Consider the following 144,179-nt stretch of genomic DNA (forward strand, 5'->3'; position numbering starts at 1 on the left):
TCTGAGTGCTGCAAGAGAGAGATAGGTTTCTATAGCAGCTTCTGGCACAGCTGTGGAAGCTGAGAACTCATGGACTACCCTCACTTTTCCCCCAAGGGAGAGATGCCCAGTCCTTCTTCTCTAAGCTGTGCCGCCTAGGTGGAGGGATGATGTGGCAAAGATCTTCTTACCCACTCCATTGTGTCCCAACTCTTTTTTTTTTTTTTTTTTGGCTACAGTGGAATGCTGAAACTTTTCCAGAAACCTGGAGTTATGCAAAGGCTTTCTTGTCCGTGGGTATCTGCTCAAGTCAGTATTTTCCAGGTACTTCCAGATGGTGGCTGAGACCATCTGGAGACAGTTCACAGGATCCTGACAGTTCCAGAGCCCATATGGGGATTTGTCTGCCTTAACTAACACACAGGTGGGTTAGACACTTACCAGGTCTCTTAGTGCATGGTGCTGGCTTCCACAGTTCCCTCAAAGACACTTTTGTTTGTGGATAGATGCCGAATTTCAGAGGTTAAAGGAAGGAAAATATGAGGTACATCTTATGCCAGCATGATGTGGATATCACTCTGGACAATGCATTTATTAAACATTTTTATATTTTGTTTATCAAGGATTTTATATTAATTCTTAGTTTTTAAAATATTGCATTAAACTATTATCTTTGTTACTGAGGTTTTGGATCCCCATTTAAATGGTGTGCTCTAGATGAGTGCCTTACTCTCCTCACCCTAATACTGGCCCTGCTTCCCTGATCACTCACCATGCAAGATAAAAGTAATCACCCTCTCCCTTTTCTTTTGTACAGAAATATATTATTACACAATGATGTTTACACATTGTTAAGCATTGCTTATACCCATTTAATCCTCAAAAATATGAAAAGGATATTACAAATTTAAGGTAGATAATAGTGTTTTCCCCATTTCACAAATGTGAACACTGATGTTTGGAGTAATTATCCAATGCTATACACTAGTGAGTGTTGGACCAGGGATGTGAAACCTAGTCTCTCTAACAGCAAATCCTCCACTTTTAAACAGAATACTATATTGAACACATTTTTAGCTTCTGGTAGCCCCTGAAGGAAGGAGATGATAGAAAATTGCTGTTTCTATTGCAGTTGGGAAAGCTGTGAAATCTGTGGACCCTTCTCCAGCCTAAGGAAAATGAGCTGATTTGAAGAATTGTGAAATCAGTTCTTACAGAGAATCTTAGGGGTCAGCTTCCCAAAAGGAATTTCCTTCTCCAAAGTTATGCCCACATTTTTAGGCTCTTATATTCCATATTCTCTATAATTGCTACCACCTCTTAGGTACTCAAGAGACATTGAACAGAAATCAATATGTACTTGTAACTGTCACTAACAGGGAAAGTTAGAGTCTTGTTTCCCAATATGTCAGAGTAACTTGCTCCTGCAAAATTATTAGGTCTGTGTGACTTTCTAGCCATCCTGACTTCAAATAAAGTTATTTCAATAGATAATGAAAGTCCTCCAAGCTCACAAGACAAGGAAGACCTTAATTAAAATCGATGAAGAAAAAAATCTGTAAAAACAATTAAGCACTGAAGTTGACTCCTTTTAATTTGGGGTCTGAAGGTCTTCTTGGTAAATTACTGAATCATTGGGGTGATTTAATTTGGCTTCCTTGAATTAAGTTTTGGTGTACTAGAACTGTCTCTCAGATATCGTATAATGTGCAATCCTGAGAAGCATTACAGGAATGGTAAAACTCCTAAGAGAAAGCAAAACATTTAAAGAATCAATTAGATAGAGGAGTCAGCTGTCTTCTGGAATAGATTCTTTCAGTTGACATATTTTAAGAGCTGTTTGTTCCAGAAAAAAAAAAGCTGAAAGTTTTAATATAAATTTTATCATAAGAAGGGTCTATACTTCAGACTTTTTCTAGAATTCAGTGTTTATTGAACGAAATAAGTCAGTGAACAATATAGATCAGGGGTGGCTATGTGATTCAATTCTGTCCAAAACTTAACAAATAAACAAAAATCAGGCCTAAGGCCTTAGAGAAACATAAGTTTTCTCTCTCTCTCTCTCTTTTTTATTTAATGGATTGAATCAAAAGAATGTGAGCCTGAGTCTGCTAGGGTCACCATGGGAAGAGAGAAAAAAATGGAGAGAAGCCAAAACTTGATATAATTTGGATTCCTGGATCAAATTGATTCTGGAGCCTACACCTAAGCTTTTTAATATTGTTACTCTTCTGCATAAAACAGTTTGGATCTGATTTTCTCTTGCCTGTGAACAGTGAAGTAAATATTTGTTAAGAACCTTATTTTCTCCCACCTGACTTTCAATCAGGTGATACCATTTCATGAATTAAATGTACACCTTCACTCAGGATATATTAGTAGGAAATAGTTAATCCTCATTTTTAAGAAAGGTTTCTTTGTGAGCAATATTTTTCTCTTAAAGACACTCAATCTGTTTGGAGAGTTTTTTAATTTATCTCAAATTTGCATATGTACAAACACTGAATAGGTTTTTGAAAAATTCAGCCTTTAAATTGTATGAAGCTCTCTCTCTTTTGAAAGTATGACTTAAGCAAATAGGGCATCATAAAACGGGTTATAATCTGAGATTTCATAATTTGTTATATAGGACTGATCTTACTATGGTCAATTGACAGTAGTTATAGACAGATGAGCCATAAATAGTGAAAGCTACAGTTCTAAAATGAATTCAAGATAGCAATGGTTGACTAATGGATGGAGAGCCTTACACTGAAAGAAAAATAGTATAAATAATTTGAAATATCAATATGACCTAGTTTCTTTAATTTCTTAAACCTATGAACTTGTCAAGTAAGTCACTGTCGTACCACCATCAAAATGGATTGTTTCTGTTAATTAAATCTCTCCCCCAAATGTTTATTTAGGGGTAAAAAAAGAGAAACAGCCAAACTAATGATATCCAGTTGTGTGAATTTTCACTTCCTTGGTTTAATCAGTCTCATGCAGACATATGTATCTAGGAAACCCATGTCCAGATACTTTGGTTAATGATGAACTTGTTCTGCAATTGTTTAACTCTCTTTGGCTTTTCTTTCCCCATCTGTAATGGGTGACACATCCCTCACTGAGTCACTCTGGATTTTAAATTATGAAACCATGCCAAAGTTCTTTGCAAAAATAAAGTGTTCTATATGTGATTCATAATCAAAATAATGATGTTAACCTCTACAGGGTCTCTTAAAAATAATTATGCTTATAGACTCCAATTCAGTACAGCTGGCTTGAGTTTCATTTTGAAACCCATATTAAGTTGGAAGCATTTGATCAAGTAAACTCAGATTTAAAAGCAGTAGACAAGCTACAGAAGAGGCGGGGAATCTAGTTATGAAGAGACAAAGTTGAAAGAATCAGAATGTGCTTTTTTGGTAATTTGTGTACATAAACACAGATCATTTCCCAAACCAAGGAAGTAATCCCTTGTTAGAGAGAGATAGAGAAAGTTGATAAAGCCAGATGGGTTAATATCCTTTGGAAGAACAACGATAATAGTTTCCATTTATTGATGGTATTGTCTGCACCAGAAACTAGCTGAGCTATACACACATACTTTCTCAATTATTACATAAACAACTTTAAGATTTGTGTATTATTAAATTCCATATTTTACCAAAAAGGAAACTGAACTTTTAAGAGATTAACTTGCTTTATTGGAATTACAGATTAGTTAGTGATAAAATAGGTATTCATACCAAGCTTGGCGAGTTGCTAGAAAGTACAATATATAACAAGAAGCACCATATTCCCCATTTACTAAGTCATGTGTACTGAAAAGCAACAATTTCGATCATACTTGAGATGAGCAACATAATCTACAACCTTATTTTTAAATTTAGAGTAGTTGATTGACTAATTTTTTTTTCTTTTTTCTCTCTTTTTTCCCATTAATCAATCCTTACTATGATGAAGAGTGAAAAATGACAATCATAATCAGGCAAAAGAGGATTTTTTTTTTCCCCACAAATCCTAATTACACCAAAATGTGGCTGAGTATTGCAATAGGATTCCAAGGAAGCCCAAAAGTCGTTAGTGGATACTGATTATATCAGTCAGAACTTCCAATTGTCGGTGACAGAACCACAGGGCAATAAGCTAAAGCAATGAAAAAGTTTGGGCAGACTAATTGGATGATATAAATGGTAATTCCAAGAGTAGATATAGCTTCAGTCACAGCTAGAAGCCAGAGCTGAAATGATCACAAAGCCTTTTACTTTCTTCCCAAGCACACCCACCCATCTTTCAGTTTGGCTTCCCTTTGTGTAGGTCTCACTCTTTTGATGGGAGAATGACTCCCAACACCTTCAAGATCATAGACCCAACTTAGCGGGTGTAGCAGAATGAATTTCATCCTTCTGCCCTGTAGCTGTGGGTCAATTTCAGGTAAGGAGTATGAGCGACTTGCTTGGAATACATGTCCAAACTTCGGTCCAGTCAATGCCACCAACAGGTGGAGTCTGGGGAGGTACAGACCCACACATACCTATTCCTTATTCTAATCTTAAATGGGAGGAAAGGACACAGAAAAGAGAAAGTGAGAAATATTCATTATAGAAGCTGCTGTTTTCCTATGTGCCATATATAATATCTTATTTTGCCCTCACAAACATCTAACAAAGTAGTGTTATTATCCTTATTTTAGAAAAAATGAAGTTCAGGGATTTTAAGCATTTGGTACATTTTAATACACGTGACATCTCCAACATATGTACATGCTCTCAGCCACAATATACTACTCCTCTGGGAAAGACTGATGTCACTTACCCATCGAAGATGCAGATTATTTTTCTTACTCTGTGCCAAAGCTATGCAGACATAATAAACCATATTGGATACCTAGAAATTGGGAAAATCCTCCATTTCCTTTAAATATGACCTAGGCTTTCCAAAATTTTATGAATAACAAGACTTATCTGTAGGGAGGTGGAAACTGGGTCTGCCTAGGGCTTCACAAACTGATGGAAATCTCCTTGTTACTTTATTATCACATAGGGAAAGTTTATACTGCTCAGCATTCCTGTTTCTACTTTCCTTACCAACCTGATTGAGGCTCATTGAATTAGACATACTGGCTTGCAAGCTTTTTAAAAAAGAAGCTCATTTACAGGAAGGCAGGGGCTAAAATAAAGGATATAGTATAGGCTTTTCTTCAAACCTTTCTACCTCTCTTCTACCCAGGGATAAAGACTTCACTCTGATATGGATTTGTAAGCATATGGAACCCTCTGAAGTAGAAATAGTGAATGTGATGGAATGAGTCCCTTCTGCCTTCGGCTACGAATGATTCACCAGTTATTTACCTTAGGAAAGCAGAGAATAAAAGGGACAAGATTCTGTCCCTTTAGAAGACTCAATTTTTCTAGCTCTAGGCTATTTGACACAGAAGAGGATTGGATGGTGTTTCTCTTAGTGTATACTCCCCGAAATGGAAGACAGTGATATTGTTCTGTTCTAAATTTACTTATGTTTCTGTTGTGTTTTAAATTATCTCCTTTTAAATGTTTTTGTTCTATTCCAAGTTTTCTTTACAAATTCTCCTTTATACTCTAATACATTCTTTGGCTGATATGTAAATGGTGGACATAATAATTAGTACAAGATATTGCAGAGCATGTATTAGGCTAGTTTCAATAACAATTCCTAAAAGAAGTTTATACATAAGTTGTCTTATAAGTTCACATAACCTAAGACTACAGTGTAGAAAATAATACCATCATGAGGTTGTACCATGGGTGTAAGCAACAGATGATGACCCTGACTTCTAAAATTATTTTATCTCAAGAGATTTAGTCAATTCATCCCAACCAATGTATATTAAACACTGACTAAAAGCTGAGAAGTGTTTCTGGAAGTCTGGGAGCCATTGGTGAAAAACATGTCTGTCCAACTGCCGGGAACGCCATAGTGCATGCTATGCCAGCTACAGCCTGTGGAGGATAAATAGGCACATTCTTAACCAATTATGTGTCTAGAACCTGAAATCTCCAAGAGCATTCTTAAAGTTCTAGAATTCCAAGCTGAGATATTTAGAAGCACTACAACATCTTAATTTTGCAAATGTATCATTTTTCAGATAAACTTAGTATGACCTTTCACTACTCATCTTTAAAGGATTCCTTGCACTCAAATAAATTGTCGATTTTGACAAGCACAATAGCCTAGTCAAAAAGTTATTAACACTCAGTAACCTTATGCCTACAGAAAAAGTAAACATCCAAATTTAATGGCACATAAAAAATATGAAAACAGTGTTTGCTTAACAGGTCACAACATCACTTTCTTCTTGGAACCAATTTAGAATATGACTTAAAGAACATAAAGTCTACTTGAAAATAGTTTTTTCTTACTTTTCTTGTAAGATGTTATTTTTGAGTGTATTTTTATTTTATTTTTATTATTTCCCAGTTTTTTTTTAAGTCTGCTAGATTGAAGTATGATTAAGATATTGAAGCAAATAGAGTATGAGTTGGTCCTTGGTTGAGAAAAGACTGAAGATAGTATTTAGGAAATTTTTAATATTTATTGTAATTTTCTGCTGAATTAACTTGCAAACTATCTTTAAAATCTCAGGATGATATGATGACTCTATCTCTCTATTTATCTTCTATCTATCTATCATCTATCTATCTATATTTATCTATCTATCATCTATCTATCTATCTATCTATCTATCTATAGATCTATCTATCTATCATCTTTCTATCATCTATCTATCTATCTATCTATCTATCTATCTATCTCTTGCAAACATTTAAGTTTAATCTGGTTCTCATTACCAGTTTGAAATATTATTGACTCTTTTTCTGAAAAATGGTGCAGATACTGAGATGGGAAAGCAACAAGAGAAATGTAATTTTTTTTTTTTTTTTTTTTTTTTAGACTTTGTTAGCAGTATAAAATCTCCTGCTAAAATCTTGCCTGGAGGCAGTCTCAGTCACAGTACTTCAGGAACTACATAATTGCTGTCAAAGAAGTTTAGCCTATTTCAACCAAAACTAAGTCAGGTTTCAAAGTCAAACTATGGAAAAAAAACAGTGGGAGAAGTTAGCTTATTCTCACTGGATAAGTGATGAATCCATAATGATCTAACCTCAGATTAAAACGTTGCACCTGAGTTGATGAACATTTATTCAAGCAACATCTCGCACATAAAGTTATAGATCCACACAAAAGAGAACACAACCTTGAAATGAGGACTTTAGTCAGTTTAAACAAAAATAAATAGTAAATTCTCCACTCCAAAACCCTGTGAATGGGAAGGGGAGATGTTGAGGTGAGAGCTCTTAAGATAGGATTTATAGAGCAAATAGGGAGATTAAGGGAAGAATAACTTTTGGAAGCTGTAGCAGCAGTATTAGGAATAACTTTTTGGTTAATCCTTGGAGATTATAACTTACATGCATCTGTCCACAACACCTGCCTAACTGGACAGTTACCTTTACTGAGGAGAACCTACCTTATATGACAGTGAACCTCCAAGCTTCCATGTAATCTTTTGTATCAAGAACATGCTTGCTAGTGTGTATTTATTGATGAATGGGCTTAGCTTTAAATGTATCAAAAGACAATATTTAGCATTCATATGTGTGTGAAATTTCTAATAATACGTGCATTAAGATGCTTCATGAGGATCATTCTAATAAAATATTTGATTAGCTGTGTAAAAGTGGTATATTCTCCTGTATTGCTTCATTTGAACCCACTACTGCCTTGTAAAGTAGGCAAGGTAGATATTTTTCATTCTGTTACACAGAAGGGAAAAATATTGAGATTTGAGGTCTTAAATAACTACCCCAATTTACATAGCTAGTAAAGGGATAATGAGTAGCTTTGTAATGGAAGAGAAAGTAGACAACTGCACACTGGTTATCAGTCTCTAAGTAGTGGGTTTACTGCTGGAAATCTACAGGACACCTGGTCCTCATAAAACTGAGGAAGGAAGTCCTTAGAGAGCTGATTTTAGTATACAGATAAAACAAGCAATTTCAGGGTTTTATCTTCATTCATTCAGTCGGTCATTTATTTACTTTCAATAGTACAGTAAATTATAGTGGAATTACCATCCAAGCCTAAAACTGGAATATTCCCAATCACATATTGTGCTCTTTCTGTATCTCACACCCTCATGTTATCATCTTTCCTAAAAGTTACAACTACATTGAATTTTGTGTGATATATAAACATATATATCATACATTTATATATATGCGTATTTCAATATGTATTTACCATACACATGCGCATATACACACATAAATCAAAACTGGGTACAATTTTATAAAAATAAAATTAATTTGCTTTTCTTTAGTTTGTTTTTAAATTCTATATTATTCCAAATTTTGCTACTACAATTTTTCACTTTTTGTTTAGTCACAGTTCATTTATTTTCACTGCTGTATAATATTCCATTGTGGGGATATGTCACATTTTTAGTTTTCCCATTGAAAGTATTTTAGTTATTCATTGTCTATTATGAATAGAAATGCTTTGAACATTTCTGGGAATAAATCTATGCAAATAAGCTAAAATTCATCTTGAGTGTATACTTAGCTCTGGACTTGGCAAGTCACAGGTCATGTGAATATTCAACTTTATAAGACAATGCTAATTTATTTTCTGAAGCTGCTGTACTTATTTACACTTTGACCAACAATGTGTAGCACAGCACTTTGACACTGGATATTATCAGGCTTCTTAGCTCTTTCCAATCAAATGCTTGTAGAAAGGTTTCTCATTATGTCCTTAATGTACATTGTCCTGGTTAGTAGTGAGATTGTTATCTAGTTATATAGTTATTAAATACATGTTCAAGTCTACTACTGTTGACATTTCCTTTATCGATATGTTGTAATCCTTTGTTGATTAAATGTGCTGCAATTATTTTTCTAGGTTTTTAGGTTATCCTTTCACATTTTTAAAGGTGCCTTTTGATGAACTGAACTATTTAATTTTAATTTAGTCGTTGTAGGTATGGCCCAGACTTTGTGTTTGCTTAAGAGATCTTTCCATATCTTGAGGTGAGAAAGATATTCATCTATTATTTTTATAATTTCAAATTTTTCTTTAGGTATTTAAAAGTTTAATACATCTGGATCTTGGTTTTGTGCATAACGTTAGCTAGAGATTTGATTTTTAACATAGGCATAATACATTTTTCATCTACATTTGTTGAACAACACATTCTTTCCTCAATAATTTGCTATGTTATCTCTTTATATATATAATTCTTACTATGAGTCTGCTTCTGAGTTCTCCATTCTATTCAATTGGTCAATGTTTCCTTCCCTGTGTAAACACCATATCATCGTAATTACTGATACTTTGTCATATGTCTTTGCATCTTCCCCTCCTAAATGGGCTTTTTCAAAAATATCTTTGATCTTCTTCCCAATTTGCAAGTCTGTACACATTTTCTAAAACATTATTTTACTGTGAAATACGACACACAGAAGAGTGCATAAAATATAAATGAGCAGCTGCATAAAATACTATAATGCTAACACTAAGAAATGGAACATGGCCTTCTCCCCAGAAGTCCCTCATATACCTCGTATCAATTACAATCTCCTTCTTTTCCTTGAATGTAAACAGTCTGCTATTTTCATTGATAATCACTTACCTGCTGTGCTTTATATTTGTATTATCTGAGGATGCACACCTTACCAATACAGATTAATTTTGATTGTTTTTAAGTATTGTATCAGTGGAAAAATACAGTAAGTATTATTTTCCATCTTGCTTCTTTTGAACAAATTTATGTTTTGAAAATTCATCCATGTTGTGACATACCTGTATTGTTCATTCATTTTTATTTTTAAATAGTATTCCATGGCATGAATATATACCACACAATTAATTTATTTTATGGAAATGTGAGTTGTTTCCAGTTCGAAACTATTAAGAATAAAAACAAAAATAAACAAGTGGGACCCAATGAAACTTAAAATCATTTGCACAGCAAAGGAAACCATAAACAAGATGAAAAGACAACCCTCAAGATGGGAGAAAATATTTGCAAATGAATCAACGGGCAAAGATTAATCTCCAAAATATATAAACAGCTCATGTAGCTCAAAATCAAAAAAACAAACAACCCAATCAAAAAATGGGTGGAAGACCTAAATAGACATTTCTCCAAAGAAGACATATGGATGACCAAGAGGCACATAAAAAGATGCTAGATATCACTAATTATTAGAGAAATGCAAATCAAAACCACAATGAGGTGTCACCTCACACCAGTCAGGATGGCCATCATCAAAAAATCTACAAACAATCAATGCTGGAGAGGGTGTGGAGAAAAGGGAACCCTCTTGCACTGTTGGTGGGGATGTAAATTGATACAGCCACCATGGAGAACAGTATGGAGGTTCCTTAAAAAACTAAAAATAGAATTACCATATGACCCAGCATTCCCACTACTGGGCATATACCATGAGAAAACCATAATTCAAAAAAAGTCATGTACCACAATGTTCATTGCAACACTGTTTACAATATCCAGGTCATGCAAGCAACCTAAATGCCCATCAACAGATGAATGGATAAAGAAGATGTGGTACATATATACAATGGAATATTACTCAACCATAAAAAGGAAAGAAGTTGGGTCATTTGTAGAGACGTGGATGGACCTAGAGACTGTCATACAGAATGAAGTAAGTCAGAAAAAGAAAAACAAATGCCGTATATTAACCCAAATATGTGGAATCTAGAAAAATCGCACAGATGAACCTGTTTGCAAGGCAGAAATATAGACACAGACATAGAGAACAAACTTATGGATACCAAGGGGAGAAAGGGGAGGTGGGACGAATTGGGAGATTGCGATTAACATATATACACTAACGTGTATAAAATAGATAACTAATGAGAACCTGCTGTATAATACAGGGAACTCCACTTCACTGTACAGTAGAAACTAACACAACATTGTAAAACAACTATACCCCAATTAAAAAAAAAAAAAGAATTGCATCTCTATGGATTATTGTAAATATCTTCTTGGATACACACACATATTTCTCTAAAGTAATGCTGAAACTGAAATTTTTGGGTCTTAAGGGATACGTAACTCAAAGTTTAATAGATAAATGCTGAACTGAAGACCAATTTGAACATCCGTACGAAGTATATGAAAGTTCTTGCTACAGTATATTTTCACCAACATCTGATAGTCAACTTTTTGTTTTGTTTTTGTTAATGTTTTGCTATTCTAGTGGATGGGTAGTGGTAGATCATGATTTAAATTTGCATTTTTGTGATTACTAATAATATTGAGTTATTTCTATATGATTATACGATTATTGGTCATATATTATTCCCATTGTAAATGTCCACTTTTTATCCTATTTGATCTCTCTTTAGCTTATTGAGTTCAAATTTTTTTAAATGTTTTAGATATCATTTTTCTGGTTAAATTTATAGTAAATGTCTTCTTTAACTGTACTGTTTGCCTTTCTTTTTTTTTTTTTTTTTTTTTGATTCTCTTAATGGTGGTCTCTTTCTCCCACCTCTGCTTGCTGTCCTTTTTATTACACAAACAAGAGCTCTAAATATATAGTCAAATTCATTAATTTTTTTTCCTTTGTGATTGGTGCATTTTTGTACTGTTTATATAATCTTTCCCTATCCCAAAACATGAAGAGATTTTTCTGTATTACACTCTAAAGTTGTACATAGTTTTTATATTATATATTTGGTGCTTTTTTATAATTGGATGTGTAATCTACATGGAATTGATTTTGGGGGTTAGGTGTAAGGTTGTGGTCAATATTCTTTACCATCCCTGACTCTGGATACCAATTTGTTCCCAAATGTTGACTGAAAAAACTGCTTTCTCTCTGTTATTCTGAAATGTCATCTTTCCCTCAATAAGTGTCAAAGTTGGCTTGGTTCTATTTGTATCTTATGTCTTTTGTTTGTGTGTATATGTTTACCCTTGTGCAATAATCTACTAGTTGAATTATTTCAACTAGTAGATTGAAATAATCTACCAGAGGACAGATTTTAAAAGTCGTCTTACCATGTTTTTTTATCTTCTAGAGCATCTCAGCTACTAGCTCTTTGCATTTCCATATCATATTTTAAGTGACTTGTCAGTTTTACACATACACACACATACACCTATACATGACTAATGGATTTTCATTACAACTGCATTAAAACTATGAACATCTGGGGGAAATATGAATCTCTACATTGTTTATTCTTTTACTCCATGAATATAGTATAGTTGTTTTATTAATTATTCCTAGTATTTTTGATAGTCTCCTATGTAGTGATCTTTGAATCACTTTATAGCAATTTAATTTTACATATAAATATTCTAAAGATTTATTCCTAGACACTTTTAATTTGAAAAACTATTCATTGTAAATGATATTTTTTAAATTTTATATTTGGTTTGTGTCACAAATTTATAAATAAAGGAGATTTTTTTGAATAATGAATTCATATTAATAGTTTAATTAATATATCCTCTGTTGATTTTGATTAGGATTATATTAAATCTTTATAGCAAAGAGGTGTGAATTTTTTTAAATTTTTACACGTATCTTACATAGTTTGTATAGATTTTGGTCCAAAAATGTTATACTTTTGTAAATGTTGAAATTGATCTCTTTTTACAAATTTCATTCTTCATTTTTTTGTGGATGGAGTATGGATATGTGATTGACTTTTGTATGTTAAGCTTAAATCCATGCAGATTTATAGACTTATGGCTAAGATATATATAAAATATCCTTGTATTTCTAAGATAGGACAAATGTGTTTTTTATTCTCTGTTGAGTTTGAGCTGCCTGTATTTTTAGTTTTTATTTTTATTGCCTCGATCTTAAATGTGAAGAAATAGGACCTTAAATTTGTCCTTCTTATACTATTCCTCATTGAATGGGTATTAAAGTATATTACTCACATAAAATGAACTGGAAAATGCTCCATCTTTTTCTCTTCTCAAAGAATTTTTATGTTTATTTATTCAACCTCATTTATTAATTTATCTGTGCTATGTGGGATGATTTTTACAACTTCTCCAATTTCTGAGGTTACTTGTGATTTCCATTTCTTCTTGAGTTGGTCTTAGCAAGATATAAGCATTCCATTTTATTGGCAGAAAATTTGAGAGAATTCTCTCCTGCTTCTAAAAATATCTGTATTATCTGCTGTGACAGCCCCTTATAATTCATAATACTTGGCTTTTTTGTGTGTGTGTGTCTTTTTTTTGCTCAACTGTGTTAGGGCATTGCCTATTTTACTAGGCGTTTCCAAAACCCATTTTTTTGACTATGGATTCTTTGTTTCTTGCTTGATTTTGCTTTTATTTTTATTTTCTTCTTTGTACTAATTATTCTGTTGTTACTTTTCTAACTTTTTAAACTGAAAAACTGATTTGTATTTTTCCCCTCTCTTTTTTTTAACTTTTTATTTTATATCGGAGTATAATTGATTAACAATGTTGTGACAGTTTCTGGTGTACAGCAAAGTGATTCAGTTACACATATACATGTATCTATTCTTATTCAAATTCTTTTCCCACATAATATTGAGCAGAGTTCCCTGTGCTATACAGTAGGCCCTTATTCCCCCTCTTATTTTCTCATGTAAACATTTAAGACTGAAAATTGCTCTCAGGTACACCTTTAGCTATACCCTTTCAGTTTTGATATGTACTTAATTTCCACATATTAAAATAAAAGTTCCATTGGTTTCTTTCTTGGACCCATGCATTATTTATTAACGTCATTTCCAAGTTACAAAGATGGATAGATAGATAGATAGATAGATAGATATTTTTTTAATTTTTTATTTAAATTAATTGCATTGAGGTCAGAGAAAATTCATTAAAATTTCTTGAGAATTACTTTATATCCTAGTTCGTAGTCAATGTAAGTAAATGTTCAATGTTCCTGTATCTGTCAGCTTTTGTTATAATAACAAATATTCCTCTTTTCCGTGGTTTTCCACAACAGCAAAACCTTTTTCTCTTAACTCACATTACACGAGAGCTGAGCATCAGCTCCAATTGTGTTCAATTCTACTGGGCTCCTCTGAGCTCCACATGTCTTCTCTTTCCAGTACCTGTGGTGAAGGAGGAGCACCTGCTTGGGACATACTGTCCTCATGGCAAATAATAGAAACATTTGAGACTAAACATACCATACAAGCAAATTATTGCTCCTTCTCAGTTGTATTGTACCTGATTTGCTCACACTCTCTTGGACAGAGCAAGTCATTGACTAGTTCTGACATTGAGGCACGCGTACACATTCAGTCTATCTAGAGACATGACACAGTTGGGAATAATGATACTCTAACAGGTAAGGGATCATATAATTGGAAATAATGGTAAAATCTGCCATAATGTTTGAAAAGAGTGTTTGTTCTAGTTTTTCTTTGCAGAATTGGTATATGCCCATTAGACCATGCTTTCTCATTGTGTTGTTAAATCTCTGTGCATTATTGATCTGTCTGATTGATGTAGAAATAACTGAGAGAAGTTTACCAGGAAGATAAAATGCATATACTTGTTAAAATATCCTCATATGTATGAAACAAAAATTACTAGATCTATTGAAGAATTACATAAATCCAGCATCACAATGGGACATTGTGAAACACTTTATCTCTGGCTAAAAAGGGAAAATCTTGCCTGTTCAATTACTTGCTTGAGAAGTTTATTTTTGGGTAAATTTCTGCAAGTAGTTTTTTGCTTTTCTTAAGACAAAATAATGGAAGAATAAAGAGAATATGTAATTTCTGAACTTACTTCTATATAGTTTAGTTCTCCAGACTATTTTTGGTGAAGTGGTTTGAAAGAGAAAAGACAAGTTACTTAAGTTCCAAAAAAGATCTAAGTTTTTACATTTAGAAGGGATTAATGAGTCTTAGATTGTTAAAATAGATTTTAATTTACATTATTATTTTGTCACTTGTGGCTCAGTTGCATACAAATATGTAGAGTCTCTTCCAAAGGCCAAAATTCAATTATACATGTGAGCCAAAAGTAAATATAAGGGAGTTAAGAGAGACTTAGCTTTTGCCTGTGATAAGACTCAAAGTTCAGGTTATATGAGTGATAAGCTTGAATGTCAAGTAAAAGATGACCTGTAAATTGACAAAAAAAAAAATAGTTTATTGGAAAGATTGGTGTTTCCTACACAAATTGCATCAATAGATGATTTCTAGTTAAAGGAAAAAATGCTACTGTTAGTAACAGCTGAAATGTATATAGCAAGGCAATGCTATCCAAAAATAATTTTTTTAAAAAAATTAGGAATTCTGTGTGTGAATGTGTATGTATGTGTGTTTATAGTTTTGTCAATTTAGATAAACTATTCTGTGGTCCAATTGTAATTTTTTATAAATACCCATCAGAATTTTTCAGCCAGATTCTCCAAAATGTTTTAATTTTGATAGATTTTGTTAAAATGTGCAGCTTCAGCATTTGGAAGATGACAAGTCATAGACAAAGATGAGACTTTGTCTTTCTCCAATGAACTTTACAGTTTCTCTGTTGATAAGGTTCAAATTAGACTAGGAAAGAAGTAATTCCTTGAGTCCTTTATAAACCATGGCATACCACCTTGAACAATGTGGAAAAATAATGGGTTTCAATTTACAGAAAATTTCAGTCCACATACTGTCTCCCCAGGCATGAACACAGGAGCTTCCCTGTATCAATCAGAATATTTTGCACTCAGTCACATTCTGAACTATACAACAAGACAAATGACTCCAAACAAGTTCACTACACTGTTCTTTAATTCATTCTGGGTATTGCCTAGATATTGTCTTCCCACAAATTACCTATTGACAATAAAACTATGCTCAGCCTCCCAGTTATTCTACTTAACCAAGAATATTTTTATTCATTCATTCATTCAGTAAATTGTACTGTGAACACCTAATGCCTGCCAGGGACTATGTTGGGCCCCTGAGATACATCCTGTGACACAAGGTGTAAAACAGTCACCATACCTGTTCTTGTGGAGATCTTTGAGTATGTTTTATCTCCTTTGAGAGTTTAGGGGGAAGAGTTAATTCCATCCTAAATTCCACTGCATGGTATACTATAATGCAAGACTTTATAAAGAAATACCTAATGGCTGAGGGCTAGTGTTTCTATTTGATTTCCTCTATCAAAAAGGGGTGATCTCTGGAAAAATTGGAGAGATTTTGGACACTGGCCAAAGGTTGCTTCACACGATTGTACTAACACTGTTTTCTTTTTATTCTTACCTCAGAATTCAACAGCTCTTGCAGGAGTCAGTTAGTCATTAGCCTTATCCCAATCCATCTTTCACTGGTTCCTGGTACAGAATTTCATGACATGCCACTTCATGACATCATTCCTCACATAAAGAACTTACAGTTGCCACCTCTGCCACTGTTTCTCAACTTAAATTCAAGACCCTTTCACCTGTCCTTCCCCCAATCTCTTCTAATCAGGCAGTTTGTCACTCAGCAATGTCATCACTTTGCTACAGCCAGCTAAAGCTCTTCTCACGCTCTTGCATCATCCCATGAACTTTTGACTTTCTATGAGCTCACTTCAATTCCAACAGAGCAAGTTTCTTTTTTCTTTTTTTTTTTTTTTTTTTGACCAAATGAATCTCAGAAAACGTACAGTGCAATATCTCACTCTGTGGTCTTGGGAAAGCATAGGGCTTTTTTCTAGACTGGTCTTTCCTTCAAATCCAAACTGTTTTCCATGAAGAGAGATTCTGTTTTCAAAATCTGTTTGAACCAGTTTAGCTCTCCTCAGTTTGAAACTGAGATTTATATGGGAGTTGGGTATGAATGGTAGACCTGAGCTTAAAAAGTAGAGTTTTTTCCATAATTCAAAAAGGGACATGTATGACAACTTTCATTGCAGCACTATTTACAATAGCCAGGACATGGAACCAACCAAAATGTTCATCAACAGATGAAAGGATAAAGAAGATGTGGTACATATATACAATGGACTATTACTCAGCCATAAAAAGAAACGAAATTGAGCTATTTGTAGCGAGGTGGATGGACGTAGCATCTGTCATACAGAGTGAAGTAAGTCAGAAACAGAAAAACAAATACCGTATGCTAACACATATATATGGAATCTAAAAAAAAAAAAAAAAAAGTGGTACTGATGAATCTAGGTGCAGGGCAGGAATAAAGAGATAGATATAGAAGGGCTTCCCTGGTGGCGCAGTGGTTGAGAGTCCACCTGCTGATGCAGGGGATACGGGTTCGTGCCCCGGTCCGGGAAGATCCCACATGCCGCGGAGCAGCTGGGCCCGTGAGCCATGGCCGCTGAGCCTGCGCGTCTGGAGCCTGTTGCTCCGCAAAGGGAGAGGCCACAACAGTGAGAGGCCCACATACCGCAAACAAACAAACAAACAAACAACAACAACAAAAAAGAGATAGACATAGAAAATGGACTTGAGGACATGGGGTGAGAGGGCGAAGCTGGGGCGAAGTGAGTGGCATCGACATATATACACTACCAAATGTAAAATAGTTGGCTGGTGGGAAGCAGCAGCGTAGCACAGGGAGATGTGCTCTGTGCTTTGCGATAACCTAGAGGGGTGGGATAGGGAGGATGGGAGGGAGGCTCAAGAGGGAGGGGATAGTGGGACATGTGTATGCCTATGGTTGATTAGCTTTGTTGTGCAACAGAAGTAATTACACTCCAATAAAGATCTATTAAAAATAAAAATAAAGAAATAAATAAAAAGTAGAGGTTTTCATAAGCACTGGATCAATAGAAAATGCATTTACGAAGGTTTGGATTTTTTTTCAAAAGCTGAGAAAGGTGAAAGCCCTGATTTATGAGCTAAGGATGAAGGGTGAATTATGGGCAGTAGGAAAGACAATGTGAGGCACTTTTTTTTTTTTTTTTTTCCAGATGACTCATCTCTAAAACCGGAGCAAAGAGAAACTTGTTCAGATCAAAATGAAGAGTTGCACTTGAGTTCAAAGAATGAAGTTCTCTCATACCCTTTCTAAATGTGTTACACAATATTTTGATTTTTAATGTGAGATTACAACCATGGATAGTGTGAATTACGGTGCTCAAGAGTGATATATAAATTACAGTTAGTTTCATTAAAATTGAAATAAACCCTTGTGTTTTATTGAAATTATTGAATTCAGCTGTTACATTATTGAAATGAGAGAGGATTTTACAAATAGAGATATCACTGCCAACACCTTATAAAAATCAATTAAGGAAAAGTTTTCCTTGCAGAAGTGATAATAATATTTAATAATAGAAATCCTTGCTTTTGAGAGTCTTAACAAGCATAGATAAACAACTATTGTGCCAACAAAAGACCCTGCATTAAATCAATTAATGGTAAGCTTACTCTGATTTTTTTGATATACACTTGCTATGAAAATATTAAGGGTATGTATCCAGCAAGACCAACAATAATTCATTAGTTTTCATATTTCTGAATCAAAATGGAAAAGAAGAGTGTCCTTGATATTCAGGATTTTAGGATCTGATTATGCCAGAAAGAAGGTAGAATTAAGGAAAGCCCTTCCAAATTCTGTTTCCAGCAAAACTTTATTGGATTTGTTGAAGGAAAAAGAGAAGATTTCTCACTAGGTGAGGAAGAAGCAAAAAAACTCTTATTTCAAAGTACATTTTTCTAGGCTACAGGAAACACCTATGATGTAGTCCATCTAATCAGTAGAAGCACATGTATACTGTATAATCAATATTTATCCAGAGTGAAACAATATGGTTCTGGGAACCAACCATCCATCAGTCTCTGGTCTAGTTCTTAACAAAACTATCATGTGAACCCCCCTCCAACTAGTACCTCCCCCATGTGTGATAGGCCATCCCAGTTTAACATGAAGTTGACCATAAAGATGATGGACTGTTGATGTGCTGCTTCAAAAAGCATGTGGCATTTGTAGGAGGGAGGCAGTGTTTTTTCAGATTACAGGTGGAGTGTATACTCTGTCCCTGCCAGGGTTATTAACAATTTTTTTTTCTGATTACAATTTCTAGAGAAGAGTACCAAAATATTTTTCTATACTATTGACACTGTGGTTAAATGTGATTCATCTAAGAGGAGAAAGGACACAGTCTTGGGCATCAGAACACCAGCAAGCAAGGTACTATAAGAGGCAGGAAGAATGCAGGATTTGAAGAGCTTGGTTCTGGCTTATATTGGTTATATAACCTCCAGAAACAGTTACTTCTTAGACCTCAGTTTTCTCATCTTTACAGTCAGGAAAATGAGAATCACTGTGCTTTAAATTCTTGAGAGTTCCTGTGAATCTGTGGATACACCTTGCATGTATGTTTAATTCTTTCTTTCAAGTTGTCAGAGTATCCCAAAATGGAAATGTTTTTCTGTGGCCCTAGTTGTTTCCTGAATTACTGCCAAGCAATTGGATTACATTCATGATAGCTTCACATCTTTTCCCCAAACCCTGGTTATTCTTGCCGTGGTCTCTGATTCACAAAGCTGCCTTTCCTTTCTCTCTGCTTCTTCTACTTCATTCTCCTCACTCTCCTGCTTGGTCTCTATTTCTGTTTTATTGAGTCCTATTGTTTTCTATTTAACAATATTTCCGTATAAAACAGAGCAACACAATTTAAACACTTAAAAAGAATGAAGACAATATCTTGGCCTCACATAGAATTATTTAGTTCAAAATTTGGAATCTTCATTCCCTCTCCTTGGTTTCTGGATCCACTTTCTTTGCAAATCGACATCTCGGTATTCTGGGGACTGAATTTTTGACTGGTGTTCAGCTGTTGACTTACAACAACTATGAAATGTTTCTCCCACTCTGTGTTCTTCTACAGGAGTTAAATGACATCTGTTTGGCATCTCTTTCAATCTGGTTTAGTTGAGGTAACCATCTTCCCTGATTATATTTAAGGAAAGGAGAGATGAGACTGAAACAAGCTAAAAACTGTAAGAGTACTAAATTCTGTGTCTACACTAATTGCATAAATGTAATATAAGTCTCTTTGGATCAGAGAAGTTTGCAGTAGCAATGAGACCTGCCTCATACAGAAATGAAGACCTGTTCAAAAGCCAGGGTCTTTCACAGAATAGCTCTTATGTTTGTCTGAAATGACCAACTCCCAATTCAAAACATTGTCTATTTGATGTCCCTCTCTTATCAAAATTGTACACTCTTTTCAATAAATAACTTATTACCTTTTCCGTGGCATTTGAACACCCAGAGTCCTGGCAAAAATACTTCAGGGAATCCAAAGTCCATATCAATATATCCCTATGGTGACTGTTACTTTTCCAAAGCAAATAAGATCTCAGAATTTGGAATTATCGTAAGATTGCATTAAAACTGAAAAGTATGCAGATACAACATATGAACAACATCCGATTTTGTAAACTCTACATAAAGCCCAACTTGACAGTTGAATACATGTGCTAAGTGTTATACTGAATATTGAGAATTATTCTTGTAATGCACTATTGGTTTCAAGGTTTATTTTTCTCTGAGTATTTCAGATCATAGTTATGTAAGCAAGGGCAATACTCTTACTGGCTGATCAGCCAGCACCTGGATGGTGTTAATCAGTCTCTAAAAATCAGTGCTGAGACATGCACATGCATAAATCACATTTGATCAAACATAACAATTAGTACTAAGCCACATGGCTGAAGACTTAAAAGAAAAAGTATGAACTATAAAATTTGGGTAGCCAGATCAGAAGAAACTGAATACTCTTACACTTGTAATTTTTTTTTCTTAAATTTATTGTTTATTGCTGGGAGTGGAACCTACTTTAGAGCACAAATTTAAAAAAATAGACTCACAACATTTTTTAATCTTTACAAAATACTTAGTATATTTAGTGATATTCAAAAAGGGTTTTAAGAGCAGAATCTTGCTCTAAAGAGAATGTAATGCAGAAGACCATTCTAATTTACAAGTACAAGCTGGCGATACTATGGTGGAGATAAGCCAGTTCAGACAAAGATATAGATATTAACACGTACTCTCCAAGACTCGAAGAGACCTCAGGGACCCCTTCTTTTGGAGAATAATTAGGACTCTGTCCAGAGTAATTTTCTGACCATTGCATTTGAATTTTTTGATCTTAAAAACTATCCCAAGATCAAATGTTATGTTAGAGAGAGCAAAGCCAGTGACATGGGTATTTGCCCACGTTCTTTGGCCAGCAATACTGAGTTTTCCAAATCCTAAATATTTGCCCTTTTTTATGACACTACCTTTGCCTACAGGAGAAAATAGTAGCTACATGCTAATTAAATAGATATCACTATAGAAAAGAGGTTAGTATAGATGATTGTTGAACAGTCAAATATAATTAATTTGGTATAATGTTTAGAGAAGCACCTACGAATGGTTTTGGACCTGGAAAATGCTGAAAATCAAGGTCATACAAGCAGCCCTATAAAAGAGTAGCCTTCTCTGGATTATTTCAAGTGGGGAAAGGTGATTTTCTGAGTTGAAAGATGTCAGAGTATGAATAAATATAAAATTTCTCTAACTTAAGAGTCTGATCGCTAAGAGCATTGGTCGATTTCATTGGTTTTATGCTTATTGTGAACTTTTCTGCTTGTCACTGGTGAAGCTACCCTTTATTGAGTAGCTATATGCCCATATAACTTCCAGTTAATGAGCATTTTAAGGCCATCAATTTGTGGGAAGAAAAAATCAGTATCTTTAATAGCTCACACTTATATAGAAAATTCAATATAAGGGGAGGGTTAAAAGACTTTATTTCAGTGTCTTTTTTTTTTTTTTTTTTGCTGTACACGGGCCTCTCACTGTTGTGGCCTCTCCCGTTGTGGAGCACAGGCTCCGGACGCGCAGGCTCAGCGGCCGTGGCTCACGGGCCCAGCCGCTCCGCGGCATGTGGGATCTTCCCGGACGGTGGCACGAACCCGCGTCCCCTGCATCGGCAGGCGGACTCTCAACCACTGCGCCACCAGGGAAGCCCCAATGTCTTTTTTGTTTTTTAATTGGTGTAGAATTTTGATTAAGAAGATAAAGAGAAAAAAAATCAACCTTCCTGAGAGCTAGATAACCTAAAGACTTCATTATATGTTTTAGGGACCTTAACATCTTATTTAGAAGAAAAGGAAAAGTGAATATAGAGCTCTGGACCCTTCAGTTTTTGTCTCACAATGCTTATAACAACACTCACATGTGTTGTTATAAGTGAAACTAGCCAGAATATTTAAGATTATGTCAACTCCTTAGTTGTAAAGTACTTGCTAAGGATCAAATAATTATATTTAAGTTTCTTCATTTGGCAAAATTATGTTAGTAAAAAATTTATTCAGTGGGTTAGAAAAAATTAAATTATTTAACACATATTAATAAAAACCCAGTTGTGCACCAGACACTTTGCCCATAGCTTGGAGACCAAGAAATTCCTCCAAGGTCCACTAGGATAGGGACAAACACCCCAAAATAATACACATGAATACTTCTGACTAAATTAAAATAAATAATTGTGTGTCTTCCCCTTTGTTTTTCTTTCTATCTTATTTCAAGCAGAAGAGGCAGGTGACCCCTAGATCCTTGGAAGGGAAGCAAGTCTTCCCCTGATAGCCATATTCTCAGCAAGTGCCCCAAGTAGTGGTAGTACCTGAACAGGGAATACCTGTATGGCAGATGTAAAAAGACTGGACCTTATTTTCCCCAAATTTCTCCATGTCCTTAGCATGGTGCAGAAGAGGCTGGGAAGAGGGCTGTCACATAATGTGAGGAATCTTCCTAATGCTCTGTGCTATGTTGCATCCCAGGAATTTTCCAGAACTCTTGGGGCAAAAAGCTTCTAAAATGACAGTGCTTGAATTTCTCATCATCCTAAGAGAATGAATATTTAAGGTCAGAATTAAATGGCTATAAAGAAAAGCAAATGTGGTATATTTTTTATTCCTGAAACTTGGATGCAGAGCTATAAAACAGAAAAATTGCTTTTATTGGAAACTCTATGGAAAATAAAAATAAGCAAATGTGTCAGCGAAGGAAGTTTCTCTGTGGAGGTGATAATTAACCTGAGAATTAGATGCAAGAAGAGTTATATGGAGAAAATTGTTCAGGCAACTATTAGATTTAAGGGGCTAAACTCATCATTTCTCCACCAATAAGGTGCCCTGTGGTCCCACATGAGTGATGTGATGGCATTACTTGCCAGTGTGTTGCCATTTTTAAAAGATAAAGACATACTTCTGTGCTGGACATACAAGACCCTTGAGGACTTGCCCCATCCTATCCTTCCATGCTCATGTATGGATGCTCTTCACTCACACTCTACATCTACACCGAAATGATGGCAGAAAATGTCCCCAGACAAGAAACACTCTTTCCCTTTTCCACACCTTTGCAAGCTAAGATTCTCTTTGCCTCAGATGCCTCATCAAATTCCTATCCATTCCCAACACTGAATAAAATATTCACTCTCCCTCAAATGGTGCCTTGAACTTCCCAAGGTAAACTGAGCTCTCAGCTACCCCACTGTGACATGGACTGCATTGCTTACCCGTTTGTTCTGTCACATTGACTGTAGATATCTGTGTTCTCTGACAGAAGGGATATCTTTGTATTGGCAGAATTTAAGCCAGAACCTGGCACTTTTCTGAAAATGATTGCATTTAATGGAAACCATTCTTACGAAAGCCAGAGACAGTGTTTACCACCTACAAATTACCTAGACACTGCCCAGTTTCTTATGAATTGTCCAACCTTTGCATCAGTAAGAACCTGGTCCTGACCCCAGGATAGATACACCACTTTCTCACTGTCCTGAGAACAAGAGATGCTCTCTCCTCTCACAGTCTAGGGCTGTGCATCTTCTGTTTGTCATGATTTTTGCATGGGCACTTGCATCTTCTTCTTCTGCATGATCACACCAAACTTTCATTGGTCTGGCATTGTATGGAGTAGTTTACACCTAGCGGCGTGATGGAGCCTGCTCACACCAGCTCCCCAGAGCCATTTCTGCACATCTTGTCCCAAATCCACATTCACTGACTCCACGTGAGTAGTTTGAAGTCTGCCATTGTGGAATTATTACACCATGGAAACTGGTAAATGCTATTAAGGACACAGAAGCTGAGATGAGAGAGAGAGAGAGAGAGCCCGCAAGAGAGAGAAAAAGAATGAGAGGGAGAGTTTTAAACTAAGGCTCACAAAGGTTAGAAAACTTGCTCAAGACCATGAAATGACAGAGCCAGAATTTAACCACAGGCGTGTTTATTACCTTAACGTCATGCAGACCTTCTCTCATCTCTCAACTAGATACCCTATACATTTCCTATTTCCCAGCCCCCTTAACTTTGAGTTGACAAACCGCCCAAACTTGAATAACGCTAATTTGCCAAAGGTATATGCAGAGTCAGGGCTGAAGCCCAAATGTTTTACTAAACAGATCAGAAGGTAGAAGGAATTATTAAGAAATATTGCTTTGGTGATCCTTTGCCCGTAACCTCTGACCAGATGGTGAGTCATCACTCGGTAATAATCGGATATGCTACCTGAAGCAACACTGCAGCAATGTGTCTTTAGCTCAGTATTTTGTCCTCCTTCCCCATGAAGCTGGATGGCCTCCAAGGGCTGGTAGGTGCCAAAAAATGGGTGGGAGTTTCTTACCTCTGAACCCAGGATTTGCTTGATTATGAACCACACTTGGGGCATACAGGTATGTAGAAACACAAAGTGTTGTAGAGTATAAACGAAGTCTCATTCTTATATACCTTTTGACAAAAGAGAGTGCATGTATTTAATTGACTCTATTGCACAATTCATTTATCTTGAAAATTGACCTGAAACAGTACCACTCTGGATGTGCCCTAAAGCCCCCATGGCATTCATCAGAGCAGAGTGGCAGGAGAACCTGAGTGCATGAAACCTTAAAGCCTCTAGCAGCTTCTTTTTTAAAGCCCACTAAACTCTCTGTTTGCTTCTAAATCAAGCCTTAAAACAATGACTTAAGGCAGGTGTCAGTGAAATGCTTTGCACTTTTTTTTTGTTTGTTTTGTTTTGTTTTTTTTGTGGTACGTGGGCCTCTCACTGTTGTGGCCTCTCCCGTTGCGGAGCACAGGCTCCGGACGCACAGGCTCAGCGGCCATGGCTCACGGGCCCAGCCGCTCCGCGGCATGTGGGATCTTCCTGGACGGTGGCACGAACCCGCGTCCCCTGCATCGGCAGGCGGACTCTCAACCACTGCGCCACCAGGGAAGCCCTGCTTTGCACTTTTAAATGTAAGAAGGTAGAGGCTCTGAGGTAAGTGGGCTTCTGATGCACTTATGAGTCAGTAAAATTAGCCAGGAAAACAGATGGATTTCCTCTGCTAACCCCAGCAGAAACCTCTTTCTACCACGAGGAATGAGGATTTTATTGCAGCCGCTCAGAGGGACAGATTTGCAAAAGCAAGACACAGATGCCATCTTCTAAGTTTCTGGTACTTTCCTCAAACATCAAATTTGAAAATTTCCCAAAGTTGTTCAAAGAAAAAAAAAAGAAAAAAGATAAACTTTTTCATCTGGGGAGGTTAAGTGGGTATCGTAATGCTAAAACATTAGCACCGTAATCTTTCTCTGGGATGACCATGATTTAGTAAAGGTCCTTCCTTAACCAAGAGATAGTGAGAGAATTTCCTCTCATGCTGCTCCAGAAATTGAGATCCTGTCTCTCTACTTCTCCATGGGGACTTAGAAAGTATCTCCATGTATTTTAAATGAGAAAAAAATACAAATACTCTGCAAATCCTTTCTCATTTCACGTCAATATCCACCCCTCCCATCATCCCGTGTTGACAGGACCAATTTGCTGAAGGAGGGTTTAACATGACAAACACCCTTTCATCAGCTTAAAAATTGAGGCAAGTCAATATTTACATCATGTCGCTGATCTGTAAAGTGCATATCCTGTTTTCTGTCCTAATAAATAGCTGTCACTCTTGCCTGCATCAGAGCTTAGCTGAGAGGAGGTTTGCATGCTCAGTGGCCCTTGCGTTATGGGAACAATCTAATATTTCAGGTCTCTCCTGTAGCAGCAGGTCGATTTCTTTCTCTCGCTCCTTCATATTGGTTTCCAATGACAGACCTTATAAAATCTTTTAGGTCTGCTTAAAGAAAAAAATCCATAAGCATGATGGGTTTATCTTTCACCAGAAATGCATGAAATCTAATACTTGATGAGCGAGGATAAGCAGGATCTGTGTTATCTATTTTGCAATGCAATGTTCAGGACATATTTTTAGCCTAAAACACTGGATGAACTTACTATATTTCTAGTGCTTACCAGTGAAAAGGACTCATACTAAATTGGGAAAATGAAATGCTTTCATCCTTTCCCAGAGAGTTCATGACACTTGCACACTTGTCCACAATCCTTCCATCCATAAATGCTATCACTAGCTCTTGGATAAGTTTAAGTGGGGTTTACTCAGGGCACAGTTATCCCAGTGGACCCACACTGATCACAGAGGAATCTCAAGATGTTTTTTATTTTTTAATTTTTCTTTGGTTGCTATTGTTGTTGGTTCAGGAACACAGAGGAGTCAAGAACAGAAATGAGTACTCTTTTTGGACCATTTGCTTCTCAGACTGCAGAAGGCCGACCTCAGAAGAGCTTGGTAAGTACATTAAAAAAAAATAAGCAAATGGGACATAAAGAGAGATAATTTGAGAAAATAGAGATGTTCTGAAATACTTGAAGGGATGTTTATTTTTAAAATGTTTATTAAGAAATCTGGGATTAAGAATAAATGAGGGTAAGAATTCCATCCCCGAATTCACACAGCATCTCTGAAGGCAAAATAAGAAAGTGCGACACCAGAGCAAATGTTCCTTTCCTGTATTTTGTTGCCTCCCTCAGGCTATGCCGTAAAGATGTGAACTATGAACACTCAACGGACATGATCCTTCAGAGGCTGGAGGGGAATTTGGCCACAATGCTGTAGATGGAGATGTGACCCCTGCCCCAAGCTTTGTGTGGGGTGGGGTGGGGGTGGGGGAACAGCCAGACCAGGTTCCAGCTTGATTTCTTCTACTTCAAAAATTTGATGATATCTTGCTTCTAAGATGTCACCTTAATTCACTGACAAAACACAATGATATAATTTACCTGGGCTATTTGGCTCAAAGATGTTTAAATCTCATTTTATGATTATTAAGGCCAGATAAGTGCAAGCTTTTTAGAATTGACAGGTACAAATAAAACAGGACTAAATAGAGTATAAGAAATAGTCAGCCCTTGATATCCTCTGAAATCCATCTCTGAGCTCAGTACCCCAAGCTGAAGTACAACCAGGGAACATTTCCATGTGCATTGTGACTCAGCTCTTGCTATGGATTTAATGTCAGCAGGAATTTTTGAGTTACAAATGACACTGAAAGTCACTTCTTATGCCTTATCAGTAACAGTGACCAAACAACCAAGGTGAAAAGAAAAATTCTACAAATAGATTTGCAGAAGTTAAATCCTCAAATGTAAGTGGGAAAATGTCCAAACTGTCAATTTTAAAGGCCACATTAGTAATTATGTAGATACACAGTCAATAATTAATTAGGCTATTGATTGATTATCAACCAGGTCAATTTCAGTCCTTGACCCCATATTTTTCTAGGTATTTTCTCTTGTAAAATAGGACAATGTTTGTTTTGTTTTTTCTCTCCATGATCCCAGGATGCTAGTGAGATTTTTTTTAAAAAGATCTTTCCACTGTTAATGGCTGCTTTGTTTTGTTTTATCTTGGCACAGTGTATTAGCCATTATGTGATGAGTTTTTATTATTATAGTTTCTAAAATATGAGAGGAAATGAGGTAAATGATTAATGGCAGAGTAACTTAAATCAAGATGGAATTATAGGGAGCCATTGAAAAATAGATGGGAAATACAGCTTCCCAAATGGAATTTGGTCCAGCTCCAAGGGTAACAGTCTTATCAAAGGTGCCACACGGTTTTATTCATGATCCCAAGCAGAGGGGGATCTCGGTATTCAATCTTAGCAACTGCACAACACCTTGCAGCGACAGGAAGCTTCTCAGCCCTGGCACGTGATCCATCCTGTCTCAGAGGGAAGCTCTCTTTGCTCCAGGGCTAGCATCATTTTTTATACATCAACTACTCTTTATTTATAAAGCTGGAGTTCAGCTTACTTCTACTTTGGAGATCTTCTTAGAGGTCAACTATATACGCTTCAAATGAGGATAGTTTTGTTTGGCTTTTTAAGGTTGCAAAATAAAGAGTTTGGTGGATTGATGCTGGTCACAGGACCAGAAGATCTAAATTCTCGTTCTGTTCTGGGATCACATTTACAGCATGAGCGTAGGCTATCTCTTCATTTAACATGCAACCCACTCTGCACTCAGGGTTTATTGCATTGTTATGAAGAGAAGTTTGAAAATGTGCATCATTGATTCCAGATGAAAGAGAGCTAACCCAATCAACTAGATAGATAGAGCTCATAGCTCATTGTCTCACATTCTTAAATATCAGAAATTTAAAAATACTAAACAGTTGCGTTATTTCACTTCCAAGAGTACAAGTGAATATTGTCTTCTATGCCACTTGGTAGCCTAACCTATTCCAGCTAACAGAGAGCCAATATATAAATACCTTATTTTTTCCTCCAGTGCTCACTGACCCTATTGCCACCATATAACAATAATGAATACCAACATTTTTAACTAAAGGCACTAGTAATTAAGGGAACAATTGTTTGATGTTCTATACACACACATTTCCTTGAATCCTCTGAAGAACAATATGAGGTAGATTTTATTATTGTCACCATTTTTACAAATGTTGAAACTGAAGTCCCGGGTTAGTGCCTTGTCCAAGTGGCTCACCTGGGACTGGAATCCCACATTTTATTTGAAGTTATATTGCTTTCAGGAAAAGGTTTTGGGGGTTCTCACTAAAAATACATTTCGGAAAGCCTCACAAGTCCCTTTAGCTAAGAAGTCCCAAAGCAGCTCAAAGAATTTTACAAGAACTAAGCTGCTGATTCTGTTACCTCAGCTTGCCACCAAAATGAAATCTTGCAGAGGAAAAGCTAAAGATAGAATAGTATTTTTCTACCCTACCCTTCTTGCCTACCTACTCCCCACTCGTTCATACTGATCTTTAAGCAACAAAACAAATGGAATCAAGCTGGATGTTCTTTCCTAAGAGAAATTCTTCAGGCCAGAGAGAAAGATAACATAGATGAACCATGTGCCCTGGAGGCAAATTCAATAGAGAGGAGAGATTAAGTTAAAGCCTAACAAGGACATAAACACGTTTGCCAAGCAGCATACACAGATAAACAAGGAGGCATAGAAAGAACCAAATGATAGACTAGCTTCTCTAGAATTAAACTAGAATGTTCTAATCATCTCTGTGAGAAGAGATTACATTTCCAATTAGTTTTTTTCATTCGTATACACTTTTAAAGAAATAACTTTGCAGCACTGAGTAACCTTCTTATTGTACAAAAAGTTGTGTATTCTTTTCATAGTCTGAACTTTCATCAGTTCAGGGACAGTTTACACGATATCACCTTTTAGCCTCACTTCACTGTATATTGTCTAAATTTCTCATAAGGGAAAACTCCAGCTCAGAATTAGATTGCCCTCTAGAGAAAGGCTGACTAGACTTAGCTGTGTGCATGCAGCAGATGACTTATTTTTTCAATAAAACCCTTGGTGTGGCTTGGTCATGATGTGTTACCGTCTCTCCAAAGAGCCCAAGGAGCCACAGAGATCATTTTCAAAGTGAGCCATCGAGTTTGCCGTGCTGTGCAACAGGGGAGCTCGACTTGTATGGTCGAAGAAGAAGGGAGAGGAGAAGAAGACGAGCTGACAGCTGTCACTCCACACCCCGTAAGGACACACTGTCTGGCCCTGAATATGAATCTCTGACAAAGAGGAAATTCAGCACTGGAGGGAGGACCCATAATTGCCATAACTCACTGCTTCCTGCATGTTTATAGAACGGTGTTATTGTACAGGTTGTTAAATTGATACCTTAATTACATGCATTGTGGCCAAGTTATGGCTATCATGAGAGGCATAAATTTGGTCTTTCTGACGTGCTCCCAATGACAGCATTTTGTTAGGAGAGTCTTGAATACAATTTTGATGTTAAAAAGAGGATCTGCAATACAAAGATTTACTTCGCCAGTAAATAAATACTACAACTGTTCTCTACCCTGCTGCTGATGGATGTGATTTTTAAAAAGGGTGAAGTATAATCAGATGGCAGATTCTGAAGGAAATATATGTTGCAGAATTTTTAAATGAGTATCTCTCTCGGCTAATTTAATAGCTCATTCAGATTTATAGTCAGTATAGCAAAGGTAGATTCAATTAGGACTTCTGAAAATCCAATTATATATATAAATTCTATCAAATAAGCAAGATGTTGGTCTTTGGAGTAAATGGTTCTCTTATTGTTTTTCTACCAAATACTTCTAACAACTGATTGGCTTGTGTTAAACCACAACTGATTTGTCTGAAAATTTTATTATTCTCAGCATCTACCATCAGTCTTACCTATCATAAATCTCCTCTGTCTGTATTGCAATTTTCAAGCTACTGTTCTTAAACACGCATACACACAGGACTGTAGGCAACTACGTATGATATAAATAAAGTACATTAGATCTTCTCCTAGTTTACATTAAGCTATTAAAAAATAAGTACAAGCACTTAAGGTGCATATCACTATTAGTTTACCATTCCAAAATTATCTTAATCTCAGTGCTGCATTATATGAGAGCAAGAGCTTAAATGTGGAAGCCCAGAGAGAACTAGTAAAATTTCTTTAGGTAAGAAATATTTAGGACACTCTCATTAAGACCTACATGGAAATGTCCTAAATATTTCCCTTCATAAACTAGTCCATATTATATCCTAACAGAACTGAAAACATAACAAGGTGTTCCTTACCTGAACTTTGAAGCTATTAAAATAGGTAACTAAAAATATTTTTGGAAGAATAAACCAGAAAATTATATTGGTCGGGCAAACTAAATGACAGGGACTGGGGTGGGGAAGAAACTTTTCTTTGCATACCCTGTTATACCTATAAATTTTAATTCATGTGAATGCATCATCTGGCTATAAACTAAGCATTTTAAACTGTTATTGGCAACATTTACAATATTTTTAGACTTATAAACTCTATCTTGGTAGGGATGAGATGTATTGAAGTTGTAATTATTCATTATATTTTAAAAGCTCATCTTTGGTTGCTATCTTAGCAGAAATATAGAAAGACTATTCTTTATTTGAAAAGAAACAGAACCCTCAATTAGTGGAGAGGATAGATATAATGTCCAACGTGATGGTCACCAACTATACATATGTATTTTTTGAACATTTGAAATGTGGCTAGTCTGAATTAAGATATACTGAAAGTAATAAAATATATACTGGATTTAGGGAATTCCCTGGCAGTCCAGTGGTTAGGACTCAGTGCTTTCACTGCCAAGGTCCTGGGTTCAATCCCTGGTCTGGGATGTAAGATCCAGCAAGCTGTGTGGCATGACCAAAAAAAACAAAAGAAAACAATATATATATATATACATATTTCAAGGATTTCAAGGACTTAGTACAAAAATAAAGAATGCAAAATATCATATTAATAATGTATTTATTAATTACATAGTGAAATGGTACTATTTTAATATATTAGATTAAATAATACATTACTAAAATTAATGTCATATGTTTCCTTTTACTTTTTAAAGTGTCTACTAGAATACTAAAAATTACACATATGGTTTCCATTCATGATTCTCTTTATTTTTCTAAAGTGCTGTTCTAGACAAATGGGTGGCAAATACAACCTACAGCCTGTTTTTGTAAATAAAGCTGTACTGGGACATAGCCACATCCATTTATTTACATACTGTAGATGACTGTGTTTGCACTGCAATGGCAGAGTCCAGTAGTTGAGACATATGGCCTGCAAAGCCTAGAATATTTATTATCTGGCTCTTTCCAGAAAATGTTTGTGGATCATGTAAACTATAAGCTTCTAAAGGTAACATTATATGCAAATAGTTTAGTGTGCACACTTATTGTTTCTTAAATGGCTTGAAAAATGCAAAACATACAGAAAAGATATAATAGGGGTAAGACTGTGTTACATAATGAAAGTCCTCTTCAAAAATTACTTTCATTTTCTAATATTGCAGTGGGAATCTGATATAGATGAGCCACAAAATGTTGGATGGGTGAGTAAATATTCTATAACTTCCATTTCAAAGTTCTTTGAAGAATTAAGGTTAATGAAACATTAAAATATCATCTAAAAATATCACTCCTGCTATATTCCAAAGGACTATTTAACAAAGCATTTCATAGAATACTAGTCCCAACCATTGTTAATAAGTTTTATTCAAACATATTACATGATTTTAAAAGTTTGTTTTTCAAGTTTGTTTAACAATGTTTAGTGAGTTTACTATAGTGTTTTTCAGAACATTTACTGTATTGATGTGTATTATAGCTATCAAGGAAGATAAACTTGTACAGCTTCTGTTCCAAAATCATTTGACAACAGAATCTTTTTTTTTTTTTTTTTTTGCAGTGACTGTCATGAGACATGTATATATACTACACAATGGTACCTATGATGGTCACTTTTATATGTCAACTTGGCTGGGCCACAGTGCCCAGATATTTGATCAAACATTATTCTGGATGTTTCTGTGAGGCAGGTTTTTTTGCCTCTGTCTCTCTCCCTCTCTCTCTCTCTCTCTATATATATATATATATTTGTTGACCCAACCTACAAGTAACTGTTCACATCACAGCAGAGAAAGAAAATGCTCTCTTACACTAGGAAGATATACCTAGTTTCTCCAACCTCATATAAGAATGTCAATCTTATCTTGATTACTATCCAGTACCTTTGAGGAAGGGAAGAATATTAAGATTTTTGAAAAAGAAAATGTCTAAAAGACATTCTATCTACTCAGAACTCCATATCTAAATAAATAAATATCAATAACAGTGAAGAGTCTGAAGTTTTACCCTATTTTCAAACTAACAAGTTAATCTGTCTCAGTTTCATGGATTCAGGCAGAAGATATGAGACTCCAGGGTCAGAGACAAAGGACTTTTTACTCAAAGCAATGGCAGTAGCCAGAGTCCCCACATTTTCTTCCACTGGTTCCCTGAGCTTCAATTCTCACAAAGGGACAAGAAAAGGAACAGGTGGTACTTGAAGTGGGTTGATAGAAGAGAAGAACTCAGAGCTTAAGGACCATAATCTTGTATAGTGGGCATAAGACTGCCCTCCCTTTGTTCTGAAGGGAAACACTATATCTTCCAATACTCTTTGCTATATATTATATATACTTCCTTGAGCAAATTGCTAGAATGAATTCATTCAGTACCTTTGCTCACAAGATATGCTGAAATGGTGGATACTCATGGATTATTCATCTCAACAAAAAGCAAGTAAATAAATAAATAATTATATACATACCTATATAAAGCACATTTGATTTTATCCTCTTGTCAACTCAAAATAACAGAAAGCTACACAGAGAGCTCCACCTCAATGGCTTGGTTATTCTTCTGAAATATATTCACTAAGTTATATTGCAGTGTTATTTATTTTTACAGTAGTTCGATCCAAGGACCGATCATCTAAAGATCACCTCTGCTTGCTCTATAAAGCTACTTCAAACATAATGTTAATTCTGTGTTACAATGACTCTTGTATAAGAACCCACTGTTTAAATCCTTTTTTTAATATGGTATCAAGGAAAAGCTTCTCTCATGGATGACTATAATGCTTTCCTTAGCAAAGGATACCTCTGAGGATGCTCTTACACCTTCTCTACTATAAAGTGTATCCTTTTGTCTGACATGATGTCATGTGGCATCCCATGACAATGGATTCTAAGTTCTTGAATAGTGAGTGATGATGGCAGAGGCCCCAAGGGCAGGAAAGACAAACCAACAATTATAATATGTATTTATTTCAATGAGAATGAACCGCTGTCTCTTCAGAATGGAAGAAGCACAATGCAGTCAACTTACCAGCAAGTAATCAGTTGGTCTCCCCAAAATGGTGTCATACCAGTGGCTTGACACTGTTAGCAAGTTGGCCATTCAGAGGCTGAAACAGCTAGATAAGCCATTGTAAGTCAGAATTCCATGCTGTTGGTCCTCTGTCCCTTCTATCAAGGCCATTTTTTTAATGTGCTCATTGTGCCAGATCTGGGAAAGCTGATGAGAAGTTTGTTGACATTAATTGACCAGTCGTATTTGCACTTGGTTGTTTTAGTGTCTCTATGCTCTCTGGTAGCATCAATATGTGATGCAAGGACCTTCACTCTTGTCCACTCCCGTATGTCTACCCACATGCCTGAATCTCACCCCTTTCCCCCAATCTTCCAATCTTTGTCTATACATAAAGCCTTTATCTACCAACACTCCTTCTAATACCATAGGGCCTGCCAGATTGTATGGCCTAAGCAGTGGGGTTGCTTGCACCATAGGGTAGACTTGCAGTAGGTCTATCCTCTTCAAGATCCTATGCAAAGACTCACACAGTATATGAGCTAGACCACTCTGTCCTTAGGTGTGGAGTATGCTGCCTCCAAAACCCCAAGAAGTCCCCCCAGGAGTTTTGTTTACTTCTTCATGGTAGGATGTGAAAAATGAAAAGGTAGTATTGTTGTTTGTGTTTTTTTGTTTTTGTTTTGTTTTGTTTTTACTTTGCAAAGGCCGTCCTAGCATGCCTCTGACCACTGAGCCCCTAAAATTTTTATGAACATGGAAGACCCTTGCGTATTTTCTTCCCAAGGAGCCTGGAGAGTTAAAATCTTTGGGTGTATGTCCATGCAGATGTCCTCAAGTGTCAGGGTACCAGGTTTTCAGGTTTTATTTTCAAATAGGGCCCTAAGCTTCTTGTAACATATTTGTCTTATTTGGGCATTTAATTCTTCTGAAGTTCAACCACTTTGACTAATAAATATTAGGCTTGATCCTTGATTTTTCTTCTGCTAGAAGAAATGAGGCCTTTTCTGTATGCATTCTAAATCTGTTCTGCACATGACTTTCAAGTTCTATGTTATTCCCTCAGCTCTCCATTTATCTTTATGTAGAACAGCAATGGTACACAGTAATAACCATCTAATGTCTTATCCTTATAGCTACTCTTTTCTTCATCCACCTCAACTGCCTGATATTTTATGTCCAGTAGCACATTCCCTTCTACTTATATATCCTCTCAACTCCCACAGGTCAGTATTTACCAAATGGAAGGCCACCTTATGCCAGTGACAACCTGTGCTCCACCTACCAGCCATGATGGGTTTTTCATTGCTAGCTGAGCTGTAAATGGCTTAGCTCAAAACCCCATTTTGTCTCCTGCTGACTTGGACCACCCTCGATATCCTATGTTGTATGTTAAGTTCTCTAGCAGCAGTTGAAATGGAGTCTAATGTGTAAGATGTTAATTATGGATCAACACCTGTGGAAAGAACAGGGAAGAAGAAAGATGGGGCAGAGGAAAAATTTAAACTCCAATGCAGGGTGACATAGTTCAGGGTAACCTCAGTGAATCTAGTAGGCAGCTCTAGAATAAGACGTTATAACTCTGCTTGGCTCAACTGTGGACTGTCACTATAGTGGAAGGATGTGAGCTGGAGCAAGGCAACTCTCAGAACCTGAGGCAGACCCTGAAATTGCTGAGAACTGGAAGATGGCTGTTGACCACATACTCTACAGTGGGGCATCAAGTCCTTCCCTGTAGGGGCACTAGGAGGACGTCTTTGTGCCTGCCACAGCAAACATCCATCTAGAGCACACACACACACACACACACAGAAAGGAAACTTCAAGAACTAACAACTTAATTCATAAGGAACCTAGAATGTTTAACTTGCCTCACAGTCTCTCTTTGGGCTCTAGCACATTGACTTTTACTTTCAAAATTTGAGATTTTAAATGACTGTCTTTCACTACCTGTGAGACTGAGGAAGAATCATCAAAGTGATTAGGTTTTTGGCTGGAGACATGAATAAAGTTGTCCAAGTGGATGGATGTCACCCTGCCACTATTAGCCAACATGACAGTGATAGCTAACTGCCTCCAGGGCGTCTACTCAATTGTTTCTTTTACCATGGAACTAGCCTGGCCAGAGTCCTGCTCACGCCCTTCTCCAGCAGGCATGAAATGTCCCCTGATTCTTATTATAAAAAGCAGATTGCTTCTAACAGAATAGTCTAACCAGCTTACTAATTGTCATACATTTGCAAAAATTCCAAATGTGATTCTCTCAAAATTCAGAATCACATGTATTGATGCTTCTGAGTCCCAGAAAACAATTTTAGGCATTGAAGAGAAATTAGGAATGAGAAAAAAGGTAATTTTACCCTTCACTGCATGCAGCTCAGAGGGTTAAGTCTCCGATATAACTAAAGATTTTGTGACTCTTTCTTCTCAGGTCTACTAAAAATAATTATAATACACACAATTTATTAAGTGGACTATGTGCCAGGCATTTTATACACTTTATTTCAAAAATAACCCTATGAAGTGTATACAGACACTGAGTTTTCGCCCCAATAAGGGAATTGTCCAGGGTCCCATGAGAGGCACGTGCTGTTAGAGCTCTGCCAGACAGCTAGCCAGATAACATCCTTGCATTTGGAGTAGAAAGTGAAGCTCATTAAGATTAAACAGTATCAATAAAGATGTTAAAAAAAAAAAAAGATTAAACAGGATGTCCATATTCATTTTAAAATGTTAATCCTTACAGCGATACTTTACTTTGGGTGGGAAAACATTTTATCCCCACCTTGTAGATGAGGAATTTAAGGTTCATAAGAGCAAAATGGCTTGCAGAAGATAATGTGTTTAGTCATCTGAAGATATAAAAATTAAATCCAAATGTGTATGTTGCCTTCTTTTTCTTTCTCTTTTTTTCCAAAAAGGCAGTACAAATCATGCATAAGAAAATATTATATATAAGCTTCTAAGAAAACCAGTAAGTCCAAATTGCATATTACCAAACTATCCAAACAATCTTCCACAAATAATGAATTTTGTTTGAGGAAATTAAAACACGGTTTATTGGAAAGGGCATTCAGTTGAGCATTAATGCCTGAATTCCAAGCATGGTTTCTCTCCCAGATTCGAGTACAACTGAACTGTTGCTGCTACTACTGCTACTGCTGTTGCAAATGTCAGTAATGACTCACAGAGCTGCCCCCTTGTAGCAGGCGCTCAGCTCCACACTTCTCATACATGGCCATATACTCCTCTCTAAAGCACCGTGAGTTGGGTGTCATCATCTCCATTTTCTAGATAACGAAATGGAATTCTAAAGAAGTTAATTGCTCAAAGCCAAAGAATATTGCTAGTCATTAAAAAGCTTACGCTTTGAAATCATAACCATGGATTTTTTTATACCAGCTCATCCACTTACAAGCTTTGTAAATTCGGAAAAAGTTACTTAACCTTCCTGGTCTCAGTTTTAATGATAGAATTTGGATCAGACAGTCCCTAAGGATCCATCCAACTCTGAGAGTCTCTGTTTTTGGTTTTGTTTTTAATTTAGGTGGGCCCTCTGTGTTACTGGGCTCCTATGGGACCTCCAGCAATTTGATTGCAACTCACTTCATCGGGGGGTGCTTGGAAATTAATTTCAATGCCAGCAAGTTTCATGCTCCATGAATGGCATCCCTTCTCTCTGAGTTACCCATAAAGAGCCTAGGGGTAATTTGAATTAACCTAACTGTCCAGGAGTATACGGTGATGTGAAGGTGGTAATGTTTTTCTGGGTGGGGGACACAGAGATGGAATGGTGTTAATTCTCACACATATTTGGTCATTATCTCCCAAGTTCCATCTGTCGCGTGCATCCGTTCTTATGTCTCCGTGAGCTCAATATTATTTTCCCTTTTTTATTAGCTTTAAGCTTCATTTTCTGTTAAATGACCAGCAGGAAGCTCTGAAAGGGAACCAAGAAGCCAAAGAAAAGACACAAAAAATTCATTTGATATCAATAATCATTTTGTGAATTATTTCCTGTTTCTGATAAGACCCATAAAATCATTTAGAAATTACAAGGCTTAGACCGTCATTCAACATTTGATTATTAACATGCAGCACCTTGAGCTTGGTGAACTGTGTGGAAGTGGATTTTGGGCCCTTGTAATCTCTCATAATGGAATGGAATTGCATGCATGTTTTAGAAATAAACTAAAAGATAGGAAGATCTTTCAAAAATATATTGCATTCCAAAATTCTAAAGCGATTTCCAAAGCAAATTCTTGGTATACAGAAGAAGGTTTGGGATTTCATGTCAGAGTTAGGTTTGAATGCCAGCTCTAACACTCATTGATGTGTAGACCTTTGGTAAATTATTCAATCTCTCTGGGCCTCTTCAGTGACATCAGAATAACAATATTTACATTAAAAGGTTTTCATGAGGATTAAAGGGGATAACATTTATAAAGTATCTCATATAGAATATGACAAAATGAGGGCCCTAAAAATTGTTGATTTCCTTCATTATTTCCTTCATTCCTTCATAAAGAGACAAGTAAAATCTAATTTCTGATGCCTTATTTCCTAGTGAATGAGAACTGAAGGGTAATATTTATGTTGGAGAGAAGAATACGCTTGAATGACCTTGAGAAAAAGGGAGCTTAGCTTCCTTTCCATTTAGAATTGCCGTGCAGGAATCACAGGACAGATTCATTCGAAATAAGAACTTTCATACCTGAACCACTGCCCAGAAATTATGGCAGCACTCCTGGGAAGTTTTGAAAACACTTTGAACTTACTTTCTAAAGTTGCTTTGCATTCTGTACTGCTGGGCCCCGCTGCACATCCATGACTTGGCTGGAGCTGATGCTGGCTGTGCCAGCATATTTTCAAACTGATCAAGTCATAGAGCCTTGAAAATTTCATGAGATTCTGTTTTTGTGAGATTTCCAAGTTTATACCAAGCTTTACAGATTCCAAAGGGATGCAGAATCCAGAAAAAAAATAAAGTCTACCAACTCTAAGATACAACAGTTGACATGCTTAATTTAGGTTGAATTAGGGGCTGATTGGAAGTATGACTTCTTATTTCCCCTTTAGTGGAGAAAATCTCTTATTGTTTTACAGGATTACCTTTTAAATTTAACAATAGTGGAAAGTTCCTAGAAACTGGAACAGAATAATGCCTGGCAACACTAATAATGATTTAGAATCAAGTCCTCTACTGAATCAAACTAGGTATGTGTTCTACTGGATTAACCATAAATTTACTTGCTTTCATGCTTTTTTAACGAAGTACTAATCAGGACATACAGACGCGGTAATTTTTTTTTTTTTTTAAGCAATTATCAGATATCTGTTAAATGAGGCAGTATTTCTTATTTTCTTTGATTTTCTATTGTTTTAATGTTGAATACAACATATTCAACCACCAATAATAATACAGTTTCATCAGTCACTTCTGGAAAAATCTTGTCTATTCAACAACACTGATTATGTAACAGATAATCCATTTCTTACTTTTTAATCAGGCATATAATATCAATCAAAGTTTCTTCACAACATGAGACATCCAACATGGCACATTGATCTGATCGAATTCTAGGTAAAAGGAAAGAAACATGGTGATTTACTTAACCTAGAGTAAAAATATTATAGAAAAATGTTCAGTTTCTGTCATATTTCTAAAAACATTGAAAGCAAAAAATTCACTTGACTCTCTCTGCTGGTTTATAATGAGGGTTTCCAGGCTGGGAACCATTATTTCATTCATTTATTCATCCATTCATTCACTCAGAAAACAATTTTCATCATGCATTATATACTAGGTGCCAGACAGAGATGCAGTGTATCCTTTATTTGAAGTCTTTACTAACATAGATTCAGATGGAATTGTTGAAGAATGAATCTTATAAATATGCAAAGAAATGGGTTCACTTGTCATGAAAATAAGGTATTCTTCATATAGCCAATGTTTGACACTGATTTTTCAGTTTTATATCCTTATCCTATGTGGGAAAAATGTTTGCTTTTTCAAAACAACATTTGAGACTATCTGAAAATAGATTAAAAATATTAGTATGGGTCAGTGTGGTCTTACATAAAATGAAAACATGTATATAACAATATGACAAAAGACACCTCTTTTGCTGAGCTTGTATTTGCCACTATCACTTTGTCAATTGTTATGATGGATATGCTGTCCTATAAAATTCTTCTCATTAAACAACAAAGGGGGTACCAAATGGGCAATATGTCTAGAAGGTTAAATACAGAGTTGTTCTTCCATTAGATGGTAGGAAGACGTTGACCCTCTTCCACTGGCATTGATTAGTTGATCACATCCAGCCTTAAGGATATGGGATATAAGACTTTAGCTTCCACAATTAATAGAATGATCTTATGAGAAGAAGGCAAGATTGGCTTGATCAATTATTAGCTTTATGACTTTGGCCGAAGTCATTTCATCTTTATGTCTCAGAGACCTTATCTGGAAAATGGGGAAAATACACATATCCCTTCTTTCCAGACTCAGACTCTGAGCATCAGAAATGTTATCATGTGACTATTAACCAGTCAAGGGTTGATTTGAAAAATAACAAAAGGATCCCCTTTCCAGCCTGTGAGAAAGGGCAGAATAAGTGGAAAGATGACAGAAACTTTATTAATCAGGATGAATAACACCAGGTGTTGATACAGGATATCCTGAAAGCTCAGGAACTTAACACAATATAATTGTATGGCACACACCTGACACAACCCAAAGCAGCCTATAGATTTGGAGGAAGAGAGGTCTTTTTTCCTAAATGACATTGGTGGCCCTTGGAACCACAGAAGGCTGTAATGGATTCTCTGCATTTGGCTAGCCAGAAAGTGAAAAGAGAGATTAAGCCTAAAAATCTCATGGGGAGTTTGGGGCCAGGCCGGGAAGGGGTATGTAACCATTTTGCCCACTTTCTACTGTCTAGAGCTGATCCTGAACACCCCTCTGCCAAGATATAAGTGTTCTTGGATATGTACGCTTTCAGTGTCCCCATTAAATAGTGGGAAAACATAATCATGGATACATAGCATCAAATCACTTACAAAAGTCTCCTGAAAGGATGAAACTTTCTAATGGTGTCCAGAAATATTTCTGAAGATAAAAGAATTATATACAGAGTTTAAAGTCTAAACCATGGATCAAAGAAGTTATTCTCATTCTACGAACTCTGGATGCCTAGATGTTAATTATGATAGCAACAGGAATCTTCCAGCTATTATGTAAGGAAAGAATGTGCTTGCTAATTAAAATGAAAAAACAAAAAAGCACAGGATAGCTAAATATCAAGCATCTAATTAAACAGGCAATTTAATATCATTTGAAAATTACTGCTTTTATTGCATGCTCAGTTATATTTGTCTTTGATTAATGCAAAATTAGAGGGTTACTTATATTTTTCTTATACACATTTGTTTGGTTGACACGATCTTTCAAATGGAGAATCCCTTGAAGACAGTACTAAAGAAACTTGTAAAGTGGTAGTGAATGATCATCCTAGATATAATCATTAGACTAAATATATATTGTAGGAAATCAAATTTGAATTAAGCAAGATATCTTTTGTGGGTGACCCTTCACCATTTATTCTAGCCATGATCCTCAAAGGTTGATTGAAATTGTTTAGTGGATCTTCGGTATTGACTGAATCAGTCAGGGAATCAACAGAAACAAGCATGTCTTTAATCACCATGACCTAAACACTGACCCTTTCTTCAAAGGTAGAAAAGTAAATGAACTCAACTGGTGATGAAAATGAAGCACTGCAGTTCTTCACCAATTTCATTGGTCATTTTATCCAGTTATGATGAAATCCAAGTTTTCATTTTATATAAGAGAAAACAGAGCTCATACAAGAAAAGTGACTTCCTGGTTAAAAGAAAAAATGATTTCTAATCTTCTAGCCCAAGTTCTTTCCATACTGCATGAAACATGTATAAGCCTCAAGAATCTGTTCATCATTCATTGACCAATGCAATGTCTAAATCCAGACCTAGATAGGTCATGATTCTTATCACTCTTTCAGAGCTATAAATAGATAAGAAAAATAACTCAAGGAATGAAGTAAGGAGTCAAAGGAAGTGGGCTCAAGGAGAGTTATTTTTTATCACAATACAAACTTATTTTACTTCTTCTTCCTTAAAAATTTATTCTTTAGTCAAGTGGGCCAAATATATCCCTGTTCTTTTTTCATGCTAGCATACGTTTTATTTTGGAAATGGAAGTAGGTCAAGAGCTCCCTCTAAGGCAGAAGTTGAAAAGCAGTGGCTCTGTGACCATTAGATATGCTTTCCATTATTTTTATTTTTTGCCCACATTCAAATTAGTTGCCAAAGTTTAAAAACTAGGAGGTTTCACAGAAAAACAAACAAACCAACCTGAATTTCTGGCTTCTTTTGAGAAATGGGATGATCTAACAACTCCACTAAAACATTTCTGAAGCAGAGTGGTAGGTACAATGTTTATATGGAACTTGCCCTCTCCAATTCACCTGAGGTTCCACCACTCCCTAATTATTTACCTAACTTTGGAGTACAGACACTTTCTTCCATCTTGTCTAATGTCTAATGTGTCACTTTCTCAGTCTCTGGAGGCTTATGATTTGGTAACTTCTGTCTAAGACAGTGCAGTGGGCCATCAAGACAGATCTGAGGATTGAAAACTTGATGTTTTACTTTCCATCTGTGTGGCTTCATGAAAGTAAATTTAACTCCCAGTGACTTCATCTGTAAAATACATTATTAATCCTATTTTATAATGTTGTATCTCCGATTTTGTAACAATATGTGAAGAAATTTGCATGTATCCTGATTCACAGGAGATGCTCTGTAAGTAAACTCCATTCCCTTTCCAAAATTTCCTTATTTCGATCAGTAAATATTCCAAGAGAATTTATTAAGTTGCTGCAATTTTCAAAGTGCTTAGCAGTGCTTTAGCAATGATTCTTTTCTGATTGATAGCATTCATCAGATTTATGTAAGTTCAAAAATTATTATAATAATAATAGTCAACATGTATCCAGTAAATGTAGTGTACCAGAGGCTTTTTTAAACACAGAAACATTTTTAAATGTTAAATGATGTACTTTTTATGTTACTAAAAAAAATATGGCACATCTGTGATATCCCTGATATTCTCGCATTGAATAAAACATGGGGGAGTGGGTTTAGTCAATTTAAAGTTTACTTGAAAAAATCTCATAAATAAAAGTATGACAGACCTGCATTTGGATATAATCAAAGTATGATGATTATCATCTAATAGATAATCATTCAAAAATACCAGTTTAGCAGGTTGATATCTGACCAGTCTACTATCACATTTAGAGCTCAAATTTTTAACCTCAACAGGCACTGAAAGAAAAAGGTGTTGCATACCCAATACTTAGTCACTAATGGCCAAGCTGTCAGTATTTTAGCTTCTCTGCTGTAAATGTATTTCTCTCATAGCCTTTCTTTGTCAGTGCTTATTTATACTGAGAACATCACCTGCACAACACACCTGTTTCTTCCAGGAGACAGGTGGCTTAAAAAGGTAAATGGGCCTAGCTCCTATGACATTTTGTTTAACAAGGAATAACGCAAAACAAAATCTCTTAAGGCTCATGAAGTCTTGCTAATAGGGCAGATGTCCTCTGTGCAGATCCTTGGGAACTAAAATGCAAATATTGATGTGCTAATATCACTAGACCTTAGTTTCATTGATTGCTTCTATCTTCATTATCCTCTATTATTCCCCATAAAAAATCCATTTTTAGTTAAGAAATCTGATGCACGTAATACAACTGATATCAAAGGTTTAATGGGCTTGCCATCAATAAATTGAATTAAATCTCTGCTTAACAGTAATGATTCTTCAGACGGGGCAATAGATAATAAGACCATGGCAATAGAACATTCAGTGGATGATTCTTACACAATGAAACTTAACATTATGGCTAATTGGTCATTGCTACCTATTCTTTTAGATGTATTGGTTATGTCTTCTCATAAATATCTCAATTCTAGCTCACTTGCTTCAAGAGAAAGTCTTTATTGGCAGTATGACACATCATTAAACTATACAGTAGGGGCTTCCCTGGTGGCACAGTGGTTGAGAATCTGCCTGCCAATTCAGGGACACAGGTTCAAGCCCTGGTCTGGGAAGATCCCACATGCCATGGAGCAACTAGGCCTGTGAGCCACAACTACTGAGCCTGCACGTCTGGAGCCTGTGCCCTGCAACAAGAGGTTGCGACAGTGAAAGGCCTGAGCACCATGATGAAGAGTTGCCCCTGCTAGCCACAACTAGAGAAAGCCCTTGCACAGAAACGAAGACCCAACACTGCCAAAAATAAATAAATTAATTAATTAAAAAATGCTTTGCTGAAACCCAAAAAAAACCCCAAACTATACAATAGGGCAACATCTTTCAACTTAGGCAATGCTAAAGAACATATCGTGCCAAATTGTCTAATAAAAAAGCTGTACCCAAGTTCCCACTCAGTAACACTCATACAAGAAACAAGTTGTGACTATGAAAATATCAACTTTCTTGTCTTTTGCCAATCTTAATCCCAAGCATTTTTCTTTTACGTTTTGCTTTTGTTTTCCCTTAATTTTCCAGTGGTCTCTGAAATTATGTCCCAGTAAAGCTATGACTTTCTCTTCATTGTATGGTTTAATAATAACATATAACTTGTTTTCATGTTGGAAAAACTAGCAGGAAAGAATAACTGGAAGGAGAAATTGAGCAATGATATGTAAGTTTGCTGCCATCTATAGGCTGGCAGTAAATTCCCTGGCAAAATGAACCTTGAGGACTAGACTCACCCACACTGTTTATACAGGACTCAGGTGTTTCCTGACAATTAAGAATCCTGGGAATTTTAGGAGAAGGTCTGGTCAATATCACTTTGCTTAATTTCTCCTTATGTAATACTTGGTTTGAAGACATGTGAGTCAAAAGTGAAAGAAGTCAAAATTACAAGTTTAAAGTAATATTAGGATAGGCAATTCTTTAAAATGTATATGTTTTCTGTTTAGTTGACTATCAGCAAATTTTTTTAAGCAAGAATAAAATTTAAATATTAAGGTAAATTTATGTTGGTCACTTGAAATAAATTTGGAAGTCATATATCATTTACCATTTGATATCCTATGTTTTCTAGCCAGTAATTAAATTATCTTCTTTAACTTTATATACCATCTTTTTTCCTAAAAATCTGAATCATGCTTAGTATTTACAACTACTAAGTAAGGGAAGAATATTCAAAACACTCCTCTGAAATATGTACATGTATTTATTCCCAGATTTTTATTTGGCCTTAAATACCCAATCCAGATTTTGACAAGATTTCTGATCTATACAGGTACTTGCAAAATATTCTTCCTTCCTCAGTCTTCTACCTCTGGATTTCAAAGCCATTGTGGGACCCTGTGCAGAGTGCCCCAGGGGTGATGCCCGGAGGAAAAGCAGCCAACTTGGTCACAGCCCAGATAGAATTTCTTGAAATGTGCAAAATGCAAGACTTGGACAGGGCAGTGCTACAGGCTCTGCTAGAGGCTTGCCAAGGGGACCAGCAGCAGTTGTCACCACAGGTGGCTTCCAAATACATCCCAGAGGAAAGACAGAAATCAATTGCTAATCATTCTATTTCATCCCTGCTGTTAACACATGTCTGAAAGTCTCTCCTAGTACTGTCTTAACTGCCTTGGGTTAGAAATGCATTGTTCAAGGCTTATCTCCTTAGCTAGATTGTCGACTATGACTTAACAATAGTGGCTTTGTGCCCTTACTGTCAGACTTACAATGTTTTGAGCCTATTAGAAACAATAAATGGTTATTAGAAACAATAAATGGTTGAAAAGACTGAGAAGCTGAAAACTGCCCCTGTGAATTAAAATCTAGAACACCTACATTACTCATGTTAAGGATTAGAAATGGGTTCTCTCCAACCATCTCCAGCAAAGTAGAAAGTGTATCAATCCTTGCCAATTAAGAGGCTGTATCTGCCTAATCCTCCTTATTTTTGTCTATACACATCTTTTTTAAGTTTTTTCCCCAGGCATTTAGAGCTTACCTTACACCTATGGGATTATAGTAAAAATGGTTATTTTTTAATTAATTAATTTTATTTATTTATTTTTTTGCAGTACACGGGCCTCTCACTGTTGTGGCCTCTCCCGTTGCGGAGCACAGGCTCCGGACGCGCAGGCTCAGCGGCCATGGCTCACGGGCCCAGCCGCTCCGCGGTATGTGGTATCTTCCCGGTCCGGGGCATGAACCCGTGTTCCCTGTATCGGCAGGCGGACTCTCAACCACTGCGCCACCAGGTAAGCCTGGAGCTAATGTTTTTTAAAATGTTCTTTAAAATGTGTTCACGTATGTGAAAGAAATGTGTAAACTATAAATGCCTATAAACACGTAGAGATCAATCAGTATTATTGCTACCAAATTAATACTGGAAATCAGTGCAGTGATGAGAGCCACTCACCTTCCAGAGCAAAGCTACATACCCCCTTTCCAAGAGTCTTCCTTGACTCCTTTAGCCTAAGTCAGGATTTCTGGCACTGGAATTGTCTTTAGTATTCCCTGATTTGCTTCAAATATATCAGTTTTCCCTAACTTGCTCATTGAGATCAAGAATTTTTTTTCTAAGAAAGGACTTCTATCATGTCATGTCCATATACACTATAGTTAATGGGGAGCTTGGTACAAAAGAGGGGTAAACATATAAGTATAATCATACAAGGAATCTTTGCTGTGTATCAATTCCCTCTCCTGCACCAATTCAAAATAATCTTGCTCTACCTTTACTCGAATCATGGCTGCAGGAACCAATTTCTCCTAAGCTTCCAATGGCTTCTCTTCTGGCAGGTATAACCTCTGCCTGAGATCAATGAAGTAGTTTTTACTTGCTGCCCTGGGGCTTCCTCTCTTATACCTTGGCAGCTAAAGGGTGTGTGGGGTGGCGAGGGGGGATGGAGGTCAATGTCCATGGGGCAGATAAGTGTTTCCCCCTTACATTCCTAAGGGAATGTTTGAGTGATAATAATGTATCATTGTAGGTTCATCAATTGTAATAAATGTACCACTCTGGTAGGGACTACTGATAGGGACAAGGGTATGCATGTGTGGGAGCATTGAGCATATGGCAAATCTTTGTACTTCTCTTTCAATTTTGATATGAATTTAAGACTTCTTTTAAAAATTAAGTCTTAATAAAGAAAAAGAAAAGAAACATTTAAGTCAGCCATCAGCCACTGCAAACCCCTCTACCACCACTATCACCAAAGAGAGAATTCACACTGCTCCTCAGAAACCATGAGCAGCAACCTCAAAGTCATCACGATGGGAAGTGGAGAGTCTGGACTTGAACCCAGGTATTTCTTTTAAACCAATGGCACCAAATTCGACTGTATAGCAGACATCCTGTAGGTGAGGATAAAAAGATTCCTTCCTTCTTTAATACTCCTTTTATTCTGATCCCTAGACCCTTGAGAAAAGAACAAAATGAAGACAAGCCTAAAGGCATCTTGAACTCAACCAATCAGTCTTCCAAACAATCAGGTATCATTTTCCTTAAGTCCTGGAAATCAAGAATTGGATAACATTGCTTGTTATTGAATGATTGGTGGGGATTGGGGAAGAAGAGATATTTTGATTTCCCTCTAATCACTCTTCTTTCCCTTGCATGCTGATAACATTACTTGCCAGAAAGCTTTCTCATAACCTCTGGGGTGGAGTTCTGCAAAGACGTGATCTGATTTGTTAACAGGTCAGGCAGGTAGTCTCTGGATCCCACCCAGCACAGGCTCCACTGGGAACTTAGCTTTCCTCTGAGCCCAGCTTGTGGGCCTCTCTGGGTTACCACAGCAACAACACATAGGCAGTGGCCTCCCCAAGAAGTTACCAGTTAAAATGGAGAGAGGATTGAGCTTGAGTGACAGTATGTGCTCATCCTACCCATATTTAGACATGAGTGTAAATAACTCAGTAGACAAAGGACAAATAAGTCTCTACCCTGTCCCCACCCTTCACTCAGACTATAAAGAAAAATCACATGTTTTATACAAGTTGTTTTCCAACTCTAAATAATGTACATAAGAATCACCATTGACGTTTATTTAAAATAAAGTTTCCCAAGACATATCCTGAGTGATTTTTGCTCATAGCTTCTAGAATGAAGAGATAGGAATTTACATATTAAGACATGATTCTAATACAGATGATTTGAACACTACCTATGGGGAACACTGATTTAAGTGTTCATTGAAGACCCTAATCCTTAAGATATTTGTATTTGTGTCCCCCAAAATCATATGCTGAATCCCTAACCCCCAGGACCTCAGAATGTGATTGAATTCAGAGGAAGGGCCTCTAAAGTGTGATTAAATTAAAATGAGGCCCTTAGGATGGACCCTAATCTAATCTGACTAGTGTCCCTATAAGAGAATGAGATCAGGACACACAAAGAGATACAGAGATGAACTCACCCAGAGGAAAGATCATGTGAGGACACTGCCAGAAGGTGGCCATCTTCAAGCCAAGGAAAGAGGCCTCAGAAGAAACCACCTCTGATGGCAGGTTTAGACTTCTAGCCTCCAGAACTGTGAGAAAATAAATTTCTGTTGGTGAAGCCACCCAGTCTGTGATATTCTGTTGTGGCAGCCCCAACAAACTAAATCATACAATATTAGATATGCAAAGCAAGCTCCAAAAACAGCAAATATCGCAAAAATATTTCTTACCAGAGGCTAGAATAACCGTTAGAAATTACATTTTGTCCTTGTTACAGTGCCAGTACTGTGCTATTGACCCAGGAGTTTAAGAATGATCTCAAAAAAGCATGGGATATGTTACACAACTTTGCAACACACACAAAAAATGGCTGAATACTGGAGAAATTATGTTTAATGATGAATTAGATGGTGAATGTCATTTGTGGGAGCTGAAAAGAGATAAAGATCCATGAATCATCTGGAATATTCATGTAAGGACCCTGAGGATGGTGGGGCACAGGTAAAATTCCAGATGGAGGTAGATGGGGCTGCCCAATAGTATAGCAATGTGTGGAAGTGATGGTTTGAACAACAAATCAGGGTCAAGTTTGTGGAAATTCTCCAATGTCACACCATAAAATTCATTCCTCATCCCTTTACTGGCCTATTCAATATTTTATTCAATGACTCAGGAAGAACCTAAATAAGGTGAGCTGACCAATAGGATAGATATCAGTTACAAAGCGATCAGGATACATAAAGACTAGAAAATGGACTGAATTTCATAAAACGAATATAAATTCTTGCTTTGGGGACCAAGAAATTTCATTAGAAAATCACTCATTTTCTAAGTTATTTCTCTTTATAAGAAATTTTAGCCACTAGTGTTTTTGTCCCCTTAACAATGATTAGTGTATTATAAGTAAAATTTGTGAGGCTTGCTTAGGGACCAAAACTTTAATGAATTTGGTACCAAGCCTAAAATCACTGGATCTAAAACCGCATGAGAATTAGAGGCCCACAGCATAAAAATGGCAGAGAAGAACAATAGTCATCCATTGGTTTGGGTTATCTATCATGTAAAATAAAACTTGTTTATTTTAATAGATATATGTATTCAACCATGACTAATATTTCCTAGTGCATTTAATGAAGTCTTGACCCAATTAACTAGTAAGACATCATATAATAGTTAGGGTTACAATCTGGTATTAAAAAATTTACATCAAAATGTCCATGGCTTACCTCAATAGAAGTTTATTTCTCTAATACACCTGTGCAGGTATCCTTGGTCATGGGGGGATGTCCTCCAAGTGATACTTTGAGGATGCAAGTTCTTTCCATTCTGTGCCTTCTTCTCAGTTGACTGGGGCCTCAATATTCTTTGCATCCCCCAGAGGAAGGACAAGCAAAAGGGAGAAAACATATCTAGCTCATTAGATACATTAGCACGAAAAATGAAATATATCACCCTCTCTCATATTCCACACATAAGAATTAAACACTTGGCCCCACCTCAATGCAAGGCAGTCTGGGAAACGTTCTGATAACATGGCCACTTTCCAGCCAAAATAGGAGCACAAATTTTGATGTATAACTGTCTTTGTCACAAATCTCAAGCTAATCCTTCAGCCGGGATGGTGATTTTTTATTTCAGTGATACATATCCCATAAGAGTAAAAAACAACCAAGAAGAAAATATGAAAAATGCACATTGTAATCATTTTAGGACTGGGAAGCTATCTTCATCTTGGACAAATAATTTGAATTTACATAGAGGATCTTGTCCTTTTTGATGACAGGAATTTTCTTTCCTTCCGAAAATGATTTCTCTTGAATAATAGAGACTAGGTGTTAATGGTTGCATAAGAGTAGAGTACCTGGAAAAATTTGTTGCCATGACAATGTAATTCACATTATTAATAACTTTTATTTACTTCCTCTTTTTCCAAACAGGTGAAATTTAAGAAAAGCTTAAAATAACTTCAAAATGCCTGAAAACTAGGAGATTTTCATTAGGATCATAAATAGTCATCTTTCTACCACTTGAAAATGATTATAAATAAAGGAAATAAATGTTCCCCATAGTCAGCTTAGATGCACACTGATTTTATTTGAGACAAAATACCCTGCTCTTTACCTTGAGCAATGTGCTCATGCAGGTACATGAAATAGCAGTTCATGTTCAGTTTGCTCTCTGTATACCATATATATTAAGTGTGCATATTTTATGTGTGATTTTGAACAAGGAGGGATAAAGTAAAATAAAATAGCAATAATGGCAGTGTTTAGAACACTGAAAGTGGGTACAATTTAACCCAGAATATTGGGAGAATGGCTATTAATTTCAAGTTCGTTAGCATAATAAAATATTCCTATATATACATAGTTCCCGTTTACTAAATTGCATTATTCCTGTCCTAACTTGTGACTCCAGAATGCTAAGGGGATTACAGTCCTTACTACTTACTGCAAAAAGAAGAGAAAAAAGGTAAAAAATTAGATTTTTCAATAATATACTAATGCTCCCAGACCATGAAGTTTCATTTTGCCACTTACCTTCTCCCTCCATATTTAATCTCCAGCTTCCTTTTCCACAGGATATTAAAATCTGTATTTTTTTTTTTTCATTTCTTTCATTCAGAGGAATAGGAAGAGAGAAAGGGCCATACTCCTCACCATTGTCTCTCTCATTTCCAGTTTTGCTTTCTTTACTGTGTGGACCTGTTGGAGGGAATTATGTGATAGAAGGGCATTCTCAAAGCTGTGAGATACTAGTCCTTCCTAATGTTAACAGGTAGTATAGGGAAAATTTCTTCTTCCACATGTCTAGGATTTAGTACTATAAGCAAATTAAATAGTTTTGTTTCTCTCTATTTTCTTAACTGTAAGATTTCCAGTAGCTTGCAATTACAAATATGCCTTCTGACCATCAAAGAAGTGGAATACTTTGGGGTTTCCCAAAGTTATTTGTAACGGAACCCTTCTTTCCAGACATCTTACAAGATTAATACTGAGTTGAATGTTCTCTGGGAAACACCAAATCACACTCTCACACAGACTCTCAGGGACCCATTAAATCTTTTCTCTATTATTGCCTAATTTGAGCCATATTTCAAATATTATGCTGTTCTCTACCCCACTTCCTTTTATGCATGGCTCCAATATTTGTTTCAATGACTTCTTTCATACAAAACCAGCTAAAACACACTTTGCCCTGTATAGAAAGCTATCTTTGCTAGGGTAGGAGAGCAGAGAACATGATTCACTAAGTTTTTGGTTTCAGTATGGCTCCTTTGCTTCATTGACTATGAATTTGAAAGGCAAGACATTATCCTTCCAATAGAAGCTGCACCGTAGTAAGACTAATAGCTCTCTGATATTCAGCCCAACACCAGGGAAGAAAGCACATTACATAGCAAATGGAAAATGGTCCCTTTCTGAAACCTATTATTTTAACAGTTAATTTTTGAGATCAACTTAGACCTACAGGAGAGTTTTCAAAGTAGTATAGAGAACTTCATATAGTCTACACTCAGCTCCTCTTATGTTAGCATCTTACATAACCATAGAACTTTAATCAAAGCTAAGAAATTAACTTGGGACAATATTATTAATTAAATTACAGAACTCATTAGAATTCTACCAATTTTTCCTTATGTCTTCTTTTTGTTCCAGGATCCAATCCAGCATTGTATTGAGTTGTCACATCCCCTGTAATCTGTGCCCAATCTTTGGTCTTTCCTTGTCTTTCATGACCTTGACGCTTTTGTGAAATGTTCCTGGATTTGGGTTTGTCTGATGTTTTCTCATAATTTGATTGAGATTATGCGTTATTGAAAAGGATACTGCAGAAGTGCTATGCCCTTTTTCAGTGCATGACAGCAAGGAGTTAACAATGTTGATATATACTAGCAATGATCTTAACTTTGATTACTTTGTTAAAATGATGTGTGCTGGGATTCTCCACTGTAAACTTTTCTTTTTTCTTTATAATTACTAAATTTTGGATAAGATACTTTGAGAACCTGCAAATATTCTTTTTTCTGCTTAAATTTTCGTACTCATTTCAGCATCCATTTGTGGTTCTTGTCTTTGGAAATTACTACTGTGGCATTCTAACGGTGATTTTCTAACATCTTTAACCTTTCCATAGTTATTCATTGAAATTCTCCAGTAAGGAAGATTTGTTGCTTTTCCTTCATTTATTTATTCAGTTATAAATTTATATCAATATGAATTTGTAGTTACTTAATTCTTTAGGTTATAATCCAATACTATAGTTATTTATGGTATTGCTCAAGTTATTCCAAGCAGAAGCTTTTAACAAGCACTAATTAAAAGCAATTACATCATCTTTACAGAGTGTTTTAGAGCTCTGCATGTTTAATGGGACAAGTTCTGTGACATGGGTGGTAGGGATGGAAATGATTTGTTCTGGAAGCCCTCCCTCCGCTTTGGCTGAATTGTGTGCAGACTACAGACACTTACGTACATATTGTCGTTGTGTTCCATGTTCTCTCCTGCCCCTGTTGATCTGTGGCACCAGATGAACCGACCTCTGGCAAAAGTCATTCTCAACCATTGCTACTGTATGTGCATTATAAGCACTTGACGTAGACCTTGGTCATTGTTGAATGTCGGTCATCTAGTAGACCCATGAAAGAGTTTCTTTTCTGGATGCCACCATTGTCCTTTCTGCACTTATATGCTCTACCTGGCAAATTAAATGGACATGCTTATAAGGACAAATAGCCTTTACTTGCTCATTCCAGATGCCTTCTCTTATTCATCAAAGAGAAGCACTGTCTCATTTAAACCATAAAGACTTTACCTAGAGCATCAAGTAATTGTGTAGGCCAAAACATGCACTTCCATTTAATGTTATATCTGGCTGTCATCAATGCAATCACACATTTAGCTAATCCCAGCCTTTAGAGAGGGGATGGTTTTGAGAATTGCTTTAAGTCTAGGGAGCAAGAATCAGTTTATTTTCTTCTTTCTTTTCTTTGTATTATTTATGTTTCATAAAATTGTTCATCCCTTTAAATAGAAGAAATACAAAAAGGCATCTCTCAGGAAATCTGAGTAACTTTATCAAAAGAGCAGGTTGACAAAAGAGGCCTTGCTCTACTGGAGCAGGAACAACTATATATACAGGGCTCTGCTCTTAGCACTTTACATGTATAATTGATATAATCTCCCAACAACTTATGATACATAGGCTATTATTGCACCCAGTTTACAGATGAGAAAACAGAGACCCAAAAGTTAAGCAAATCACCCTTGCTCAGACAGTCATGGGTGGTGGGCATAGCTTTGAGTTCAAGGGTTCGGCTCCAGAGACTACATCTTAATCATTGACCACATAATAAATCTCAGTTCTAAAATTTTACCAGTTGTGCAACCTTGGGCAAATTTCTTTTCTGAACCTATTTTATTTGTGAAATTAAAGAAATGTCTGTTTTCAGGATTCTACCAAGGATTCAGTGATGTATATGAAGGGGATAGTCCAGGAACTACCACAATGTTGACACCCAATGAATAGTATATCTTTCAGATTCTGCACTCTTAACCAGTAACATACCTCCTAATCATTAATATATGACATTTGGTTTTATTTTCTTGCATTTCTTTGGCTTCTCCCTCATCCCAGTAAAGCCCTCACTTACTAAGCTTAGTGATAACTGTTATTATATTAAGTAGGAAAAGGGAGAGAGAAAAAGGAGGAGAAAAACTCATTTTTATGTAGTATTTGCCAAATGTCTGTTGAGTGAATATTTATAGACATATTCAATGTATATATATATGTATTTAATCTTTATAAAATCCCTAAGATTTAGATACTATTATTATTGCATATTTATAGAAAAGGCAACTGAGACCCACAAAAGGCAAGTAATCTATGAATTTGTTGCACACTATCTATTAAGTAGCAGAACTGGGCTTTGAACCAAAAAAGTCTAGTTCCAAAGTCTGTGCTACTAACCACAAAAAGATAACAAATATATTATTTGGTCATCTTAGCCTGAACTTTGTATAATCAGTCACCTGAGACATAAGAGCATCCTCTATGACCATTATGGATTATAGGTTATAAGAATGTCTTAGTCAATGACACTCCCTTTTGGCAATTTAGTGTCAGTTGGTTTACTCATTTTTTCCCTTCATTTAACATTTACTGAGACTCTGCCCTGTGTCAGGGTCTGTGCCAAATGCTAGGGGAGGGAAAGATGGAGAGAATGCAGAAATAAGTAAGAAAAGATCTTGGTCTTCAAGAAGAAAGACTAAGACTTTTTTTCAATGGTTCCAACGGCTGCTACTGAATAGATGCTTTGAGAAGTTTATCGAGAATCCTGGAAGGAAGCACCTTACCATGAAGTAGGAAGTAAGTAAGGCTTCGTGGAGAAGGCAAGATGTCATCTGAGTATTAAAAGCTGCACAGAGAATAATTCCACCTGTGTTGCAAGTGAGGACAACTCACTCATGGTGTATTAAGGGGACTGTGGGAAGTTGGAAGCGCCTCCAATTAAAAGTACTTGGTGAGGGCTTCCCTGGTGGCGCAGTGGTTGAGGGTCCGCCTGCAGGGGACATGGGTTTGTGCCCCGGTCCGGGAAGATCCCACATGCCGCGGAGCAGCTGGGCCCGTGAGCCATGGCCACTGGGCCTGCGCGTCCGGAGCCTGTGCTCCGCAATGGGAGAGGCCACAACAGTGAGAGGCCCGCGTACCACAAAAAATAAATAAATAAGTACTTGGTGAAGGACGGTGATGGAAGTGAGAAGGTAGAACACAGGGACATAAAGTTAGAGAAACAAGCAGGTTTCAGCAGATCTTGAAGAGCCATATACCAGAATGGAGTTTTGTTTTCTCTGGTGAACAGGAGCCATTGATGGTTGAAGAAAAGATACTCAACAGAAACAGGCCTGGACCAGGTATCAGTACACATATGTTTTGTCCCAGGCTTGGCCAAAACCAGGCTCTGTGATGCTGGATGGAGCAGTATTCCTTTCTGGGCTTCAGTTACTCATTTGCAAAGTGAAGACCTAGCCTCCCATTATTTCTAGGATCCCTTCCAGCTCTAAAATCGTATCTATTTCCATAATTATCCACTTGCGGTCTTTGTATAGGAAGTGGTCTGAAACACATGGGAGAATAAAAAGCACCACTGATCCCAACCAAAGATGCCAGGAACTTTCAGAGGTAATTGGTAGCATCCGTCATAGAGCATCAACATTTACTGCTCGGGGGCTGGGGTTCTGCTGCTCTTGCTGCACAGACTGGAACACCTCAGTTCTACCCAAGATTTATCCTTTGCATTTCTACAAATTGTTATTCTAATGCCTGTGGGGATCAAGTTTCATAACTACAACCCACTCTATCAGAGGGCTATTTGGCCCATGGTACCTTCATTCTTGAAGCAAAATGTTTTATTTTGCACTCAAGTTTCTTATGGGAGGAGGGAAAGATAGTGGTTCTGTGTTTGGATGCCTAACACAGTTTTTATAGCTGGAGAGGAAAAGAAAAACCTGTCACACTTTGTGTATATATTTGTTTAGCAGTTATATCCATTTCTTCTCTGAAATACCCTTTTGCAATATATATGATCACCAAATATTTGTTTTTCAGTCAGCAAATATTTAATGAAGCATTTTGGAGAACATTTACAATTAAACACACACGCACACACACATACACACACATATACAGAGTTTAGGGGCCAGATATAAAGCTTCCTCTTTCCCAGGGAAAATAACTTAGCTGAAATATATCCCCTACCTCTAGTTCCCGTGCTGGATGCTTTTTTCTCCAAAGTTGTGTATTAGTAGGCATCTGTGAAATGAAAATGCATGTCAGACTTCCTCTGTTCCCTTCAATTTCTGTTCTTCTGGTGGAAAAATATGCCAAAAAGTGAAAAAATATTAGAGAATGCCAAGAAATGCCTGTTCAATTCCTGTGAGTTTAAGAGCAATCATTAAGGAGCAATCATCTGGCTTCCCTCCTTGGGACACCAGATTCGCAGAGCAGAAGTCAAAGGTGAACTTATATGAGCAGGCAGTTCTGGGTATCAAGGCCTCAGCCCCCAGCATTCTGGCTTAGCTACCCTGATCATCTCTTCAGGGAAAGCACAAGGACTCTTATATCGCCTCTCCTATTTCACTCACAAAGCACATTAGAATGTTTTCTGGTTATTCTACTGTTTCCATAACTTTGGTCATTTTTTTTAATGTCCTAGTTTTCTCCTTAGTCCTATGTGTGACTTCCTACCCTGTAAGTGATGGAGACCTATATCCACAAAGTTTTTCAGCCAATCACTGTACACTTTCTTTATTCCTTTTATCCTGTTGTGGAGTCCTTTCCATTTGTACTTAATGTTTTCTTCTTGATCTCACTTCCAGAGCCCTCTTTTAAGGTGATAGGAGCTTCATAAATTCATTACCAAAGTTCCAGATTAATTTAGCTGTGTGGCTACAAGGCTAATATTTGCACCGCAGCTGGTTATTGGGTAAAGGAAGGCCAACTTTTTATTTGTTTTGCTTCATCTCAGTATTGCTTTTCTCCAGTAAGTTCTGGTAAAGGGAAGGTAGAATAATAGTAAAATGACAAACTCTCAAAAATCATCCTTGCACAAATGACGCAAAGATATTGCCTAAACTACATTCCTGTGAGAATATTCCTTTTATTCCCTGGACAGCATGGAAGACCTAGTAAACATTTACTCGTATTTCGAGTCAAAGCCAAAGCATTCCCCTTGCATGACTTGGCCAGGGTGCTGTGCTGGCCTTTCACATGGGAGGCCTCAGCACTCTGTATGCACCAGAATGACTGCTGGTTCACACTGCATGGACTTTAGGTGTTTCCCTGTCTCTTTCCCAGACTGAGGATGACTACCTCCAGAGCCAGTATTGTTCTTTATGCCAATTTCCATACAAAGCATAGGGCATGTTATTTGACATCTAGAAAACACTCAAAAGATACTGACTTGCTGCATAAATAAGTGATAAAAAGTGATAGCTGGATTGATGATCAAAATTGAGCAATATGAATTTTCTCAGTTCCAAAGAAGAAACTTAGCTACATTCAATTTGATTACTTGTGCCTTGTGTTTCACTCTTCTTTTGTAAAGGGCCAGTAATGAGCTCCAAAGCATATCATTTTTTTTTCTCCCCAAGCAGAGAAAGGCCACTGAAATGAGTCCCTGAATGACTATCAAACCCTGGCTGCCCTCAGGATGCTGATTCACAGGGAATTCCATCATCACCCGTCCCATTTCTGTGTGTGTGTATGTGTATGTGTGTGTGTGTGTGTTTGTGTGTGTGTGTGTGTGTGTGTGTAGGGGGCGTCCATCATCACCCATCCCATTTCCGTGTGTGTGTGTGTGTGTGTGTGTGTGTGTGTGTGTGTGTATGTGTAGGGGGCGTATCTCTTTTAGCACATCTAAATCAGGTCTTTCTTTCCTGTACAATTTCAGGAAACAAAGAGAAAATATCTTGCTTAAATCTAACTTTGAAATTCCCTCTTCTCTTTTTGGTAGGAACCCATTCCCAGCAGACGTGAGCCTTTGTGTGTGGTCAAAACATATGCAACTATTCCTGACAACTAGATAGCTGGGTAAACAGGAGGAGAAGAGCAGCCAAATTTCTGCGTGGGAAGAAAGGGCCTGGGACCATCTATCTTATCCCCTTTCCCTTCGCTTGTCCAGACTCTGACTATGGCTCTCTAACAGGCACGTTCCCATGTCAGTTTCTAAAAATCTCCTAGGAGCTTCTTAACAAGGCGAATCAGCAGGCACTTCTCTCAGACTGACATCTACATTTTTAATAAGCATTCAAGTCATTCAGAAACAGGTAGTCCTGTTCATACTTGGAGCAACTCTGTTCTTTAATGCACCAAGGGTAAAATCATCAGTTCTCTTTGGCTTCAAAATCTCCACTCAAACTTTCGGGCACTTCACTCAGGGCCACACCTCTTCAGAGCTCTTTACCCTTTCATTCATCCTTCACCTTCACCTTTTAAAGCTTTTTTGCTTCCTATTCTCCATTCCCAGACTCCTAACCTATATCCCTTGTGGTCCCAGATTCTGGAAAAACATCACCTAACTCTTCATTGCAAAAGTAAGATGTCTAACTTCTCTGGCATCTCAATGCTTTTTTGACTTTTTCTTTCTTATTCTTCCCCAGTAAGGCTCTTCCAGTTAATCCTAACTTTCCTCTCTTCTCCACTGGTCTCTTTAACAGAACTTGAGCATAACCCTCAGGGTTCCAAGAACACAGAGTTCATCAAGTTGGAATCTCCTCACTTTCCCTTTCCTCTCCCTCCAACACTTCAAATGCATTTGGGAAACAATGACTACTCTCTCATTATCTTAGGTATTCATTTGTATATGGGCTTTGAAAGATCTCTGAAAAAAGTTGTCTTTCACCTTTAAAAGCTGATTCCTTGACCTAGAGCTTAAAGAGCATCACTTTACATAAGGCACTCTTTACCCAAAGCCTCACTTTACATGAGGCTCTTTACATAAGACCTTCTCCTACATTTCAACTTTTCCTTTTCCACGCTATACTTTCTCTCACTCTTAAAAATATCCCACCCTTAATTTTTTTTTTTCTGCTGATCGTCAAAAATACACTTCCACTGATTTCCTTCCATTCAACACAAATTTTTTAAACTCTATACCTGCTCTCTTTACTTCTCCCATTCATTCCTTAATCCCCTGACCCAATCTCTCAGCCGCTACAGTGAAACTCCTTTTACTGAGGTCACCAAAAATAACTGAAATGTTAAATGAAAAAGTCTCATTGAAGACCTTATGCTATTTGAACATAATAGAATGAAACTTAGGTATCTTGAAATTCTCACCTCTCTTTGGCCTGTGACAAGACTGGATCTCCTTCTTCCTCTCTCACTATTCCTTCTTGTGGCAGAGATTGCTGGAACTCCATGATATCTACGGGAATCTCTTCTTCCTGCGCATACACTTAAATCACAATTGTCAGCCTTCCTGCAATTACATGTGGCCATGAGACTGAGTTCTGGCACTTGCATGTGAGGGAAAGGGGGGTGACCCACAAGAAGAAAGAAATATCTGATTGACTATGTCAAGCAGAGTCTCTCTATTGATTTACACTGGATTGTGTCGTGAGCAAGAAGTTAACACATTGTGTTAAGCCACTGATATTTTAAAAAACATTCAGCCTAACCTATTAATGCAATTCTTTATTCTTTCCTATGCACTCACTTTGTAAACTTGGATTTTCCTTGTGTTCTTGTTTCCAACTGCCTTCTCAGTATTTTTATATATTATCTTTGTAAAAATTTCTCTTTTCCTATGGTTCCAACCTCCCAGTCTAGCTCTGTCTAGCCCTACCTCTTTCATACCTGTGTTTACCTCTGGCCACTGAATTTCAACATCTGGATATTCTATAAATACCTCAAATTTGACATGACCAAACATAAAGACATTATCACCTCTGCCCACTGTACCTCCCCAAAAAATAAAAAAACAAAACAAAAGCAAATAAAAACTCAGGTGGATAGACTGAGGAATAGATACATGGATAGCTATAAAATGAAGCAAGCATAGAAAAGCATTAAATGGTGGTTGGTAATACAAATAACGTGGGTTTCAATATTTTTGTATTTAAAAACAAAATAATTTCAAATATTTGAAAATTTTTATAACAAAATACTAGAAATTTTTGAAAAACAGAAATCATTTATTCTTAGTATTTGTGCATAATTGATCATAATAAGGTGATCAAACAATACCTCACTTTCCCTGACCAAGAGGATCAGTAAATGGCAGATCAGACTGTATTGTCTCCCTGTACTCTGCAGCAGCTCTTCTTCAAAATGTGCCCCAGGAAGTACACTACACTAGTTCTTGGGAGTCAAACAAATTTTTGTAATACCGTAGACTTCATATTTTAGAGACTCAAAATGCATTAAGATTCTCACAGCAGTCCTGAATTTTTTTAATAGATTTTTTTTACCTCCCTCTCCCCATTTTCCAAATTTATTTGAACATGTAATCCAGTTATCATGTAATATCCATTAACATCTAGTGTATACTGTGGAAAGTGCCAATCTAAATTTAAAACTAACTTCTCACTATTCCCTGAACATGAAGTGTTTACTCCTACTGCTAATCCTGGACAGTGTTGATTCCTTTCCTTGGAACGTGCTTGCATTCATCTCTGCCCGGTTAATGCATTCATGTCTGTAATCAAGCCTTTAGATCTTGGTTCTGTCACTTCCTAACTTTGTAATTCTAGAATAATTATTTAAACATTCTGAGCTTCCTTTCTCATTTCTGAGAAAAATACATAATAATATATACCTGACTGGGTGATACTGAAGTTTAATAAGATAATATTCTTCAAAATGGCAAGCCTATAGTCAACAATAAATATGCTTCCATTTGCTTTTATTTCAGGGATGTGGTGTAGTGAAGTATAAATGAGATTAAAAGGCACACAGTGACTGTCCTAGTATGGGAAACACTTTTTAAAAGTGTATTTCCTTGGTGGTGGTTTATCTTTCCGTAACTAAATGTACCCATAGTCATACTCTCTTGCTAAACAAATCATAAAAGTTCAAAACACAAAGTCCTTCAGTGAGTGTGCATTTTTCTCCTAATATAATGCAAATCATTCATAAGGCTTATAAGGCCCTTTGTGATGTGACAGGAGGTTTACAGATGTGCTGAAATGCTTTCCTAACCTGAGGGACCTAATACTCAGGTTAATGGTTTGAGCTAGAAATAGCCCTTTTATTTGCTCCAAGGTGTCTGTGATGGATACTTTTATGTGTCAACCTGGCTGGGCTACAGGGTGCTGAGATATTTGGTAAAATATTATTCTAGGTGTTTCTGTGAGGGTGATTTTGTATGAAATTAACATTTAAATCAGTGGACTTTGAGTAAAGCAGATTACTCTTCACAATGTGAGTGAACCTCATCCAATCAGTTGAAGCCTTGAATAGATCAGAAAGACTGGCTTCTTCCTAGCAAGGGAGAATTCTCCAGCAGACTGCCTTTGGACTTCATTGTGATATCAATTCTTCCTGGTTATACAGAAGATTGCCTTCAGATTCAAGCTGGAACATTGGGTCCCCTGGGTCTCCCTCCTACCAACCTTCAGACTGGAACTGCAGCATATCACCTCTCCTAGGTTTCTAGCCCTCTGGGCTACTCTGCAAATTTGGACTTGACAGCCTCTATAATTGTATGAGCCAATTCCTCATAATAATCTTTCTGTACCTGTGTCTATATCTATATCTATACCTAAATCCTGTTGTTTCTGTTTCTCTGAAGACCTCTGAGTAATACAGTGGCATAAAAATTTTACCATTTTCTGTGATTTTCACTAAATGAAGAAATTCGGGAAACAAGGCTGGCTCTAGTTCTCAAATTCACTGTGGCATGCCTTCTTCCAGGTCTTTGGTTTCTGTTCTCTCTACCTGAAAATAGTTTTTGTTTTCCTAATTCCCTCGTGGCTATCTAACCTCTGCTCAGCCATCAGTTCTCATCTTTAGCACTGTTTCTTCTGGTAGGACTTCCCACTTGGCCCCTGTGCAGCCCCACAAAACTGCATTAGGTGCCTCTTCTATCAGCTCCCTAATGTCCTGTTCTTGGCTCTGTCCTGGTTATTACTCCAGGATTCTATAACTGCCCATTTACTGACCTACCTCCCCACTAGATCCCAAGACACTTGAGTGAATAAGTCACTTGATCTGCTTCATGTTATATCCCTAACACGTAGCTCAGTACCTACTTTATGACAGGTCCTCAAATGATATTTGTTAAATGAACAAATAAATAGAAAATATATCGACAGTTTCAAGAAGAAAAAAAGAGTTACAACTCAAAACAATCTAGAAACACTGCAACTCAAGAAAAATCAAGTGAAACAGAGTCCAGGACCAAAGCAGCAGCAAGACTTCTTGTTTCTCAGCAATGCAATTAAAATGGAGTAGGGTGTTTTCCTTATTTTAGCATGTGGAAGAAGGACCATTCACACGGATGAGCTTTCTTTGTATTTAACATAGTAATCAGCTTGGGAGTCCTTTTACATCAGAGGTCATAAATATTTTCTCTACAGGCTTATACATTGTATATTTTAAGCCACATGGTCTTTGTTGCAACTACTCAACCCTGCATTATAGCACAAAATAATCCATAGACAATACATAAGCAAATGAGCTTGTGTGTGTTTCAATAAAACTTTATTTAAGAATACTGCTGATGGGTCTTGTTTGACTCACAGACCATAGTTTGCCTACCCTTGTTCTGGATGAAAGTTTCTCAGCCCATGAATGGGATTAACTGTATTGTTTCTCCATAAGCCATTATCATCAATCCCAAAACAGTTTCTGTAATCACTATTTTCAGGGGGCCTGAAAAACTACTTGGTATTACTCTTCATTGTCACACTAGAGCATGTTGCAAGCAGTAAATTTCATTTGGATGATTCTTCCTTGAAGACACACAAAACCAAACTCTTTCCTGCACACACAGTAACTCTTAGAGAAAGCAAACCAGTGAACTGACAAACTTTACATTGGTACCACAGCTGGAATCTTAGACCTGGACCTTCTCTGACTGACTTCACCATGAGACACAAGAAGAAGTTCTCTTCATAAGAAAATAAGTGTGAGGTAAAACTGTCCCACAACACTGGGATCCCTCAGTGTGACAAAGGATATAAAAAGGATCTGGCAGTTAGGAGAGAGATTTATTTGGAGAGAACTATCTTTGTGTTGTGAGCATTCCCCCTTCACAACAAAGGGGAGACTTGCTACTTTCTAACCCCAAGTCAAGTGAGTGAGTGTGTGTGTGTGTGTGTGTGTGTGTGTGTGCGTGTGTGTGTGTGTGTGTGTGTGTTGGGAGGAAGAGGAGAATTCAAAAGGAACACTCAGAAAGCTCCAAAAATTATTTCCTACATTGAGTAGACACAGAGGTCATAGTGCAGGTACAATAAGAAAGCTACATCACACTGTGGACCTGGTTTTGCTTGGAAACTCAGTGATGTCCAGATTCACGAGTTGGAGACCATCCCAGGGGAGTGCTGTTGTCCTGGGACTCCTGCCCCCTTGACAGAATATACCACCTCAAATATGCCACTTTGGATATTATTTTGAGCCGAAAGCAACTGAAAAACTGCAGATGCAGGAAGTTTCTCTGTTCTCTCCCCCTCTACCTGAAAGCAAGGCATACATTTCCCATGAGACATGTGCCTTCCCTGTATCTGGAAGAGAAAAACATTCTTAACACCAGAGATGGGGTGTGGTTGCTGAGATGAGTCTTTACAAAAAAATCTTGCCAAAATAACTTTCATTTTCCATTACTTTCCCTCACATATTTTCTATAAACTTTTCTATAATTTACCACCCCTAGCCCAAAGCCCCCTTTTCCTTTGTCTTATCGTGTCACCACAATTTATCGCTCTTTGTCAAAATGATATATAAGCCCTTGGATCTAACCGCTTCTTTGAGGTTTTTACTTCTTCCCAAGAAGTCCCTTGTGCCACATAAAAATATTAACATGAATAAAATTTGTCGGTTTTTTCTCCTGTTAATGTGTCTTTTGTCCATTTAATTCAAAAACCCCAGTCATAGAATCTAAGAGGGTAGAGGAAAAGTCCTTCTCTCATACACTGTCAAGGCATAAGAGCCAAAGTTCACTTGAAGTCAGATGAAGGTCCCACCCCTGAGAACGCTGGTATGGAACCCTCTTTAGATCTTGTCCACAGACTCCTTGAGCAGCTGATGGAGAAGCAGTGGAAAGCAGCTGCATGTATACCACAGAAGTTCAAGACTGACAAAGGGAGCAACCAAAGATTCCATGCAGTTGCTATGAGAGAAGGTGACCAACACCATTACTAATCTACACGACCCAGAGAGGATGAAACATGGCTAGGTAAGCTGGGCACCCTTACATTCCTCCACTGACCCCTCAACATATACACACACGTAGAGAGACCTTGACAGGGGTAAAGGGCAACTAGCAAGAAAGGCAGGAGTGAGCCTAATAAAGAAGACAGAGGTTCCATCTGTGCTCTCTTACTCAGACTGAATCAGTTCTGAAAGATGGAAATATTTAACCCTATGTCAAGTTTAAGCTTAAATTCTTATACTTTACTATACAGGCTAAGTACTGCTTTGAGACTCTATCTATGACTTAAAGTGTTGACAGGACCTAAGAATAATGAGATAAAGTCATGGGATCTGCTGGAGTTGGTATTCTGGAAAGGGGGAAGACTGCCTCCATCAAATGCCTGAATAAAGTTTCAGAGGAAGTAGAAGAGAAGAAAAACCGGCTTTTGATCATGATCTCTGTATTATTTCTTACAATTACACACTTTTTTGGAGAAAAAGATAATTGTCAAATAGACTAATTTCTTTAACACCATGCTAATCAACGCGAGTTGAACGTCCACCTTTTGCCACCACTGTATTAGTCATCAGTGAGTATACAAAGAATTGTACATTAACCCCACCTTCAATCAGTTAATGATAAAGCAGAGTCAGCTAAATAGTTAAGTAAAAAGTATCATAAGAAATGGTTCTTTCCTTCCAGTCCTGAAACTCTTCGAGGGTCAGGAACATGTGTTTTTCCAGCTCCAGCTAGATCATTGACTAGAAGCACTTAATAGGCAGTCAAGGAATATTTGAAAGATGAATAAATAAGTGTTATGTAATATAAGAGATTTTAAGATAATTTAAAATAGAAAGCAACAGCAATTCTGGAGTTCTACAGTGCAGTTCCCTAAAAACAGATGTCTGATTTCGATGACATGTGAGTTTTACTTCTAACTTGTAGATAATGAGCCAAAGAAACCTTGGGATTTTTCATGATAAAAGCTCATATTAACAGACATTTACACAAAATTGGCCTTTTAACAAAGAGATTTTTTTTTTTAAAAAGTCCTAAAATATTATCTTTCTCATTTTGCTTTTTAAATAAAAGCGGTGATTATGAATTGCTTTTCATTAAGGAATTACCATTTATCTTATCACAATATTTACTCTATTTTCATATGTTTTATATTTCCTTATTGCTGAAGAAAGAGCTCAGAAACTCAATTGCATGAAAATAACTGTTGATTTTTACATTCAAACGACTGTATATTTCCTCTATACTTCTGATGGTTTTCCTAGCTTGATGTTAGAAGAACGTGCTAATGTCAAGGGTCATGGAGAAGTTCATTAGCTTGATGCTGCAATTCCTAGGTAAGATCTGACTGCATTTCAGTCCCAGACATCTTGCTGCTCCTTTACAAATGCATCACTACAGCTCCTAAAATTTAACTCAATTTGCCATCTTAGAAGAGGCCCTAGGAAAAGCACTCATCATAAAAAATAAAAAAGTGGACCCAGTAAAAAGAAAAAGAAAAACAGTCTTCCCCCAAACACCTCTTTGTAAGACAGAGTGAAAAATGTGAGTTCTGACCAGACTGCTTCTCCGAGGAAAGGGGGAAAATGTCTGAAGATAAACACACACACACACACACACACACACACACACACACACACACACACACACACACACATTTAGATGCAGCTGAAAAAACGAAGTCAGGTTTAGAAGGCCTGACTCCAAAGAAAATAGGTTTTTAAAACTTCTCTTGGGAATCTCTCATCCGTGCTCGGTGCTGAGCTATGTATCTCATGCACCCGCCTCTCTCTCAATTAACAGATGCCAGGCACAGGGCAACAGGGAAGAACTCCTGCTTCTGTCTCTTGAGAGTCCAAGATGGTGTGAACTTCAGATCCTGGCTGACCCAGGCCATCGCCACCAGTTGCTTTCCTAGTAAAAGAACACATTCATCCAGTAGTGTAGGGCTCTCTCATTAAGCAGGAATGCATTCTCAACTGGCCAATGCTTCTCTATTGATGACAGATTTAGAGGCACGTTTACGTACAATGGCAATTCTAAGGCATAATTAAACCTTAAAAACTTATTTTTGTGTAAGAAAGATGCACATACCTAATACTACAAAGAGGTATTAAAGACTTAATCTCTTACTTGGGATAGTTCTAAGTACTTTTCATCAGCTTGTTTAGTTCTCAATACAACTCTGAAATAGAGACTATTATTTCTTCATATTTTGGGGATGAGGGAGCAGAGAGACAAGAGAGTTCACATATGGCCAAGGTCATAAAGCTAGGAAGTGGTAGAGCCAACACTTAAACCCAAGTATTCTGGCTCCAGAATCCATCCTTTTATTGCCTATATTTAATATAATGAGTCACTAAATTAATGTTAGGCTCTTACACTTCATGGTAACAAGATTTAAAGACCTAATAGTCAATAACATAACTAGCATGCCCCACTTTATTTGTCTGGGGTGTAAATTAAATCACATATATTTTAATTGTCAAATAACATAATTCAATACTCCTACCAGGACACAGAATATTCCTTTTTCTCCACCAGGTCAGTTCCATTCCTTAAGATGTATATTCATACAATTCTGTCTTGATCAGGATTCCCCTTTGAGCAGAAATCAAGGGTTCTACTGGGGACTCAGTGCCACTAAAACCCCAATTAAGAGCTGATTTCTTCAGAACAAGACTCTCAGCTTGCCCGGTCATCACTGTGGAAGAAGCTGTGTGTCATAACTAAAGAACTTCGGCCAATGACAAGGACTTCACTGTGGAGGTACCTAGAGAGAACCAACTAGAACCAACTGGGGGTAGAATTGGAAAGTCCTCTATCATTGCCATGAGCATCACTGATGCATCAGGCTGGCCTTAGGCACAGTCCTGCTGTGCTCACACCTCTGCTGGAGCCTCTGTCTGTCAGGCAGTAGAATAATAAGAAGGAGAAGGCTCTGTCCCATGCTTCTGCTCCCTTTACTATGGTACTTTATTTAAAATTTATATTCACTAACAGTAATGACAAAGTGTATCCATAATACCAAATGGCTGGGTTAAGAGAATCAACAATTCCTCATGATTATCAGGCCTGGATGTACAGCTTGGGTCAACAATTCAAGTGACTCAGTCATTTGCTATTAAGTTCTCTTATGAGAAAGTGCCATGGAAATCAGTGTCTTTTATTGCCCATCGAATTCACTTAAGTCTATGTCAATCTTGAGATAGGCTCTGTTAATCATAAAGCTCAAAGAGGAAAGAATTGGTACTCTGGAACCTTTTTGTCTCGGGAGGTTCCCTGAGTCCCAGGCAGTTAGTCCTGCCTTTCCCAATATCCTTGGATTTCTGCATAACAAGGCATTAGAGGGGAAATGTTGTCAAAGCACACATACTATCTTTTGACACCAATCTTCTCTACAGCCCTAAATAATTACCTTAGGGGACACTGATTATTTTTTAGAATATAGGGAGGGTTTTGAATTTTGCTTTAAAAAGCGAATAATAAATAACAGCGATGGCGAATGGGGTAAAATGATTTAGGATCCACTGTTAGGTGAAGAAAGAAACAGGTGGCTATACTGATAAGCCAGGTTTAGACATATTGAACAGTAAACTTTAGTAATTAATGCTTTGACTTTATTTAGTTTTCCCAATGAGTGTAAAAAGATTTCAAAATGTACATTGTCTTATATAGATCACTCCATGCCACCCTCTGCCCTTCTTACCCTTCTCAAGGAAGAAGGATGTTGCTTGTTTTAGATTAATACTTAGACTCTTAGACTGAAAAAGAACTTGAGACCTTACCTGATATTTCCCTTCTGAAATCTAAGACTCAGTTGTTGTGACCTGTGTTCTGTGCCCAGATGGTACAGGAAAAAGTAGGGTGAGAATCCAGTTCTTTGGAATAAGTACACAGGGTTCTCTTATACACAGACACCTGCTGATTCAGTTGCATCAATTTAATTTGTACTGATGATGTGATTCTAAGTGGACTACAAGGAAAGCTCCAGTTGTTAGTGATGACAACTTTCTCTAGCTGGATTGTGGCTTGCGAAGTGTGATGCTGTCAGGAGGTCAGGATGTTCATGGAACATGAAGTCACATTTTATTATGACTCACAAAAGACAACTTGTATGGAAACAGTAACTAAAGTGCCTGATAGCAAATATGATTTATTCATGTTACACTATTCATACACTTTATTTCATATTAAGCTCCTATCCTTATGAAGTCAGGAGACTTACTCTGATTCTCTTAAGTAGAGACAAGAGACTAGCCTTCTTATGACCATGGTGTAACATGGTAGTTATAATTTGAACAAAGTGATTTGGTTTCCAATCCCAGTTCTACCTCTTGAACAAGTTACACAACCAGCTAGAGCTCCAAGTTCTACAATTGGGATAAGGAATAATAAAATGTTACTGGTTTATTATGAAGATTAGAGAGTCTGGCACACAGTAGAAGTAGACTGCTATTATCAAAATCTCCATTTCAGACCTCTGGGGTTTCCAGTCTCACATATAGAGCTTAGAAGTCATTCTCCTGCCTTCACAGCAAGAAAAACGCTGAACACACTGAAAATCAACAGCTCTTCTTAAGTCCATCAGAGAATTGAGGTCACAGGGCAAACTGCTACCTTGAAAATTAGAGACAGAAAACCACAGCTTATAAGGAGAAGCCCACAGCCCTAGCCAATATTCTTAGGAAAAATTTAAACTATAATTGAAGAATTGCTATGTGTTCAGTGTATATTATTGTGAGAATTAAGAACTCCAATGGGATGCAGTGCTGGGGCAGGGCACACTTGTGAGTTTCACCTCTAAGCATGCTAACAAATTCTCATTGTGGAGAAAACCCTCATTCTTCTAGTAAGAAAGAGAGGAAAAATAACCGTTTTGAAATATACCCAGAGCTTTCTATTCTTCTCAACTAGAACTGCCCTCAAGGGAACCAATTTTACCAGAGCGTAACCAAACTGGGATTTTTACCAAAGCTTAACAAACATGGGGGAAAAAAATATTTAACTCCAGGCCCGTTTAACCTTCCATAGTGGAGGAAGGAAAGATCTAACTCCAGCCCCCTCTAGTCTTCAGCATGGAGAAAGACAATTACCCAACTCAGGCTCACTGAAAGACTGAAAACTAATCGTTAAGAATGTAGAATGCTTCCTCTTCCCTAAAATCTTATACCACATCAATAGGGATCCTGTATAACAACAGGGGATTAGAGCTAAAAGAGATGCAAGCCTCAGATCCTATTTAAGAAATCTCTAGGAAAACCCCAAAACAAAAAGAGAAACAAAAACAAGGACAGTAGAGGAAATTTTAGCTTCTGACACCACAGCTACAGCAAAGAGTAAACACAGAAAACTCCTAGCCCGATAAACATAAAACCTCACACTAAAGGTATATCTAACTACTCTCCATTTCAGGATTAAACTTAGTATACCATTTAGTATACCCTTTCTTCTACCCATATACAGTTGGTTGAATAGTGTCCCCTCAAAATCCATGTCCATTCAGAACCTCAAAATGTGACCTTATTTGGAATAGTCTGTGTTGATATAATTAGTTAAAATAAAGTCACACTTTAGGGTGGGCCTTAAATCCAATGACTGGTGTCCTCTCAAAGTGAGGAAAGAGAGGCTGAGACATACTCAGAGACAGAGAAATACACAGGGAAGAAGGCCATGTGACTATGAAGGCTGAGATCAGTCTATAAGCCAAGAAACACCAAGGGTTGTCGAGAGTCCCCAGAAGTTAGGAAGAAGCAAGGCAGGATTTTTCCCTAGACCCTTCAGAGAGAGCAAGATCCTGCTGAGAACTTGATTTTGAACTTCTAGACTTCAGAACTGTGAGAGAATTCATTTCTGTTGTTTTAAGCCACCCAAACTGAGGAGTTTGTTACCACATCCCCAGGAAACTAATAAAGTAATAAACCATCCAATTAAAAATGTCAGTATGATAATACTAATACAATTGCTCAAACTCAGAATGAGCTTTCCATGGGTGGAAATGTGGATTCAGGAGATGCCTGGAAGAACTTGGAAATCCTCGTTCATATACATTACTTATTCAATACATTTTTAGTCCCCATTCATGTACATTAATTATTCAATACATTTTTAGTAAGTATTGTAGAGAAGATTTCTTAAAGTTTTATTTATAATGTCCATAATTTGGAGAATAACATAGAATTAGAAAAAAATGTAAGATTTGGAGAATTTCCCAGTGGAGGTCAGCAGAGATGGGGAGATAAAGGAGAAGAAAAAGTCATAGGGACGGGACTAGGTTTTGGCTCACTTCTTGAACATGATTTGATTAAAAGCATGCAAAAAAAAGAAAAAATTAATGCCAATTAGGGTGACCCAGTTTGAAGAATGGTTCAATTATAATATTGTTAAAAATTCTGACTCCTTAAACAATGTAAAGGAATTGAACCCAAAATAGACATTCCTCCAACTGAGTTTTAGGAGGAATTATACCAGTTAAAAATTACCTCTACCCTTTTGATAGCCTTGGAAAAGAAACCTTACTGAATAGATGTGGGAGGTGGAAGACAGAAACATTAGTTCCTATCAAGTGGTTGGGATACCATATTGCTTACCTTGTTTGTAAAAATGATACATTGACTTTCGGTTAACTTCCACAATAACAGCAAGGCAAGCTACCAGAAATGGGGGCTCATGGCAGCTAAACTGTGGTCTGAGAGATGTCATTAATAATGCATCTTGACCAGACACATCTATCCTAAGCAAGGATAAGTTGGGAGCATATTGTTTCTTCCTAGATGTACAAGAATCTATAGTCAGCTAACACCAATTTCATCTTTACCTTGATCATGACACCCACTTTTTCTTCTGTGTCCATTTTTAACAGCATTCAATTTGGTCAAATCAAGAAATTTGGGGAGGTTTTAGAAAAGTTAGTCAATTTTCAAACCAGTGCAGAAAACATTCTGTAAGCAGAATTCGACAGGGTACCTGGCACAGGTATAGGCACTAGGAATTCAGAGATGAAAAAACCCAAAAATGTTCTAATTGAGTGAGTTTCCATGAACAGATGCTTTGCTTTATTTACACTGGAATACTCCTAAGGTGGACTGCATGGTGGGGTCATGGGCAGAATGTCCCCATGTAGATTCATAGTCCCTAAGGAGAAGGACACTAAGATTGTTTCCACTATCTCCAGGAGCCTCTTTTCTCCACTAGTGTTTATGGGGATCCAAATTTGGTTCACTATGTCACTCTGTGCCCTCCAAGTCTGTAATAGTGTCTTTAGAGTTAGACAGACCTAGGCTATATTAAACATGATACTATAGTCCAGTGGTGAAAACTGGGCTCTAAACTTGACTGTCTAAATTTAAATTCTGGTCCAGTCACTATCAGCTTTGAAACCCTGGGCATGTTACTGATGTTACCAGTCATTCATTCCCTCATTGGAAAATAAGAAGACTAACAGTGCCTTTCTCAGAGTTATTGGGAAGATTAATGCATCTACATATAAAAGATGCTTAAGACAGTGTTTGGCTCAAAATAAGCACTCAATAATGTAAATTATCATGGTGATGAAGAAGGAGATGATGACGATAGTTTCTTATAAGCTGAGTCATTAAGATAAGTCATTAAACTCTTTCAGACTCAGCTCCTTTAGCTGTAAAATTGAAGATAACACCTTTTACTCTAAAAGATTGTCTTTAGGATACCATGAAACACAATATGTGAAAGCTTTATGAAATACAAATGGCTATGCAAAAGAAAAATTGCTATTATATCAAGTTTTTCCTCCCCCTTGGTCTGTGAACCCATCTGACAATCTGGAGCCAGGAACCTTCTTTGAAGGTGAGCATCTGCTATTCATTTGCAGCTGAATGCTATGAAGAGGCCCAAGACTGCCAGGTCTCCTGATTTTTCAAGAGAAAATGCAAATACACACTTTTGTACATCTCTCTCCCACTTCCATCCCTGCAGTTTTAAATGTTGGTAACTAAGCCAGATTGGGTAACAGCAAAACAAATTTTGGTACTGTCAACAGCCCACAAAATTCTGGTATCCACTTCTGTTTAAAATAAGTTGGTACTGGGTCCATAATCAGATACACAGCCGGTACTTCTCTTATGTATCATATGTGAAAAAGGTACAAATAGAAGGCAGGTATAAGATTCTAGTTCCTGAGTCAAGAGATCACATGGGATGCAACTCTGTATACCTGAGGGCCAAAACATATAATCCCGGGTACACAGTAGTCACTAATAAATATTGATTGAAAGTATCATAAAATTCTATCTGTACACAATAATATCAGAAATATCTGAATTAAAGAATAGCAACTGAAAACATATCGGGGACTAGGAACAACTAAAATATTCTAAAATATTTCCTGACTTCTCTTTGTTTTTTCCTTTATTCATTCACTGAAAATAACACTTACTAGCCATTTACCAGGTGCCAGTTGATGTGCTAAAAACTATTTTACTAAGTTGTATTCAGCAAGTACAAGAGAAAGCAAAATGGCTGGTGGGGTTAAAAAGGAGAGAGCTGGAAAAACTTAGATGGTGTAGGGCCTTGCAGAAGTTCAAAGAACTTTCTTGTTTTCTCTAGACAATGTGGGAAGCCACTGGAAAGTTTTGAGCAAAGGAGTGACCTGATTAGACGTGTTTTAAGAGAGGCAGACTGGCTTTTTTGTTGAGAATAGACCAAGGGTGAAAGCAGAGCTCACAGGTAAGATGGTTTGCAGTAATACATGCAAAAGATGATGGAGACTTGGGCCAAGGTGGTCACAGTGGAAGTGGTGAGACATTGATGTGGTTTTGAATTTTTCCTTAAAGTGTAGCTAGTAGCATTTGTTCCTAAATTAAAAGTGGAGAGTGAGAGAAGGGAAAGATTCAAGGAAGCCAAGATTTCTTAACCTGAGTAGCTGAAGAGCTAGAGTTCCCATTTACTGAGATAGAAAGGACTTCAGGAAAAGCAAGTTTAAGGGGTGAAATCAGTTTCAACATGTAAATTCGATATGCCTATTTGTTATCCCAGTGGTGATGTCAAGTAGGTAATTGGATATATGAGTCTGAAGTTCAAGTAAAAGGTCTAAGCTATAGATATTAATTTGAGAGTTATCATCATATAGATGCCATTTAAAGCCATGAAGCTGGATGACATCACCAGGCAGTGAGTATAGATGCAAAGAGAAGAGATTCAAGCATGAGTCCTGTCTCTCCTCCCCCACCATGTTGTTTCATGTTAATTCTTATGCTACAGTACAATGGCAATAAATAAACAGTTTATACTTCACAGTCTTTTGTGATTCTGAAGATAATATTTTAATGTTTTAAGATGTAAGCAATTTGGTGACACAGTGTTCCTTCATCTAAAGCAAATGTTACAAGACTAAGGCATATGGAGAAAAGATGAAGTAAGTTTGCTTATTTTAGAATAAATTTATTTTCTTGTCTCCCTGGACACACAAATAGAGAACTGGGAGTAATATTTTTCCTAACCATTCTTAAGCTCTGAAGCTATAAGCCATTAACATTGTACTTGAATATAAAGTGAATGCTTTCTGAGTTATAGTGGTCTTTTAAGAACTAAGGAGAAAATTATGGCAGTTTTCCAAGTGTCTTTAATCTTCCTGTCACAAAAGTATGTTAGACCTGGATCTTGAATATAACCCTCACACAGAAAAATTAAATCTCACTACCAGTAAGTTAAAAGCTAGGCCCTTGTTTTGTGTTAATTTTAATCAAATTATTAGCACAATAGCAAAGTTGCCTGAATGAACTTTATTCCATCTTGTTTCATCTCTCTGGATGACTACAGAGAAAATAATTAAATTTCTTATGGAAATTAGCAATTTTCCATAGCATACAAAGGGATGGAGTATTGCCTTCTAGTCCTTAAGCCAGCACATTTGACATTCTGTTTGGCCTTTTTCTAATTTTTATTTGTAATGAGAATGAACGATTTTAATGAATACTCACAAAGCAGTAAAAATACGAAATGTGAAATCAAAGATACAAAGCTAACCAAACTACAAAAACCGTGCTTAGCATGTTAAAAATGAAAGGCATTCCTAAACTTGAAAATTTAACATGGAAGATTTTATGTGATTTGATCAAAACTAACTGAGCAGTATCTCATTACTATATAATACCCAGAACATCGAGTAAGGAGGAGAAAAATCTATGGCTCTATCCACTCCCCTTCAATCACCTTCGTGGAATAAATGTGATTCTCAATCCACTTGACAAAACCACCTAGATGGAAAATGGTGTTGATCAGAAATGTTCCCTAAATCATGGATGGAGTTAAAATTTCCTACAGGAAGGTAATGAGAGAGAGGTGGAGAGCTAACAAGGTGAGGTCTTTATAGGTACTGCAATGGGGATCATTTGAAATATGGTGACTAAGTCTATTTTAAAGTTAGAAATACTTTAACTTCTAGCCCTAGGAACTCACGGGAACCAGAGTGTTTACACTGGGTGTACACACCATCCCTCATTTCCTTTTCGAACCCGCCACTGCCAAGGTCGGGTGGGGGGAGGTGCTCCTGTCAACAAAGCCATCTTTTCATTTCTTGAGCTTTCAGTAGGGAAAGAGCAGGGTTGGGTGTGAGATGTGGCTTGTCAGTCCCACCTCACCTCCCCCAAAACAGAATAAAAATAGTTACTTTGTTTATATTTCATTAGCGTCACACTCCCTTTTACTCACACTTAATCAAGGTCCTTTTTGGACTCAGGAATGAAGAAGAGTTTAAAAGTTGCCCTTCTGTGTGTGATGTGCTCTGAACCCTGAGTTAACAGGGCCTGTTGATTTATGGGAACTGTATTAAGTCAACACTGGTGTGTTGGGGACCTCCTGGCTCTCCTACTGACCAATACTGTGATTTGCAGGTTTATTACCATTTCTGTGTACATCAGGAGCTTATTTCTTTTAGCACTTTCTTTTCAAAGACCGGCATTTTTTAAATCCATTTTTCACTGTGAATGTGATTCAGATCCTCTTCTGTGACTTTTCTCATAAGAGAACGTTTAGTTATTTTTCAACCATGTGCTTCCAGAGTAAAACACAATAATAATCCTTTTCTTAGGGAAGCTCATCTGTGTATTGCCAGAAGGTCCCTTGCGATGGTCAGGCTGAAATTTCTTCATTTTCTTACCATAGTAAAAAGAGCATATGGTTTGAGCTTGTACAAATCTGCGTTCAAATCCCACCTATGTCACCTTCTTACATGGTCTGTTATTTCAATTCCTGAAGCCTCAGTGTCTTCATCATAAAAAAGGAAAAAGTAAATCTATCGGGGAGAGTTGAGATGAGGGTTAGATTTGATGACGTGTAAAGCAAGCTTGCACAAGTGTTGGCATATAAGTGCTCTCTTCCAGAATCCTGGTTTCATTCCTTTCAATGGTGCTTCATTGATCATACCATATACATCATGCCTATGAACAAATACTTAATGGAAAATGAGCTAGGCCAATAATAGAGCTAGTTATGCTAAGGACTATACTAAAGATTTTATATAACTCCTCTCTTTTATTACTAGAAAATCCCACCAAAACAATATGAGCCGCCTCACTTTCAGAACAGAAAATGGAGGCAGAGGATGTTTAAATAACTTGCCAAATTCATAAAGCTGGCCAGTAGGTATGTCTTTGAAGATCTTATAGTTAAACACAGAGCAACTCCGCACACTTGCCAGCTACACCCATGTGTAGCACTAGGTGCCGTGCATTCGTGAAGGGTTTAATTCTAGTCTTCACTGTCCTGAAACATGACCCCAACTGCATTGTGCTTAACTTCTATTCACTTTGGCAGTATCTATAATGAAGGTGCAACTGGATCATGAATTTATAAAAATTGAGACTATCCAGTGATTCCCAACTCCAGTTTCAAGACAGACTTGTGTTAGGTTAAGTCGTGAGGTATGACTAAATTGATAATTCCCAGCAATACTAAGAATTCTATTTGTTGGCATTCATTTTCTCTAAAAACATAATAGTGAATTTTAGCAGAATCTCATTCAGTGTGTTCCCATATGAATTCTTCGGTGGGATAAGAAGTGGGGGAGATGACAGCCTGTGTCCTTCTTCTGGACCCTCAGTCCTCATGGGCAAAGTTGATAACCCTGGCCCCCCATGGAAAACATCAGCCCTCTTCTTGCTACTGAAGAAAATAAGTTTGAAAACTACAGTCTGTGGTATAAACTGAAGGGAAGGGTTTTCTCTGTTCTCCTGTTGGTCCCCTGCCTCAGATGTCTATTGAGTCACAAATGTTTCTTGGAAGAAACCTAAGAGTACCTTGAAAATAAGGTGTGATAGAATTCCCTCTAAGCCTCTATGATAGTTAATTTTATGTGTCAACTTGACTAGAATTTATACCACTGGCTTTCCTGGGTCTCCAGCTTACAGATTGCAGGTCATGGGACTTCTCCACCTCTATAATTGCATGAGCCAATTTCTTATAATAAATCTCATTCTGTATATATATCTTATTAGTTCTTTTTCTCTGGGGAACTGTGACTAATACATCCTCAATACATTATAATAAGACTGAGTGAGAAGGACACTGAAAGAAAAAAAAAAGAAAATATATATATACTGATACTCTTCTATTTCAATTATTTTATCAATTTCCATCCCCCACCTCCCAAACAGATCTCTGGTTTTCTGTGTAAGAATAAATGGAACATCTATCCAATGATGACCAGCTGGTGTGAAATTCCCACTGTGAATGTCCCCAGAAGGCTTTAAGGAGTGGGTAGTATGCTCTAAACTGGGTTTCTTTTCTTCTCCAAACACATACTCTGAGATGTTCCTAGAGAAAAACCTTCTGGTATATCACCAAATAAATTGCTTTCCCTTTGCATGGCACTGGCTAGTTTGCTGCCTACCCCTGGCCATGAGTGTTTGTCAGGCTTGCCACAAGGAGGCAAACACAGAGTGACAGGGCAAGCAGAATTGGCACAGGGCAGATTCCATAAATTTCTGGTTGGCTTTATGTTTTTTAAAAAAAAATCATCACCTAACTTTCAATAATATTTTTAAAATGAGTTTTAATGATGTTAGTAAACATTTATATTCATTCAGAACTAAAATAAGGTGAAAGTTGCAAGACACAAAATGAATAAACATCATATTTGCTATTTTTTTTTTTAGCAGCTGAAGTTTCTAAATATCCTCCTGTACAGAGGTCAAGTGACCAAAATTTAGAATCTCGGAGAGGAACAGACACATAATCACACTGATGACTTTAATGAGGAAAATCATCGGCTAGGCAATGACATAGGGAACACTTAACAAGATCAGACTTTCCTCGACATTCTGCAACCTTCCCTAAATAAAATTATTATGTCATGTTCAATTCATCTGTCATTCCTCACACTTTTAAGTACTTGGGACAGGATCACATTGTTTTCCTCCTGCCAAATCAGCTTTTGGATTGACCTCTTCCAATTTGCATGCAGATTCATCTGATTGTAAGTGAAACGGTGGCCTCAGATCCCTGGTGCTGCCCTGATACTTAATCCACCCTTACATTTTACTCATGCTTTTTGATCTTTCTAGATATCTTGCTCTTCAGATGTGAAGGCACCAGCATCTTGAAATTCTTCCAGATAATATCATGTGAGCTGATCAGTGGTTTTGTCTCAGTAGGTTCAGAGAAAAATTATTTTAAAATGCACTGAGGGTAGATCCCAGTTCTGGCCACAGACTGAGTGGGAATTAAAACTTGAGTCTTGTGGTTGGAAATGTGTATCTCGAAAGCAGCTTGCCTCTGGATTCCCTAGATGGCCTATTTGCAAAGAGGAGACCAGACTCACTGTGCACCACTGCTCGGTCCAGTTGGCATACTAAGTGCCCCTTGAGTCTGCTGGGTAATATTTTCTGTAGTTAAAAAGCTTATCATATACACATATTGAAACAAAACAGCTAGGCACAGTGTATCATTGGAAGCAACTACTATCTTCAGGTCAACTAAACACCCTATTTTTGTGTGTGTGTCAGAAATTCCAACTTTACTTGAGCCATTTTTTCTTCTTTTTTTCTTTTTTTTTCTATGAAGGGGGCGTCCACAGGAAATCTTCACTTTGTGTGCATAATGTAGCATCTGTTAGAGTCCTAAGAGACACCTCAAAAGATTAATCAGGAAGAAAATAGACTGTAATTTTGAGTTATTAATTACTCCATATTATATTTAATTTTTAATTCTATCTTCATTCTTCTCCTTCTCCCCCTTCCTCCACTTTTTTCACCTTTCTCCTCCTCTTACTACATTCATTTTTAATATTTCCTGTGTGGGAACACCACCGGGAGACAGCCATCAGGGAAAAGAGGGATCGATTAAACTTCAATAACATCTGAAAATATGGGGTCTTTCTTCTTCCTTTTCTCCACGCCTTCCTATTCCTCCTCTTCCTTTGTTTTATTTAAGAGTGAGGATATGGGGAGGGGGAAGGGTAAGCTGTGACAAAGCAAGAGAGAGGCATGGACATATATACACTACCAAACATAAGTGGGAAGCAGCTGCATAGCACAGGGAGATCAGCTCGGTGCTTTGTGACCGCCTGGAGGGGTGGGATAGGGAGGGTGGGAGGGAGGGAGATGCAAGAGGGAAGAGATATGGGAACATATGTATATGTATAACTGATTCACTTTGTTATAAAGCAGAAACTAACACACCATTGTAAAGAAATTATACTCCTATAAAGATGTAAAAAAAAAAAAAGTCGGGAGAGGTGAAGCTCAGGAGTGGGGGAGGTAACATGTAAAGTGGTATCTATGGATTTCAATGTCTTTATTATCCACCAACTCTACAGTACAAAAGAGGAACAAAGAAAGAAGGAAACAAATAAACAAACAAACAAAAAAGAGCTTAAGAATCAGACTAGTTTAAGAATGCAAACCAACTGGTTTAAGAACTCAGATTGGTATTTGAATCTCAACTCTGTTGCTGGCTGAGTTAAATCATGTAATCTCTCTGAACCTCAGTTACCTCATTTACAAAATTCAAAAATGCATACCTTCCTTGAGTGTTTTTTATGGAGATTTAGTAAGAGAATGTGTGCGAAACTTCCGACATAGTACAAAATAAAGTATACCCATTATAATTATTTCAGATATTGAAAGTTGCTGATATCGTATAACTAATTATTATCACCTATTAATATAAGAACTATTTTCCATATATATTTAATATATCTTATTACATATACATATATTAGTTTTTATCATGGTATTAAAGAACATAAATGTAACTAGTACCAGATTTCTAATTCCTAACTTTAATATAAACTCTCTAAGTTAAATCGATACCTCGGGCTTATGGGGGAAAACTAGATTACAGCACATTTAAATTCTAGCAATGTCCTGTCTATAATATTGTCTTCTTGATAATAGGGACAAGTGCAATTGGGTATATTTTGATCAGTAAAAAGTCTAATCTGTAGCATCTTCTTGGCTTTATTACAGTGCTCTAATGCGCAGCATAAATTGCACCTGCTTCTATAAAAAGTAAATCAATATTCAAGAATTAGAATACAGACATATGTTCAAATTATTCATTCACGAGCTATTCTAAAAATAAGCTCTATTCTGGGCACAAGTGCAATAAATGAATCAATCAATTTCCAATAAAAATAAATAGCCAGAATCTTGCTTTAAGGAAGTGAAAGTTTTGTCAGAAAAGTGGACATTGTACCAACTCTAGGCTAAGTGGCAAAATTCAATGTTAAGTTATATTAGTTGCTCATTTGAACTCCTACCTTAAGGAAAGATGTAATTCTGCACCCTAGAAACAAAGAAGCAATTAAAATAATTGATGGTAAGCATCCACTAGTCAGACTGAATAACTATTTTACATTATTCAAAAATGGGTGAACTTCCAAAATCTTACACACACACACACACACACACACACACACACACAATGAATTTTTCTTATACTTCAAGTGAGCATGGACTCATACAGAAACAGAATAATTTAACTTGAAGCCAAACAAACCAGGGTTGGAATCTTGGTCAGTCACTGACTTGTGAGCCACAACCAAGTTTCCACATCTGTAAAACAGTAATAATAATAATATCAACTTTATTATTAGATGGTTGAGAGAATTCAATCAGTTACATTTTGGTCTGATATATTCCTCTTTGCTGTAAATTCTATGATAGTAAGGATTAAGTATATCTTCACTTCTATATTCCTAGTTTCTAGTGAACTCAATAAATATCCACTGCATGAATAAATGAGCAGATGAATGAATTAACACATTATATGCATTATTTAATTCCAAGCATGGTAAAGAGGTGGAATAAATAATTATGCATTTTTTCTGTTTTGCATAACTTTCCTTCCTATCTAAACTTTTCCATTATTTTCTAGCAAAATTCTTTTCTTTCTTCCCTTCCTACTTCTTTTCCTAACTCAGTCTTCTTTCTTTTTTCTCCTTTCCTACCTCTTTTTTTTCCTTGTTGCCAATGTTTGTTCTTTCCTCCCTCCCATTTTCTCTCCCTCCTACCATTCTGCCTCACTTCCTTATATCCTGTACAAAAATTCCCACCCTCCAATTATCCCTACTACATTCTACTGTAAATTAATTAGTTTATAAAAACACAGTAAAATAATGAAGCATCATGTACACTATCCCAGTAGGGAAATGTTAGATGTGAAAGTTATTTTTGCCATTTATATATTAGCCCAACTTATATTTTTACTTCTAGATTCTAGCTATAATGCCCATCTATCTTGTGACAAGTTTATTGCAAGCGTGGCAGCCAAGTATATTTTTAACCAATAAAAATTATCTTCATTTTTTAAGATAGAAAAGAAATACTCTTGAAAAATATGATCACTAACTTAATTTCTACCTTTTTAGGGTCTTTCTTGAGTATATAATGTATAGCATTTAGCAAACATCTACTGCAGACCCACACATTATATTTATAAGCTCGTTTATTCCATGCAGCAATCCTACAAGCTAGATGTGATTCTACCTGTGTTGAACAAATGCTAAAAACGAGGTTCAGGACACTTAAAATTTCCTTGTACAATGTCTCAGAACAAGTAAGTGGTGGAATCAGTATGCAAATTCAGTGTTTTCTACAAAGCTCACGATCTTTCCACCACACCAGGCTCTCTCTAGATAGACTCTCTTGACAAAAAGCAACCTGGTTTCCTTGACTGAACTCATCTACTCTTGCATTGGCATAATTATAGTCTGAGTTTCTCAAACACCTGGACGGAAATGTGTTGCCAAGTAATGTAAAAAAAATCACATCCCCCATAATTTTCATAACACAGCAATGCTGATGCAGCCAGCAGCTGCTGCCTTATGTGGGGCATGCAGAATAGAGCCAAGGGTGGGGAAGTTGGGCCAAGCATGGGCAGCTCTCTGAGATTTTAAGGACCTTTATGAATTGGTGTCAGAGTCTCTAATTCCCAGCTCCTCTCTTGACATATTGTGCCATATTAGGTTATCACACAGATTTCTAAGGAGTATGCCTTTGAGAAAAGTCCCCTGCTTTAAGGACTTGTGATCCATCTTTCTGCCTAAACACTGCCTTCTGAGTTTATTTCTGCTGATTCTAATTTTCTCATATCTTATATCAAGTCCTTTCTCTCCAATGCCCCTGATGAGGTGCAGACCACTTGCACCTTATTATTTTTCATTAAAACAACCTGTGACTCATTTTCCCACTTCTAGTCTAGTTGCTTTCTATATTTGTTTTCTATTGCTGCTATACCAAATCACCTCAGATTACTGGCTTAAAACAACACAAATTTATTACCTTCTTGGTCTGGAGATAAGAGGTCAGAAATGAGTCTCACTGGGTGAAAATCAGGATATTGATATAGCTATGTTGTTTTTGAGGATCTGGGAGATAATCCATTTCCTTGCTTTCTTTAGCTTCTAGAGGCCACCCATACGTTCTTTGCCTTCAAACAGCATAGGGATGAGTCTTCCTCATCTTGCATCTCTTTGGTCCTCTACCTTCTGCCTTCTTCTGCTTAGAAGTAATCTTGTGATTATATATTGGACCTACCTGGATAATCTCATCTCAAAATCCTTATCCACCCCTGCAAAGTATTCTCTACCATGTAAGGTAACATTTTCACAGGTTCTGGACATTAAGATGTAGACATCTTTGGGAGTGGAGGGTCATTATTCTGCCTATTACTCCTTCCAACTCATTTAACAAATCATCACTGCAGCGATGTCTCAAAACTTCAGATCAAGACATGTCACCCCCTTCTACTCATGGTTGTTCCTTACTTTGTTTCCAATGATCTGACCTTCACTGACCTAAATCCCCGCATTGCTATACCCCTCCTCAAATGTGGATGAGCCAGAGCAGATGACATACTGCTTCTCTGCCTCAGTTTCCTCATCTATAAAATAGGGATGTTAATAGTTTTTGACAAGGTCGCTAAAAGGATTATATAAGATAACTTCATTCATTGTCCCTACAAAAATTTCTAGTCCATATTGATGTGGGTAATTCTCTGATTTAGATCGCTAAACTTTGCTGTCTCATATAAGCCACTAGATACATGTTCACTATTTAAATTTCAATTAATTGAAATAAAACAGAATTAAAAAATCAGCCCTTCCATAACCCTAACCACATTTCACTGCTGACTAGTGACTACCACATTGAGCAGTGCAGATAGAGAACATTTCCAACAATTATGAAAGTTCAATTAGACTGTCTTTTTAAAACATTAGCTTATGCATTAGGTTGCACTACATAAATTTGCTCTTTCTGTAAGTCAAAAAAAAAATCAAACATCAGCAATACCATATAGTTTAATCACACACTTCTTAGATACAAAGTCATTTCAAATTCAACATTTTCAAGCGTCCCTCATAGACCTCTTACCCTAAAATACAGCCAACTAAGAATTAAAATAAACCCTAATTTAGCTTATGCCCTTCCTCTATTTCATACCCAGAAATACTGAGAGCAATTTGTAAATCAGATTTATAAATCTATCCTTTAAAAATTCACATATTATTTTTTCTCTCTAACAATAAATGTGTCCTGAAGTTGAAACAGGGTTTTTTTTACAAACTGGACTGGATTTTGGATGTTTACACCTGGAGTTCTCTTTCTATATATTTTTTATTTAATACATGTGTTTAGTATTCTTAAAGAGTTCTTGGCAAGCATAAACTTGGCTGTTCTGGTTTAAAAGTCATGGATGTGGTGGTCACTTTCAGGAAAAAAAGACAATATTTAGCAATTTAATGGAACACTTTAAGACTCTACCTTTGCATTTTGGGATCTCTATAAAACTTCATTAAGCCTTATATTAAATTACCCCCAAATAAGTTAAACATACTGTCAGAATTGGCATCCTAGTTCCTACTTAAATAGTTACTTATTGAGTATTCTGTCAAGTAGTTGATACAGCTGCAGACTAAGGGGAAAACACTAGAATGAAAACTTCACAAGTTCAAGGATATTTGTTTGATGATTGCTGAATCCCCTGCCTGTAGTACAATATCTGACATATAGTATGTGCTCAATAAATATTATGAATGACTGAAATATTTAATATATCATATTAAGTAAGGAAATGATGATCACATACAGTTACAATGTTATATAAACACTTTGGAACTGTTAATATAAAGTACAAAAACATGTATATTCATATTTGTACATCTTGGAATGACAGACCTGGGGTCTTAGCTTTGTATGATGTAACAACCCCATTTCAGAGATGAGGCAACAGATTCCAAAAATTGGTATGGCTTTCTCATTTAGTGGCAGCAAGTGAGTGCAAAGCTAGTGCTAATGATTTGTCAAAATTATAGTAAAATTTGCCATTTGTATAGCACTGACCAAGTACCAGGCACTGTTCTAGTTGCTCCAAAAATGTTAACAAATTTAATCCTCACAACAACCCTTTGAGGTTTGTGCCTTTAATATACTCATTTAACAGGTGAGGAAACTGAATCATAGAGAGGTGTGATTCTCCCTCAAGATTGCCCCGTATGTTACAAAGCCAGAATTCAAACCCTGGAAGTGTGATTCCAGAAATTTCATTCTTAGCCATTAGCCATACTGATTAAATAAAAAATTGACTGCAGCACATAGCATTTTTAGGGAGAGTCATAACTTGTCTCAGAAATACCTGGGCTTCTCTCAGGAAACCTAGCCAAGGAGCCTATCAGCACAGACAAAATGCAGGCTGAGCATCTGAGTTGGATGTTGGGAGAGAAATTGTTCCCTACAATCAAGTAGGCAGAGTTTTAGAGCAGCCCCTCCCGACTCTAGAGGGCTGGACTTGTAGCTGCTTTCATTGAGGATCACAGGACAGAACAGCAGCATTCATCCTGGGTTCTGACTTTGAGTCATTTTCCCTACCTTAAATCAGTAATTTGATTCTCACAGGCATGCCTGTGCACTTGTGGCAGGAAAAAGGAACCATCTTTTTCAGGTATGGTTTCATTTGACTGCAAAGAAGGGTAGATCAGAGCAGACAACAGCCTCTCTGAACTGAGATCTCCTTGAAGGATGAAACTGAGTCCATTTAAAACACAAAATGCTCAACTTCAAAGGCCTAGAGTTAGCAGAGGATCAGACACTTTCAAGGCAAAGCCCCAGAAGACTGTATTTAAAAAATGCAGTCTTTCTTCTGGGCACGGCAAACATCTTCACTAAACTTTATTTTCTCATAGAAAATAGAGGGTGACTATTTCCACAAGGAAAGAAATGGTCAACTAATGCAAAGAATGACCATTTATTCAAATAAAAGGATAATTTTTGCTTCTGTTTTCTTAAAATTTTCACCCTCACTTCCTTCTATAGAGCAGTTGTTCTTTTTCACAGATCAGGAATAAGCATCATGTAAGGTTTTCTATATAAAATTGAGGTTCCATATTTAAGAGTAATCTTACCAAGCTTTCAACAATGGCTCTTGAACAAAACAAATCCAATTACAACTACAATTAAAAACATTTCTTAACTACAGAGACATCCCCAACTCTTCAGTTTCTTTGATATTTATAATTTGAATATGATTGTATTTTTTTCTTCCTCATATTTTGTACCTAAGACGTATCTCCCTATTTGGTTATGAACAATAGGTGGGTAATACCTTCTATATTTTGTGCCAGACACTAAAATGCTCCAAACTTACTTAATAATTAAGTAGCTTCTGAAGATATGATAGCTGTTTATACAGATTCAAAACATTAAGAGTCCTTTAATCTTCTTCTCTGAGCTTGAGGCTGTACCCTAGGAAACAGATACTGTCAGAAGTGTGTGCACTAGATAAACAAATTATTACACTGTATTCAGCTGGGCCAGAGATAATCATGAAGCAAAGAGGTAAGACTGGCAGCTATAACAATGATAAAACATCTTTTTTAAGTTTTACAAAATTCAAAGGTTGTAAGAGACACATTACTACATGTTTTAGTATTGAATGGTGTAAACAAACATCTGCTTTGCATAGTTTATAGTGTCAGGCACTTGTTACCAAGGTACCACTGCCTAATAGCTAATCACAAAATCTCTGTGATCTAGAACAACATACCTTTGCTGTCCACATGTCTGAGTGGCCATATAGGCAGCTCTGCTGATCTCGGCTGGGCTCACTTGAATGAAATGGGTGAGCTGGCGGTTAACTCCTCAAGGCTGGTCTTGGCTGGGATGACATGGATGACTCAGTCCCGGTGCAGGTTTCCTTACCTTCCAGAAGTCTATCCCAAGCATATGTTCATGATGAAGCACAAGAGAGAGCAGGCAAGCCCAGTCACACAAGAGTTATTCAAGTCTCTCTTTGTGTCACATTGACTAATATCACTTTGGCCAAAGGGGGTCACACAGCTGAACACAGAGCCAAAGGGACAGGCACGTTGCTTTACCCAAAGTGAAGAACTACTGCAAAGTCACACAGCCCGGTTGGTCATGTGTCTAAGTAGGGGTGATGAATGGGAGTCAACCTTAAAATCGACTACATTCCATCATTTGCAAGGATAAAAGTAAGAGCATAATTCTAACCACTAATGAAACTAGAGAATCTCTGGAAAAGATCAAAGATTATGTTCAAGTACTAGATGTATAGATAAAATGAGCAAATAGTCAATAAAATGTATGTATCGCTAATGGTTTATGGTGTGAATCCTATCTAAGCAGTAAGCCATGACTAGGTGTTGGAGATGTTTGAGGCAAAGTGGACAGAGTATATAGGGATAAAGAAAGAACACTTCTATGAAGGGGAATATCACAGAAAATTGGTCTCTATCAAAAGTGTTCCTGGGCTTCCCTGGTGGTGCAGTGGTTGAGAGTCCGCCTGCCGATGCAGGGGACACGTGTTCGTGCCCCGGTCCAGGAAGATCCCACGTGCCGTGGAGCGGCTGGGCCCGTGAGCCATGGCCGCTGAGCCTGCGCATCTGGAGCCTGTGCTCCACAACGGGAGAGGCCACAACAGTGAGAGGCCCGCGTACCACAAAAAAACCAAAAAAACAAAAAGTGTTCTTATTTAAATTGGTATAACACTGGCAGGATTTCATTGACAGCAAACAAACAAAAAAAGTACCTTCTGACCTCTCTGTGTTTCTTGATAACTCTAGGCAGTCTCCTACTCAGGTCTTGGGTACTTTCATTTCCCTCAGTTTTTAACACACTTCCTTCCCTCACGTTCACACATTCTCTCATTTAATTGAGACCTCTGCTTGTCTACAATGTCCCCAGAGAGGTCTCTTCTGAGGACCCTCGCCAAAGGAGCCCCTTCCTGCCCTGTCATGTTCAGTCTCTCAACTTTCCTCAGCACGTTTTCCAACAGATGAGACATTGCACTGTTTATTGTACTGTCCCAACTCACCCCATGTAATGTAAGCTCCCTGAGAGCAGAGATGATATATCCAATTACTCCTTGCTATAACTCAGTGTCTTGAATAATCCTGGCATGTTGGAAGTACTCCTCCCATTTTTATTATTTTAATGAGTTGACTGGCTGGCTGAATAAATGAATGATGTTAAGTACCTGAACATGACCTCTTCTCTCCCACTCCGTCTAATGTAGTCATACCAGTGTTGGAGATAAGACTTCACTTCCCTTTTTTCTATGAAAAATACACACGTTTTATCTCTACTTTTCCTTAGTTACTCTTGACTCTGCAGGTTTGTTTTGTAATTGCTTTCCTCCTTCTACTCACATATATCTTGATATTTCTCTCCTGGTGCTGGAAATTAGGACTGAAGGGCCATTACTTAACTCTATGTGGCTCTTTGGCACATAATCAGGTTAGTAAAGCGGCTCTAACAAAACGTGGCTGTATTGAAATATGGGTAATAGACACTTGGTAAAAATAACTGCTTGCCAAATAAGTTGATATAGTGACCTATAAATAAGAATAGGACTCTATCTTTTATAGCATGTTTTATTTTATAGACATCCAAAATTACAAAATGCAAGGTAATGCTCTATTTTACTCTTAAATCTACAGAGTGTATTTTTTTTTTATAAAGTTCTATCTTTTGGTGGAAAAAAGTTAATTTCAAGATAAATTACATTTGGAGAACTAGGTCTACTTAACCATCTTGCAGATTTACAATATTAACATAGTAAGAAAGATCTGAGAATTCTTTCAGCAAAGGAACCACTTTGTTGAACCCAGAAGTTTCCAAATTAATTTGACCGTAAATATTTTGATTGATTCATTTGCTTGCTTTCTTGCTTACTTGTTGCTTTCTTGTTTGCTTGCATTTTACACAGCATTTAAAATATTCAGTGGACTATATTTTGGGAAAGACTGTTCTAATCATATAAGTCATTACTTGCTTGTAACTCTAATGCTTTGCTTAAATTTAAGATGATTTCCTCAAAAGTGTCAAGCCCTCATTATGCATTTTTCTTTAGGAAACTCAAAGGATATTAGTCAATGGAATGAACAAGATAAGTTCCACAATAGTTTAATTCTAGAGCCAGTATTGAATTCATCCTTAGAGACAATGTTCAAGGTTGAGGCAGCTGATGGAGCACAGAAAATACATGCAGGTGAGGCTCAGAGAGGTTAAACAAGAAGATAGACAGTGTCTGTCCTTGCAGGACAATTCTCTGCATCTCAGCTCCTGGAGGAGGATCTATACAGACCTCACCAGAAGGTTCCCTTGCCCTCTGGCTTCCAACTCATTTCCCCAATAGGAAATGAATTTAGACTGGGGAGGAGTGTTGTCCTAGTACAGTAGAGTTGGCAGTGCTTTTGCAGGCAGTTTTTCCAGATCTCTCTCTCCCTCTCTCTCTCCTCTCTCTCTCTTTCTCTCTCTCATTCTCACTCTCACTCTCGCTCTCTCAGATCCAATGATCATACCTTCCTTTTGCCCCTTTAGCCTGGACCTGAAGCGGTCCCAGGCTTTCTAACCCCTGGTGTTTACTATTTCTCCTTGGCTTGCCCTAACCCTGACTATAAATTTCAGAAGTTTCTTTCTCAAATTCTCCTCAATTCTTAGAGTGTGTAGACCATCTCTTTCCTGCTGGGACTCTGATTAAAGGAGTGGTACCAGAATTTGAGCCTAAGTCTGTCTGATCAAAGGTCTGTTCTTTATATCACTACTCTAGATTATATCCAGGCTAAGGGTATTGATGTTTTGGTAAATTCTGAGTTTCTATTTCTTATGTAAATAATGACAACATCCACAAAGTTGTTAGTTATAACAATTAACCATTCTTGAGTGCTTACTGTATATCAAACATTGTTCTAAGTCTTTATAAATATTAACTCCTTTAAACCTCACTATAAAGCTATGAGGTAGATGTAATTATACTCTCTTTTCCACATGGGAGAAATTAGGCAGGATTAAGTTGAGTTACTGCCCAATAGCATTCTGCCAGTGAAGGGGATGTAAACCCGAGCAGGCTGGGCCAAGATGCTGAATTTCTAATTGCTACCACATAAAGCTCTCAACACAGTAGTAATCCATAGCAATGCCAGGTTATTAATATTCACATTTCACAGTATAATTCCCACTTTCTTCTGCTTCCAAGGTCCACTGTGTCAATGCCTCAATTAATCAGCATTTTTAAGTCGCTGCTGTATACCTTTCACTATGAAAAGCAAATAAAGAACAAAGAACACAGTTCTCCCAGTCCATTAAGAAATGCAAACTCCTTGAAAAGAAATGATGAATATATAGAAAAAAGTTGGAGCACAAGAGAAAGTATACCCATGTTATTTAAAGTTTTATGAAATACACTGAAGAGAATTTTAGCCCTGATCCTAGGTAAAGATCTCAAAAAGCACTCATTACCAAATGACATTTAGGAACTTGAATATATTTGCCACCTGTCATCTTGCTTCCTCTCACCTGGTTAAATGGCATTTATCTCTGTCAACTTCCTGATTATAATGTTATCACTGCTTTTCAGTTATTTCTACTAACCCATGACAGTATTCTTTATTCACATGCCATTCGTTTGACATTTTTTGCTTTCTTTAATTTGTGTTTAAATATGAATTCCTAAAATCTACTTTGATTATATGTTGCTGCTTAGCTGATATCATACACTTCCTTTGAGATTAGTCTCAATGGAAAGTACCTAGTGATGATCATTCACCTTTTAATAGTTTTTTTATGGAAGTTTCAACAATAGATAATGTCCTGAACAATGGCTTTCAAACTTGAAGTTTAATGGTATCAGAATCAGTGGCTAAACTTTTTTCCCCTAGATACACATGGATTGTCATCTTGTCGTGACTTCTGGCATGTGGGAGGAGGAAGGTTCCAAGTGTATCTTTGATAAAAGCATCCTTACAGATGGTTTCAACAGCAAGGAGGGTAATGTGGTGGAAGAAGAAAGGGAAAGGGGGAACACAGCAGTGACTGGAGCAAGTCTGAACTTGAAAATGGAGTTACGGTAGGGAGAAAAGGATGCCAAGCCTGGGACCTGGATAAGACATGATACCAAGCTGATGAGTACACCAGGGTTTCTTGTTGAATAGGTTCAAGGGATTGTTGCAAGAACAAATGAGAAAAGACAATGTGCAGTATGACTGGCACAGTATGTCTGCAGTATGTCTGACATATGCCCAATAAATCTAATTAGTATCACTATTAAGATTCTGTGATAGCAACAGATACACTAGAAAACACCATAGAAGTGTGAGGTGGAACCATATGATATTGCCATTCTTTGGGTGAAAAATAATTGAGTGTAGGCAATTCACAACAATCATAAAGGGTGAGACATTTCTCTGGGTTGTGAAAGGTGATAAATTCTTTCCTGACTATTTAGTTCCCCATTCTAGAATATCCATCCTTACAAAGAGTCCAAAAAAAAACTATGGTTGATAGGAGTAAAGATAAAATCTTACTGGAGTTCATGGCTGGAGGAAGTGAAAATATGCATCAACTTTTCTGGAAAGCCACCTAGCAACATAGCAATATTTATTAAAAATTTTAGAATGTAAATATCCTTCATCCTAGAAACCCAAATCCTAGAAATCTATTCATAGGAATAAAAGCACTAGTATATAAGTGTATATGTACATGGAAGTTTATTATAGCATTGTTGATAGTGACAAAAAAATCTGGGAACAAAATACTTGTTCCAGGGGAATGCATAAATAAATTATAGTGCAACCATTCCCTGTGATATTATTATACATCCATTAAAAAGCAAAGAACTAGAAATATGCAAGTTAAATTGGAGGGATATCCAAGAATATTAAGTAATAAATGTAAAATGTAATAATAAATTTATTGTATTGTGACATATTTTATAAAATATAAGACATTTCATAAGTATGTTAAGTGTTATTATCAGAGCATGGAGAAAGATATACAAGGATACATTCAGGACAGTTACATGATGAGAGTATAAAGTGGCTAGAAGTAGAAGAAAAGGGGAAAACTAAACAAAGAAAGAATTTTAAAAGATTGCATCAAAAATTAACAAAATGTATGGTATGATTCTGACTAAATACTTATGTAAAATTCACAGTAAAACAAATTTTATTTAAAAATACAAATTTTAAGTACTAAAAGTGTATTGTTTCTGATGAACTGAAGTATGCTAAGATCCATGCTCTCAAAGGATAATTCCATTTCTTCAGTGTTGAATTATTGTCCATTCTCAAGTACCACTAGAAGAGAACTGTCTTGAAAAAGATTTATATCCATTCACAATCAGCCACAGTCTTGGTTAAATAAGTCACTCATACTTAGTTTTGATAGACAAATTGTTTTCCCAAAACTAGCCTCTAAAGACAAAGGTGAATGTTGGGTAAACTGGCATAGAAAGGTTTATGTTAACTGCTTTTCCTCCAAATTAGCCACTCTATATTTTGTCTAACCTGAGATTTGTGTTTTCAAAAATAGATTCAACTTTTGCCTGAAAATGCAGACTTTAATGACTTTTGTATTATGAAACAGGATTTCAGCTTATAATAAAGATATTTAACATTTTGAAATTTATCAATAAAAAAATTTCTGAGGTTTTGCCACTAATCAAAGAGAAATGGCTTTTTCAGATACATGTGGCATATGCCATATGCACTTAAAGAAAACAAAACAAAGCAGAAAACTACCAGGGATAATTAGCAGAATTGTTTGATACTATGCTTGACTAAAGTTTCTTTACACTGTAAGATTTTAGCATAATTGCAAAATTCCCACCTCTGCCCCACATAATAAGTGTTATTACCTCATATAAGAGAACCCTAACATGCCACAGTCAGATATGTAGTAGTTTATTTAAAAACCCATCAGATTTGTGATTGTGGTTTTTTTCAAGTGATTATTAGAAAGTAGGCAAGTATTACCTTGAATATGTTGCATTCATTAGTGGGTGGCCAAAGGTACCTATGCTTCCAAGTACCTCTGGTTGTTCAAGTTATACTCATTTTAATGGAAGAACTAATTTCAAGTCTAATTAATGACTAGTTTCTATAAATACGTGTCCCAAGAAGAAAGAGTTGTTGAGTGGCTTTCAGCTTGTGAACTAATGAGTCAACAATTTGAAAAATGTCATATATCACAATGATCAAAATGGCTTTTTATGGGATTTTTTTTCTGTCATGTGTTAAAACACTGATTGTTGGGAGACAATTCTCCATGGGGCTGTCACATTTCTATGTGTCTTGTGAAGGGAGGCACCCACTGCTCTTTGTTGTGCACTGTCTCTTCATGAATGTTTGTTTAGTGAAGACAAAGATATAGTGTCTCCTTGTGAAGCAAAGAGGAGGCATGCTTAAGTCCAATATAATAAAGATAATGTGTCCCACAAGAATATAGGGAAGCATGCTTTCTGCCCATTATAAAAGATTAGGGTTCTCTAAGGTCAAGTCTCCTTTCCTGAAATGCAACCCACTGTATGCGCAGGTATCATTCCTCTTCACATCACCCAGTGGGAAACAGGGTTTGGGAAACTGGTACAAAAATACTCATGCTCTGACTACCACTATTGCTGTTGAGTAACAAACTGTCTTCTACACAACCATGAAAATAACCAATTCACTTGCAAATAGGGTAAAATCTCAGACACTTCACTGTTCTTGATGTAGATGCTGCTGTTTCAGAGTATAGCAGAATATAGCTAAAATCAAGGTATATCCTCTGTCTGTTTGTATCTGAAGAATTTAGAGTCTACACCATGTAGCCTCATTGATACTGATGATACATATGCTTTTATCATTCTCTAATTCAGAGCTTTCTAAACTTAAACATTATGATATTACCTGAAACTAATATTACTTGATTTTTTTAACCGCTTTACATGATAACTTAAAATATATTTATTTTAAAATAATGTATTGAAAGGAAACATCATTACTAGTTTAAAAGACAGTATCAATTGTCATAAATAGACAGTAAGCCTGAAAATGCTGGAGGATATCATCAGGTACTCTGAAGCTAAGAGGCTTCTGAGAAACAATGCCTCTTATACTCCCAAATAGAGAAAGAACCCCACCTGACATAGGGAAAGTAAAGTTGCTTCCTTTACAGACTCTGGTTTGGAGATGGTAAGAATAGGCAGTTTTAGCTGAGACTGTCTCATGTAAAGCCAGATCGTCTCTTAGAGGAGGAGGGACCTTGTTCATTTCTATACGCCCAGAGCTGAACACCAGCAAGTAGGAGCTGTATAAGTACAAATTTAATGGATGAACAAGTCAAATGAAAAAACCAAATCCCCCAAACTATGTGCAAGACAAGCAATAGGAAAAGTGGCAGGCTGTTCTTTTATATGAATGTGGGTGTTGGAACAGAGCAGAGGATGGCTGAGATGGTGCTGACGTGTAACGTGGAGCAGGCAGTTCAGGCATCTGCGACGCACGGAAGAGGGATGCTGCACTGGGTGTCAGAGGTGAGCTGTGTCTCTCCCTCCATTTCTCTCTCTGGGACCACTGACACACCATCTCACTGCTTCTCAGAAAGTCACTTAACTCTTTGCCTCTGTGACATGGCATCGACTTGATCCTTCTCCTGCTTTTCTGTATTCCTGTTTTGCTTTCAGGTTGGCTTCTTTTCCTTTCTTGATCTAAATGCTGGCAAACCAAAGTTCCTCAATCCCCATTCCCTCTAAGTCTCCTTCTCTCTTGCAGAATTCATCCACAACCTTGACATCCACAGTTTTACTGAAAAGAGTCCTTCTTTGCCCAAGTTCCCTGTAGACATGTCTATCTATTTTCTAGGCATCTCTACAGAGGTGTCTTGATGTCAACTCTAATTCAGCATGTGCACAATTGAACTTTTAATCTCCAATCCATCCATCCCTCAAAATTACTCTTACTTCCTTATTTTTTACAAAATAATAAACCTATACTCTACCTACACATTCAACAGCATTTTTTGATAAATTCATCTTATTTTTCCTATCTTAGTGGCTGGCGAGTCTTAGCCAATGTAACTTTATTCTCTATGCTTCTGTCTATTGTTCCCTCACAATGAATATTCTTCTAGACCTTCACTGTCCAACACCGTAGCCACACGTAAATGCTGAGTACTTAAAATGTGGAGAGCCAGTTTGAGGAACTGAATTTTTTAATTTCATTTATTTTTAATCAATTTAAATATAAACACAAAATGAAAAATATTTCATTTATAACCTCATATCAATTACTTATTGAAAAGATAATATTGTAGATTTATTGTGTATTATTAAGATTAATTTTATCTGTTTCTTTTTATTTTTTTTATGTGGCTATGAGAACATTTAAAATATGTGTGTGATTTATATTATATTTCTATTAGGTAGCATTAGTTTAGACCATAGCAAGGGTAAGCAGAATGGGATTAACTGTTTCTGAATACCTAAGGTATGCCGCACTGCATGATAGACATTCTATAATTTAGATCTCAAAATCTTCAAATTATTTCTAACAAATAAGTCATGATGTTGCCCAGTTTTACAATGAAAAACTCAACAGGACAAGGAGCAAAAGAACATTGCACAAGGTCACATGGTGAGTAAGTGCATACAGCAAGAACTCAAGTTCAGAACTACTAACATGGATCCAATGCATTTGTACTTGGCCCAACCGTGTGTTGCTGAAAGAGCTTGGGGAAGTACAAAGGATTGTACAGGCTCTAGGGGAGACTGTTACTGCTAACTGTTTCATGGAGTCCCAGGGTTGTGCTATATGGTTTAGTGCGCCAGCCAACAGCACCTGCTTTGGCATCTGTGTTCATGATACATCCCATGACATTCTCTCCATCCTTGTGATACTCCCCATGCCTGTGTGATCTGACCCAGCTGTACAAACCCAGAGCTGTCTACCTCCTGGGCTGGGGGAAGTGACTCAATACCAGATCACGGATGCATGCCCAGAGTTCTGGCTGAGACCATACTCGAACTGCTACTCAATGCAGTCAGGCACGGCAGCTTTCCGGCCTCATCCATCTTCGACCTTGGCAGAAACAGGTCATGGGGGTTGATGGGATTCTCCTAACATAGGGCCTGCTACCTTTGTACTTTCAGCTAAGAATAAAGTCAGGTGAAATCCCTTTATGACTACTCCAAGGCGAATGCAATCTGCTTGTACTTGGGGCATTCAGTCTACAAACCAAGGCCAGTCTGACAAGTAGATAATCCTCTACATAACATGGTTTGTGGAGTTTCACAGGACTGCCTTTTGGAAACAGCTCCTCAACAGGTTCTCACAGGTTATGTTAATTTTTTCCACTTAAGAAGCATGCTTTCTGCACTTTTTCAACTGATATTACAAATTAAAATTCAGGGAGCCCTGGTAATTACTTTCAGGCTAATGATTTAACAAGTTTCCTATGAAAGTACAGTCTGGTAGAAATATGACATTGAATATTCCATTGTGATAATAAATAAGTATATATATAATATATATATCACATATGCTATTTACATTTCTCATGACTACCTATAATGCACTTTATACTATACATTTCCTTTGATCTACACAACTACCTCACATTATACACATGATTATTATCACAATTTTTAAGAGAAGAAAAGTACGTCATTAAGAAATTTGCTTAAAGTTGTACTTTTTAGATGGCACAGCTAGAACACAAACCATGATCTTATCATAAGCCTCATAGCCTTTTATATATTGTAATAAAATTAGTAGACATGTCATTCTCATAGGTCATCTAAAAATACTAGCAGATATTTTACATACTCAGATTAATTTCTTGTTTGGTGCTTTACCAGTTCATTATTTTGATTTTGATATGTCTTTTGTTTTTCTATTTCAAGAGAAAAATATACTTTTGTCTACTCATTCACTTGTCAGTACATTGAACAAGCATTTAGAGAGTACCTTTTCTTTGTAAGATACTCTGCTGTAAAGATTAGAAAGAAGAGCAAAAACACTGTCTACCTTCAGAGAATTCTAATCTACTTGTACAGAGGAAATTGTAGGGCAGCAAAACTTGCCACCCCAAAATGTCTTTTTGGTCTGTGGATTATTTTTAGCTGAAAACAATCAAGGCCTAAGAATCTCAGGAAAAATCTTTGACCTTCCCCATAACAGCCTAAAAAATGTTTTTTAGATAGTGTGCTTATTCTAGGAACAGAACTATTTCCAGAGATATCTGCAAAGAATATGGGCTAGGTGGGGGGGAGGGGCGTGGGGGAGGGCATTTAAAAGACCATAGTCCACTCTGTGTCCCATTGTCTTTGCATGGCCCAGCAAACATTTGTTTACCAAACATTCGCTTTCCATCTCCATGTGAATTGCCTTCCTCAACTATGACGTCCCAAACCCCTGCCCACAACATCCTCTTCTGTCTTTAGCTGAAGATGGTATTTAAGGTGAGGGTTTTGGCAATTTTGGGGAAATACTCAGTGTTCCTGCATCTCTCCCATGTACACATGTTATTAAATTTTTGTTCAATTTTCTCCTGTTAATCTGTTTCATGTCAATTTAATTCTCAGACCAGCCAGAAGAACCTAAAAAGGTAGAGGAAAATTTCTTCCTTCTGGACAACAGGAAACACATACCTGTGCAGCTACACAACTCCTACCTGGTAACTCTGTATCTCAAAGTTCCATGGCCTTAAATGCAATCGTTATGCTAAGGCCTTCAAATGTATATCCCCAGCACTGACCTCTTCATTGAAGACCAGACTGATATATGCAAGTGCCTGACTGATATCCCTGTTTGCACATCCGAAACGTATTGCAAACTTAACATGGGCAAAAGAGAACTCTTCACATCATGCAAGATTTACCATACACCCCTACTCTCCAACATTGTTCCTTTCTTAAGACTTCACAGTCTCTGGAAAGAGTTATGTTATCCACCATGTTTTCTCTACCAAAATCAAAGAAGCATCCTTGAATTCTCTTTCTCTCACCCTTGTATCAGAATCCGTCAGCGATTCCTGCCAGCTTCACCTTCAAACTTCATGACTTACCTAACTGCTCCCCAACTCTATTTTTAATATGCTAGTCTGAACTCTCATCATCACTTGTCCAGACTGCTGAATTATCCTCCTAACTCTTTTAGCTTTCATTCACATCTATCCCTCAAATAAACCATTAAAATGACATCAAGTTGGCATTCAGTAGAAATGCATTAATTTCATGTGTACAATTTGAAGACTTCCAATAAATGTATACACTCATCCTAATCAAGATATCAGATATTTTCATTACATCTCCACAATCCTTTCTGTCAATCCCAGCCCACTCTGTAGACAACTCCTATCCTGATGCCTCTCGCTATAATAGATTAATTTCTTTGTTCTTGAGCACATATCAAAGTAACCATGCAGTATGTACTCCTTTATATCAATGTGCAGATTTCTTTCACTCAGTGTCGTATTTATGACATTTATTCATGTTTTTACGTGTATTGTAAGTTGATTCCTTCTTACTGCCTAGTAGAATTCCATTGTGTAAATAGCAATTTATATATCCATTCTCCCGTTGATGAACATTAAGTTGTTTCCAGTTTTGTGCTATTTTGAATAAAGGTACAATGAAAATCTGGATTCAAGTTTAAGTGCAGACATATGTTTTAATTTCTCTTGAGTAAGTATCTAGGACTAGAAATGTTGGATCATATGGTAAGTGTATATTTAACTCTATAAGAAATTGCCAAACTCTTTTCTAATTGTGGTTGTACCTCGCCAACAATTTGTAAGAAGTCCGGTAGCTCCATATCCTCTCTAAACATTTAGTGTTGCTAGTCTTTAATTTTAGCCATTCTAAAGCAGTGTTAATTTGCAATTCTCTGACTAAAAGATGTTGAACATCTTTTCATATGCTTATTGGCCATTTGTATGTTTTCTTTATGGAAGGGTCCATTCAAATCTTTTGCCCAATATTTTTTTGGCTTTCTTGTCTTTTTATTATTAATCTGTAGGTGTTCTTTATGTATTTTGTATTCAGATCCTTTGTCAGATATATTTATTGATAATGTCTATACCTCCCAGAATGTACTTGGCTCTCTTGTCTTTTGATAAACAAAGGTTTTTAATGCAGATGAAGCCCATTTACCTTTTCCTCTTTTCATTGTTAGTGGTTTTTTGTGTATTGTTCAAGAAGTTGTTGCCAACCTCAAGGTCATGAAGATAATATTTTATGTTTCCTCTTAGAATTGATAGTATTGGTGGTTATGTTTTAGTCTATGATCTGGATTGTATTATTTTCATGTGTATGAAGTGAGGCAAGATCTTTTTCTTTTTTCCTGACAAAGATATTTACTTTCCCCACCCTTCCCTCTATGCCCCCCAAATCATGGGAAAAAGTCTTAGAAAAAAGAATTTCCTTTCACCATTGAATTGACTTGGAGTTTTGGTTGAAAATCGAATTTGAGTGGGACTGTTTTGGCCTTCTCCATTCTGTCCTACTGATTTTTTTATTTATATGTCAATATCACATCTTCTCAATTTCAATAGCTTAATAGTTAATCTTATTAAAATCAGGTACTTTGAGTCCACCAACTCTACTCTTTATTTTCAGACTTGCTTTGCCTATTATAGTACCTTTTAATTTTCATGTAAAATTAAGAATTAACTCTTTAAAGCCTACTTTTTTAAAAAAGCTGTTTTAATTTTGGTTGTGATTTTATGAATTTCTTTAATTTCCTTCAGTAATCTGTTACTGTTTTCCTTGTAGAGGTTTTGTTATATATTTAAAGACCTAGCTTTTAGTGTGGTTGGTTTTCTCTATCATTTTTCTCTTTTCTATTTCATTTATTTCTGCTCCTATTTTAATTATTTACTTTTATCTATATACTGTGGGTTTAACTTTTTTATATCCAGCTTCACAAGATGGAAACATAGACAATTTTAGGCACATATTCGTTTGTAATATAAGCATACACCTTTTGATTTATTAAGACATTTAGTGGGTAACCATATGCTCTGTCTTGAATGTTCCATGTGTACATGAAAGGAATGGTATTTTGCAGTTTGAAGTGCCAAATGCCTATTAGATCAAGCTCGTTGATAGCATTGATTAGATATTTATGCCTTTACTGACTTTTTGTCTAGTTGTTATATCAATCACTGAGAGTGATGTTAAAATCAACTATGTTTGTGAGTTTGTTTACTACTCTCTATATTTCCATTTTTTAAAAAAAATACATTCAAGCTCTGTTAAGTCCTACATAGTTATGACTTTTATACCTTCCTGATAAATTGATTTTTTTATCATTATGAAATCTTTTTACTTCTAACAATACACTTACCTTGCAGTCAACTTGTATATCAACGAAGCCACATAGGTATTTTATGCTTGTATTTTGAATGATATCTCTTTTTGAATTATTTTATTTTAATTTCTTTGTCACTAGATTTTTAAATTGTGCGTTACAGACAACAAATACTTTATTTTTTCTCTTTTTTCTAATCTGATGGCAACTCTTTTTAATTGAGTAATTTATTTATTTTTAATATAGCTATTTGTATAGCTGGGTTTAGCTTTAACATGTTTCTATTTCATTTGTATATGTCTTCACTGTTTTTCCCCTCTCTTTGTCTGCCTTCTTTGGAGTTAACTGTTTTTATTATTCTGTTTTAATTTCTCTACTAGAGTTTTACTTATACATTTATGCTTCATTTTAGTGAGTCTCCTGAGATTTTGACATGTATTCTTAATTTATCTCAGTGTAATAGAGTTAATCTTGTATCCCTTCAATGATAATAAAAGAAATTTGTAACAGTTTAATACCATCCCCCAGCCTGTGTGATCTCATAGTCATATATGGTTTATACATTAAAGCACTATAATGTAATGTTATAGTTTTTTGCTGATTCTTTTAATAGTCTTTAACAAATTGTGGAACTATTTACTTTTATCACATTAAATATTTTTTCCATCCCATTCTCTGCTTCCTCAGGAATTTCAATTAGATGTTATTTAGACTGTTTGATATTCTCCTAAAAGTCACTGAGACTGTGGTCATTTTCTCTATTCTTCAAGTTGGAACTATTTTATTGATTTGCCTTAAAGCTCATTTTCTCTTAAGTCCGTAAAGCAGAATTTTCAATTCAGATATTGTAATTTTCAGTTTTAGAATTTCCACTTGCTTCTTTATTTTTCATAGTTTTTATGTCTACTGAGATTCTCTGTCAGTTCACTCATTATGATCATATTTTCCTTTGAGTCATGAACATATTAATATCACTTGCTTTAAAATTATTTTCTGCTAATTTCAACATTTAGTCATTTTGCGACTGCTCTTTTCTTTCTAAAATATATATATATACTATGGGTAGCAATTCTGTTTCTTGGCAGGCCTAGTAATTTTTATTGTATACTAGACATTGCAGGTGGTATGTTTGTAGAGAATCTGGATCTTGTTTTCCTTTGAAGTGAGTCTACTTTTTATCTAGCCAGAAGTTAAATTACTACTGGATCACCTTGAATTTTGTTTTATGTGTTTCAGGGCACATGTGTTTCAGTTTTACCCCAGTTATAAGGCTTACTTCATAGTTCTGTCACTTCACCTGGGACTTTGTCCTAGGATTTCATCTATGTTCTTAAGTTGCGACCCTTATAGGGTTTTAGAGGAAATCCAGAAGTTTACCCAGGGCTTCTACTTTAGCTGGATTCAAACCCTAAACTCAAGTGTCTGGAGTGGGCAGCAGGAGTCTCTTCTCACCTTTATCAGGCTTGCTTATGGCAAGGCTTATTGGAGTCTCCTCCATAAACATGTGGTTTAGGACTTAGCTAAGTTTATAACTTAGATATATATGAAGTTTTGGGATCTCCTTTTCTGTAGTTCTAATCTAGGTTTACTCTCACCCAGCCCCAATTCCCAGCCTTTCTAACAGCTCCAAACTCCATTCTATTTTATCTCCAGCCAATATAACTGCAAATTTATCCTTGAGTTCTAGCCAACCTGTGCTACACACACTGGGAAGTGCCCTTGGGAAAAAGTTATATACATAATCATCCATGCACTTTCCTTTTTCTAGTGTCAGATTACCTCTATCTTCTGATTCTTTTGGTTTGCTCTCCAATGCCATCAATTTATTTTTTTTTTTGAATAATTTCGTTCAGTTTTGTGATTGTTTTCAGAAGCAGAGTCCAGCCATTCTTGGAATCAGAATTCCTTCCATAATGATTTTTTTTAAATATGGAGCATATCATGCAACTTCCCTTCTTAAAACTTTCTAGTAACATCATCTTTCATTGGAATAAAATCTTAGCACTGGGTTTGCATGGGTTGTCAACCTTGTACTGCACATTGAATTACATGGGGAACCTACTGATGCTTTGGTTACACTTCCAGAGGCTTATTTTAAGCTCCCCAGGTGATTCTAATAGTCAAAGTTTAAAATCATCACCTTACATAATTTGCCCTTCCCTAATTCCCCTACTTTCTCAATCACTTTCCAGCTTATTCACTGCACTCCAGTCATGCTGGCTTTCTTTCTGTTTCTCAAACACAAAACATTATTTTTTGTGCTCATTCTTCCTAGTTGTTGAAATTCTTTCCCCTTGTATCTCTTACATTCATGTTTTAACTTAAATGTTACTTCTTGCAAAGCTTAATTTTATTTGTCAATTTGGCTGGGTCACAGTGCTCAGATGTTATTCTGGATATTTCTGTGGGGATGTTTTTAGTTGAAATTAACATTTAAATCAGTAGACTCTCAGTAAAAGCAGATTGCTCTCCATAATGTGGGTGGGACTTGTTCAATCAGTTGAAGGCCTTAACAGCACAAAGACAGACCTCCCCTGAGCAGGAAGGAATTCTGCAGCAGATGGTCTTCATACTTGAACTGCAACATCAGATCTTCTCTGGGTGTCCAGCCTGATGACCTTTGGACTTGAACCTCAACATTAGCTCTCAGTCTCTCAATCTCTCTCTCTCTCTCTTTCTGTCCCTCCACACACACACACACACACACACACACACACTGTATTTATTGGTTTTGTTTATCTGGTGAACCCTGACTAATATACTTCCTCAGAGCTAGAATTCCCTTCTGCTCTGTGTCAGCAAACACAGTCTATCACATGACTTGTGTTATTACTTTTATAGCCTTTTCTTCAGAGCACCTCTTAACAGTCATATATCACCCTACTCCTTTTTTTTTACTTACTTATTGCCTGTTACCCACACCCAACACACTATTAAATATTCTTTATGAAAGAAAAGATATTTTCAAGTATGTTATCTGCTGTGCCAACAACATTTAGCACTTATATGCAAATACTTGTTCAGTAAACTATAAACTATATAAATTAATCAAAGAAAAAGTAACTAGTAATATTTACTGTGAAAGAAGAACCAGAAAAGGATAATGGGGGATTATACTATTCCTAAAACAAATAACCAGGTCATAATAAAACATCACTTTTTGCAGAAGTCTCTTTTAGGATCTCTGTCCTGTTTTTACTCTTGTATATGTACATAAAGCAACCAAGGTCCTGAAATTGACTGAAATTGGTGTCCCCCAGTGTTACCTCTAAATACTAAGCTAACAGCCAGTAATAGCCAGTATATGACATTTGGGTTAAGAATTCAATTCAGATTAGCATGTCAATGTTTCCACTGGATTGCTGAAAAATGTTAAATATTTCTTTACTTATCCATTCACACCAACTCCTTCTCTAAGGAAACTATTATGGAGATTGCATCAGACTACTTCACAATGCCTGACTTGAGCCCTAACACAAGTAGGAGAAATCAGATGTCAAGATTCAAAGAGATGTAAATAAAGCATTCAGTCTCCCACTGCATGAAAGCATCAAATGCATCTTTCAGAGGTCTTTTTCTAGCTTCATAAGTAAAATAAGGAGCAGTGAGTACATATTCTAATCAACAGTTACAACATTAAACTGCAAAGAAATTCTTTGTTACATTGACTTAAAAATTACTTTTCTGTAATGTTCATCCATTGGTGCTAATTCCACTACCTGGAAGAGTACAGGTGGCATCTTTTCATGCACATGATAATTTCCCAGTTATATGGAGCAAACTAAGCTGTTTACTCTTAGTCTTCTCTTGCCCCACCATAACTCTGTCAAGATCCCTTGAGAGATCCAAATAGCCCATGGATTGTGGACACTTCACCTTCCTGGTTGCTCTCTTTCTAGATGCTTTAAATATGATGGCTGACCCTTAAAATGTGACCTCCATGAAATTTCACATGAGATCTGACCACAAAGTCAAACATATATTTACTCCAAGTAATCACTGAAGCTACAACAACTCTTATCCTGAGAGAAAGGTAGATTTTTATTACATTAAATTCAAAGTATCAGGAACCACACATGTTACTTGTTTAACTCATAATCTCTGACTTTGCCTCTCAAGCTGACTTGTTTTTTGTTTTACAGTCCTTCATAAAGCAAATATCCCAAGACAAAACACAAACAACCCAACAAAAATATCTTTTTTGTTGCACTGATAGGTCTTTTGTACCCTTATGTCTAATGATGCAGGGTTAAAATAGAAAATATAAATAAAGCAACCAAGGTTTGAAACTGACTAGCTGAATAGGAAAAATGTAACCACTACTTAAATGACCATTAATGTGCATTTATTTTACTATTTTTAATAGTAAATAGTAATAGTAAAATAGGACTAGGCAGACAAATCAATGTTTCCATCAGAGAGAAAGTGCCTTTTAAGTGCAAAGCATTTTTCAGAAGCTCTTTCCAACACCAGCATAGATGACATCACCAGAGAAGGATTGTTTAACTAACAGGGATCATTATATGTTGTTGGGATTTTTCTTCAGTGAACAAGCAATTAGTCTGTCAAGGATGGGCTGAGTTTCTAAAATAAACGTCTAAAAGATGCTTACAACTCCTCTCTGTGTTCCTGACAAAAAGAAAGATTGGTTTTCATGTAGAAGTGAGTTTTGGCTGGTTTTTTTCCATGAGAAAAAATAGTCTTCAGAAAGTCATATCTTCTTAATTTGTCTCCAGTTTTATTTTGCATATTTTAGGCTTATTCTATGCAAGCTTATTTCCCATTATCTGTATGTTAGGTCACAGGATTGCAATGGTTTCACCATTATTCATTTTTCTCCAAACATATGACAGGTAAAAGGCACTGATAAGCAATGAAGTAAATATTATATAAAGGGATATGACCTATTCCACAGTAGAGGTTCTGGCCATTCTTGCCATTAATTTTAAGATCAATTGCATTAAACTAATTAAATTTGCCCCTGAACCCATAAAGAATGATTGAGAGAAGGTAAGTGTAAAAAGAGAGAAGCAGTTCTACCTACTCAGTTAGAAGCAAATGTTGTCTCCACTAAATTGAATCCAACTCTGGATGAAACTAATCAGATTTTTTGTCAAATTAGCAGTTCATTGGGTAAACAGCAAAAGGTTACTTTTAAATTAAATGCTCTTAATATCAACTCCATAACATGGTAAACTTGATCTGTTACATTCATCCCCACTAAAAGCATCACCAATCATCTATGGATTTTTTTAAAAAAGAAAAGTGAGAAGTTGCGTATTACATCAGAACTAAAATTTTAAATGAATTTAGGAAAAAACTTTGGATTAATTTTTCACAATAATGATGTATCTATTGAAAAATCATTTTCTAACATTACAAATAGATACAGCAACTATTTATTTACCTGACCTCATAAAATTCTATAAAACCATAGGGTTGTTTTTCTTAAACTCTTAACTAGAAATAAATATCCAGCTCCTACTGGCAAATTCACAGGTAATTTTTTCTCCTTTGAAATTTTTAAGATAAAATTGTATTCTTACATGTAAATTTAAATTAGCTTTTTGCTTATTTTGTTTTCCCCAGTTGTTTCTTCTCTCCCAACCTGTTAAGCACAAACCTAATTTGCTATGTATCCTTTCATATATATTTACATTTTTATATATATGTGCACACATACATTCATAAATACATACTATATACAGCATAGTTTGTTTTGATTTTTAAATTGTATGTAAAAGGCAACATATTACAGATACCTGTCTTAGTCTGTTCAGGCTGCTATAACAGAATATCATAGAATGGATGGCTTATAAAACACAGATATTTATTTCTCACAGATCTGGAGTTTGAGAAGTTCAAGATCAAGGGGTTGGCAGATTTGGTGTCTGATGAAAGCTGGAGAGGGCTTGCTTCTTGGTTCAAAAAGTGTCACATTCTTGCTATGTCCTCACAAGATGGAAGGGATTAGAGAGATCTCTGGAGTCTCTGTTATAAGGGTACTAATCCCATTCCTAAGGGTTCCACCCTCATGACCTAATCACCTCCCAAAGGCCCTACCTCCTAACACTATTACATTGGGGGTTAGAATCTGAACATATGAATTTGGGGGGAAATGGGGAGCACAAATATTCAGTCTGTAATAATACCATTCTGCAATTTACTTTTTTCACTTTAATATTATACTTTTGTTTGTTTGTTTGTTTTGTTTTGTTTTGTTTTTGTGATATGCGGGCCTCTCACTGTTGTGGCCTCTCCCGTTGCAGAGTACAGGCTCCGGATGCGCAGGCTCAGCAGCCATGGCTCACGGGCTCAGCCGCTCCGCGTCATGTGGGATCTTCCCGGACTGGGACACGAACCCGTGTCCCCTGCATCGGCAGGCAGACTCTCAACCACTGCGCCACAAGGGAAGCCCCTAATATTATACTTTTGAAACTTTTAAATGCACTGTGTTTTAAGTACTGCATAGGATTCTAATTTGAAATATACCAAAATTTATTCATCTATTACCATATGATGACCAATTGAGTTGTCGTTGTTGCTGTTTCTTTCTCAGTTTTCTTGGTTTTTGCTTCTGAATTTAGGATTGCAGCCCTCCTCTGCTCAGGCTCTCTCCTCTCAGCCATTTCCACTCTTACCTTCCAGGGGCTATGGTTATCCTGAATTCTGTCTTTGGTTTTTCAATCCCAGCACATAATAGGTTTTCTATGGAAGTTTAGCTACCCCACAGGGCAGGCTGGGATCTGCCTTCAGAGTAGAAACTATGAAAACGTGAAACTCACCAGATCCATCCCTTTCCTCTACGTTGTCTTCCTCCTTTATTTGTCTGCTCTCTGGACACTTTCGAGTTTTAGTTTTATTTTCTAATATTTATCAGAATTTATAATTAGCTGCAGAAGAAGCAGTTCAATGACAGTTACTTAGTTGTTAACCTATATTGTGCTTATTTTTTTTGTTTGCCCATCTGTGAATTAATAGAAAATATATGTATTGGTTTCTGCCCTCGGTTCCCAGAACAGAGTTACTGAAAGCTTTGTAAATAGGGGGTCTTAGGAGAATCTTTATTGCAACATTTAATCTCTGACCCTGGTTCCTAACACAGAGCTCCTGAAACCCCTGGAATTTCCTAAGTGATAAAAGCGTGAGGAGCATCTTATGTTCTAATATTTGGTCCTTGACCCTGGTTCCTGACACAGGGTTCCTAAATCCCCTGGAATTTCTTAAATGAGAGGAGTGTCTTTTGTTCTAATGAAATGACTCTGGGGTGGGTTTCTCGATGGCTTCTGGATCAGGTCTGGTCACCCCAATCAAGACCAAACCATGTTACAATCTTGGAAATGTCAACCTTGTCCCCCATTCTCTAGAGAAGGGAGAGGGGCAGGAAACGGGGTTCAAAATTGATGATGCTAGGCTTCCCTGGTGGCGCAGTGGTTGAGAATCTGCCTGCTAATGCAGGGGACACGGGTTCGAGCCCTGGTCCGGGAGAATCCCACATGCTGTGGAGCAACTAGGCCCGTGAGCCACAACTACTGAGCCTGCGCATCTGGAGCCTGTGCTCCGCAACAAGAGAGGCCACGATAGTGAGAGGCCCGCGCACCACGATGAAGAGTGGCCCCCGCTCGCCACAACTAGAGAAAGCCCTCACACAGAAACGAAGACCCAACACAGCAAAAATAAATTAATTAATTAATAAACTCCTACCCCCAACATCTTAAAAAAAAAAAAATTGATGATGCCTACGTAAGGAAGCTTCCATAAAAATCCCAAGGGTATGGGGTTTGAGGTCTTCCGTGTTGGTAAACAAATCCATGTACAAAGAAGGTGGCACTTCCCAACTCCATGAGGACAGATGCTGCTGTGTTAGGGACCCTCCCAGTCCTCACTCTATGTATGTCCTCACCTGATGACTTATCTGTATCCTTTATTGTTCTTTTAATAAATTGATAAACTAAGTATTTCCCTGACTTCTGTGAGCAGTTTGAGCAAATAATAAATCAAGTGGGAGAAGGTCAGGGGAACCTCCAATGTGTAGCCAAGTCAGACAGAAGTTGTGGGTAACCTGGGGACTTACTACTTGCAGTTGACATCTTGGGACTGAGCCCTTAAACTGTGGGATCTAACACTATCTTCAGGTAGGTAGTGTCAAAATTGCCTTCAATTGTAGGACACACAGCTGGTGTCCCATAATTGCTTGGTGTGGGGGAAAAATCCCACACCTTGTCTTTATCCCAAATTGCAATCTTCTGGAGAACAAATATCCTGACATTATTTACCTTTGTTTCCTCTAATAATATCTGAACAAAAAAGATAAACAGTAGAAAATTATTTGTAGAACTGTACTGATATGATAGATACTTAATGCATCCTTTAAATTCTTCAAGGTTGAGACAGTTGTAGTGTTATTCTTTTACTAGTTAAAAATATAAATTCTATATCAATATCATATACTTGAAACTCCCCACTAACCATTTGAAAAATATAGATGTTAGATTATCCCCAGTAGCTGTTAAACTAAAATATAGGCAAATAAACACTCATTGGGGGAAAAAAGTATGTAGGAACATACATACATACAACAATGGCTCACAAAATATAGAATCAACTCTGGGAAAAAAAAGTATTGCTGCAAAGCAGGCACAATAAAGATGTTACGTTAAACATTTAAGCTAGAAGTGGTGAGAATTAGAAAGAAGTTTCAGATTAAATAAGAATTGGCTCCCACTAGTGTCTCTGCATTATTAGGGCCAAATGGACTGTCCTCTAAGAGCCTGAGAGGTTCCCGAAAGCTCCATGCCACCCACATTTGAATTAAGCATAGGTAATGTGAATTCCTCAGAATGTGTCCATTTACATAAATTCTTAATGGATAAACATGAGATTTTGAATTGCCATACTGTTTCTTTAAAGAATTTCCTTGAAAAAAAAAAATTCCCCAAATGTGAGCAGGAAGTGAGGATTGTTTGCAGCCAACAACAGGGAGTTGAATATCCTCGGCATTTATCTCAACAATACCATGAATAATAAATGCTCTTTAAAGAAATTACATGCTATAAAAAGCACAGTTCCTTTATTTTCTGAGACATCAAACCGCCATTTCTGCTACAAACTAAAGCATAATAATCGTGCCTTAAAAGATGAGATTTGGCATTATTAAAATTCATTAACAAAGTTAAAAATCAGAGGTGAATCCCCACCCCCCCAATACTCCAATTCCACAAGCGTTTATTAGGCACTAATCATGGTTCAGGAAAAATGGTGAGCAGTTAAATTATTACATACTCATAATGCAAGTGTAGCTGAGAAGTTACAAGCACGCCTAAAAATAACGTATTCTCATCCATCCTATTCACAGTCTTATGAATTCCCTTTTTCCAAACACACAAAAATCACTTTTTCTCTATTTTCACTTGCCATTTGGGCATTACCTCATCTTTCTCATCACTAACCCACCTTTGAGTAATTTTCCCATCTTTTTCCGAAAATGTGTGTAATACTTTCTTATGAGTAATATGATTTTCTTTCCCAGATTTTTCCCTTCACTCTAATTAATCCCTACTTGTTCTCACATTCTCTTTTTTCCAAGTAGCCTATTTTTCTAAATCCTATGTTGCACTTCTCCTTGAGCTCTGCAAACAAGTGCATGTAGAAAAACATCAGGTAGTGCTAGAACTGCATCAGATTAAACTCTGCCTTTATTCTTTTGTCAAGGCACTTAGCCTACATGACAAAAAATAAATTCATAAGCAACAACTCTATAGTGCAAATCTAGCAGGATGAAATGGTCCTATTTAAATGCAAAATGTAATCACATTCCTATAAATGGTGGGATATATTCTTCTCTACCACATCCTATCCCACCCACTTTTTTCAGAGAGAAAATATAATTCAAAATAATTTAATTAAGGCCAGAGCCATTTCCTGGGTAAAAGAGAGAGGAGGCATTAAAAATTATATAGCAGGATAATTTATAGAAGTACGAATTTCTATCCTGTTCTCATTGTTATAGGAACCTGAAGAAATAAAAACAAAAATCTTGCCAATTCCGTAGCTGGAAGGGGAGACAAGCCTTTTTGTTTAAAAATCAAGTTTTTTCAAATCAGCTTCACCTTTAAGAAATTAGGCTGCAATATCCTTCTGAGTCCAGAAATGAGACTGAGATCTCTGCTCAGGTTAAAAGAGAAGTGGAGAAATATGGTTTCCCAAAGACAGGAAAGATAATGCCTTGAAGGGGAGAAGTCCTTCAACTAGTGCAGATCTATGTACACTCTGAGAAGTAGGTGCAGGAAGTTGAATTTTTAGTGCCACAGCTTGGGAAACTTGATCAAAATCTCTATGTCCAAAGTTGGCATTACTTTTTCCTAAATATTTGGACTTGCCTAAAAATGGGACCCAAATCCAATTAATTTGATTTACTTTTATTTGTTTTTTAATATGACAGCACCCTTACCTATGTACTGCAGAGAAAACCTGGAGGGTAGTGCTGCCAGCTACAGAGTAGAATAGAAAAGAACCAAAAGTGCCCAACACAATAATGGGAAGCCATATTTTCTAATGACATGGCCAAACCCTTGCTTTTAGGGAATTTTTTTTTTGTTTTTCATCAAAATGAGTTTAGTCTCTAGAAGATGTGATTAGTGGTTAGCTATTGATCCTTTATGTCTTCAACACAAGTTCTTCCAAAGCCGCTGATTCTCATTTGAGGATTTACCCTGACCAAGATGTTCCTCTCAGCTTGACTAAACTTTCTTTAGCCAGATTTCTTCCTGACTATAGGCCCTTGATCTCCCTTTTCTTAGAGCATTTACTTTAGAAAACTTTCAATTGTAAATTCTGTCTCTGCCCCTTGGAGATGTAAATATTTTGCCCGTCTCTTGCCAGTTTTACAGCCAAGGAATGTTTTTCTCAAGGACCTGGGAACTATTTTATTGAAATATAATCATTTCAATCATCAAGATAGAACCCCTGTCTCCCAGTCTGTGGGAGGGTAGGAAACTAACTTCTATAAGTGTCAATTAGCAAACACAGGTGGCTTCATCACATTGACCAACTTCCCCTTTAACCTCCTCCAGTACTTTTTCACTAGCTCACCCCAGTGTTTAAAAACCCTCCTACCTTGGGGTTCAGTGAGGTTGAGTTCAGTCTCTCTCTTCTATTGCAAGTCTTGAATAAAATCTTCTTTGACTGTATAACTCCATTCAGTACAATTTTTCTTTGACAACTCCTCCCCACTTTCAGTTCATTTGATCTAGGGTGAACCAGTTCAAAAGGGGCCGAGAAATGGAGGGTAAGACTGGTGGTATTATTTAAGCTAGGCTGAAGCAATCAGTACTTCCAGATTTTTTCATGAGCGAAAGTCAATCTATTTCCTTTTTGCTGAATCCAGTTAGAGTTGAGATGCTTCGTATTTGTCTTCATTTTGTTTTGTTATTTTCTTTTACATTTGCAACCCAAGGTCACAGTTGGTCAACTATTAAAAGAACCATCACAGCTGTAGTTCTTACTTGCAGTGAGTTTGAAAATAAAAACTTGTACCAAATAGTTAACTTGGATCCTTGTTTATGGGACCACAGCTTGTTCTTCACCATCACCTCATCTAACCTTTTCTTATTCTTGAAGGATAAGGCAAAAGAAACATTAACTCCATCTAGCTGATGTTTAGGACACTTCCCAAGACTGGATGGCCCTAGAGAAAACCAAAGTGATATCTCTTCCTGAGATAAGAGAAGGAGTTTTCCCCCAAAGGACAATTGGGTTCCAGCCTGTGAATCTTGAAGGATAGGGTACTTGAGAGGTCAGCATGCTAATTAGAGAGCAGGGGGCTCTTCTAGAATGTCCTTTGCATATACCCTCAGATTTCAGGCATCTTCTCATTTGATATTCAAAATGAAAGTCACACTCTCCTTTTTCACAATTCCCTTGTGTGGTTGCCCTACATCTCTGTGTACCTTGTATAGCTTACACAATCTGGCATTCTTTCTAGAACACAGGAGGAAAGTAAGTGACTATTTTTCCTCATTGTTCCTAAGTGGGGAATGGGGTAGGGGTTAGACCATGAAGGGTCTAAGGCTCATGGTCTCCACTAATAAAATTGATTATGGAGATCAGTCCACAGAAAGTTGGAGAACGTTAAAAGATTTGTGATCTTATAGCAGTGTCCTGGAGAGGCCAAGGACAAGTGTGACAGTGTGACAATAAAACCTTCTGGTCCCCCACAATGGGTTAGCAAGTGGGAGATGTGGGTAAGTGTTTTAGCTCAGTCCTGAGTTATACATATAGGACAGTTTAAAGGAGATCAGAGAAAATAAACATGGGAAAAAGAAAATCTTGCTGTGTATAATCTTAACAAGATGGATAATTTTGCTTTATAGTATTTTCATCCAATTAAAAGATGTTTTCAGAACACAAGGAAAATAAAGAATTCAGTTAGCCATCTGATTTTGCCTGAGGTTTCCTAGTATCCCAGTTAAAATGTAATTTATAAGGCAAACAATCCTCTACTTTCTTGTATCCTATAAAAACAAACGTGGCACGCTCTAATTTAATTACCCCTATTTCTGGTGATACTCTGGATGTCTTTAAATGCAGATAGAATTTTTTTTTTCAATTTGAAAATAAAGTAAAAACAATAACTTATGTATGAAAAAATAAAAACCCCGCCCTGCTTTGGCCCTTCATAAAAAGCACCACCTACAGCTCTTTTAAAGATCATTTTAAATTAGCAAACAGCATAACATGTCACTTAAGTTTAAACTAAAATTTAAAAAAGCAGGCCTAAGAATGCTCATATTTAATTATGTCTCCACGTAATTAAGTGTGGCAAGCTGATGATAAAACCTTTAAGTAATGACTCATAAAGAGATAAAAATGGAGCATGTGTTTAATCAGTTCACAGCCTTCCTCAGAAACTGGCATCGCTCAGGTGCTAATGAGACACCTGTTGCTGAGGACACCAGAGAGAGCAGTGAATCAGCTGGGACAGAAAGAGAAGGGCTCACTGTTTCTGCAGGCAGGTGGTTCTGTCAAGATGACTGCCAGGAGGTTTAAGCTCTGAGAAGATATTTAAATACAAGCACACAACCAATTCCAGATTTTTAAATAGAAAAAAGGGAAAGAACATGTATTTCTTCCTCCATTTCAGTGATAAATTGTGGAACAATCTTTTAATTTTTAGATCATAATGATTTTAAGTTTTCAGTGGCTGATACCTGTAATATTTCTTTTCTTCGTGGTTTTCCAAGGAACTGTGTTATGTGCATTCAAGAAATGTTATTTATACTGTGTAACCAAGTTTCACTTCTTTCTGCAATTTAAAGGGTTATTTTCTCTATCTTCAAAATGAATAGTGAGTTATTTCCACATGATATGATAATAGAAAAATAAACTTGTATTCTGGTCTCCATGCTCTTTTTCTGACTAGATTGTCTGACATCTATGTGTTAAGAGATATGACTATGCACCAGGATGGAGAAATGGGGCATTAATATCTGGGTTCCTATGGAAGCTTAAATATGTATTAGAATTTGACAAGCCTAATGGTCCAATAATGAGAAATGGAGACAAGACCATTCCTCCTGAAAGGTGAAAGGTACAATGGCTAGTACTGTCTTCCCTAGAGGACTTTAGACTTGTTACAGAACAAACTCTTCCACTCTTCAAATTATTCTCTGTGGACTATTCAATTTTTGCCTCTAAGCAGAAACACCACCAAGGAGCTACTTGGCACTGAGTTTAAATAAACTCATGCTCTATTAGAAGAGGCTTTAACAACATCTCAGAAGGATGCCTTACTATTTCTGGAAATGGAAATTGCTCATGAGCTTCAGAGAGCATCAGAAGTTTTGGAAGTTTAGAGTAAAATATATGGGCTTTTATTAAACATATGCAGAGAAAAAGCCAAAAGAGTAATGAATAATTGTTTTTGAGGCAAAACAAATACAAGGTCATATTTGAAAGGAAGAATAGAGATTGAAAGATAAAACAGGCTAGATATGAATTGAAATCCTGATGGATAATACCGGTAATAATTCCACTTTGAGTATTTGCCACACAAATTTGGCTACCACAACCTGGCATGTGTCATAGCTCAGAATAAGGAGCTCAGGCAACTTTAACATAGACTGCTTGTTCTAAACACAGTCCCTCTCTAGCCAAAATAAGTGAGAGAACACTCGAATGACACATCTGATGCCCCCATCCCCCAATTCCTCCAAAAAGCTAGAAGTTATTCAGGCTGGAGAGTGAATTATTATCTAATAGATTATCTGCCATCTATAAATCCACCAGATAATTACTCAACCTCCTATTTAATTTTGATTCTCTAAGTATGCATTGCTTATGAAAATATTTTGAATCTCCATTATAAAAAAGCAAACAGATGAAGGTCTTAGTGTCTGTTTAAACTTTGGAAGAGTCTTAACTTTAGAACATATTAACTTTATAGTCAAATAACTTGTTTTCATACTCCATATAAGTAATGATTCCGGTTTACATAAAATTTAGATAACACTTTGTAAAAATTTATATAAGTTTACATAAGTTATTTTAGGAAAACATTAATTGTGTAAAGTAACATCAACTTGGATAGAAAATATGTATTATTTATTTTATATTAATTTTTAAATCCATAGTTTAACATTAATTTTATATTTTTTGCATTGTCTATTTTTGTTCATAGATTTTATTTCTACAAGAGAATTCCATAGGATTCTTCTAGCAACTGACTACTTCCTGCCAATGACATCTTAAGTGAAACAACACTATGTATGTAAAACAGCAAGGTATGAAACAGTGAGTCTTAGCAGACCTTCTTTGTGGAAAGGTGTGGGGAAAATGTGACCAAAGGGTATTGAGGGTAGAGGAAGCAGAAAAGGATGGAATACCTGTGTATTCATTTATAAACAAATTCTGCCTCTTTTCAGGAGGTGTATTTTAGATTTTAACTCTCTGAAATTTCACAGAATTGAAAATTTTGGAGTTCAGAAAAAGAATATAATCAACAATTTGATTTTAAAAGAATATTTGAGTGTCAAATTTGCATTCTTTGACCAGGTAATTTTTCAGCCAGAAGCCTTACTTTGGTTGCTGAGTGCTGACATGCCTTTGCTGGAAGTTGGTCTGTGCACAGGACAAGCCTCCATTCCACATGCTGGTTCCACTCAATGCAAGTGCTCTTAGTGGGGTTGCCCCTTTCTGGTACAAAGGGCATCTGCGGAAGGAGGGGTCTTTCAAAGGTGGAAGCCTCTGCTTTGAATATGTTGAGAGCAGAGGAAGATGCTTACTGAAGGAATTGCTTTTACTGTATTCTTTTTTCACTGCATCTTAGGTTTTCACATTACGAGTTATGATTTATACTTTTCAAAGGCTGATTTGCATAATCTCTCATGTTCTTGTTTCAGTTGCAGATTCTTATTCAGACACTCTCTCTAGATAGGTAAAGTGTATATTTTAATGGTCCTTTTGGCTACCCTTAGAATAGAAGTTTGTCCTTTCTCATAAAACGTATGAGCTTTTACTGTTATATTTTATTAGCTGTATTGTGTTGTATTCTTAGCTCATAATGGTTGCCATAAACTATTGAGTTTCTAAATATAACTAATTGTTTTTATTGGAGATATTTTTGATGGATTTTCCACTTTTCCATCCCTTCTCATGAAAATTTTTCTTTTTTCTCCCCTCAGTCACTTATGGTTTATATAGATATAGTAAGTGCTTTATATGTCCTTTCAAAAACAAGACACAGAAAAAAAACAATGACCTCATTTATTAAGTATAATTATACTGAAAAACTACAATTAGAGGTTCTGAAACCTGTTTATAAAATTTGGGGAAAAGTTTCAAATCTTGTTTCTGACACAATATTGCTATGAAACAAAACTGGCATGTATTAACATCTCTTATAAATCCATTTTTCAAAAATAAGTAACTGATTTGTAAACTTCCAGCCAATTAACTCCAAAATGGTTAATCTAGTCTAAGTATGGTCTGTGTGCTAGACTGTTTAAAGTTCTTAATCCACCTATTGATGTAAATAATTATAAAAATTAGCTTTCTTTAGAAGCTCTATTTGTTATTTTGGAGTCATGCATAGATAGCCGGCCCCTACTCAGATTTTAGAATTATTCATGAATTCTTGGGGAAATAGAGCCAAGGAAGTAAACACACCATTATTTTTATTTATTCATATCTTTTGAGTTCCTCTTTGTCTTCATTTTATTAAAGTCAAAAACATAAAGTTATCATTGATCAACAATATGATTAAGAATATACTTCCTGCACTTTATATAATTCTTTTATAATTCAAAACACTTTTTATTCATGTTTACTCTTTGAATAGCTTTGGCCTTTCTTGTTAGTGTGATATAAATGAAAATCATTGTAGCGCAGATATAATTAAGCTCCTTTCTTTCAAGAATCCTGCTTCACAAAATTAAGTACTTAATCAACTAATGTTTTGACTACTTTGCATTTAAACAGCAAACTGAAGAACTGATTTAGAATTTCATTTGGCACATGAATGGATTTCCTTTCTCTGAATAGTAAAATACAGTCACTCCTTAGTGATCATTACCCCTTCCTGGTGACTAGGTTTCTATTCCTACTCAAGCTACCACCATGGAGTAGTCAGATTAATTTGTTACAGTATTTGATTAGCCATAGTAATGCATTGCCTACATGTTTAGAAAAAGTTAATTAATGTGTTTTAGGTGATTGCAATCATAGTTATTCAACTGAAAACGCTCTCCTTTTCTTTATTAATAATTATACCAATCTGTATCACAATCTTTAAATTATGTAAATATTTAAGATATATAATAAATAAGAATGTATGTGAGAATCTTCATATATATATATTCTGTGTAGATAAAAACTAAAGGTTTGAAACCGGAAGGTAGTTAATTCATTTTGACTAGTGAGGTAACCTGTAAGGTTTTGAATTTTCTGGGAACACAGCTGCCACTGACCAAGACAGGACAAAGATCCTTTTTGTGTGACTCTAGAAATGATTGTTTTTACCAAAAGATTTGTTACCCTTGGGATATGTGTGAGATTGGGAAAGGATGTGGAACTGTGTGTGTGTGTTTTGTAGGTGTGTGCCATGTGTGTGCCTTCACGTGTGATGCAGAGAAAGATAAGAGGATTAAGAAAATCACTCCAGGATTGCATATTTATAGGGGTTCTTGCTTAAGGTATTATACTGAGAATTATGTTCATACAATTTCTAAAGTAATTTTGGGAAGTGGAATATTGAATATTTGTTCTCAATTAGCATGAATGTCACTGTATCGAGAACCAATAGTACAAAGAATGTGTAAAATAGATCATTGTTTAATACATTAATAGAAGTGGAAGGAAAGATATTCCTGGTTGAGAAAACAAGAAGGCAAGGCAGGTGTGTGTGTTGGGGATAGTAAATCACTGATATGTGAAGAATGGGAGACAGTTTGAAGGGAGATAAACCTGGAATAGCAAGTAGCTTTAGTCCAGACTCCCGAGCACTTTGGAGTTCCATGCCAGGTAGCTGTGTCGTGTTTCCAGACCCAAAGAACTACTGGATATCACTGAGGAAAAAGAAATGGCCTCTTTCACATCTTAGAAGAAGACCTCTGTACAGAAAAAGAGTTTGAAACGTTAAGAGATGAAATCCTGAACCGTTAAAATGTGTGACTATTTTCCTCCCTTATTTTAATCTCCTTCCCTCCATAGGTCTCCCTTTCTTTCCTTTTTGTCCTTTACCTTCTTTCTTACCAAATAAGTAAAAGAAAAAAGGTACTGGTATTTGTACCCTTTGGAATCACTGATCCAATCAGTCAAGTATTTGTATTAAACTGTGTCTGAAGAAAAACTGAAAGATGAGTGAGAGAGAGCGAGAGAGAGCGAGAGAGAGCGAGCGTTCTGATCAAAATCATCATTTCCAACCCACTTTTTAAAAATCTCCTTCTCTCCTCCTGTCTCTCTCTCCACCTTCCACCAGGCCCTCTCATCATTCAGCACATTCCCCCCAACTTGCTCCCTGAACCCACAGCCGAAAAACCTCTTACACTTTCTCCCTTCTCCCATTTAAACCAACTTAACCTCTATCTTGCTAAGCCCTTCAATTTCCCCTCTAGCTACTCTGCTACTCCATCTGACCATTCTCTATTTCTCCATCATAAAAGTCCAAAAACTTCTCTGGCAAGGATCAGACTATCCTTAAAGGTCTGGGAAATTGAGGAGAAAGACTGTTCTCCAGCTATGAGCTTTGGGAGGAGGAGAGCTGAGAACATGTATACACAAATCAGGTTTGATACTGTAGTAGTTTAGTTAAAAAAAAAAAAAAATATATATATATATATATATACATACACACATGTGTTTCCCCCAAGACTTATTTCGGCCTTTATGGCCTTTTTTTTCTGCTTGAAATAATGTGAGTCTGGCAAAATGCTGATATTTGCCTTTCACCAAGACACTGAAGGGCTAGGATAGAACTAAGTGAAAAAAAGAAAATTAAAAAAAAAAAAAAAACCTTCACTGAGTTACAGAACTGTGTGTATCATTGTCATATTTGCTACATTTAATGTGTGCAAGGATTCTTGGTGACTCTTTGTGAAAACAGAATCACTCAAACGGGTCTTAATAGGAGCATCCGAACCTGCGATTTTGATGTTCCTTGTAAGCTGAGAAAATCAGGCCTTGTGAGTAACTGAATGAGCATGTAGAGACTTATACAGACGAAGACTTCATAAAGTGGTTTGGATGATGACTCAGGTGGAATGCTGCCTCCAATTTGGGGCCCATTATGGGTCAGGGACAATGATAATGTGCACATAAATGCAACAGATTGGTCCAGAATAGGTACTATAAAGACAGCCTTTTCCTAATCATGTCACCATTTTGTGTCTGCTGGTTTGGATTATAGCCTAGATGTTCAAAGGCAAGACCATAAATGGAAAATATTGAAAAGTATGTCATCATAAGCCAGAGTGATCTTTAAAAAGTGGCAATCAGATCACCCCAGCTCCCCAGTGTAAAAACCTTCAATAGCTTCCTAGGCATTTAAGAAAATATCTTTCAACCTGGATTAAAAGGCCCTGCATGACTTTTCTCCTGTCTCCCTCTTCAGGACCATCTCCTCCAGGCCTAATCCTACACCTACTAGATTCTCACAGAATACTGTCAGGTTTTAATAGCTGCCGGCCCATTCCTACTTTACGATGCTGGACTGCATTCCCTCTGCCTGGAATACTCTCTCAAATGATCTTCCCATGAGAGGTTGTCTTTGTCATTAAAGTCTCAGATATTTTTATGTGCTTAGCAATTGACATCATCAAGCAGCTTCTATTTCTCTCTCTCTCTCTCTCTCATCCATGAATCTATCTCTTCTCTCATCCTTGAATCTACCTTACTCATGATCTAAAAATACAAAGAGTCTTCCAGGAATACATGCCCTTTCTTTCACATTTGAATGAGTCTGAGAGTATAGAAACTTATCAAACATGATATATTAATTCTTAAATGTGTTTTAAGCTCTAAATAGGACTTCTGAGTAATGTAGTTTTATCCTGTCTTCCCTGGAACACTGCAACAAAGCTGTGCCAACAGGTGAGTTCCCTGGACAGACCCTGACATTTCTTTCTGAGCCTCTGTTTTCTCAGGGTGTCAAGTGCACACTGCACAGATGCGCTGACCTAAGATATCCTGATTGAGGGCCCGAGCATGCCCTGGGGGCTTCCTCCAGAGACAGTTTCATCTTTACATGCTCCTGCAGGTGTTCTGTTAGGTGTTTCTTCTAATCTCTGTGATAACTACTACAGCTCATTTTCCCCCACTGAGGGAGCATCTGGCTATTTGTCTAAGAGAAGATGCTCAGGAAATTAGAGTCTGGTCTCATTTTAAATCTTCCTTCATCTGAATTTGCAAAAAAGGCATGCATATGGGCAAAGTGAAGCAGAGTTGAGAATCAAACTCAGGATAAAAATCATGAACATAGCAGGATAAGATGCAGTTTGATATTATGACTGGTTTTCATTTAATAAATGGTTCCATTAATAAATGTGTTCTATATTATGCAATAAATTTGACAGAGAATATAATACATATACACTTACAAATACACAGATATGTGCAAAAAATTTAAGTGACAGAGTCACTAGAGTCACTATCCAGAAAACTGAGAAAAAAGATCATTTATAATTTTCTTCCCTAACCCATCCATACTTAACATTTTTTATATCAGTATTTTTTTAATTCAGCAACTTCTTTTAAAAAATTAGCTTCATATTCCAAATGTCTTATCCTATTTTGCTCTCTTTATTTGACATTAGAATTGGTTTATCTTCTCATCTTTGTAAAAGAGTTACTGTCATTTTTGAACATGTTAATATTTGGTCAAGTAAGTTAATTTGCTCCACACTCCCCTATTGATGTTATTGCTTTATATATAACTTGTTTTCAGTTTTTCAATTCTAAATGTCATATTACTAATTAAATTTAAATGTATAAGAAATTTTAACTCTATGTATATATACTCATATCTAGACATTGATTTATTTTATGAAATTCTAGGAAAAAGCAGTGGTCCTTGAAATTTGAGTCGTGGCCACTTTGCTATCAAAACATATATCACAGTGGTCTGACATCAAAGTGCCATTTTACGGAAGTATATACACAGGAAGGAAAGACAGTTTTGAAAGAAAGATTGTTACTCCCACTCTTTCAGAGATAGAAAATATTCACTTTCCAAGTCTATTCTGATGTTTAAGAAATCTTGAGAAATGTGATGAATTGTATCCTAAGATGCAGCTTTGGTTAGAAAGATAAAAATGATTAATGGGTCAAATAATTGCTAGTGCTTCCCTAACCCCAAGAACAAAGAGTTATACTGTGGGTGCCTTTCAGCCTAGGGTGTTTTCAGTTTCTTAATAGAATTCATTGTGAACATTTCATGAGAGTTCACTGAAGAAAAACCTGGAGTTTGAGCATCTCTAGAAATACTAGAATCTGAAGCAATATTAGATGCTTGTTTTCCCTTCATAATAAGCTACTGGAGCTTAGTGGAGGCAGCTCCTCGGATGGCCTGTTTGCCACAGTCCTCATCTTCACCTGTTTCCTTTGTGCTCACCATTGAGTTCAAGACCTTTGATAACCTCTGAAGTCCCAACTTTACAAAGGGTGATACTGAGACACAGGGAAATTAATGATTTGACTGGACAAGTGATTAGTCATTGGTAGAGCCAAGACATTTCAAATTCAAAAAGCTCTCATTTGAAATATTTGTTGCTTTAAAATTTTATTACTCTATTTCAAATGAGCATTTGTTGGGCATCAATTATGTGTCAAGTCATTATGGTTGCTATAGGGACAATGATAAATAAGACAGGAATCCTGCTCTCCTGGAGCTTACATTTTAGTGTCTAATGGATGAATACCAAAGAGGAAATAAATGCAAAAGTAATCATTTCTGAAGAGGGTAAGCCAGTGCTCTAGAGAACTGAAAAATGAATATGTCCTTCATCCCAGGAAAGGTTACTAAGTGTAGTGGAAAGGAGAGCAGGACATGTCAAGGAGGTGATGCTAAGAGGAAGGGAGAGTGGTGATAGAAGAGGGTGGTGTTTTGAAATGAAGGATTTATCTCAGGCCGTTTGATTCAAAGGAAAGGGGTAACTAGGTTAGGTGTCAGAGAACAAGGAAGATTGGAGAAAGACTTTTAGAAGCCTTGTTGGTAAGCAGGTTTGCATAGTTCTGATTATAGTACATAATATGATGATACCTTTCTTTCCCAACTTGCAATCTCCAAGAGCATGGATTCTTCCAGAGGTTTTCCAGACATAGTGTGTTATTAGAAGTGATATTTCAATGATGACGATTCAATGTTGCTATTAGAAATGATACTTCAGCAACCTAAAAAGATTATCAAGGCTCCATACTCAAACAACTTGGTTGGATGAAATACAAACAAATTGAAAAATTATAGATAAGAGTTGCCAAAACTAATATATGCTATTAGAAATGAAGATAGTTGGTACTTTCACCTTGGGGGTAGCTGGTGACTGGAACGGAGCATGAGGGGACTTCTGGGTGCTGGCAATGTTTTGTTCTTTGATAAAATGCACTTCCATAGGTGTATTCAGTTTTTTAAAAATACCCTCAAGCTATACATGTGAGATATTGTCACGTTATTGTATTCTTCAATAAAAAAAATAGTTTAAACAGTAAATGAAATAAAAACTGGCAAACAAGTTACACAGATATTACTGGTATGAAAAAATTTTCAGCAGAAAGGAATCTTTTTAATACTTAAAAAATGGGTAGACTTCATAAACAGAGACAGAGAGAAAGGGTATCCAGAGGGAGGGAACAGCATGACACAGAGGAAAAGAGGAAAAGTTTAGACCAGATACATGGATCAAGAAGTCAGTATAAGCTCCTCAGGTGACCTGGTCACCTCGGGTTCTCCTCTCCCAAACCTGCAAAAATACCTCATCAGGATTCACGTGTGAATCTATGGCAAGTGACTTGATAGCCACCCTAAATCTCAGCCATAGCTGATCCTTAATTTTGCTTTTTTTTTTTTTTTAATTCTTTACACATCCATGACCTTGAACAGTGTTTCTCAAGCTTGAGCATTCCTCAGAATCACCAGGGAGACTTGTTAAAACATAGAGTGCTGGGACCTACACAGAGTTTCTGATTTAGTAGTTCTGGAATGGGGTCTGAGAACTTGCATTTCTAACAAATCCCAGGTGGTGTTGATGCTGCAGGTTTAGGGATTACATTTTAAAATCCACTGCCTAGAAAAATATTCTTGGCCTTTCCTAATTTTTCTAGCTGTACCTTTTCTTTGTAATCCCAAAGAGAGTCACTGAATTTCCAAATTGCAAGAGACCTTAAAGGTGAGTTGAGTCCCTACCAAGTCATGCTCATCTGGTCTACCCTGACACAGCTCTTTCTTTTTTCTATTTATTTAACCCTTATTGATCCCTCAAAGCTTATTTTAAATTGCGTAAGGCTGTACAATTGGAGCAGACTTTAGTGATTTTCTTCCTCTGAATGTCTGGATCAATTATCATAGAAGCATAGATAACACTGAAGGCCTAGCCTTCCTATTATTTATCTGCATTTTCTTCCTTTTTCCAACTATATTGTAATCCAATCCATACACAGACCTCAAACACAAACCTCCACTCCCACACACACACATGCAAGTTTTGCTGATCTTTACTTGTATGTCTACTGTGTAACAATCACATGGTTAATCCCATAGTTTATGGTACTTTAATTTTTCACAGTGGCCCTTGATAATGCTATAACTTCACATTACTCCCACCACTGGGCAAACTGACTTTTATGTAGTAGATGTTGAATACCAGAGGACAGAGACTGCTTTCTGTTTATTCCCAGAACCTAGCGCAGTGTCTGGCATGTATTTTTTTCTTGAAAATATTTATTGAATGAATGAATGATGCAGAGCTTATTTTTACCATAGAAATACTGAGTATATATGGTATATCTCTAAACATAAAATCTGTAGATGATATTTGAGACTAGTGCTAAGGTAAATAAAAATTTAGTTAAATGGTTTCTTTTCATATTCAAACCAAATCATATAATACCTTTGAAAGTACACCTACAGCTTAGCCAAATAACATTATTTCAATTTTCCAAAATTCAACGAACACTTTATGTTAAGACCAGATGCAATCCTTATGTAAGTTTCTGGTGTGAATCACATAATTCTCACACCTATCCTCCTCCAGACATTTTGTCTTTTAGAATTGTATTTTTGAGTGCTTTACAAGAGAAAAAAAAAATCTGAAGAAACTCCCTTGCCTTGGTACATAAATGCATCACTTACAATGGATGTGGCAGTAGCTTGTTGACAGTATGAATATAGAACTAGTAAGAGCAGCTTCCAAATGCCACATACAGTAAAATAACACACAAGGCAACTGGTTAGCCTTTAATTTTAGTTTGTGTCCTGAGAGCTATTCTCTTATGTTTTCTCTTTTTATTATCTGTAGTACCTTTCTCATGATTCAGTGCTAATATCAGAGAACCTAACTGTCAAGCTACTTTAGGAGGTCAACATTAATTCATTTGATTAACAAAATACTTATTGAATGTCTAATATGTGCCAGGCACTCTTTTATGTGCTGGGGATACAGTACTGAAAAAGACAGACAAGGTCTTGACATCATTAAACTTATAATCAAATGAAGGAGCAGACAGACAATTAAATATATATATATATATATATATATACATGAATAAATGCACAATACATAACTTCAGGTAATGACATGTGTCGTGGAGAAAAAAATGATCAAGTGACAGAGAACATTGTGATGGGTTACTTTAGGTGGTCTGGACAGGGGTTGCCTCTCTGTAAAGGGAACATTTGACCCAAGAAGTAAATGTCAAGAAAAACTCCACCATGCAAGATACAGGGAAGACCATTCTAGGGCAGAGGAAAAGCGCAAAAGTGAAATTACCAATGAAATCCACAAGAGTTTACAGGGTGTTCTACTTAACATTATTGTTGAATTTCTAAGAAACTGCTTTATCACAAATCAAGATATAAAATAATTACTTCAATGGAGAAAAAAAGAAGTGAGGCACTAAAACATTGCAGCCCGGCAACAACAGTTATTTTCCTTAAAATAATTCCAATGAAGGGGTTTCTAAATCTCTAAGCAGAGCTGGCATTCAAAATACTAAACAGTCAATCAGAATGGACATTAACAGGGATGCTGCTAATGTCCATTCTAGGAATATTGCTATAAAACACAAACATCAGTAAGTAAATACAGCACTGGATGGGAATAGCTCTGCAAAAGAATATTAGCTTTGCTTATCCTGTAGCATTAGAGCTACTACAATCAGCATCATTGATGCAAAGGATGCCCATCTCCCTTTCCACAGTAGTAGGTGCTCACCTTAGTGGTAGTTCCAGATGGAAATTCCAAGAGTAGCCTGGATGTTGCAAATTGTACTCCCAAAGTAATTAATTATATTATTGCCATTTTGTTATCAAATCACATTATTTACTCATTCTATAAAGATTTATTGAGTCCCTATGCCAACTAAAAATTGTCACTCACCATCTGGCACTGCAATAATAAAGTCACTAGCCACTGGAGTCACTAACCTTCAACACACCCTGAAAGGAGTTCAGGGTGGAGATCAGGAATGAGGCACTCTGTGCTCTGGAAAAAACTGGCAGAACGGGCCTTCAGATAGTTAGATATTTTCAGGAGAAGATTTTATGAGCCCAACTTCTTGCATCTTCTCATAATTAGAAAAGCACTAATATCATTAACGGAGACATCTGCTCCTTGTGACTAGCAACAAGCCTCTGCCCAAATGTGTGCTTGATTGCACGTGCCCCCTTCACTAAAATCACACGTGTACTGACCACCACCCCTTACATCTTCAGAAGAGTTCCTCAGAGCTATCTGAGATGCTGTCTCCTGGGCTACAGTCGTCATTTTGCCCCAAATAAAACTTAACTCACAACTCTCACACTGTGTATTTTTTTTCAGTCGACACCTACTATGTGCCCCTCTCTGCTCTGGGACCTGGGGTTGTGGGAGTGAACAAAACAATTGAAGTTCTACCCTTATGATGCTTATATTTTATGAAAGAAACCAACAATAAACAAGATGTATGAATGAAATGTAAAGCATTTCATGTAATGATAAGAAAAAAAAAAGGAAATCAGGCAATGAGAACACAAAATGTTAATAAGAGATTAAAATTGGAGGAAGCCTGGACATATGAGAGGGTGAGTTGGGAACCAAGACCCTCAAGGAGATGAGGAATCTAACTGTACATTTGTTTTGTGGTGAGAACTTTCCAAGAACAGGGAAGGACAAGTGCCATGGTGCTGAGGCAGGAGTGAGACAAGTGAAAGATAAATAGAAGATGGTTCAAAGAAGCAAGGAAGAAACATCATCCATGCCTTGGAGGGCAAAACTAAGCCCTAGCTTTTGCTTTGAGTAAAACAGGAAGTCAATGGAGGTTATGAGTAGAAAATGACATGGCCAAAGAACACTCCCATAAAAATACAGCAAAACTCACAGAACAGAAACAATATAAAAAATGGAAGAAAACTTAACTAAATGATATTAACAATTTAGCAATCATAATCCTATGATGTAAAACAGTTTTGATTTACCAGGAAAACTGAAATTTCAAAAGATAAATTTCAAAGACAAAAAAAATCAAAATACATGTAGGCAGAAAGATCTGCTTCTATGTAGATAAAATCATAGAATGGTTTCAAACTCCTCTTCCATCCTAAAGGACAGAAGACACTGGCATAGAGTTTTGTGAGAAAAAAATAACCAGTGAAGTCATTCTTAGGTGAGATTGAGTGAATGACAAGGAAATGCAGAAAATAGACCTTACGTGTAACATTCTGGCAAGAGGGACAGAGCAGGCTGTGGATTTTAGTAACTTCCCCTTAATAAGAGATGAATAGAACAGCTACTATCCAAATGCTGGTATAAAATAACTAGTGGTAAGTAATAAAATTAGTTAAACAGAATTTAGAAAAATGTGATTATAAATCTCAATAAAAAATTAAGAAAACATAATGTGAAAAACATCCCATAACCCTGATATCTATACCTAACAGACAGGTCACAAAAATAAAGCTATAGAAAACTATCACTTCTGAGTTTAGATGTGAAATCTAAATAAAATACTAGCAAATCAAATTCATCATGATATTAAAAATAATACACTGCAAACAGTTTATGACAAGAATTCAAGGGTTGTTTAATATTAGAAAATCTAATAATATAGGTCTTACATCATTAGATCAAAAGTTAAAAAAAAAACAATAATTTTATCATTCCATGAGACTCTAAAATGTTTAGTAAAACTCAAAAGTCAAGCCCAAGCAAACTCTTAGCAAATGAGGGATACAATGAATTTCTTTAACAAAATGAAGGATAGCTGTCTCAAGCCACCAACCAACACTACTCTCAATGACTCATCGATTTTGATTCAACAGATATTTGCTAAGCTCCAACTAGGATGTGAGTAAACAGAGAAGAGTCAAGACAGAAAGTCCCTGTCTTTCATGGAGCTTAAACCGTAATGGAGGGTGAGCTTTGAATAAAGACCCACAAAGAGGTGAAGAACCTAGCTGTGCCCTTGTGGGAACAAGTACATTCCAGGCATAGGGGAGCAGTGGGGTAGAATTGGCAATTGAATGGAACTATGGCCACTAACAATAGAATCAGAGGCAAGGCTTTTATTAGTTCTATCATTTTCTATCATCACTACCTATCAATGCTCTGGAAGTTCTAGTAACTGTCACAGGAGAAGGAGGAAGAGGTAAGAAAGAGGGGAGGAAGTGGGGAGAGGGGGGAAGGAGAAGGAAGAAGAAAAGGAAAAACAGGAGGAGGGAAAGAGGAGGAGGAAGATGAGATAGAGGAAGAAAAGGAAGAGGAAGGGAAAAGGAAGTAGTGTAGCAATAAAATTCAAAAATAGGACAATTATAACTAATCATAGATTATATAATTGTATAATGAGACAAAAACAAACTATTAAAATGTGTTGGAATATTTGGGTAAATAATGACAAACATTTTAAAAAATTAATATTTTCTTATACTAGCAAGAAAAAAACAGAAAGCTTAATGGAAAATAAATGCTATCGCCAATACTAACCATATCACAAAATACTTAGGAATAAACTCAAAAAGAAAGTTTAGAAAACCATTATGAGAAAATCTACAGAGCATTACTGAAGGATACAGCAAAAACCTTAATAAACAAAGAAAATATGAAGAACCCCTGGAGGAATGATTCCAACTGAGAATTTAACTTAATTTAGACAATAAAGGAGTCTGAGCAAAAATTTCAATTGTGTTTTTGGAAGCAGGATGTGGCAATTTTCTATACTTAACCAAAATGATAAAAATAAGTAAATATGTATCTGACAATTTGGAAAACAAAACTAATGAAAGGAATTTAGAATATTAGCTATCATAGCAATACATAATAATCAAAACGGTATAGTACTGGCAATACAGGAGAAAAATAAATGTACTATGATAAAAAGCCCACCTTGATTTAAGGAGATATATAGTTTAGAATATTAAAATATTTTAAACTGAAGATTTAGATGTTACAAAAAAGTGGTGGAGGCAGAGAAATCTACACATTGTTTAAATAATTTTTATAAAAAGTAAAAATGATTTATTTTTTGCAACATACACCAGACCTCAGTGGCATGTAGAGACAATTTGTGATCCCTGAAATCTTTCCTATTCTAAGGCAATAAGAGAAAATAATTCTACATGTTCCCTTTGTAATCATTCCTGTAATGATGGGTTTCACTCGATATATTGAATATATATCTTCCATGTGGTAATATTATTTCCTTGGCTTTCTAGTGAGAAGTAACATGGTATAGGGGGAAAATCATGGGTTTTGACCTTTCAAAATCTGGATTCAATCTTGACTGTACCACTTGGTATATATGGAATCTTGGAAACATTAACCCTTCATAACTTCAACTTCCTCATTAATATAATTTGCTGATTATACCTACTTTAGAATCTAAAAATTTGAAATTCATTTACAAACTAGCAAATTTGCAAACTTCAATTTGCCTTTAGTACCTTGCGATTTCTAATCCAAATATTATCCCTCAACTTTGCTTAAGTGCTTTACTCTTTATTTTATGTGTCTGTACAGAGATTCCCAGCACTATCTCTGCCCTTTAAGTTATTCCCTGTATTAGAGGAGCTAAAAGCCTTTAAGCTATCTAGCAGATTCTCTTGCCAACAGAGTTCTATTTAAATTCCTCCAATGAGAGACACCCTATGAAATGTTAAAGATGGAGAAAAAGAAACTATTTCCCCCTGTGGCAATAGGTAGACACATGGGCAATGGCAAGCATGAGGTTTATACTTGACTTCTAGTTATGACACCTTCAGTATTATAGGTAGCTGAGAATCAACAGATGTAGCTTCCTGTGGTTCCAATAATTCCTATATTTTTAGAATTAGAAGCAGTTCTCCATGAGCTTCACCTCCCTGGATTTTGAAAGCATACAATTAAACTATAATATATCATCAATATTAAGACGTTTCGAGATTTCAGAGATAAAGAAAGTGGAAATACATGTCTTCTAGAAATAATGAAATATGAAGCCAAGAAAAAATTCTCTGTATGGAACTCTCACTGATACTCTACCTAACATTATTAGATATATCTCTAAATTTCAAGCTGAGTCTTTTTCTTCTGAGTCTGTTTCAGAGCAACTGTCTACACAAAGTTTCTTGAGTGGATACAGAATGAATTCTCTCAATCACCCCACAAAAATATACACTCCCACATGCACACACACAAAGAGAATCACAGAAATCTTATCACTGATCACATAATTACATTATCAACAGTGTTCCTGTGGTTGGTTTTTTATGGAATATTATTTAAGAAAAGTAAAGTTACTAACTGGATGTCTTAGAAAGACAAGAAAATGAAAAATGGCTCATAATACTTAATTATCCCAGCATGGCCTACTTTGTTGATAAATTAACAACCTACTTAGTGTATCAAGTGCATTTTGTTTGGATAAATTCCCAGTAGTATAACTCTCTTCTATTAAAATTCTATTCCCAGTTATACAATGCTGAGTTTTTTTTTTAACTGCTATTTTTTAAAATATATTAGCTTCTATCAGTCTAGGATATTTAACTTCTCTGCTTTTGAAGGTAACAATTCTAGACTTTCTTGAACTTCCTCCTCTCTTAATTTCCCAGAGGTTATGACACTGAACTTCTTCCAGCTTCTCTGGTTGTAACTTCTCTATTATCTTCCCTAGTTTCTTTTCCTTCCTTTTATTTTTTTTTTTTTTACAAGGTATCATCCACATCTCAGCCTTCTCATCCTCCTACTGAAAGAGGAACCATCCTCAACGTGAATTGCTGCCAAGTCTAGTGCAATCTCCCAACTCGCTGATTTTAAGCAATTAAAGAGAGATGTAAATATCCACAGCTGCCAATCAATTGATTTTTCTACATTCTGGTACATTTTGCAGATTCGATGGATACAGTTTTCCTCTCCCCACAGACTACAGCTGCAAAATTTGCAACTTTTGAATTTCTGTTCATTTGCCACTTGAAAATTTTGTTTGGAAAAAATTAAAACTTTTTGTGCTGAGGAAAAAAAAATCAGTCAGCATTCTCTATAAGCACCATAGAAGGCAAGGATATGGAGCAAGACCGGTGACCTAGTCCATAAGAATGGGCTGCAGAGGGCTTCAAACCATACTCCACCCCACAATTTCTCACCTCTGACACCTGCATGAATGGGTTTGGTCATAAAACCGAAAGTTCCCCAAGGCAATGAAATTTTAGTTCATATAGAAAGCCCTCTTTAGGCATCCATATTCCCTGATACTTAATTGTGTATTGCAACTTCATATTCATGCCTACATGTGAATACTTCTACTTTTTAATATTTTGCAAGTAATTGGATTTTCTGTCTGTGGTCTACCAAACACCTATAGATTTTTTATCGGATCAGGTCACTTATACATCATTTCCACACTGTGAAGGTATTATCTTATTAAGCATTTTTTTGTTCAGCATATCCAATGCGCCAGTATTTCAAGCAAGATATAGTCCTTGACTAAAAATGCTGATATTTCATATGCTATAATTAATTAATCTCACAAATACACTCTTTATTCAGCTTTGTGTGGTTCATCATCACCATTTTTTACCTTCAAAGAACATGTTTTGAGGTTGTTGTAATATCCTTAAGATGGAGAAGGGAGTTAAAGGATCGTTGATAGGAGTTCTTTAACATTCTTCAAGTAGAAATGATGTGGTCCCAGAGAGAAGTGGTCCCAGGAGGAAGGGGAAAAAGTCAAGGTTATTCTCAAAGTTTAGGTTATTCAAATATTATTGAACAGCTAAGAAATGCAGCTATAAAAGAGATTTCAAGCTCTAAAACATGTCAAAAATTAGTAATTAGATTTAACCCACTAGCCAAAACTTATACAACAAATTCTGTCTAATTCTAAAAAGCTGCCTCTGTCTTCCGATTCCATTCAGTCATGATGCCCTATTGCAGAAAATACCAGTCCAAGAGTGAAAGATGAAACTACTACAGGTATCCCTGTATTGATGAAAGATCACTTTACATCACTTCACTTTTACAAAAGACCTGTTTTTCACTAACCATAAGAAATCTGAAGAGGATTTTCACTTTTACAAAAAAAGGTGGAAAGCAAAAAAATGCGTTCAGTGTTGGTTTTGCAGGGAGCCCTCAAAGAGGCAGCAAGCACCCTGAGCAGTAAAGGGGCACCACCAAGCTCCTTCCTTGGTAACTACATTCAGCATCTCAGCATCAAACCACCATAGCTTTGAACTGTGTCTGAGAGCATCTGTGCTTTATCTGAATTTTTTTGTGCATCCCTTAGCAAGATATGTCCTAAGGTAATGGCTTCTTTGCTTTATGGCATTTCAGGTTACGAAAAGTTTCATAGGAATGTTCTATTTTTGGATAGTGGGAGAAATCTGTATCTGATGTAGCAAGGTAGTTAACATTCCTTTCAGCACCTCCTTTGCTATGTGTGATTGAGGAGAGATACCTAGGGGTTGTCAGTGGCTGCATCCTCATTTGCCTGCTTCCAGGTACATAATCAAAATCCTATAGGAATGAGGCGCCCCTGACCAGACAATACCTTTGGGTACAGAACCAAGGGACTTAGGAAAGATGAGGGACCTCACTGGCAAAACGAACACACAAGTAGTAATCCTGACAGAGCAACTGGCAACAAGCAGGTAAAACAACACATTTCCAAGAAGCAGAAGAAAACAAAATAATTAACATCATGAGGGTAAATGAAGCCAGCCCTGATAACACCACCCAGAGTGGAAACAGCAGCAGAGGGCATGGAAGTGGCCATTAACCTTGATGACTGCAGAGAGAAAGTGACAGGCTTGGAAATGTGGACAGAGCGCTAGACTTCTGAGACACAGGAAGAATTAATTCTTTCCAACGCAGGATTGCCTGTTTGATTTGTTTTCGTAGCCTGCAAATAAAACATTCCATATGTTTCTAATTGTGAGTGAAATAGAGGGGAAAAAAAAAACATCCTACTTTCAAAGTGGGAGCCAAATGTTCTCAAGTATCTCCTTCCATAAATGGGGATTCTATTATGGTCTCCAGAAATATTATGCTAGGCAGGGTGTACAATTCATAAAGAATTTGTACAGGTGTCCAAGCAAGATGATTCTTTTCTGAGGCCTGTTTAAATTCTTCTGTTTCTTGTACAGGGAAGCATAATTTTAAAACATTATTTGGACATGATTGATTGCACATAATGTTAAATTTAAGAATTATGATGACTAAAACTTTTAAATTTTAGGTCAAAAAGAAAATTTCAGATGACATCAACAGGCTTATGGTTAGATCATAAATGAAATTGAAAAATACAGGGAAATGCTGAGATACCAGAAAAATGTCCAGTGTAGGCATTTCTCTTCAACTATTTTTTTCTGATTTGATTAAAAAACATTCATTACAGGTAATTTTGGAGAAGGATTTGTTGTAGTTTAATGCATGTATTTTTTTAAATTTATATTTTAACTAAATATATTGCAAGCTATTTTCTATCCCAAGATTGTCCTAGTACTAACCCATGATTTCTTCTCATTTTGATAGATTGAAATCTTATATTTAAGATTAACTCATGTAAAAAATTATTTGGTGCATAGAATATGAGGAGACCCTAACTTATTTTCTAATCAGCAAAATTTCCCAATATAATTTCATGAATAATGTATCTCTTTACTAATGGTTTCCAATGTTTCTATAATGGTATTAGATGTTAGTTAATATATCTCAGGGAGTATTTCCAGGTTGCTACTGTTACACCAGTCTGGCTGTTGATTCTCAGATCTTCACTATATATTCTACTCACTGTCATTTTATAACAGGTTTTAATAACTCATTGGGGAAGCCTCACTATATTGTCCTTTTAATTTTATTTCTTAGTTATATTTTCCTTCAGAGGTCTGTAGAAATATTTTGCCCAATTTAAAAATATTACATTGAAATAGAATTAAATGAAAATATATAAATTGACCAAGGAGTTTTAGTAAAATGAAATACTACATCTGTGCTGGTCAATTGCTGCTCTTCCAAAATGCCCAGGAATGTCCAACCTTAGAATGTCCCTGCCTCAAACACTCTTCCCCAGATAGTGAGTGACAAGCTGCCCCCCTCACTACACTCAGGTTTCTGATTAAATGTCATCTTTCCTGAAAGGCCTTCCCTGACCACCTATGATCACACTTCATCCTCTTCCCCTGCTTTATTTTACTTCATAGGAATTATTATTACATGACATTTATGTCATATACTTGTTTATTTTATGAGAAGAGGAATTTTGTCTGTTACCTGGTAATTCCTCAGCCTGACACATCAAAAATTCTAATAAATACATTTTGAAAAAATAAATGATGAACTGAATGCTGCCTCTATTCCGTAGTTTGTGATTCTTCAGCGAGGTCACTCCAGTCAGTGGAACCTTAGTCTCTCCCTTTCAATAGCAGTTCTACTGAATTATTTCTCTGGGAGTGTGTAAGAAGGGGAAGTTGTTTCACATTTAACTGTTTACTACCTGTAACTCAAGCATCTTTTCACTGCCCCAAATTCTCTTATAGATCTTCAGAGATTGTGTCTGAAATGACTATGCTGAACCAAGAGTAGAGGTTTACCTGAAGTCGCTTCCAAGAGCCTGTCCTGAATTTTTAACAATAAACTAATGCTTATGAAGCACCTACCAGGTGTCAGACATCATTCTGGGAACCTCCTGTAAATAGGCTCTTTTGATCCTCACAACAATTCTGCTAGGTGTGTTGTATCAACCCCCATATTATTAGATGGGAAATCACAGAAATAAGTTGTCTGCGGTGTGCTAAGTTGTATGGAGCAGATCCAAAATTTGGATATAATTTAAAAAATTTCAAGGCCAGATATTGATTCTCTCTGTCTCTCTGTCTCTGTGTCTTTCTCTCCCGCTTTGCTGCGAAGCTGTTTATCTATCTACCTGCAATTAGCTAAACTGCAAAGTTTGAGGTCATGGTTACCAAGACTGCTCTCACTTCTGACACCAACTGCAAGTTTAGAGGGTTCCCAAAATGACTTTTACTTTTGATAATTCACTACAAGGACTCACAGAACACACTAAAATCTATTATACTCACAGTTATGGCTTATTACAGGGAAAAGATACAGATTGAAATCAGCCGAAGGAAGACACACATAGGGCAGAGTCTGGGAGGGTTCCAGATATAAATGTTCAGGACGCATTATCCGCCCAGCATTGACATGCAACGATTTTCATAGAGTATTTATTGACTACCAGGGAATTTCACTCAGGACTTAGTGACCATAATTTTTACTGGGGCTTCATTATGCATGCATGATTGACTGATTAATTGCCTTCACACTGGGACTCAGTTTCAAGGTCAACTGTTACTAAATGACATAAATCACATGATTGCTCTTTCTGTTATTTTCAACCTCCACCCTAAGACTATCAGGTACTGCTGGCTGCACCCTAAGATCCGGCATCAGCCTCCCCCTTTAACAAATACACTTCTATTAGGTATGATGTATGTTACCTCCTAGAAGCTGAGGGCAATAGCTGGATCTCTCTTTGGGCAAGACCAAATTCTTTACTACCCAGTGCCTGAATTATCCATGCAGCCTTCAACATCTCCTTGTGAATACAACATGGCACATTATCGCGGCCAGGGTGCTTTGCCAAGTTACATAAACAAACTTAAATTTGTGGAACCAGGGAAGTTACTGCAACAGAATGGAGGCAGGCTAACACACACATGCAGACCAGATCTGATCATCCTGTCATCTGTTTCTCCAAGTGCTATGCTCCATCTCTCAAAGCTTGTTATAGGTTTGGCAGGTTTTTACAGTACTAAGTTGAGAAAAAGCTCAGATGACAGCAAAAGTGAAACATCAGGACTGTAAACTGCTAATTGCCAATTCCATATGTTTGCAAGGCAAACAACAGCGAGGGATATTGGTGGTGAGAAATTGCTAAAGTTTGTACTTACATAGCTAGTGGGAAAATTCAGTTATGTAAAATCTTATCCCTCATTAATTCTGTCTTCATCCCCAAATCAAGAATCCTTAATATAAAAAAGAAGGATCTTTGAATTTAAATCCCAGGTCTCCCAAGCATTTGCTCTATATTTTATGTAATCGACTTAACCTTGTTTCTATGTTTGATATGAGACTGATGAGCAAGGTAATGTCATACACTATAAAAATGATTAACTTAGACTCTGAACTGAGATTGTCTGAGTTCAAATCTAACTTCTGATCTTCACCAGATGAGTAATTCTCAGCAAGTTGTTCAATATGTCTGAGCCTCAGTTTCCTCATCTATAATACACCTAATTTATAAAATCTTTGCCATAGAAGAAATGTTCCAACATATGTTATCTACTATTATTATGAAAGCATTGGGGAGAAGTGAAAAACAGCTAGTTAAAATGTTTTTGCAGTTAAATTTGCCTAATTCAAAAAGACTTTGTGTTAGCTTAGTTTAAAATAAGCTAGGCTAACTATGGAGAACAGTATGGAGGTTCCTTAAAAAACTAAAAATGGAACTACCATATGACCCAGCAATCCCACTACTGGGCATATACCCTGAGAAAACCATAATTCAAAAAGAGTCATGTACCACAATGTTAATTGCAGCTCTATTTACAGTAGCCAGGACATGGAGCAACCTAAGTGTCCATCGACAGATGAATGGATAAAGAAGATGTGGCACATGTGTACAATGGAATATTACTCAGGCATAAAAAGAAATGAAATTGAGTTATTTGTAGTGAGGTGCATGGACCTAGAGTCTGTCATACAGAGTGAAGTAAGTCAGAAAGAGAAAAACAAATACCATATGCTAACGCATATATATGGAATCTAAAAAAAAAAAAAAAAAAATGGTTCTGAAAAACCTAGGGGCCAGACAGGAATAAAGACGCAGACATAGAGAATGGACTTGAGGACACGGGGAGGGGGAAGGGTAAGCTGGGACAAAGTGAGAGAGTGGCATGGACATATATACACAACCAAATGTAAAACAGACAGCTAGTGGGAAGCAGCCGCATAGCACAGGGAGATCAGCTTCGTGCTTTGTGACCGCCTGGAGGGGTGGGATAGGGAGGGTGGGAGGGAGGGAAATGCAAGAGGGAAGAGATATGGGAACATATGTATATGTATAACTGATACACTTTGTTATAAAGCAGAAACTAACACACCATTGTAAAACAATTATACTCCAATAAAGAGGTTTAAAAAAATAAATAAAATAAAATAAGCTACTACTACAGATTGTGGGGAAACAAAAATTTTCTGACTAAAGAATCTGAGCATCTTTATCACCAGTTTGTATAAATCAACAGGATGGAAGATGAGACCAAACTGATGAAGTTCTTGCTAAATGAATGAATTTCAATTTTGTAAAGAATAAATCACTACAGAAATGAACAGTGTATTAGTTAATAGTGTCGTCACTTCTCTAATATCCCGGATGATCTTCATGGAGGTGTGTCTCAAAGGATAAGAGAAGATTGTTATGGTCCTGTTCCCGTGTTAATAACTGAATAGAGGACCATTCAAATTTTTTTCAATCCACAAGGGAGGTAGAATTGAGAATAGAATGTAGCTAAAGACAGCTGATCCAGGGGTAAACTCCTCAGAAAGTCCTTTTCTTTCTTTCATTTTCGATTGGAGGTTAACGCTCATTAATCACTGCTTTTTAAAATCTCTATTCTTTACTCCATTTTTGGTAAAGATCTGCTACTATAAATGCTTTGCTAATTGCACTGCAGTTTAAAATAAGACTAGTAATAGTTTGTTGGCAAAAATACATGATTAAATGTGTCCATTCATAAATATGAATAATGATAATAATAATATATAATATTTATGATACATATATTTCATTTATATATTATAGCACATATCATACATAAAATAGGTTATATTATTTATATTTACAAAATATAGATTTATAAGTATACATTGCTATATAATAAACATAGCTTCCATTTTTATTGATTTTTTAATGTGATCTATACTGTACTTATACTTATTTTTTAATATTGCTCCTAGATAATTCTGTTATCCTCAAATTTTAGATCAAAGTACAGAGATTCTGGGATGGCAAGAGATTTTTCTAGAGTCACACAAGTAATTGCAGAATTACTGGTATGTGAATCCTGATCTCTGACAAAAATGTCCAAGTCTCTGCCAGTATTCCATGGAGGTGATGATAAAGAAAAACAAATATAGGATAATTGCTATCATATCTTGACTGTTTAGCATGTACCAAAAATCTTGACAGGGGTCAAACATTGTGCTAAATGTTTTGCTTCTCTTATCTGAGAAAATAAAGGTAGTCTCAGATTAATCAAACGATTTGATCAAGTCGGTAGTTAGGGACTTCCCAGACTATGCCATGCCCTAAGACTTCTCTTCAATTGAAATGGTGTTTCTGTTGTTTTGAAGACATTTTGAGCATTCCTGGCATACTCACTCAGGCGAGGTATCAAAACTCCAACCACCGTGAAAGATCAGGAAACAAAAATGAAAAAATTCTAAATTCTGTAGTTAATAACCCATGATTTTACTGCTGATCAGACACACTTTGTCAGTCTGAGGGCTGAGTCAAGTCATTTCATTCCTCTATACTTGGAAGGCATTGTCAGTAAAGAAGTAAAACAACTGTGCATTGTAGTTCATCTATAAATGGCATTAAATATATTGCAATGTAGAGAAGCTTAGGAACATTTGTGCGATGGATGCAATTGTGGCTTGGCTGCCTTACTTTCAAAAAGGATATTATCACACAGTAGAATGAAAGCAGCATATCATCTAAGAGCAACCAGGGAAGCCTGAATCTAAAATCTGCCCTGACCTCAATTTCCTACAAAATTTCATTTATTCTTATCTAAGTGTATAATCTGGACCTCCATAAAGGCCTTATTAGCATTGATTTCTTACTGATTTGTCATATGCCAATGCTCTCTTGCAACATACTTGACATTTGGCTGTCATAAAAAATGAGGATTGGCAGATTTGTGTCAACTTAACTTTTAACCAAACTGCTATGTAATTGAGCAGGAAAGCAATGTTAACATTATGCATTCGATTCCAGTTCATGTGCTCAATGAGCTAACATTTTAGAGTGCCCACCCTAAAACTTCTAATGCATGTCAAATCACTATGTAAATACCAGCAAATCTGAGGAGATTTGCTGTGTCTACATGTGCCTTATGCTGAAGAGCACTAAGCCAGGGAACTGGAGGATTTCCTTTCCCTCTGAAATGTGAATCAGAGGATGTTTTTGGAAAACAGATCAATTTAGGAAGTTGTTTGGAGACTCTGAGCTGTTAATAGATGTTAAGTGCCAAGACCAGGGCCTTGAATTGTATACCAGGGATGATAAATAGTAATAAATAAATATTAATTCCTTTTGTAGTCACTTAACGCTCTCCATTGATAACAAAACAAAATTAAACGAATCAAATCCCCAACAACAATACCCAGTTGCAGAGAGTTGACGAAAGGAAATAAGAAACATACATGTTTCATAACCAATGCAGAGAAAGTGCTCTTATTCATCCTGTTTTGAAAACTTGCAAGTACAGAGATAAAATGTCTTCCTCAACAGGTATTTAAAAAATTGACTGGATGTTTGTTGTTTGTTATATGTGAAGAGGGAAGGGCACGGTAGTATCTCTGATTAGAGTACCGTTTAAAGTTTACTTTCTTATTAATTGTCCTACAGGCAAAATACTTCCATTATAGAAAGCCTCATTGTTACTCCTACTAAAATATTGTGGGGTAACAGAAAGAAGGATTCTGGTGTAACCTGTCCTAGCATGCTCTAATCTCAGTGTTGTTATTTATTTACTATGGAGTTTCTTAAGCTCTATGTACTATAAAATGGAATAACACATAACTCATTCTTTTAGATGTTATTGCAAGGACTAAACATGACATGCTTTAGCAAATATAAAGCATTGTAAAGCTATAAGCAGTACTATTGACAGCAAATTTTATTTGCTGTTTGCTACAGAATAAATAATGCCATGCTTCCAAAGTTTGAAAGACATCTTGTTTTCAGTCAATAAAAGTATTCTGTAAAGGGATTCCTCCACATTTAAATTATATTTTAAAAGCAGCCTATTAAAGTACCTTTGAAAATTTTACTGCAGTTTCTCTCGCATGTATGGATCTTTTCCTCTTGTGAAATCCCAGGGTATTTTAAATAAGGAAAGTTCATTTAGCTCATCTGGTCGAGTATAGCTGTGATCCATTTCCCCAACGAGAAGCAAGGGAAGTGTTTCTCAATGTATATCAGGGAAAAAAACTCTTAGGCCATTAAGACTAAAACACTGCATATGCCACAAGCGCTAGGCGCCTAATTTCATCACAGATGATTAATGATTCTGCCATCTGGGCTGAATCAGGCCCGGGACACGGGGACTCTGTACTTCAGTAAGGAGGCACGTTCACTGCAGCATTCATCTAGTTTAAAAATATTTTATTGACACATAGAGCATTCAGAGTCATAAAAATATATCATGTTTATCACTGCTTTTATGGCATGCATAGATATGACACAGGGGCACTGAGCCATACAGTAGTAGACAAACATTTATTTCACCCTAAGCTGCCACGAATAGTGCAGAGCTCAGCTTCTATCCTCTGAGCAGGCTGGACAGATTTCATCAGAAATAAGCATTTAAGAAAAACAGAAAAATCAATGCTGATGCATATATTAGTGAAACGTCCTGATTGGGTTTTGTACATGCTCAACAATCCTGTTAGTAATCCACCAGTGCACGTTTCTGCCAAAGACATCAGATTGCTAAACTGGAGATTTTAAAAAATGATCATCTTTCATGGATGTGGGAATCCAGCCAGGAAATTTACCTTTAAGCACTTGGACTAACACCCACAGTTTATGATTACATTATCACCCAGATTCTGATATACATTTTTATGGAGAGCTATTTCCTGAAGAATTATGGTCCAAGACATTTGGTTTTTGAGTTACTGAGTGAACAAACAGTCGATTATGGATCTAGATTTAACAAACACACCTTTCCATTATCAAAGGCCAGGTTAGGGCAAAGTTTGTGGGATAAAGTGTTGCAAAGAAATCAGAGAAAAGATTTACATTTGCTTATAAATGGCAAGTGTAAGTAAGTGGCAAGGAAGCATTAAGAAATTTGCATCTGATTTAAGCCTTGTCCTTATTCAGCAGAATACACTTGTCTCAACTTGTTGGGCTGTGTTAGAAAGGGAGACAGAAGCCAATACAATATCGAAAGAGATGATGGGAAATGAAGGCTTTATAAACACGGATTGCATATCTGTCAAGTGCTCAGAGAAAGTTCTCAAGACCTTCTCACATCTTGACCTGGCTAAATGTTTAGCTTACCTGGAGGCATGGACAATCTCCCCTTATTAACCCTCCACTCCTATAGCCGCCAAAAATATTGTTATTCTTCTGAGACACCATCAGAGTTTCCTACATGTTAAAGCACGTGCATATGACTTTTTCGTGTAGGTCATTTAAATTCCTTCAAGGCAGAAACCATCTCATTAATGTGTGTCTATCTCACAATTCCCAGTATCTCATGATAGTGCAGAAAATGGCATGTATTAGACGCTAAAGAAATAAATGGTGAACAGTGAACAAAGAAAGAAAAGCTGCAATGCAGAATAGCATGGTTATAAAGCTCTGCTTAGAGTATGCTTCATTCATTGAACTAAGGTGCATCACCATCAATAAGTACTATTGAAAATAGAAAATTTAGAGATGGTATGGTTTCCTTAAGAATACAAACGTAAAAAGTAAATACTGCCTTTGTTGCAAAACTTCCATTCTTTGTTCCAAGTTTCTTTGAATTATAACACTGGATTTTCTTTGGGTCCAAGCCAAACATACACAAGCAGGTACGGTCTTGAAATCAGACGAACAGTGGTAGACATACCTGCAGCCTAATACAACAGAATAAAGCAAGAAAGGGTTTGCTTGTCACTAAAAATAATGGTATACATTATTTTGTTTTATTGTGTTTAAAATCTGGTGTCAGCTACCATATAATGAACTAGGTAACAGCAGGTGTCTTCTGAAATAACCTGATAAGACATATTGAATTCTCTTCTGTATTCTAGAAAGAGAGTCGCATGGAAGGAGTACTTTGGCTCCTTGGCACTATGGAGTCATTTACCTGCGCAGGATGGCTTGTTAGAGGATTGTAAGAATTGCAGGCAGGCACTTTTCCCTTGGTAGAGCAATTGCTCATGCAGAATTTAACTTGTCTCTATGGCTTCCAAGATGCTTCTGAAGTGTGCTATTTAGAGGAGGAGGAAAAAAAAAGTTGTTTTCAAGCAAGAGGTATAAAAAAAGAAAGGGAAAAATGATGTATGTTTTATTCCATCTGATCTTATTTTAAAGCAGCAGTGTTTAAAGAGGTATGCCCTCGCTGCTCACTACTTACCATCTTAGGTGGCAAAGGGCAAGTTTGTGTCATCTGGCAGCTCCATCACTCACCTGTTGTGGAAGTTTGGATGAGGTACTTACTTAACTTCTCTGTTGTCTCAGCTTCTTCATCTGTAAAACAGGGGACAATAAAATACTTATTTCTAAGGAATAAATGAGTTGACACATGTAAAACTTAGGACAGTGCCTGACACGTAGTCTTTTATGTGTTAAATGCTATTTGTGTGGTCAAAAGGTTATTTTGGGAGCTCTGAACAAAACTTGTTTTTCCTGTTTCTTTTGCATCCTGATTCAGAGTGTGACAAATGTTCCTATTAAAAATGTGAGCATCCAGAATTTACTGAAACATTTATCATACACTGAGAAGATCACCTGCACCAACTTTTCATCACCCACTGATTGAAGCTCCGACTCCTTAGGCCCTGGTTGTAGTATTCACATGTCTTAATGTGACTCTTACCTTTTCCATCCATTATCTCCCTGCTCACCCCAACCACTTCCCTTAAGTTATACGCAATGCAGACTGCTTATCATTCCTCAAACACATCTGAGCATTTTGACCTCTGTTCCTTCTACCTAGAAGGACTTTCCTCCCCAAATCTTGCCTTTTCTTTAAGGTTAAATGTATATGTTATTTCCTATGAAAGACTGTCCTCAATTCACCCAGGAAGAAAAAATAACTTTTCCCTCCAGATTTTGGCATCATTTTCTCATGCCTTCTAAATAGCTCACTTATTTGTGTATCTGTCCCACTTCCACCAATAAACCATTTGCCTCCAAAAACTGAAACTGAAGCAACTGACAACATCCTTGCCTGCAACAGACACTTGATAAATGTTTCATGAATCAATGACTCCAAACGCAGAAACATGGATGTGACAAAAAGTCTCCATTCCTAATACAAGAAATATAGATATCTCCCAATATTTATTCAGGGAATATTTATTGAGAAGCAAATATTGCTGGGATGTGGGGTTGGTACAAGAAATAGAAAGATTAAAATCTGATGTGGAGGGCTTTGTGACATTTGCCTCCTCCTCTTGAAGACTATATTTAAATGGACAAGTGGTAGTTTGGTAAGCCTTAGCGTGTGCCATAGATATAAATAACTGTACCTGAAATGCATCTGGGCAGGCTTCACAGGACAGTTGGATTGACTCCTGAATGAGTTTTCCAGGTGAAGTGATTTAGAATGGCATCCAAGTGGAGGAAAAGAATGATCAAAGCTAGGTAGTCCAAGAGTTGGAGGCAAGCAGGAATATAATCAATGTGGGAACAGGTGTTGAACAGGAAGAGGCTTTGCAATGCCTCATCACCTTCTCAGGCAGTTGAGTGCATGGATGCATTGGTGACTTAGCTTGAGTTACAGGAAAAGTGGGCTTGAAGAGAGGCTGACCAGAATCTGGCCAACCAACCAAAAGATTGCTGTGAAAACTCTGGCCTAAAATGATGGGAGTCCAAGTTAAGGATAATAACAAAATAGTTAATACAGATATGAAGCAAGTCTAGTTCAAGTTCACATAGCTGACAAATTGCAGAACTCTTGCCCCTATTCTGCAACTGCATTTATTTAGTTAACTTTGGCCAGGTTCTCAGGGTTGCTGGGCAGATGAAGACAAGGAGAGAGATGCACAGAGACATTAAGTGCAACCAGAGAAAAACCCAAGGAAGATAATCAATGAGAGATGCCAGGTAATAACTATGGTGTCATGCTAATAAATCTGTAATACACAAAGCCTTGAAATAACATATGAGAAAAAATTAGAAAATTATCCCATCTTGCGCTAGAAGAAAGAGCATTCTAAATAGATAAAATGTAAAGAATGAATAAAAGCAAGATGAAAGTGACTTTATTGATTAGCAAGTCACTGTGCTATACTCTTCAGATATGTAATCTAATTTAATCCATTCGATATTATCTAAAATAAGTGTTTGTATCCTTGTTACTTCAAGAAGATTAAGTTGATTGCCCAAGAACCCATAGCTGGTGGTAGCAGATATGGTTTGTGAGCCCAGGAATGGCTGCCTTCAAATCCCATGTAATTTTCCTTTCAATAGGACCATTCGGACAGAAGAATAAGCAGGGATACTAGTTGTTCCCTGAGTGTCACAGGTGAGAAGATGCTTTTTAGAATATTTTCTCTTTTAATAGTAAGCTCTGTTGAAGGGTTCAGTGACCAAAGTCACCTGCTTCCAAAACATTGGTCTTACAGATATAACATTTCACAAATGATTCCAGAACCAAGAATACATATCCTCCATCCACCCTACACTGTAGAAAACCTGGCATAATCCTAGAGTTATCCTACCAGTTGAGAAATTGAGGCTGTCCCAGGAATCTCCCCTTATTCTGACCTCATTATTACCTGTTACAGATGGTCCTCTTGGTGGAAGTCCAACTGGATGTCCTTCCGGTTCTAGGCCAGATGTCCCACATGTGGGGGGTATAAACGGCCGCATTGTGTTCAGTGAATTATGGCTGCCCTCCCGGATCCTGATGAACTAGGCAGATCAGAAAGCAGCTTCCCATGGCATCTAGTAAATCAGAGCACAAAATATCAGCCTGCTGCATGTATCGTTCACATCCCAAGTCAGCCTTAAAAGCCCAGGTAAACAGTCCAATAAATTTAAGAAAATTGCAGTTGCTCATAAATTATAAACACTTCAGCTCTCTGTACATTTTTCTATCAATATATAAAGCCATAAAACTGATTATTTTGTAAACTATAATATGGTAATAGAGAAGTTGCAAAATGTCTTTAAACTTCCAAGTTAACTGATAGGGAATGGTTACTGAAAATCATCACATATTCATACACTCTTAAAAAATTTATGTAAAAAATTAACACTGCCTTCTACTTAAAAAAAAATACCGTTAATTTTTATGTTTGTATTGTCTGCTTTTTCATAAAAAATTCTATGGTATCTATAGGATATCAGTGAAAGAAAAGAATTGTCCTTCCTTTTTATTTGAATCTTCAGGAAAAGCATAGAGAAATATATGTGATATTTACACAATCACATGCCCAAAGACCAGCATTATTCAGCAAATACTTTTGGAGCACCTATTATATGCTAGACTCTGGGGATTCAAAGTTATCAAGGTATAACACCTACTCTGAATGAAGACAAAACTT

This window comes from Aethalodelphis obliquidens, unplaced genomic scaffold (genome assembly GCF_003676395.1).
Source record: "Aethalodelphis obliquidens isolate GAN/ISIS:26980383/991018 unplaced genomic scaffold, ASM367639v1 scaffold21, whole genome shotgun sequence".
Lineage (NCBI taxonomy): Eukaryota > Metazoa > Chordata > Mammalia > Artiodactyla > Delphinidae > Aethalodelphis > Aethalodelphis obliquidens.